This window comes from Phoca vitulina, unplaced genomic scaffold (assembly GCF_004348235.1).
Source record: "Phoca vitulina isolate PV1807 unplaced genomic scaffold, GSC_HSeal_1.0 scaffold20, whole genome shotgun sequence".
In the NCBI taxonomy this organism is placed as follows: Eukaryota; Metazoa; Chordata; class Mammalia; order Carnivora; family Phocidae; genus Phoca; species Phoca vitulina.
In genome coordinates, this window is record NW_022589723.1 from 37466177 (window position 1) to 37610355 (window position 144179).

At 42.6% G+C, this 144179-nt stretch overlaps 2 protein-coding genes across 4 annotated transcripts; one reads left to right on the forward strand and one right to left on the reverse strand.

Moving 5' to 3' along the window:
• The first annotated feature begins 5648 nt into the window (after nt 1-5648).
• Nucleotides 5649-71576, forward strand: BBS4 (Bardet-Biedl syndrome 4). 2 transcript variants are annotated; one of them, XM_032417627.1, is made up of 16 exons: nt 5652-10915; nt 22606-22657; nt 49092-49171; nt 52950-53013; nt 54220-54331; nt 55309-55381; nt 59505-59558; nt 60890-61017; nt 63889-63943; nt 64858-64926; nt 65906-66058; nt 66160-66331; nt 67962-68031; nt 68640-68781; nt 69315-69516; nt 70179-71576. In XM_032417627.1, the coding sequence occupies exons 1-16, from the start codon at nt 10892-10894 to the stop codon at nt 70292-70294; spliced, it is 1566 nt and encodes a 521-aa protein (XP_032273518.1). In that variant the 5' UTR covers nt 5652-10891; the 3' UTR covers nt 70295-71576. The 2 variants fall into 2 exon arrangements, with proteins under 2 accessions (XP_032273519.1, XP_032273518.1); XM_032417628.1 differs by lacking the exons at nt 67962-68031; nt 68640-68781; nt 69315-69516; nt 70179-71576 and adding an exon at nt 67615-67955 and having other exon boundaries at nt 5649-10915.
• A 6820-nt stretch (nt 71577-78396) lies between these two features.
• Nucleotides 78397-111472, reverse strand: ADPGK (ADP dependent glucokinase). 2 transcript variants are annotated; one of them, XM_032417397.1, is made up of 7 exons: nt 111183-111472; nt 104460-104685; nt 101167-101229; nt 88220-88340; nt 83638-83834; nt 82981-83079; nt 78397-80409 (listed from the first exon to the last, which is right to left on the reverse strand). In XM_032417397.1, exons 1-7 carry the CDS (start codon nt 111407-111409, stop codon nt 79858-79860), a joined length of 1485 nt encoding a protein of 494 aa, XP_032273288.1. In that variant the 5' UTR covers nt 111410-111472; the 3' UTR covers nt 78397-79857. The 2 variants fall into 2 exon arrangements, with proteins under 2 accessions (XP_032273288.1, XP_032273287.1); XM_032417396.1 differs by having other exon boundaries at nt 78397-80412.
• Nucleotides 111473-144179: the final 32707 nt, after the last annotated feature.

Here is a 144179-nt window from a genome sequence, read left to right on the forward strand (position 1 = left end):
TTGGGCCATACTGTTTTTCAGTTTGTGTTAATCTTGGGTTTGCTACTGAATGCCACTGTCCATCTGACTGGAATCACTAAGCAGAGTAAAAACTAATGCCTACGTTGCACCCCATAGAGATTATGATTTAATCACTTTGGTTGTGTCCTGGGCATCAGTAATTTTTAAAGTCCTATCCTTACCCCCATCCCTGATGATTATGCAACACAGTCTGAGACATGCAGACAAGGTTGGGACAGTTGATCTAGACGTGTATAGTTTCAAGGAGGGAGTACAGGTGAGCACTGTAGGTCATAAAGGACAACGGACCTGTGGCAAATTCACAAGCTCAGGAAAGGACTATACTGTAGGCCCTAGCTGAGTGGGGTTTGTGGATTGGTGTCTTCTAAGGGTCTAGTGCAAAGTACCCAATTTGTTTTTTGTCAGTTTTCTGGTATGTGGTACACCTTGGAGAAAATAATTCATTTTACAAAACCAAAAGAACAGTAGAACTGGTGAGCAGAGTAGAATGTTCCCATCAGTTGGCAATATATTCTCTTCCCAAGGGGGAGGAATCTGTCTGGGGAGTAAGTTAGTGTAGAGTCTGAGCAAAGGTAGTTGAATGGTTATTAGCAAAGCTGTCATTAAGCTATTTGTGCCAAGTCAATGTAATCACTGAGAGTTAAGTTCAGAGCACTTGAGAGTCTCCAGTTTCTCACTGTTGTTTTCATTCTTGTATGTTAAAACAGTGGATTTTCCTGTTTTTATTCCCAGTGTGGTGTAGTGGGAAAAAAATCTCAATATTAGCCATAGTTTTTTATGGGCTTTTCTTTTGTAAAATGGGGATACTAATAGGAGCTCTAACTTGCTGAGTGCTTCTTGCCAGATGCCTTATATTATCTGTATCTTATAAGCAGCCCTAAAAGTAAACATTGCTATTCTATTTTATAAATGAGAAAACAGGTTCATGGACGATTAACTCACTCAAAAATTAGAGTTTGTGGCAGGGTCATGCTTGTCTAATTCCATGTGTTCATTCCATCATGCTCTATTGTCTGTTTTATGGGGATATTGTGAGAATCAAAGAAAATTAGTTGGAAAACAAAGCCTAGTTACAAATAATAAGCATACTAGTACTAATTTAGACAAAAAAAAGATCCAGAGCTGTCTCATAGACTCCCAAAGGCAGGATGAGATTGGACCCAGGAACTAAAGTGGCATTGTGTATCATCTGTAAATCCACATCATTCTAACAGCTTCTGCTTTTCTTGTCAGCTACCCTGTAGCCCCCGGTGTTACATATTAACTGTGCCAGACAAGTGAGAGAACCACACAGCGGTGGGCCAGGATCATCTGTACAAATGTGGCTTCTGAGAGCTTACCCCTATGGGTTGGGAGGCAGGTCTTGGGAGGTCATGGTTTGCTAGCTGCATGTCACAAAAGTTGTCTTCGACAAAACCAAAATGACCTGAAAATTTTTAAAAAATAAATGTAAAGAATTAGTATATAATAGGCAATTTTGGTTAACTTATTTCGTGTTTACGAACTGCTTCAGGTCCGTATTTTTTAAACTCACAATCCTGGCTGGCTCAGTTGGAAGAGCGTGTGACTCTTGATCTCGGGGTTGTGAGTGTGAGCCCCACATTGGGTGTAGAGCGTACATTAAAAATAAAAAATAAAAATCCTATGAAAGAATTACCATACCCATTTTATAAGTAAGAAAATAGAAGCTCAAAAAAGGTGGGTAATTTTCCTGGGGTATTCCTTTTGTATGTGGCAGAATGAAAATTCAAACCTAGAATCCTTCAGTGATATCCATGGTATCAAGCACTGTTCACTGGAGGTACGGCAGTGAACAGAGTCTGCTGGTTCATCTGAAGCTATTAACCCTGATTCTACATAAAGACTCAATGGATTGTCCAAGGTCCCCCAGACAGTGGCAGAGCTGGAAGTACATTTTGACCATTACACTGTATTTCATCGCACTAGTTGCTTTAGACAGACCAAAAGTACCTGCTAAAATTACATTCACTGGCTAAGGGATTTCCAGCCTTAGATTGCCCTGGAGGCTCAATGACCAGTTCTTATTTTTGGCTCTTCTCTAGTCAAAATGTTTCTTTTGTTGTTAACCTCAGATACTGTACTAAGAAGGACCCAAAGTATGCCTTTTTCTGCCTCACATTTGAGAACCACCCTAGTGTTTTAATGAGAGTTAAGAAACAAGCTTCATATTCTCAAACCCTTTTCAGAAGGCCAATCTTACCTATTGGGAGCTGGTTTCCTATGCACAGAGTAACATTTCTTGGCTTGGTGTCTTCTTTGGCACCTGTATAAAAGTTTGGTATTTGCTTTTCAAGCTCCCTGCTTTTTGCCATGGAGTATTCGAGTTACTTTCAGGTTAGGAGTTTTGAAGGTGATCATAGGAATATAAAATTAATTCTGTATAGTAGTTAATTCTCCAGAGAGTTCTCTAGGCTTTGTAGATTTTAGATTGCCTTCCAATGGCTAATGTTGGTTTCTGTATAAGAACAAAGCGGTGCCCTAGAAGCCACTGAAGTGTGCGTTAAATGGCTATTTCTTAGAATTGTGAATCTGGGGGTTGTACAGTGAGGATTCGGTTCTCTGGAATCAATGGGCCATGGTGGGATTCCTGGGGAGTAAACAAACAGCATAGGATTTCATCCTAAATTTTCTGAGGGACACAATCTAAAAACAGCACCTACTGAATTTTCCAGCTTACCCTTACAGGGAGGCTCCCTATGTGTACTCTCCCTCAGCAGGTCACATCATTTGCTCAGAGGGAGTACAGCATAAAATGATAGCCAGCATTTATGGAGCACCTCTTGTGGGCCTACTTGGGCAGTAGACATTCTGATGGAATGCTCTAAAATTGTAAGTTCTTGCATATGCTCTCAAGTCATTTATAACCTAATTGCTGGTCTTCCTGGTATGAACAAAGTTGTTTGCTCATTAATAAATTCCTACCATATAACCCTGCCTTGTGGTTCATTTCTACATAACTAGGGCAAATACTAAAGAGTTTTCTAATAAAGAAGAAAGCATAACCTGAGTGTCCCAACAGCTTTGGGGAAAGATGCCTGCTTTGGATAGGAAATGAGTCTGTATCCAAAAATCCTGCACCTGGTTTGGAGCATTGTAAAGGTCACGGCTGCAAATGTCAAAGAACGGGCTTAATGAAGAGTGATAGTGTTCTATATGCCTTTGAAGAATTTTTGCTTTTTTTTTTTTTTTACTAGCTTGCAATAGAGTAGGTTAATTATTGTACCATCTGTTCGTGTTAAAATCATATTAGTACAAGTCAGTGCCTTACGATGGTCAAATGGTTGCCCACTAACCAATGGAAATAAACTATTGTTTCAACAAAATTGCTTCATAGATTCTAAATGCTATTTCTTTGGGACACTCAATTGTGTGTCCTTTAAGATAAATTCTATAATCAAGGGCCTAGCCTGAACAAACACGGAGGAAGGAGAACAAATCGGATAGGTTAGTAAAGGTTTGGAGACAGATGCTCCTGGAATAGGAATCCTCCACTCACTTTTATTTTAAATTGATATATAGAAATCAATATTTCATAAAATGTGCACATCTTACATGCTAAGTTTGATGTTTTGACAATTGTATACACCTGTGTAATAACAACCCAGAAGAAGATAGAGAACATTACCATTAACCCAGAAAGTTCTCTTGTGCATCTTTCAAATAATCTCTGCTCCCATCCCTACTCCAATGACTATTTGCTATTTTCTATCATGAAAGATTTATTTTGCCTGCTTTTGGACTTTATAAAAATGGAATCATATAATATGTACGCTTTTGCATCTCGTTCTTCTTTCACTTAAAATGCTTTAAAGATTCAACAATATTGTATGTTTTGGTAAATTATTCTTTATTGCTAAGTAGTATTTCATTCTATAAATATACCACAATTTGTTTATCCATTCTCCTATTGATGGACTTTTAGGTTGTTTCCAGCTTGGGGCAATTATGAATAAGGCTGCTATGTATATTCTTATGTAAATTTTAAATTTTGTTTTGTGGATACATGTTTTCATTTATCTTGGATAAATGCCGAAGAGTAGAAAATTACTGAGTCATATGGTAAGCGTATGTTTAACTTTTCAAGAAACTGCCTTCCTGTTTTTCAAAGTGGTTTACCATTTTGTATTCCCATCAGTGATAGAGGTCTAGTAGCTCCATATCTTTGTCAGCATTTACTGTTGTTAACAAGTGTTTTTTTTATTAGCCATTTTGGTCGGTATGAAATAACTCTGTGATTTTAATTTACATTACATTTCCCTGATAATTAATGATGTTGAGCACTTTTCATATGCTTACCTTACATTTGTATATCTTTCATGAAGTGTCTTTCATGTCTTTTCCCATTGGATTGTCTTTTTGTGATGATTATTCTATGAATTCTGGATACAAGTCCTTTAACGGATATATGTGCTGTGATTTTTGTTGTTTGCTTGTAGACAATGGGTTATCTATTCACTTATTGGGATATTTTGATGAGCAGGAATTTTCATTTTGATAAAGTCTATCTTATCAATTTTTTCTTTTATAGTTTTATGACCTCCAGGTCACAAAGAACATATTTTCTTCTAAAAGTTTTATGGTTTGGGGTTTTATGTTGAGGTGGGTCGCAGATGGTCTATGACCCATCTCAGTGGTTTTAAGCTTTACATCTTTGGTTTGGAGTTTTACATTTAGGTATATGATCCATCTCAAATTAATTTTTGTGTTCAAAATGAAGTTTATTTCAACATGGATATCCAGTTTCAGCAACATTTGTTTTAAAAAATTTTTCTTCACCAATTAGATTGACTTGGCAACTTGGTTGAAAATCAATTGACTGTGTGGTTATTTCTAGACTCTCTATTCTTTAATCTGAAGAAATTCTTTTAGGCTTTTTCTTGTAGTTTCTCTGGAGATGAATTATCTCAGCTTTTATCTGTCAGAGGATGTTTTTAATTTACTTTTATCTTTGAGTGGTATTTTAATTGGATATAGAATTCTATGTTGACCTTTTCTTTCTTCTTTCAGTACTTTAAAGAAGTCATTTATTTATCCTCAGGTCTCATTTGTTTCTGGTTGGAAGTCATCCTTCATTTTTATTTTTTTTACCTGTGCATAATGTAGGTTCACCCTCCCACCCCCCATGATTACATCTGCTCTTTATCTTTGATCTTCAGCAGATTGACTAGAGATGTTTTCCTTGTATGTAGTTTACCTAATCTCTCGGATCTGTGTTGATGTTTTTCACTAATATTGGATATTTCTTGTCCATTATCTCTTCAAATATTTCTCTTGTTCCATACTCTCTCACCTCTCTTCTCCTTCTGGGACTCCACCTTCACATATACTAGATGATTTGATATTATCCTACAGATCTCAGATGATTTTCCCCACATTCTTTTCTCTTGTTCTCAGTTTGGATACTTTCCGTTTAGCTGTCCTTAAGTTCCCTAAATGCTTTCCTGTTAACTCCATCTAATGAATTCTTTATTTCTGATATTGTATTTTTCTTTTTCTTTTTTAAATAAACTTTTTTTTTTTTTTAAAGTAAACTCTACATCCAGCGTGGGGCTTGAGCTCATGATCCTGAGATCAAGAGTCGCATGCTTCACTGACTGAGCCAGCCAGGTGCTCCTGATATTGTATTTTTCATTTCTAGCATTTCATTATGTTTGTATAGTTAACATGTGTCTGCTAAAATTTCCCATTTCTTCATGAATGTTGTCTACATTTCCACTAGATTTTTTAGCATTTTCATCATAGCTATTTCAAAAACCCTATCTATTGATTCCAGTGTTTGGCCTCCACCAGAATTTTTAGCATTTTAATCAGAGTTATTTTAAAGATCCTGATAATTCAGCATCTAGGTTGTCTCTAGTTCTTCTATTGAACCTTTCCTCTGTTACCATGGATCTCATTTTCTTACTTTTGCACATGCCTTTGATTTGATTGTATGCTGGACATTTTGCACAAAAAAAACAGGAGAAACCAAAGGAAATATTACTTACCTTCAAAATGGGGCATGCCCATTTTTCTTTCAACCAACTTGAGTAGTGGCTCAGTTAACCTAGGTCTGGGCTTTATTGTGGCTTTAGTTTAATTCAGTTCACCATTAGCTTTAAATTTTGAAGGCAGAATCAGCACTTTCCCTTCAGTAAGTCCTGAGTTTGGGACATTGGCAAGATTCCAGAGATCTGACTTAGCTTCACAGCCAAGTCATCAGTCAGTCTTTGGAAATGTGAGAGATCTCAATGGAGACAAAGTGATCTAGCTGCCAGGTTTTTTTTGGTCACTGGAATGGGGTATGGGGAGGTATTTCTCTCCGTTCCTGTATGTGCCCTACCCTAGTCTTTTGAGGAATAATGCCCACAGTGCTTTGGGGATGGATCTCTCAGCTCTCCTGCCCCACTGCTTAACCTTCAAGAGTGCTTCTGGTGGATTTCTCAGTGTTCCTCCTTTGTTCCCTCCTTTTTAAAGGGTATCTTGCACTTGGGAGAGGCTCCACTTACCTCAAAGGAAGGACTGATCTGTCTCAACTCTTCTATTATCTACCCCACTCCCACTTCTCATCTGTTATCTCCCCATACTTGGTTAAGATCCAAGACATAAGATTGGTGAATGGGCTCAGGCTTTCTCTGTGGATTTGGGTTCTCTCGATGCTAATGTCATGCCAGTCTCTATGGGCCTGTTAACATTTTGTTAAATTTCAACTGGTTTGTCTTTATTCCCCTATGGTGGATTCCTCTTCCCAGCATAGTTCAGCCAGAAATATGAGTAGCCATGGGTCTGTCTCTCCTCTGAAGTGCTAAGTCCTTCATTTATGAAGGTTCATTTATGTTTCTTTATGTTCTTATCTTTCTGATGGGTTTAAAAAGATTTTTTGATCTTTTAGCTAATCTGTCCTTTTCTTTGCTAGGATGGGAGCTATATCCTCTTGTGATTTTCAACATCCAAATCAGAAGTGAATTCCAGGAATGAGAATTTTCAAAGTGGTTTCATTTACATATTTTATTAACTAGTTTATAAAATTAAAAATAAATGGATAATAAAAAGTCAAATTTTATTCAGTGGTAAACAATGAAAAATAAGTCATCTTCCCATTCTATTTCGCATAGCCCTCTTTACTCCCTGTACAAACATCATTACCAGTTTCTTGCAATTTCTTCTCAAAATTTTATTTACAAAATGTGAATATCCTCCCCACCTTATTTTTTTTAAGAAACAGAAGCATACTCTATTTTTACACTTTACTTTTTTCCATATAATTATTTCACCATCTTGAAGTCTTTTATAGGCTATAATCTATGTTAGTATGGATGTACTTTGGTTTATGTAAACAATCCCTGGTGATTCAAGTTGTTGCCAGTAGTTTTTCTCACAATGCAATGTATATTCCTTTGCCCACATTCACTGTTGAGTGTATCTGTGGTATCAGGAATGGGTATATTTAAAGTGCTTCATGAAGGCCACTGGAGCTTCACATTATTTTATAGTGTGTTTCCCTAGGTGTTTCCTGGCTCTTAGGAGTTGGTGGTATGAGTTTTGGGAGGACCAGTACCACACAAGAGGCATAAGGTGCTGTGCTAGAGAGTTGCCTAGCAGGTGACATCAGAACAAAGCTGGCTGGGTTAGACCCTATCAGTGTAGTAGCTGTCTTCCCTTCCTCTCTCCCTCCCTTCCTCTTTTCTTTCCTTTTCTTTTCTTTTTTGGGGGTGTAACTCTTTCTTTATACATATATTGGGGATGTTAAAAGTTACTGATGCCTGATTCCTCTCCTGCATCCTCAAGCCCTACCATGGGGGAGAAAAAGATGAATGTCATTTTGTTTGTAATGCCTTAACCAGCCGTATGACTGAAATGATCCTGATAAGCAAAATTACATCCAAGGAGGATTTCTAAGGGAAATGAAGACTCATTTGTTATATAAGAATCAGTGTCTTTGTGATTCTGGGATCTTCCTGTGAAGATGTTATGTTTTTTGAGGAATTTGTTCCTAATTACCTATCTAATTAAAGCACATTAAACTTAGTTATTGCAATTTGAGAAACCAACATGCTTTCTTATGAAAAAGGCCCATGCACAGAAAGTGCTCCATCTTTCTCCTAAGATCTGCGATCCAAGGAAAGATATATAAACATAAGATAATAACAACATCTCTTTATTTAATAACATAGGCGTAAAGAATGTCATGTAGTCCTCACAGGACCCCTTTCAGGGAGATTTTATATATTGGAAAGTGTGCTTATCTGCTTCCCTAAGACTCCCTATCTCAGTACTTGACTGTACTATTCATCCAGTTGCTTTTAAAGTTAGAAACCTGGTAATTTTCCTGTGATATCTATCCCTCCTTCTCTCATTCTCCCATATCCAATTCTACAGCATGGAAAAATGTACTTCCTAACATCCTTGAGAATCTATTCACTCTAGTCCAAGTGAACTATTCATTGTCTTTTGTTTGCAGTATCCTTTAGTCTCTCCTAGATTATCAATTCTTATCCCCCTCTTGATTCATTTCCACTCATTAGCTAACATGAACTCTTTATTTTTTTAAAGTTTATTCATTATTTTTTTGAGTGTCTCTAAACTCAATGTGGGGCTCAAACTCATGACCCCAAGATCGAGTCACATGCTCTTCTGAGCCAGCCAGATGCACCTAACATGATAAGTCTGACCTTGTCACTCTTTGCTCAGAACTCTCTAGTGCCTTCCCAATGCCCTTAGAATAAAATCCCGCACATGAGCTCTGTGGATCTGCACCACTAGTCTTTCCTACCTCTCCACCTCTTGCAACCAACTCCTTTCCCCTTTCTTCTTTCCAGCCACACTGGTCTTTTAGTGCTGCAAACTGGCCAAACTTCTTCCATCCTCAGGGCCTTTGCACAAACTCTTCCTTTGCCTTAGGATTCTCCCCAGGCCTGCCCACATCCTCATCCCTTGTTCCCCAAGCTAATGCCTTATCCCCTAGATTTCATTTTAAAAAATCTCTTACTTCTCTGTCCAAACAAATCTATATTGGATCTCCCTGTTATTTGCTCTTTCTACTCCCTATTTCTCCTTATTAGCATTTACCACTCTTCTAATTATATAGTTATGTAGTTCTTTTCATTTAATTTTATTTTCTCTAATTGGAATAGGTAATACATCCACTTGGTAAAAAATCCAAATTGTACACAAGGCATAGAGTAAAAAGTCTCTTCTCTTCCCTGTCCCTCTATATCCAGTTGTTCTTACTAATAACCACTTTTAACATTTTGAATATCCTTCCAGAGTTATTTTCTGAGTAGACAAGCAATTCTGTACATAATACTCCTCTTCATTTTTTGCCTTCTCTTTATTAACACAGATACTATATACATTTTTCTGTAGTTTGTTTTTATCAGTTAATAATGTATCTTGACAATTCTTCTATGTCAATATGTAAATTGTTGCCTCTTTTCATGTACCAGATAGTATGGGCTTACCATAAAATTTTAACCTCAATTATTAGACATTGAGGTTGTTTTCAGGCTTTGGTTATTACAAACAATGGTGCATTGAATAACTTTGTATGTAAAGTCATTTCCCGCAAATATACCTATAGAATAAATTCCTAGAATTGAAATAAGGGAATTAAAGGCTTTATGCATTTTAAATTTTGTAGTTATTGCCAAACTGCTCTCAATGGAGGTTGTATCAATTCACATTCCCACTAGCCACAGATGAAAAATGCATGTTTCCTGACAACTATGTTAGTGAAAATTTTTTTCTTTGCCATGTAAGAGGTGGAAAGTATCTCTTGGAAACTTTAATTTGCATGTTTTTTCTTCCTTGCAAAGTTATACTTCATGTTTAACAGCCATTTGTATTTCTTAGTGTGCTGTTTCTTCATAAATTTTGCTTATCTTATTAATGTCTGATTTCCTCTCTCTACTTTAAGGTCCGTGCTGTGGGTGCAGGGATCTTGTTAGTTTTGTTCATTACATGGTTAGTTCCAGGTACTAGAATGAATGAAGCTCAAGAAATGACTGGCTCATGTCATGCAGCAGTCAAGTTCAGAACTCATGTTTGACTCCAAAGTCCACATGCTTTTCCACGATCACTCACGGGAAAAACTAAGCTTTTAACTCACCACCCCAGGGCCCTGATGGGTAACGTAAAACGGCTTAAGTGTGTCAGGAAGTGGATTGTGGCAAACTGGCGAACCTAAGTACAGTCGCAGCGGTTTCTCACGTTTTACTGACATTTGGGAATGGAAGCCCATTGTCGGATTTTTACATGCCCCGAGGCCGGGTTTCTGGCTTTCTTGTGAAATCTCCTGGTTTTTTAAATATTTCCAGTCAAAACAAGACTGCGCTCACATGCAGCCCACCGGCAGCGGATTTGCAAATTCTGGCGTAGAGAGTGGGAACCTGATAAGGCGAATACCTCAGACAGTGAAAGCTAAGAAACGAGGAGGTTTTGTTAAAAGTCGAGAATGGGGTTCTGTACCCTAGGGTCTGAGGGCCAGGATTCCCGGAAGGACTGAAATAAACGCAAAGTGGCGGAAGGATTGCGCGGTCTTCCCGGGTGTGTCCGGCCATTCCGGCCAGCGCGATCCCGAGTTTCTCCAGCAGCGCCCAAGACAACGTCGTGGGGGCGGTCAGGGTTGCCGTGGAGGAAGAGAACTGCCTGTGTATTCCCTCACCGGGCCCATCAGCTTCAAGCCGTCGCGAAGCACCACCCGACCCTTAACAGGTTTCCTGAAGACCCTCCCAGGTGAAGCGTTCGGGCCCGCGATCTCTTTAGTTCCCCGCTCAGGCCCCTCCCAGCTTCCCCAGTGCCACGACTTCCGTTTGCCTGGTCGTCTGGGAAACCGCCAACTTCCGGCCGCGAAGCGGTGGGCGGAGCCAAGATGGCTGAGGAGCCGCTCGTGAAGGTGAGCGCGGAGTTTCTTTTTGGGGTCCCGGCCGGCAAGCAGGCCAGGGCCAAGCCGGGCGGAGCAGAAAGGCGAGGCAGGTTGGCGGGCTGCCTGTGTCCTACGCAGCTGTCCCTGGGGAAGTGCGGAGCGGGCTCTGGAGCCGCTCGGGGTGCGCGGGGCGTTACGGCCCCGCTCCTGGGAGCTGGTCCCCCTGGGCAAGGCTGACTTCTTTGCAGCGCTGGGATTGTGGTCCCTCTTGGGGTGCGCTGGACGGAAAGGGGAGATTTTCATCAGAAATGGCGCTTTTCCTAGTCCCATCTTTTCTGTCTCACGAGGTTTGGAAAGGAAGCACTACCGTTTGTGCAGAGACGGTTTGTGTTTAATCCCCTGGATTAGGAATTGAATATGACAAAGCCTGGAAACTTTGAGCGTCACTGCCTTCTGCCGGTGGGTCGAGACCATGTTTTTTCTCTGTTGTAATTTAGTTTAGGAAAGTGCTGTTTTGGGATTTTGAAGCTTGAGTTAGGCATTAATTAAACTCCACAGAGCTGCTAATACAAAGTAGCCCAGATGAATTCGGGATAACCCAGTGGTAGTTATTTGTGAAGTGTATATTTTTAATTGGATCTAATTTCTGTGAAGTTCTCAGTGTGAAACCTTGTTTACGTTGTTTTAGTGTTGGGTTTCAAAGCATGTTCTACTCGTTTGTTAGAATGACTTTATTATTTATTTGGAATGTATTGCCCTTTGAAAAACGCTTTGGGAAACGTAGGAGACAAAATAGTTTCTGGCTGACTTTTACAACTTAGTTTTGGCCGTTAAGGAGCAAGGCCAATGCTGTGGGGGGGGGGGGTTTGTTTTCTGTTCTCTTTTCATATCCAGAGAGGTCAAATTATTATTGTTATTTTTTAAGATTTTATTTATTTGAGAGAAAGAGAGAGAGCATGAGCAAGGGGGCAGAGGGAGAAGCAGACCCCCCGCTGAGCAGGGAGCCCGATGCGGGACTCGATCCGAGGACTCCAGGATCATGACCTGAGCCAAAGGCAGTCGCTTAAGTGACCGAGCCACCCAGGCACCCGAGAAGTCAAATTATTTTTAGTGTAATCATACAACTCTGAATACAGGGAAGGAGGCCCAAAGCAAAAATTTTTGTTAAGCTATAAATTAAAAAAAAAAAAAAAAGCCTGATTAATGTTACTGGGTTTTATCTTTGTTTTTTATTTTTTTAAGATTTTTTTTTTTTTTTATTCATTTGAGAGAGAATGAGATAGAGAGAGAGCATGAGAGGGGGAGGGTCAGAGGGAGAAACAGACTCCCCGCCGAGCAGGGAGTCCGATGCGGGACTCGATCCCGGGACTCCAGGATCACGACCCGAGCCGAAGGCAGTCGCTTAACCAACTGAGCCACCCAGGCGCCCCAATGTTACTGGGTTTTAGATATTAGAAACATATCAAAGAAAATACTTCACCTACATAAATGTAAGGTTTACTGGTAACACAATGCTATAAATATAGCTTATATCTCTACCTGCAATGATAGGTGTTCATAAATAGAATATGAACTTGATTTCTGTGATGGCAGATTGTCCTGTACTTTTGAATCTAATAGTGTTTTAAAGATAAATTTTGTTTCAATATGACTTTAGCACTTGAGCCTGAAGTTAACTGATTATTTTCATTATTGTCATGTTTATTGCTAGCAGTGTTATATTTGTAGTAATTTCATCTTTTCATGTTACTGCTGCAGGGAGATTTGAATTTCTGCCCTTTTTGGAAGTGATCTGGTATCTTGTAATAAAATTAAAAGGGCCCAACAGTCTCATTCACTCAATCAACAGAGCAGTATCCCACTGAAATAAAAGCAAACTATAAGCATATAGTACAAGGGTATTCATTGCAGTATTGTTTATAGTGGCAAAATGCTGGAAACAAGGTGAATACCCATTAATAGGGTAATAGATGACTTCTGATACTTCCATTCTGAGGATTATTATGCAGCCATTAAAAAGTGTTAGAACTATATATGTTGTTGTGGATGGTATACATTTTAAAAAAGCTTGATGTGGAGTGGAGTGTTAAAAAATAAAATTTAACTGAGTGGACTTTAAAGAACTTACTGGCTTTATTCAATGATTCATGAATCAGGCAGCATTCATTCTGTACAAAATGGAAGGCTTCATAGGCAGAAAGGAGTGGGAACAGGGAAGTTACACGAGACAAAAACGTTGGTTATTGCAAGATCACTTTCCTTTAGATGATGGCAGGGGTCTATCAGGCATATTACCTCACTAATACTTATTGGGTGATTTTTCTTTAATTGAGATTTATTTTTTAAAGATTTTATTTGACAGCACAAGCAGAGGGAGAAGCAGTCTCCCAGCTGAGCAGGGAGCCCGATGGAGGGCTCAATCCCAGGACCCTGGGATCATGACCTGAGCTGAAGGCAGATGCTTAACTGACTGAGCCACCCAGGTGCCCCCTGACTGGGTGATTTCTGATTACTGGTTTAAGATTCTATTCTGGGAGAGGTAGAAAGTATAATTCAGTCTTTGTTGACATGGGACTTAATAACTCCATTTTGGGCCTTTTTTTGTTTTTTAAAGTAGGCTCCACAACCAGCGTGGAGCTCAACATGGGGCTTGAATGCATGACCCTGAGATCAAGACCTGAGCTGAGATCAGGAGTTGGACGCTTAACCGACTGAGCCACCGAGGCACCCCCCGGTTTAATAGGGGTATATTGTGTGATCTTAATTTTGTGGCATAAAGAAAAAAACACATAGATCGGTAGATATGGATATATAGATGTGGAGAAGATTAAAAGACTTAAGACAAAGAGAATTTTGGACAAATGCATAAGTGAAAATATAAGACTGCTGTTGTAAAGGCCTTGAGGAGGGATGGAATAAAACTAGGCTAACGTGGGACACACAGAAATTCTAAACTATCAAGGATTATTACCAGTTAGTTCCTTAGGAAAACTGGGGACTGATATATTTTATTTAAGAATATGTAAGAAATGGGGGCACCTGGGTGGCTCAGTTGTTAAGCGTCTGCCTTCGGCTCAGGTCATGATCCCAGGGTCCTGGGATGGAGCCCCGCATCGGGCTCCCTGCTCGGTGGGAAGCCTGCTTCTCCCTCACCCACTCTCCCAGCTTGTGTTCTCTCTCTCTGTCAAAATAAATAAAAATCTTAAAAAAAAATAAATTAAAAAAAAGAATATGTGAGAAATGATTTCGAGATCTTAATAAAAGCAAATAATACTGCTTTCTATGATTTATACTTACAAATTTTTTATAACTCCCTAATTCCCATTATTCAATGTATTTGTATATATACTTGTTTTTCTTCCTGTAAATTTAAAGATTAAACCTTTCAGTACGGAAAGCAAAAATTACTATTGTACTAGTTGATTTGGCTCAGATATAGTGCTTAGCATATACCAAATATTACATGAATATTTGTTAGATGAATAAATGGTCATAGAACTACATAAAAATGAAGAACCAGAAGAACATGATGTACTCTACATACATCCCAGCTATAAATGAGATCAAGTGGGCTAATAGAATCCTGTCTCAGAATGTTCTGAAAGACTTTTTGAAAAAGAGACTCACTAAAAAATTATAATTTATTTTAATTCTCCTTTCTGCAGAAAGGTTGCTGACTCATGAAGATGCTTTTTGAGTCTTTAAGATTTTTATTTATTTTTTTAGTAACCTCTGTGCCCATTGTGGGGCTGGAACTTATAACCCCAAGATCAAGAGTTGCATGCTTTGCTGACTGAGCCAGCCAGGCAACTTGAACCTTTAAGATTCTTCCCCAAAGTTTAAAAAAATATCCCAGTTAGGGGCACCTGGGTGGCTCTTTTGGTTAAACGTCTGACTCTTGATTTCTGCTCAGGACATGATCTCAGGGTTGTGGGATCGAGCCTTGCCTTGGGCATGGAGTCTGCTTGAGACGATTCTCTCTCCCTCTGCCCCTTCCCCTGCTTGTGTGTACGCTCTCTCTCTAAATAAATAAAATTAAAAAAAAAAAAATCCCAGATAAAAAATAGAGTTCTTTAGCATTTTAAAAACAGCTTTGTTGAGGTTTAATACACGTACCATAAAATTTACGGTTTGATCACTTCTAGTAAATTTATATACTTGCACAACTGTTACCACAATCCACTTACCTCCATCATTCCAAAAAGTTCCTTTGGGTCCATTTACAACCACTCTTTACTCCTAACCCCAGCTGACCACTGATCTGCTTTGTGTCTCCATAGTTTTGCCTTCTCTACAATTGCATGTAATCACACAATATGTAGTCTTATGTGTCTGAATTTCACTTTGCATGTTTTTTGAGGTTCATTTATATTGTACATAGCAGTACTTTGTTCCTTTTTATTTCTAAGCACTATTCCATGGTATGAATATATGCATTTTGTTTATCTACCAATTGATGGACATTAAGACTGTTTTCCTGTTTTTGGCTATTATGCATAATGTTGCTGTGAATCTTTGCATGGCCACCCAGGCGCCCATGCATGGATATGTTTTTATTTATCTAGGAGTGAAATTGCTGGGTTGGTAAGTGTATGTTAACAAAAAATCAAAACTGCCAAACTTTTTTTTTTTTAGATTTTATTTTATTTTATTTATTTATTTATTTATTTATTTATTTATTTATTTATTTTAGAGATAGAGCAAGTGGGGGGAGGAGCAGAGGGAGAGGGACAAGCAGACTCCAAGCTAAGTGCAGAGCCTGATAATGGGGCTCGATCTCAAGACCCTGACCTCAGGGCCCTGAGATCATGAACTGAGCAGAAATCAAGAGTTGGATGCTTGGGGGCGCCTGGGTGGTTCAGTCGTTAAGCGTCTGCCTTGGGCTCAGGTCATGATCCCAGGGTCCTGGGATTGAGCCCCGCTTTGGGCTCCCTGCTCAGCGTGGAGCCTGCTTCTCCCTCTCCCACTCCCCCTGCTTGTGTTCCCTCTCTCACTGTCCCTCTCTCTCTCTCTCTGTCAAATAAATAAATAAATAAAATCTTAAAAAAAAAAAGAGTTGGCTGCTTAACTGGCTGAGCCACCCAGGTGCCCCATGCCAAACTTTTCTTTTTTTTTTTTAAGATTTTATTTATTTATTTGATAGAGAATGAGAGACAGAGAGCATGAGAGGGAGGAGGGTCAGAGGGAGAAGCAGACCCCCAGCTGAGCAGGGAGCCTGATGTGGGACTCGATCCCGGGACTCCAGGATCATGACCTGAGCCGAAGGCAGCCGCTTAACCAACTGAGCCACCCAGGCGCCCCTTTGCCAAACTTTTCTAAAGTTGCTGTATACCATTTTACATTTCCACGAGTAGTATGTGAGGGTTTCAGTTTTCCACGTCCTTGCCTTGTTAATACTTCATATTGTCAGTCTTTTAATATCAGTCATTCTAGTGTATGTATAGTGGTTATTGTGGTTTTAATTTATATTTCCCCAATGAATAATGGTATTGAGTATTGTTTTATGTGCTTATTCAACCATTTCTCTTGGGTCAAGTATCTACAGATTTTTTGCCCCTTTTAAAATGGATTATTTGTTTTAGTAAGATTTCTGTATTTGTTAAGTCAAGATAATAAAATAGCTAATAAAACAAGTATGTATTCTGTTTTATTTTGAGGATTTTTTGTTATGAAGTATATTTTATCTCTAAAAGAATGAATAAAAGGTTATATGTAAGTTTTAAAGAACAGTGTAATGGAAACTTGTGTTTCTACTTCACAGGTTACGAAATGGGTCATTAACAATAACTTTGAATTCTCCTAAATGTCTCTTCCTAAATTTTCCTCCTTTCCCATCAGAAGTATCTCTTTTATCAATTTTATGTTAATCTTTTTGCTTTTCTTTACAGTTTTACTATATTTAATACCTCTAGATAATATATTGTTTTTTTTTTTTTTAAGATTTTTATTTATTTATTTAACAGAGGTAGAGAGAGAGCACAAGTAGTCAGAGCGGCAGGCAGAGGGAGAGGGAGAAGCAGGCTCTCCACCGAGCAGGGAGCCTGATCATGACCTGAGCCGAAGGCAGCCACTTAACCGACTGAGCCACCCAGGCGCCCCGATATATTGGTTTTAAGAAATTGTTTAGTTTATTCTTTTTTCAATGCTATATATTATCCCATTATAGGAAAATACTATAATTAATTTATCCATTCTACTAGAGATTTGAGTTCTGATTTCTTCAGCTTTATTGAGGTACAGGTGACAAAGTTATAAGATATTTAAAGTGTACGATGTGATCATTTGATATACATTGTGAAAGGATTCCCACCATCAAGTTATTAACAACACATCCTCACTCCACATGTTTTTTTTCCTTGTGAGAACAGTCCACCGTTTTAGCAAATTTCAATTATACAGTACAGTTGTTATCAACTATAGTCACCTTAGACCTTATTCATCTTATAGCTGAGAGTTTGTACCCTTTTACCAATCTCTTCCTATCTCCCCTACCTCCCAAACCTGGCAGTCACGTTTCTACTCTCTGAGCCTATAAGTTCAACTTATTTTTTCCTTCTGATTTTTAGTTTTAGGTTTTTTTCTTCTTTAAGTTTTTCTTTAAGTAAAAGTAAGCTCTGTGCGCAATATGGGGCTTGAACTCATGACCCTGAGGTCAAGAGTCACATGCTCTACTGACTGAGCCAGCCAGGAGCCCCTGATTTTTAGTTATTGAAAATAATGTTATTGTGAACAGGGCCAGGGTAAGGCCAGTGAGGTGCTTAGGGTGCAAAATGTAAGAGTAAGAATGTCTCAGGCCTGGTTGTGAACATTTTTTTTTTTTTTAATGTGAACATTCTTATATATGTCTCTTAATCTAAGAAACATATATTCCTAGAAACGGATTGTTGATTCATGGAGTAGGTACATCTTCACTTCATTACTTGTGGGAAACTCTAAGGTGGTTGCAACAATTTATACTTCTACCATCAGTTCCTATTGCTTACATCCTTGATATTGTCATAGTTTTAAATTCTGTCAATATGGTTGATATGAAATGAAGTCTTAATGTGATTTTTTTTTAAGTTTTATTAGAGAAACAGCATGAGAGGGGAGAGGGTCAGAGGGAGAAGAAGGCTCCGCTATGAGCCAGGAGCCCGATGTGGGACTTGATCCCAGGACCCGGGATCATGACCTGAGCCGAAGACAGTCGCTTAACCATCTGAGCCACGCAGGAGCCCCAAGTCTTAATGTGATTTTTTTTTTTTAAGGATTTTATTTATTTATTTGACAGAGACTCAGCAAGAGAGGGCACAGAAGCAGGGGGAGTGGGAGAGGGAGAAGCAGGCCTCCTGCCGAGCAGGGAGCCTCATGCAGGGTCTATCCCAGGACCCTGGGATCACGACCTGAGCCAAAGGCAGACGCTTAACTACTGAGCCACCTAGGCACCCCTGATTTTAACTGACATTTACCTGATTATTAATTAGGTGGAGCAGCAGTGGTTGTCTCTTTTCCTTTTCTGTTCAATGCCTGGTTCATATGTTGTGCTGCTTTTTCTTTTTCTTTTTTTTTTTTTAAGAATTTTTACTTATTTATTTGAGAGAGAGCAGAGTGAGTGAGCGAGAGAGAACACGAGTGTGGGGGGAGGGTCAGAGGGAGAGGGAGAAGCAGGCTCCTGCTGAGCAAGGAGCCTGATGCGGGGCTTGATCCCAGGACCCTGGGATCATGACCTGAGCCGAAGGCAGATGCTTAACTGACTAAGCCACCCAGGAGCCCCATGTTTTACTTATTTTCCTACTTGGATGTTTTTCTTACTGGTTTTTTTTTTTAATTTTTTATTGTTATGTTAATCACCATACATTACATCATTAGTTTTGGTGTAGTGTTCCATGATTCATTGTTTGTGCATAACACCCAGTGCTCCATGCAGAACGTGCCCTCTTTAATACCCATCACCAGGCTAACCCATCCTCCCACCCCTGTTTTCTTTTTACTGATTGTTTTGTAGTTAGTTATAGGTTCTGGCTGTTAATCCTCCCATCTTTTTATTTATTTTTTTGGTTTTGTATTGCAAGTATCTTCTCTTAGTTTTCTTTTTTTTTTAAAAGATTTTATTTATTTGTTTGACAGAAGGAGACACAGCGAGAGAGGCTACACAAGCAGGGGGCGTGGGAGAGGGGGAAGCAGGCTTCCCCTTGAGCAGGAAGCCTGATGCGGGACTTGATCCCAGGACCCTGGGATCATGACTTGAGCCGAAGGCAGACGCTTAACGACTGAGCCACCCAGGCGCCCCTTCTCTTAGTTTTCTATCTTCACTTCCTTTTTGGAACAGAAGCTCTTAATTTTATTTATTTTTTTAATTTTTTTTTTTTAAAGATTTTATTTATTTATTTGACAGAGAGTTAGTGAGAGCAGGAACACAAGCAAGGGGGGAGTGGGAGTGGGAGAGGGAGAGGGAGAAGCAGGCTTCCCCCCGACTCGATCCCAGGACCTTGGGATTATAACCTCAGCCGAAGGCAGACGCTTAACGACTGAGCCACCCAGGCACCCCTGGAAGTTCTTAATTTTAATGTAGTTGAATATTTAGATCTTTTCTCAATTGGTTTGTGTTTTTATATCTTACTGAAGTAGTCCTTCCCTATCCTATATTTTTTCTAAAGGTTTTTTTTTTTTTTTAAGATTTTATTTACTTTTCAACAGAGAGAGAGACAGCGAGAGAGGGAACACAAGCAGGGAGAGTGGGAGAGGGAGAAGCAGGCTTCCCGCTGAGCAGGGAGCCTGATGTGGGACTCAATCCCAGGACCCTGGGATCATGACCTGAGCCGAAGGCAGACGCTTAACGACTGAGCCACCCAGGAGCCCTCTAAAGGTTTTTAAATTTGCCTTGTTCATTTTTAGTCTTTATCTTAATTCATTTTCATTTCCCTGATAAAGCTTTTTCTCTTTTTTAAAAGATTTTATTTATTTATTTGACAGAGAGATAGCACAAGTAGGCAGAGCAGCAGGCAGAGGGAGAATGAGAAGCCAGCTTCCCGCAGAGCAGGGAGCCCGATGGGGGACTTGATCCCAGGATGCTGGGATCATGGCCTGAGCTGAAGGCAGAGGTAGAGGCTTAACCGACTGAGCCACCCAGGCACCCCTAAAGCTTTTTTTCTTGAAGTCTGTTTTGTTTAATGTTAATATGGCTACTTTAGTTTTCTTTTTGTTTCTGTTCTCCTGGTGTATCTTTTTCCATCATTTTACTTTGTTTTTCTTTGCCTGTTTTAGATGTGTCTTTATATAAATAGCATACATCTAGATTTTTTAAAACATTCACCCTGATAACTGGAGAATTTCATTTTTTTCTCCTTCTTTTCTTGCCTTTTTTTTTTTCTTTCTTTCTTTTTCTCTCTCTCCTCATTTAATTACTTGTAAGTTATATACTCTATTCTTTAGTCTTCCTTTAATGAGTATACAATTTTTTAAAAATATTCAACTGAAAGTTTAAATTTAAAACTCAGTAATGTAGGGATTATCAAATGCTTCATTACTCATTGCCTTCTGTCAGTTCATGCTACTGTTGTTCAGTTTTGTAGTTTTTGTGTTTCTCAACACCACAAATTATACTTTTGTTTTATTCAGTTAGTGGATGTTTAGAATACTTCCATATTTTACCAATTCCTTTGCTCATTCCACTCCTTCATTCTGGCGTTCTTTTCCTTTTTCTTAATGTATATCCTTTAAAAGTTTATTTAAACAAAAAATTTTTTAAAGGTTTTTTTAAGTAATCTCTACACTCACCATGGGTCTTAGACTTAAAACCCCAAGATCAAGAGTCACATTCTCTTCCGACTGAGTCAGCCTGGTGCCATGAAAGTTAGTTTTGATAGATGTAAGAGTTTAGACCTGAGGTTGACAAACTTTTTGTAAAGGGCCAGTAATAAATATTTTGGGCTTTGTGGGCCAGTCTCTGTTGCAAGTAACTCAACTATGCAGTTGTAGTGTGGAAGCAACCATAGATAAGAAATAAACGTGTGTGCGATTGTGTTCTGATAAAATTTTATTTTAGACACTTAAATTTGAATTTTGTATAATTTTCAGGTGTTACAAAATATTAAAGAATGTAAAAACTATTAAAAATGTAAAAACAGGGGTGCCTGGGTGGCTCAATTGGTTGAGTGTCTGACTCTTGGTTTTGACTCAGGTCATGTCTCATGGTCATGGGATTGAGCCCCGCATCAGGCTCCCCGCTCAGTGTGAAGTCTACTTCAGATTCTTTCCCCCTCTGCCCCTCCTTGCTTGCACAAGTGTGCGCGAGCGCGCTCTCTCTCTTTCTTAAATAAATAAATAAATAAATAAATAAATAAAATCTTTTTTTAAAAATGTAAAAAGCATTCTTAGTGTGTTGGCCATATAAAAATGGTTTGGATTTGTTTGACCTGCAGGCCATAGTTTGCTGACCTTGTGTTTAGATTAACATTCATTTTACTTAGCACCTGAGACATGGGAGTGATTTTTCTTATAATGTGTTTATGTGTAATTATTTCCCATTTTTAATTGTTGAGATGCCAGCTATCAGTCTAATTGTCCTTTCTGTATAGCTTATCTGGTGATACTTTTTTTCTTTGGTTGCTTTTAAGAACTTACTGTCTCTGGTGCAGGTCCTTGTGATGTATGCAAGTGTGGATTTATTTTCATTTAACCTGGTCAGGATTGATTGAACATTCTGAATCTAAAGATTAGGGTCTCTCATTACTTCTGGAAATTTGCAGCCATTATTTTTGTTTATATCTTACCATATCAAAAGTAACAAAGGAGGTAGTTATAAGAAAAATCCATTTGAAGATTTTCTGCAAAGTTAGAGTATAAGATAGTATTTATTATATTCAATAATGTCCCTTAAAAAAAAAAAACTCCCTCCTAGGGGTGCCTGGGTGACTCAGTTGGTTAAGCGGCAAACTCTTGATTTCAGCTCAGGTCATGATCTCCGGGTCATGGGATCAAGCCCCACATCAGGCTCAGTGCTCAGCAAGGAGTCTGCTTGAGGAGTCTCTCTCCCTTTCCCTCTGCCCATCCCCCTGCTTGTACTTGCTCTCTCTCAATTAAATAAATAAATCTTAAAACAAACAATTCCTAGAATTGAGTGATAGGTAATTTCTATATAGAAGACCTCATAAACTTCTTTTTATCAAAGTTACTACTTTTTTGGTTTGGCTGTTAGGATGTATAGCATTAAGTATAATACTAATATGTAGTGTCTAAGAGCTTAGTACATTTATTTGTGCACATTTTATGCATTATAATTATATATTACTCAGGGTGCCTGGGTGGCTCAGTCAGTTAGTGTCTGACTCTTGGTTTCTGCTTGGGTCACGGTTGTGGGCTCGAGCCCCACATCAGGCTCCTCACTCTGTCTAGAGTCTGCTTGAGATTCCCTCTCCTCCCTCTCCCCCGCTCATGCTCTCTCTCTCTCAAATAAATAAATAAAATCTTAAATATATATATATATGTAATTATATATTACACATAAGTATGTAGATATGTAGATGTGCATTATACATTATTAATAGTTTGGCTAGCAAAAGTATGACTTGACATTGCTTTTTAAACCATATTAAAAAATGGTTTTTAATTTTTCTTTGTGCCTATATGTAGTTAATGGATTAATTGCATGATTGGAGAGCTAGTGATTGTGGTTATTTGAATCCTTTTTTAAGTTAGCAAGATTTATGGTGATGCTTTAACATAGACTTCTTTCTTTTCAGAGAACTCCGGTTCCTGCATCTGCTGAATCTCAGAAACCCCGGCTGAAAAAAGGTCAGTACGCAATTTCATTGTGTGTGTATATTTGCACAGATTTTTTATTGATTCTTTATTTAGATGCATTAGAGCTTTTAAAAATGTGCATTTTGGAGAAAAGCAGTAATAGTCTAAATAATCCTCCATACCTAGCTTTTATTTTATGGAGTTGTTAGATATTTTGGGATTGATTATGCCTGTAAGTGTGTTTAAATGGGGCTTTATTATTATGTAAGTGTGTATTTTCTACTTGTGGAAAAAACACTGTGAAGTTCCCATGGTACATGTCAGGCCTCACATAATCTCATGTCTATGTTAAGTAAGTGTGAGGTTTTGTGAAAATTGGTCTGTGAAGACTAGGTAAGGGCATATACTGTGAAGAGCTGCATTTAAAAATCTAATAGAGATTATGTTCTGTTTTATTTAGAGGAATAGGATTCCTTCATTTGTTAACTTATAAAGTCTTAGGAAGGCTTGCATCAGATTGTAGTTTACTATATTGGATATTCTGTCAATGTCTAATAAACATGTCTAATGCCTAACAAACTTAGAAAATACCCAGACTTTTTACTTAGCAGAAGAGACCATCTATTTTATTATTTACCCATTTATTATTTTCTAGATGAGGAAATGAAGGCTGAGGGGAAGAGGCATGACTTGTTCAGGGTCATGGGTGTAGTTCTTGTCTGCATTATGAGACAATGCAATACATCCTTTTGCAGCATGTGTTTTCCTGTTGTCTGCTAAGATTTTTACATTTCATTTTGTCAATAAATTGTTTAGCTTACTTGGGCCATTTCTGTTCCTCTTTGAAATTCTAATACAAGTTGTTGGAAAATATGATTGCCTTCAGAATTTGTTTTCAAAGGGTTTTTCAGGAATACATCTTTCATTGAAAGAGCATTACATCTGTAATTTAGATTATTTGTGAAGCTTAGGTGTTTCTTCTAATATCTAACATAGTTGCTAATATTTTTTATATTACATCGTTTTGGACATGAGAACCATCTTGCTGTGATGTCTGTCACTTCGTTTAATCGCTGGGGTGATTTGGCTAGTTACGTGGGGCTAGTGGGTAGTATGATTGTCTCTCCAGTGTTCTTTCCATGCTTCTTCCAGAGTCAAACTCCATGGTTCGACTGAGTCCCAGTCCAGGAGAGCTGGGACTAATTAGTATATACCAATCAAAAATTGGCATGTGCCCAAATCAGGCTAATGAGATACAAAGCTGATAGCAATGGGGCAAAGGGTCACATTGGACACGTTATGCTATAAGATGTAACAGTGCTGTAGTGCCCCTCCCAATCCTTTCTTCCCACTTTCTGATTTCTATGATTAAAGTTTAGTTTTCCCTGTTCTTGAACCCCTCGTATACGAGTATTTACCCAGTTCCAGGACCAGTGATAGGTACCGGGAATATAAAGATAAATAGGGCCTGGATTCTGCCCTCAGGAATTGATAGTCTTCAGGGCGTATAAGAAATAAGCAAATTATTGCAGTGTAGTGTATGCCTTCCAGCTTTTTCAACTCTTTTTCATATGAAATGTCTAGAACTCTTTTGCCGTTATTACTTTGGTTCTCTGGTGGAATTCACTGTTCCTCTTGGAAGTATAAATGCCAGGACTAAACAGAATATTTCAGGTGTGAACAAGGCCAAGTGGAATGTCTGGAAGGTAAAAATCTCTTCATCTGGATCTTTTATTTCTTTTAGTCCAGCACAAAGTTGCATTGCCTTTTTCAACCATTTTACACATTTGCAGTACCACTATATACAGTTCCAGGGGTATCATGCATGTAGAGTACAATGACTGCAGTATAAATGATACCTTTGGACTTGTGCAAGCTAGTGACACAGGCACCTAAAGTATCGAGGGTATAACCTCTTAACCTGACCTTAATTTCTGCGTTCCATAACCCAAGATTTTATCAGTCAGTATGGTGAATTACATTGATTAAATTTTTGGAATGTTGTACCGCCTTTCAATTCCTGGGATAAACCCCACATGGTCATGATGTATTAACCTTTTTGTATGTTACTGACTCAATTTGCTATTTTTTGTTAAGGACTTTTGCTTCTTTTCATGAGGGATGTTGGCCTATAGTTATTATTATTCTTTTTTTTTTTTTTTTGCAATGCTTTTGTCTTTTTTTGGTATCAGGGTTATGGTGGCATCAAAACAATTTGGGAGCTATTCACTCTTCTCTTTCCTGGAAGATTTTGCTTAGAATTGGTGTTATGTCTTTTCTTAAATGTTTGCTAGAGTGTGACAATGAAGCAATCTAGGTCATGATTTCTCTGTGTTGGAAGGCATTTAAGTACAAACTCAATTTCTTTAATAGATATTATGGGTTTATTCAGATTATATGTATTTCTTTAGGGAGAGCTTTGGTAATGTTTTTCTTTCAAAGAAATTTGTCCATTTCATCTCAGTTATCAAATTTATTGGCATAAAGGTCATGACACTCCTGTATTTTCCTTTTAATATCTGTAGGATGTGTAGTGATAGTCCCTGTGTTCCTGATTTTGATGATTTATGTCTACTGTCATTTTTTTCTTGGTCAGCCTGGCTAGAGGTTTATCCATTTTATTGATCTTTTCAAAGAACCAACTTTTGATTTTATTTTTTCTTCTCTCTTGCTTTTCTGTTTCAATTTCATTGATTTCTGCTCTTATCTAATATTGTGTTTAATTTGCAGTTTCTTTTTTTCTTTTTCCAGTTTCTTTTTCTTTTTTTCTTTTATTTTTTCATTTTTAATAGCTTTATTTTTTTTTTTTTGATGTAGTGTTCCATGATTCATTGTTTGTGCATAACACCCAGTGCTCCATGCAGAACGTGCCCTCTTTAATACCCATCACCAGGCTAACCCATCCTCCTACCCCCCTCCCCTCTAGAACCCTCAGTTTGTTTCTCAGAGTCCATAGTCTCTCACGGTTCATCTCCCCCTCCAATTTCACCCCTTCATTTTTCCCTTCCTACTGTCTTTTTTTTTTTTTAACATATAATGTATTATTTGTTTCAGAGGTACAGGTCTGTGATTCAACAGTCTTACACAATTCACAGTGCTCACCATAGCACATACCCTCCCCAGTGTCTATCACCCAGCCACCCCATGCCTCCCACCCCCCACCATTCCAGCTGATATGAGGAATTTTTCCAGTTTCTTAAGGTAGGAACTTAGATCATCAGTTTGAGTCTTTCTTCTTTTCTATTGTAAGCATTTAGTACTTTATGTTTCCCTCTAAGCACTGTTTAACTGGTTCATATACATTTCAAATGTTATGTTTTAACTTTTTTGTAATTTTTTATTTTTTTTAAAGAATTTATTTATTTGACAGAGACACAGCGAGAGAGGGAACACAAGCAGGGGGAGTGGGAGAGGGAGAAGCAGGCTTCCCGCCGAGCAGGGAGCCCGATGTGGGGCTCGATCCCAGGACCCTGGGACCATGACCTGAGCCGAAGGCAGACGCTTAACGACTGAGCCACCCAGGCGCCCTGTTTTAACTTTTATACAATTCTAAATATTTTAAAATTTCCTTTGTGTTCCCCTTTAACCCATGTATAATTAATAAAGGTACTAATCAATTTCCCTTTATGGAATTTTTCCAGATTTTTTTTTTTTTGTTATTGGTTTCTAGTTTAACTCTAGTTATGGTTCGAAAACATACCTTATATGGTTTGTTTTATGGCCCAGAATGTGATCTGTGTTCGTGAATATTCCATGTGCCTTGAAAAGAATTTGTATTGTCCTGTTGGATGGAGTAATCTGTAAATGTCAGGTCAAGTTGTTTGATAATGTTGTTAATCTAGGTACTTATCGATACAGATATTAATATCCTTATCAAGAAGATACTGATATCCTTAATAAGAGAAGAGTGTTAAAGTATGCACATGTAATTATGGGTTTGTCTATTTCTACTTAAAGATCTATCAATTTTTGTGTATTTTGAAGATCTGTTGTTGGATGCATAGACATTTAGGATTGTTTGACTTCTTGGTGAATTGACTCTTTTATAATTATGTAATGTCCCTCTTCTATTCCTGATAATATTCCTTATTTGAAGTCAGCTTTGTCTGCTGATAATAGAGATGTTCCAGTTTTGCTTTGATTAGTGTTTGTATGATAATGTATAGTTTATAAACAGTCAGATGCACCTTTTTTTTAAAGTATGAAGTTCTGGGAGTTTTGACAAGTGAAAATAGTCGTGTGACTACCACCACCACTACAATCAAGATAAAGAACAGCTTAATCACCCTCAATAATTCACCTTGACTTTGTAGTAAACCACTTCTTCCACTTCCAGTTGCTGGCAATCATTGATTTTTTTCTACCTATAGTTTTATCTTTTCGAGAATATCATTCATTCATTCATTCATTCATTTATTTTTTAAGATTTTATTCGAGAGAGAGACAGCGGGAGCGAGCTCACAAGCAGGGGTAGTGGCAGGCAGAGGGAGAGGGAGAACCAGGCTCCCTGAGGAGCCAGGAGCTGGATGCAGGGCTTGATCCCAGGACCCTGAGATCGTGATCTGAGCCAAAGGCAGACGCTTAACCGACTGACGCACTCAGGCGCCCCGAGAATATCATTTAAATGAAGCATACATTATGTAATGTGTGTATACACACCCTTTTGGGTGGCTTTTTTCACCTAGTGTAATGTTTTTGAGATTTATCCATGTCGTTGTGTGTTTGAGTTTCTTTTTATTGATAAGTAGTATTCAGTTGTATGTGTATACTGCAGTTCATTCGTCCATCCATTCACCAAAGGACTTTTAGGGTTTTGGCTATTACAAATACAGCTGCTACATAAATATTTGCCTAGAGGGTTTTGTGTGAACATATTTTTATTTCATTTGTGAAGTGTCTTGGAATGGGATTGCTGGATGGTATTGTGAGTATATGTTTAGTTTTATTGAAAATTGCCAGGCTGTTTTCCAAAGTAGTTAAACCATTTTGTATTTCCTTCTACAAAGTATGAGTGTTCCTTATACCTCATAAATGATTTGGGAAATAGTCTCTCCTTTTTAATTTTCTGGAAGAGTTTGTGGAGAATTGACTAATTTCATCCTTAAGTATTTGTTGTAATGTTTCTGTGAAGGCATTTGGGCCTGGCGTTTTCTTTTGTAGAAATGTTTTCAACAATAAATTCAATTTATTTAATAGAGATAAGGCTAAGCAGGTTACTTAATTTTTCTTAATTGAGCTTTGGTAGTTTATGTCTTTCAAGGAATTTTTTCACTTCATCTAAATTGTCTGATTTATTGGCATGAGTTCACAATTTTCCCTAGCAGGTATTAAAAATACTCTGAACCTTTTATAATTAAAACAGTATATTACTGGTACCCAATTAGAAGATAAACCAGTGGGGGGTGGGGCGCGTCTGGGTGGCACGGTCAATTGAGCGACTGACTCTTGATTTCAACTCAGGTCCTGATCTTAGGTTCATGAGATCCAGTATCACGTAGGCTTCACACTCAGTGCAAGTCTGTGCTTGTCCTTCTCCCTCTGCCACTCCCCCTGCTTGAGTGCACACTCTCTCTCTCAAATGAATAAATAATTTTTTTTTTTAATAAATCTTTAAAAAGGGGTGCCTGGGTGGCTCAGTCGTTAAGCGGCTGCCTTCGGCTCAGGTCATGATCTCAGGGTCCTGGGATCGAGCCCCACATTGGGCTCCCTGCTCCGCGGGAAGCCTGCTTCTCTCTCTCCCACTCCCCCTGCTTGTGTTCCCTCTCTAGCTGTCTCTCTCTGTCAAATAAATAAATAAAATCTTAAAAAAAAAAAAATCTTTAAAAAAAAAAAAAGAAAAAGAAGAGAAGCCAGTGGGAAAAAAAAAGAAAGGCCAGAAATAGGCTCAAATACATTTGGCAATTTATTTATTTGTTATTTTTTATAAAAGATTTTATTTATTTGAGAGAGAGAGCATGAGCAAGGGGGGAGAGGCAGAGGGAGAAAGGGAGAGGGAGAGGGAGAATCAGGCTCCTAGCTGAGCAGGGAGCCTGACTCAGGGCTCAATCCCAGGACCCCAGGATCATGACTTGAGCCAAAGGCAGATGCTTAACCGACTGAGCCACCCAGGCACCCCCCTACATTTGGCAATTTAGTATATGATAAAGTATGTGGTGTCTCAAATTACTGGAGTAAAGATGTATTTTTTAAATAAATGGTGCTGGGACAACTGGATAGCCATTTTGATAAAGAAAAAATTAGATTTATACTTCACACCATACACAAGAATAAACTCCAAATGGGTCAGAGATCTAAACTAAATGTAAAGTACATAACCATGCAAGTACTAAAAGAAGGTATTGCCAGGTCTATACAAGATTGATAAATATTACCTCATGAAAATATTACCTCATAATTTTTTTTTTTTTTGCATGGCAAAAGGCACAATAAAGAGAGACAAAGAGAAATAGAGTGGGTGAATATATTGCAACATATATCACATATAAATAGCTAATATCCCTAATACATAAAGAACTCTTGGGGTGCCTGGGTGGCTCAGTTGGTTAAACGTCTGCCTTCAGCTCAGGTCATGATCCCAGGGTCCTGGGATCGAGCCCCGCATCGGGCTCCCTGCTCAGTGGGGAGCCTGCTTCTCCCTCTCCCACTCCCACTGCTTGTGTTCCCTCTCTCGCTGTCTCTCTCTCTCTCTCTGTCAATTAAATAAATAAAATCTTTAAAAAAAAAAAGAACTCTTAAAAACTTGGGGTGGGGGAAAAAGACCAAATACTCAATAAAAAATGGATAAAACACAATCACAATTTACACACACACACAAACACACTATAAGAATGACCTTTGGGCACATGAAAAATATGTTCAACCTGACTCAGAGTAAGAGAAGTTAAAATTAAATCCATACTAAGGTACCATTCCTCACCTATCAGGATAGCTAAAATTAAAAAGTGCGAGTACACATTCAATTTGCGAGGCTGTGGGAAACAGACACTGTCTTACATTGCTGGTGAGAGTCCCAATTGTTATGGAAGGGAATTTGGCAACATCTAATAAAACTCTATAATCACATTTCTAGGACTTTACTCTGAAGATAACATCTCTGACAATAAACAAAGGCTTATTAACTATTATTCTTTGCACTGCTGTGATTGTAAAATATTGGAAACTTAAATGCCTGTGTATAAAGAATGTTTGAATAAACGGTAGTATAGCCACATAATAGAGTACACTGCCGCTTTAAAAGAATAAGATTAATATGATTTGATATAGACTGATTTCCAAGATAAATTGTTACCTTAAAAAACAGTACAAAAGAGTAGTTGCCGTATGCTACATTTTTATAAGAAAGAAGGGGAAATAAAAAATATGTATGTGCTTATTTTCACAAAAAAGAACCACCAGAAGGATATATCAGAAACAAATGAGATTGGCTATCTACGGGGCCTTGTATGGAAATGCCGTGGAAAGGATAGGGGATGTGACACTTCTTTAGGTATGTCTTTCTGTGTAGTTCCGACTTTTGGAATCATGTATTATTTCAATAAAAATTGGGAAAACAAAAATCTTTTTTTTTTTTTTTTTTTAAAGATTTTATTTATTTATTCATTAGAGACAGAGAGAGAGAGGCAGAGGGAGAAGCAGGCTCCCAAGGAGCAGGGAGACCAATGCGGGACTCGATCCCAGGACCCTGAGCCGTGACCTGAGCCGAAGGCAGACGCTTAACCATCTGAGCCACCCAGGCGCCCTGGAAAACAAAAATCTTAAAAATAAAATGCAAGCAGAAGCCAATATGCTATGGTTTATTGGAGTCAAGTTTTCTTACTGTTGGAGAAGGGAGTTACATGATATAGAAAGGGGAGAGGTGAAATTAAACCCTAATGGATTAGGGGCGGATTGGAATTAGAGGTATTAGTATTGAAGGCATGGATTTTAATACAGATACATACTTATAGAATATATTTTTCCCCTACTTCTGTCCACTGAGAAGGGTTAGCATCAATACACCCTAGTAGCCATGAGCACGGTTAGTGCCCAGATCTTAGTTTCTATGTAGTTCCAGTAAAAGGAACCAGGGTTCCTTAGAGAAATGCCTAATTCCATGTGTAAGGCTAGGAGAGTACAAGATGAACCTGGGATATCTTGTGCCAGAAAGTAAAGAATGGCTTACAGAGTGATGGGAGTTTGTCATAAAGACACAGAAGTGAATTTCAAGGGCTTTCTCTGGCCACTGGCCAGTTCTGGAGTGATTTAAGCTTCCAACAATATAGCAATGGATTATAACACATGGAATAAAATAAGAATATACCAGTGCATACTGATAGAAGTATACTAATAAGGAAAAGCTCTTTCTTTTAAAATAGAATGATAACTAGTAAGTGTAGAATGAATGATAGAAAATTACCACTTGGCAACCATCATAGCAATAATTGATTCATGCAGAACTCCTCAGTGGATCTAAACTAGTGGGTAAAAGTTTGATGGGAAACAGGATATTTACATAAGTCTCTAAATCTCTCTCCATAAGATATATTTTAATTATGAAGTAGTAATAACTTCATAGTGAAAAAATTTGCCAGACACTACCTTGACCAAATGATAACATCACATTAATGGAGCAAATCAGTATCTATGCTTCCTAAATCACTTCTATGGTATTCTTGCCAAAAATAATACCTTCAGTCTAATCTTGAAGAAATATTAGATGAACCCAAATTGAGAGGTAGTCAACAAAATAAGTAGCCTGCATTAAAAAGAAAAATGTCAAGGTCATGGAAGGCAAAAATTAAAGAAGACTAAAAGAGACATGATGCAAACTATAACATATGGTCCTAGATTTGATTCTAGAGCAGAAAAACATCTTTTTTTTTTTAAGTTTACTTATTTAGTTTTAGTAATCTCTACACCCAATGTGGGCCTCGAACTCAGAACTCTGAGATCAGGCGTCACATGCTCTTTCGACTGAGCCAGCCAGGTGTCCCCAGAAAAGGGGCACCTGGGTGGCACAGTCAGTTAAGCGCCTGACTCTTGGTTTTGTTTCAGGTCGTGATTTCAGGCTTGTGAGATTGAGCCTCACATAGGGCTTTGTGCTCAGCGCGGAGTTGCCTTAAGATTCTCTCTCCCTCTGCCCCCTCCCCCTGCTCGCGCTCTCTCTCTCAAAAGTAAATAAATCTTATTTTTTAAAAAAGATTTTATTTATTTATTTGACAGAGACACAGAGAGAGAGGGAACACGAGCAGGGGGAGAGGGAGAAGCAGGCTTCCTGCTGAGTAGGGAGACTGATGTGGGGCTCGATCCCAGGACCCTGGGATCATGACCTGAGCCAAAGGCGGATGCTTAATGACTGAGCCAAAAGTAAATAAATAAATAAAGTATAAATAAATAAAGTAATATTACATTATTTTCTAAACTGTAAAATATATAAAATTTAACCATTTTTAAGCATACAGTCCAGTGGCATTAGTTATATTTACAGTGTTGTGCAACCATCACCACTGTCTATTTCCAAAACTTTCATCCCAACCAGAAACTCTGTACCCATTAAGCAATAATTTTCCTTTGTACCTTCCCCCCTAGTCCCTAGTAACTTCTACTTTCTGTCTCTATGAAATTTGCCTCTTCTAGATCTTTGATATATTCAGAATAGTATTTGTCCTTTTGTGTCTGGCTTATTACATTTAGCATAATTTTTTTTTTTTTTTAAGATTTTATTTATTTATTTGACAGAGACGTAGAGAGCACAAGTAGGCAGAGCGGCAGGAAGAGGGAGAGGGAGAAACAGACTCCCCGCCGACGCGGGGCTCGATCCCAGGACCCTGGGATCATGACCTGAGCCGAAGGCAGACACTTAACCGACTGAGCCACCAGGCGCCCCTAGCATAATGTTTTAAAGGTTCATCTATGCTGCAACATGTATACAGACGTCATTCTTTTTTAAGGCTGAATGATACTCCACTGTATGTGTATCTCACATTATGTTTATCCACTCGTCTGTTAATGGACACGGACAGGTGGTTTCCAACTTAAGGCTGTTGTGAATAATGCTGCAGTGAACACTGGTGCACAGATTTCTGTTTGAGATGCTGCTTTCATTCCTTTTGGGTGTATATCTAGGAATGGAATTCCTGGATTGTACGGTAATTCTATGTTTAGTTTTTTAAGGAAATGCCAAACTGTCTTCTACAGCAGCTGCATGTGCAAAGGCTCCAATTTCTTCACATCCTTGCCAACACTGTTATTTTCTGCTGCTGCTTTTTTTTTTTTTAAATAGCTATCCTAGTAGGTGTGAAGTGGTATCTCCTTGTGGTTGCCATTTACATTTCCATAACGATATTGGGCATCTCTTCTCATGTTCTTATTGGCCATTTGTATATGTTCTTTGTAGAACTGTCTATTTTCAAATGCTTTACACATTTCTACATTGGGTTGTCTTTTTGTCGTTGAGGTTAGGGCTATTTTAATAGTGATTGATTCATGTCTTTCCCGCCCCCCCCCCCCCCCAAGAGGTGTATGCTTCAGTTATTTCAGGATTTTATTTAAAAATTTGATTTTAAGAACCTTATACAGTACGATTTAGCTTAAAAAAGCCAACATTCTTTTCTCTCTCTTTAGTCTGAAAAGAAAGACAGATTTAAAGGAATTGAGAATCTAGTCTTGATTTAATTTTGGAAATAAAGTTTTAGCTAAGCATTATCCTCTTTTTCCTCATGTCTTAAGTATCATGTAGAACTAGAGTGATGAGTAAGTTATTTATATTTAAAAATTATCAAGGCACCCTTGTATGCAGAGAAATATTCAAGTGTGAATTGACATAATACTTCTGAGTAAAAGTTTGTCAGTATCAGGAACTGTAAAAGTTTATATTATTTAACTTAGTACTTCCTGTTCTAAGAATCTATCCTAATAAAGTATCCTCAACACATGTATGATTTCTTTCTTTTTTTTATAAAGATTTTATTTATTTATTTGACAGAGAGAGACACAGCAGGAGAGGGAACACAAGCACGGGGGGGCACCTGGGTGGCTCAGTCATTAAGCGTCTGCCTTCGGCCAGGGTCATGATCCCGGGGTCCTGGGATCAAGTCCTACATTGGGCTCCCTGCTCGGCGGGAGGCCTGCCTCTCCCCTCTCCCACTCCCCCTGCTTGTGTTCCTTCTCTTGCTGTCTCTCTCGCTGTCAAATAAATAAATAAAATATTAAAAAACAACAAAAAAAACAAGCACAGGGAGTGGGAGAGGGAGAAGCAGGCTTCCTGCCGAACAGGGAGCCCGATGCGGGGCTTGATCCCAGGACCCTGGGATCATGACCCGAGCTGAAGGCAGACGCTTAACGACCGAGCCACCCAGGTGCCCCTGATTTTTTTCTTAAGCAAAGATATTCATTACAGAATTATTGATAGTAGTGATTTATTGGAAACTACAAATTCAGCAGTAAAACAAGGCTAAGTGATCATTCATGCAAATAAATACTAAGTAGCTATTTAAAATAATGTTTATTTATTTTTTTAAGATTTTACCCATTTATTTGAGAGAGAGAGACAGAGAGAGCGTGCACAAGCAGGGGGAGGGGCAGGCAGAGGGAGAAGCAGGCTCCCTGCCGAGCAGGGAGCCCAATGCAGGACTTGATCCCAGGACCCCGGGATCATGACCTGAGCCGAAGGCAGACGCCTAACCGACTGAGCCACCCAGGCTTCCCTAATGTTTATTTTTTAAAAGCAGAATTTAAAATTGTCTACAGATAAATATTTTTCTTAAAATGCACATATGAAAAGATTAGGAAGAAATAATGGTAAATTGATAACCATGATTATCTGTGAGTAGTGTGAATATGTGAGGTTTTAATTTTTTTTGTTGTTCCTTTCTGTATTTTCAGTAGTAAATAACAGAAAATCCAACTCCAAGTGGCTTAAATAATAAGGAATTTTTTCGGTTAATAGAAGAGGAAGTCCAGAATTAGAATGGGCTCTAGCATTGGTCAAGCAATTCAATGATATATAAAGCCCTAAGTTCTTTCTGCCCTTCCACTCTGCTATGCAATGCCTGCTTTTTCCTGAAATAAAGCTGCTAGTAGCATTTGGCATCCATTTTTCCAATGCCAGAGATATGGTCTGGCTTCCCGTAGTTCTCTTTTAAAAATAAGAAAGGCCTTTATTCCCCCAGAACCTCTTAGGAATACTCTTATCATTGGATCAGATTGATAGGCCTGCCAGTAATGGGCAAGGGAGACAGGATTACCATTAATTAGTTTAATTTCATCAGCTGATAGGGAGTAAATTTTGAGGAGTCAGGGTAATTAATCATTGCTGGTTGCAGAGCACAGACAGATAAGTAAGTGGCATATGGATACACAAATGAGGATGCACAGGAGGCTGTCAGACTGTTCTCGCTCTGGCACAGTGTTGTTTTAGGAATCACTAGCCCTGAGCTTGCTTCTGTTTCTGTCATCGTCTGCGTCATCTCTGTTTTTCTCTTTGTGTTTATTCTGATTCTTTGCTTGTAGTGCTGCTACGGATTACTTCTCTTTTGCTTTCATTTGCCTTTTATGATAAAAACATCTTAAATAGTGTAAATATCTGAATCACACATTTTATATTGTACAGGTTTGTAAAATGATTGACTCTGAAGAATAGAATATCAGAAAATAGTTTGTTTTGTATAAAACTTGGTTTAATATATATATTTTTTAAAGATTTTATTTATTTATTTGACAGAGAGACACAGCGGGAGAGGGAACACAAGCAGGGGGAGTGGGAGAGGGAGAAGCAGGCTTCCCGCTGAGCAGGGAGCCCGATGTGGGGCTCAATCCCAGGACCCTGGGATCATGACCTGAGCCGAAGGCAGATGCTTAATGGCTGAGCCACCCAGGCGCCCCTAAAACTTGGTTTAATATTGCTCAGTAATTTCTCTTGAAATCTGATGTCAGATTGGGCTTCCAGTTAAGATGGTGCAGTAAACTCAAGTTTTGGTCACTCCTGCTCCAGATACAGAGCAATAAAGAATAAAATGTGAGTAGAAAAAATACACACAGCCAACCTGAAGGAAATTGTCTTTAGGCAAATAGACTATTACAGAAAAAGGAAAGGATAATGATTTTTATTTTAAAATAAAATCAGAAAAATCAACATAAGTTCATCTTAGAAATTTGGAAAATATAAGGAATATAAAGAAAACAGGATAAATATCAGCCTTAAGAATTAATGAACTTTAGTTGAAAAATTAAAAATTAAAGTAGTATTTTGAACAAAAGCTTTCACATTTCACTGTGAAATCCTTGGGTGTCTTATTAACCTGTAGTTCAGATTTTCTCAACCTTGGCAGTATTGACATTTTGGGCACGATAATTCTTTATTGTGGGAGATTAACCTATATGTTGTGGGATGCTAATAGCATCCCTAGCCTCTACCTAGTACAAGTTAGTAGCGCCCAGTTGTGACAACCAAACGTCTCCTGATATTGCCATATGTCTCTGGGGTCCAAAATTGTTCCTAGTTGAGAACCACTGCTCTGGTTAAACAGTATGACACTTGGAAGTAGAAGGCAGGAAGCTGATAAATTTAACATGAAGAATTCACACAGAAGTTGGATTAGCAAGCAGAAGACTTCATCTGAATGAGGAATAGTTGAGGGCATTTTGACTGAGAATCTCAGAGTCTGGATTTGGATGCTGTCCCCCAACCACACCCCACCCCTCAGCCTGAGAGGCTTATAATCCTCGCTTGACTCTGGTCTTGAGGATGGTGAGTGCCAACTGTGGAAAGGGTAAATGACTTTCTACTTGGGATTTTTGTGCAAATATATCTGGACTTTTTCACAAACTAGGAACTTCTTATTTGGATTTGTTTACCAGAATTACTTGATGGTTCTGAGAAAATAATATTCTACATGGGGCTACTTAAGTCCTCTTATTTTTCCCTATGGTATGACCTCAGGTGACTTTCTTCTGGCTTTCAGTTGAGGACCCTATCCATCATTGAGGTGAGTGAATTGATTTACTTCATGGGTATATTTATTTTCTTTAAGGAGTTTCCACTGGAGGCCTTTTCCATTTGGGGGTGGCTATAGCCCCAGATGAGTTTTGTCTACAACCTGAGACAATATATTTACTTGTGAGAAACTTGGTCTCAGCTTGAGGTTTGCTTTCAGAGTTTTTTAATAGAAGACTTTTTTTTTTTACTGTGGCAAAATATATGTCACATAAAATTTACCTCTTTAAACATTTTTAAATGTACAATTTAGTGGCATTAATTACATTCACTGTTTTGTACAACCATCACCACTGTCTTTTGTCACCACATACAAAAACTGTATACCCATTAAATAACTCTCCATTTCTTCCTCACCTCTAACCCCGATAACCTCTGTTCTACTTTCTGTTTCTCTGAATTTGCCTCTTTTAGTTATTTCATATAAGCAAAATCATATAGTATTTGCCTTTTTGTGTCTTGCTTATATTCCACTTAGCATAATGTTTTCAAGTTTCATCTGTGTTGTAGCATGTTGTATAGAATTCCATTCCCTTTTAAGGCTGAATAATATTTCATTGTACGTATATACCACATTTTGTTTATCAGTTTGTTGATGGACATTTGGGTTGTTTCCATAGTTTTTTTCTTTTTTAATTAAAAAAAATTTTTTTTTTTTTTAATTTTAGGTAGGCTCCATGCCCAACTTGGGGCTTAAAATCACAACCTTGAGGTTAAGAGTGGCAGGCTCCACTGACTATCCAGCCAGGTGCCCCTCCATAGAATATTTTTAATGTGTCAGTAATTCCTTTTTTTTTTTTTTTTTTTAAGATTTATTTATTTATTTTGGAGCAGGGAGAGGGGCAGAGGAAGAGAGAATCCCAAGCAGACTCCCCACTGAGACCAGAGCCCGCTGTGGGGCTCGATCCCATGACCCCGAGATCAGACCCCAGTCAAAACCAAGCCCAACCCACTGTGCCACCCAGGCGCCCCATAATGTGTCAGTATTAAAGAATTTAAAGGTTGTGGAGTTCGGGAACGTTACAGATACTCTGGAAATATGTCCTTTTCTATTCTGTGTATAACAGTTTCTTCTACAGATTAACTACAATCTATATATTTGGTTCCCAGTGATGATTTTATAGATAATATGCTTTTGACTTCATTAATACCACTCCCTTTTCCTGTATTTCAGTTCTTGTGTACACAGAATTGTAGAGTTAGAAGGTAATTTAGTTGTTATCTAATTCAGTTTACAATGCACATGAAATTGCTCTCACAGCATCTTGGATAAACAGTTATCTCACTTCACTGTTTCTGCTGTAATAGTGAATGACTTTTATTGATTTGCTTTTTGAAGAGATAATCTTAATTGTCTCCATATCTTCAGCTCTTTTCTTAGTCTATTGTAATCTGGCTTTTGCCCGACCACTCCACTGATTAAATTGAGCTGAGCATTGGCATGTTTTTTTATTGTGGTAAAATATACAGAACATAAAATTTATCATTTTAACCATTTTTAAGTGTACTGTTTGTGACATTAAGTACATTCACATTGTTCTGCCACTGTCACCACCATCCATCTCCAAACTTTTCCCATCTTCTCAAACTGAAACTTTGTACCCATTAAACAATAACTCCCCATTACTCCTTTCTCCCAGCACCTGGCAATCACCATTCTACTTTCTTTTTCCTTTTTTCTTTTTCTTTTTTTCCAGTTTTATTGCGATATAGCTGACATATAATATTGTATTAATTTTAGGTGTACAACATGATTTTTTTTTTTTTAAGATTTTATTTATTGGGGCGCCTGGGTGGCTCAGTCGTTAAGTGTCTGCCTTCGGCTCAGGTCATGATCTCAGGGTCCTGGGATCGAGCCCCACGTCGGGCTCCCTGCTCAGTGGGAAGCCTGCTTCTCCCTCTCCCACTCTCCCTGCTTGTGTTCCCTCTCTTGCTGTGTCTCTCTCTGTCAAATAAATAAAATATATTAAAAAAAAGATTTTATTTATTTATTTGAGAGAGAGAATGAAAGAGAGAGAGAGCACAAGAGGGGGGAGGGTCAGAGGGAGAAGCAGACTCCCTGCTGAGCAGGGAGCCCGATGTGGGACTCGATCCTGGGACTCCAGGATCATGACCTGAGCCGAAGGCAGTCGCTTAACCAACTGAGCCACCCAGGCGCCCTACAACATGATTTGATAGATGTGTATTTTGCAAAATGATTACCGCAGTAAGTTTAGTTAACATCTATCTCCTCATATAATTACAAAATTTCTGTGTGTGTGTGTGATGAGAACTTTTAAGAGCTCTTCTCTTAGCAACTTTCAGATATATGGTTACGGTATTGTTTACTTTAGTCACTGTGCTGTACATTACATGCCAAAATTTTTTTATCTTATAACTGGAAGTTTATACCTTTTGACTCCCCTCATGCATTTGCTCACCCTCCACCCCCACCACTGGCAACCACCAATCTGTTTTCTATGAGTTCGATTTTTTTTTCTTTTATATTACACATATCAGTGAGATCAAAGACAGTTTGTCTTTCTCTATGACTTGACTTATCATAATGTTCTCAAGGTCCATCCGTGTCCTGAATGGCAGGATTTCCTTCTTTTTTTATGGCTGAATAATATTCCATTGTGTGTGTGTGTGTGTGTGTGTGTGTGTGTGTGTGTATGTGTCACATTTTCTTTATCCAACACTGTTCTACTTTCTGTCTCTATGAATTTGATCTGTCCAGGTATATGTCATATAAGTGGAATCATACAGTATTTGTCCTTTGTTTCTGGCTTATTATAGTTAGCAATAATGCAGTCTTCAGGGTTCATCCATGTTGTACATGTGTTGGAATTTAATTTCCTCTTTTTTTCTTTTTAAAGATTTTATTTATTTGACAGAGAGAGACACAGCGAGAGAGGGAACACAAGCAGGGGGAGTGGGAGAGGGAGAAGCAGGCTTCCCGCGGAGCAGGGAGCCCGATGCGGGGCTTGATCCCAGGACGCTGGGATCATGACCTGAGCCGAAGGCAGACGCTTAATGACTGAGCCAACCAGGCGCCCCGGAATTTAATTCCTCTTTAAGGCTGAATAATATTCCATTGTATGTATATACCACATTTTGTTTATCCATTCAGTCATTGATTGACATTTGAGTTGATTCACCTTCTGGCTGTTGTCAGTAGTATTGCTATGAACATTGGTGTACAAGCGTCTGTCTGAGTCCCTGTTTTCTTTTTCATTTTCTTTTTCTCTCTCTCTTTTTTTAGAATTCACTTTTTTATTGAACATGTTATAAAAGAGGTTTAGAGGTTTAGTCAAATAGACCAAAGTGCATGTTAGACTCCTCAGGTTCTTCTTTCTATGCTTCACTTTCTTCTCCTCAGCTGAGGCTGCAGTGGTGAAGGGGGCAGGTCTACCACCCTTTCACTACAGATGAGGCTCTGTACATCGTGTGGATGATGGCCAGAGCCTTTGTACACAAGCCTGGTCAGAGGGGTTCAGCATTTACTTTGGCTGTGTTAGTGAGAGCGTTGATCTTAACCTCTGTAACCATCACCTCATCATTGTGCAGGAGGAGGGCCCAGGAGATGCAGGTGAAGTGTTGGGCTGGCAGCTGCCGGGCTGTTCGCAGGATGAAGTGAGGGCTTTACCCCAACATGGCCTTAGCTTCCTTAGAAGGACTAAGTACTTTACCAGCAAATGCAGAAACAGGCTCCCTGCTTTCATTTCTTTTGGGTATATACTCAGTAGTGGAATTGCGGGATCATATGGTAATTCTGTTTGATTTTTTTTTTTTTTGAGGAACAATGCTGATTTTTAATTTAAGTGGAAGTGCTAGTAAGATCTGTAGATCTTAAGTGCCACCCAACCTCCCCCCTTTTTTTTAAGAGAGAGAGAAAATGCGTGCATGAGGGTGGGGTAGAGGGAGAGGAAGAGAATCTCAAGCAGGCTCCACACCCAGTGTGGAGCCCGACTCAGGGCTCAATCTCACAACCCTGAGATCATGACCTGAGTCGAAACCAAGAGTTGGATGCTTAACTGACTGAGCCACCCGGGTGCCCCTTAAGTGCCCAACTCTTGAATTTTGACAAACATATATATCATGTAATCATTACTCAGAACAAGTTAAACATCTTTATCACCCAGAAAGTTTCCTCATGCCCCTTTCCAATCAATCCTCCCTTCAGTTCTCTAGGGAGAGCCACTCTGATTTCTGGCTCTATGAATTAATTTTGTCTGTGCTTGAAGTTCATACAGGGGGAATCCTATAATATGTACTATTTAGCTTTATGTATCTTTTCCTCAATGTTTTTGAGATTCATCCATGTTGCTGTAATGTATCAGTTGTTTTTAATTTTTTTATTTTTTAAAAGTACTGTCTGATGTTCCATTGTATGACCTAATATATCCGAGTTTATCCATTCTCCTATTGATGAACATTTGTGTTGTTTCCAGTTTTTGACTGTTATGTAAAAGCTTCTGTGAACATTCATTTACATATCTTTTTGTGTGTGGGTGGCATGTGTTTTCATTTCTGGACAGTAAGTACCTAGGGAATGAAATTGCTGGGTCATATAGAAAGTGTATGTTTTAGCTTTATAAGAGACTGCCAGACTGGTTGCTATAAATTCTTTGGTACTGTCAGTCTTTTTCATATTAGACATGCTGGTAAATATGTTATAGTATCTTATTGTGACTTTAATTTGCATTATCTTTATGACTGGTGATGTTGACAACTTTTTTATATACTTACTGGTCATTTCTTTTGTGAAGGAAATATTCAAGGCTTTTGCCTGTTTTTAAATTGGATTATTTGTTTTTTTGTTACTGATTTGTAAGAATTCTGTATTGGGGGTACAGGTTCTTTTGTCTGTTCTATGTATTACGATTTTTCCCCCAGACTGATTCTTACCTATTCACTTTTTTTTTTTTTAAGATTTTATTTATTTATTTGACAGAGAGAGACACAGCGAGAGAGGGAACACAAGCAGGGGGAGTGGGAGAGGGAGAAGCAGGCTTCCCGCTGAGCAGGGAGCCTGATGTGGGGCTTGATCCCAGGACCCTGGCATCATGACCTGAGCTGAAGGCAGATGCTTAACCAACTGAGCCACCCAGACACCCCACCTATTCACTTTCTTAATGCATCTTTTGATGATTTTAATTTTTAGAAGTTTTACTTTTGATGAGGCTGATTTATAAGTTTTTTTCTTTTATGATTAATGCCTTTTATGTCTTGTCTAGAGAATTTTACCCTTAGTCGCAGACTGAGTTGTGTGCCCCCTCCTCTTCTGTACTGGTTTTGTAGAAATTAATTCTTTTGGTGGAGGATGTATTTAATTTGATTCCTGACACTTTTTTTAAATCAATACATAGTATACATTAAAGAAAAGTGCATAAATCCTAATTGTATAGCCCAATAAATTTTCACAAGGTGAATGTATTCATATATCCATTTTGAGTAAGATATAGAACATCATCAGCATCCCCGAGGCCTCCCTCGTGCCCCCTACCAGTCATTAACTACTTCTCGCAAAGGTGGTTACTTACATCTAACTTAGATTATGTAGATCAGTTTTGCTGTGCTTTTGAACTTAATATAAACAGAATCATTCAGTATGTACTTAAAAAATATCTTTTTATATCTTTTTCATTTGTTATATAATATTCCACTGTGAGGCTATACCCTAGTTTATTCAGTTTACTCTTTGTTTATTTTTAAGATTTTATTTATTTATGAGAGAGAGAGAGTGAGCGCACCAGCGGGGAAAGGGGCCGAGGGAGAGGGAGAGGGAGAAGCAGACTCCCTGATGAGCAGGGAGCCGGATGCAGGGCTCGATCCCAGGACCCTGGGATCATGACCTGAGCTGAAGGCAGATGCTTAACCGACTGAGCCACCCAGGTTCCTCTATTCAGTTTACTCTTGATGAACATTTGGGATACTTTAATTTTAAGGTGTTATGCATAATGCCACCATGAAATTATTTGGGTACACGCATGTACCTAAGAGTAGGATTGCTTGGTCAGTGGGAAGGATAGATTTAGGTTCAGTAGATATAAGCAAACAATTTCCAAATATGTTTAATCTCTTGTGTGTGCATGTACACATGTGCATTTGCCCCCATGCTTATATAGGCATAGAAGTTCCTTAAAAATAAAAAGTCCTCTTCTGCTTTTCTTATCATAGAAAAACTTTTAAATCTTATTTAATTTTGTGTTGCTAAGCTATATCTAGTTGACAGCACAAACACATTTTAAAATTGGAAAGTCTTTTATGATTGGGAAGAAGCTTGGTGTAGTTTAATGAGTAACTGTGGAGATTTGGATTATAGCCCTGCCTCATTCATTCATTAGCTGGTGAATGTGAGCAAATCACTTGGCCTCTGGAGTCTTAATTTCCTCATCTGCAATGTTGGAATAGTCCATGAGTTAGTTATAGGACTCACTAGTCTCATAGGACCATTCAGTGGACAAATAGGGGAGAAAAACACTTTGATAGATATATATAAAATATATATAAATAAATTATATATTCTGTATGCTTATAGAATATATCTAAGTAATTCATATAAATATATAAATAATAAAAATTTATAAATACACATGGGAGGATACATACACACCCACACACCCCTAAAAAGGATAAACGTAATTGTTAAATTTTGATTTGAGGAAGTAAAATAGGATATATAGTAAAACCATAATTGATCTTTTTATATGACTTTTTCTTTCTTCCTCATTTATTTTAAGCTCACAAGAAGCAAACAAGTTGGATAGCAAATAATTTAAGAATAATAACTTTTAAAAGCCAGCTTCTGCATTTATCGTGGGGTGGGTACTGACTTGGTCCAGTCTTCTCCTCCTCCTCCGTCATCATTTATGAACAGAGTTGATGTTTCTGCTGATCAGGCCTGTTTGCTCCTAGATCCATTCCTCACCCTTCCCTTCTTTGCTGTGAAGAGCTGACCCTTGCAGGCTTCTTTCCTTACCAGGCCCCTGTGTCAGCAGTTTCTGTCTGGGTTAGCAAGTGGGAGGAACTGGAAGGAGATTGGAGGGCAGGAGGAAGAAGAAACCATGGTTTTCCTCTTTCTCTCTGCTTGGGGAAGTTGGAGGAGTGGGTGGTCTCTGGAAGCTCTTCTGTTGCTTCTGCCAGTCAGGCCATCTTCTTTTTAGTTTCTTCCTGGTAACTTCAGCCTTGGATACTGGCAGCAACACATTTCCTCAGCTTTTCCTTCCAGGTGGTAATGGCTTTTTGCTCCCATGCTAACCTCTGATTTGCCCCATCATTCCCTCTTGGGCCTCTCATTTCTTTCGTCACCTGTTCACTACATTGAAATCCCTCTGTTTTAAATTCTCAAGTGGTTTCCAAGTTCCCTTGTTAGACCCTGACTGATACAAAGCTCAGATTGATAGTAATAAAAATGTCTTACATTTACATTCGTTTCAAGATTTGTCCTCTTTTTTTAAATTCCGGTATAGTTAACATACGGTGTTATATTAGTTTCAGGCGTATAATATAGTACAATATAGTGATTCAACAATTCCATATATTACTCAGTGCTCATCAAGATAAGTGTACTCTTAATCCCTTTACCTTCTTCCCCCATCCGCCTCCACCTCTCCTCTGGTACCGTCGGTTTGCTCTCTGTAGTTAAGAGTCTGTTTTTGGTTTGTCTTTTTTACCCCCTTTGTTTTGATTCTTAAATTCCTCAAATGAGTGAAATCATATGGTATTTGTCTTTTTCTGAATGACTTATTTCACTTAGCATTATACTTTTTAGATCCATCCATGTTGCTGTAAATGGCAAGATTTCGTTCTTTTTTATGGCTGAGTAATACTCGATCATATATATGTACGTGTGTATGTATACATATATACACACACACACACACACACACATACCTACACATACCACATCTTTATCCATCCATTTATTGATGGACACTTGGGCGGCTTCCATAATTTGGATATTTTATTTTATTTTATTTATTTTTTTAAAAGATTTTATTTATTTATTTGACAGAGAGACAGACACAGTGAGAGAGGGAACACAAGCAGGGGGGAGTGGGAGAGGGAGAAGCAGGCTTCCCGCAGAGCAGGGAGCCCGGTGTGGGGCTCGATCCCAGGACCCTGAGATCATGACCTGAGCCGAAGGCAGACGCTTAACAACTGAGCCACCCAGGTGCCCGTAATTTGGCTATTTTAAATACTGCAATAAACATAGGGTTGCATGTATCTTTTTGAATTAGTGTTTCTGTATTTTGGGGGGTAAATACCTAGTAGTGGAATTATTAGATCATATAGTAATTCTATTCTTAATTTTTTGAGGAATCTCCATACTGTCTTGCACAGTGGCTGCATGTTTGCATTCCTACCAAGAGCTTACAAGGTTCCTGTTTTTCCACATCTTCACCAACACTTGTTGCTTCTTGTGTTGTTGATTCTTACAGATGTGAGGTGATAGCTCATTGTGGTTTTGATTTGCATTTACCTGATGATGAGTGAGGTTAAGCATCTTTTCATGTGTCTGTTGGCCATCTGTATGTCTTCTTTGGAAAAATGTCTGTTCATGTCTTCTGCCCATTTTTAAATTGGGTTATTTTTGGGGTGTTGAGTTGTGTAAGGTCTTTATGTATTTTGGATACTAACCCCTTACCAGATATGTCATTTACAAATATCTTCTCCCATTCAGTAGGTTGTCGTGTCTTTTAGTTTTGTTGGTTTCCTTTGCTGTCCAGAAACTCTTTATTTTGATATAGTCTCAGTAGTTTATTTTTACTTTTGTTTCCCTTGCCTCAGGAGATTTGTTGTATTTTTCAATGTCCCAAATAATATATGGAGGTAGAAAAGTGTTATAAGTCCTATTATAATATGAGGAAATTAGCATTTATTGAATGGCCACTTTCAGATTTTTCATAATTTTCCACTGAAAATTATTTTTTAAAGATTTTGCTTATTTACTTGAGAGAGAGAGATCACAAGCAGTGGGGAGGGGTAGAGGGAGAAGCAGACAGGGATCCCTGCCTGATGCGGGCTCAATACCAGGACCCTGGGATCATGGCCTGAGCCGAAGGAAGAACCTTAATGGACTGAGCCAGCCAGGCACCCTCCACTGAAAATTATTGAGGGAAAAATGGAGTCCCAGAGAAGTTAAATAATGTACTGAATCAGGATGGGAATTCTACGTATAAAAACCATGTGCTATGTGCTCATCCTGGAAGAGATCCTTTACCGAAAAATGCTTCATTTATAATGTACTTACAAAAGTGTTAGTCATTTTAGAAAATTTTTCAACTGAAAATTCAAAGCACAATAATTTTCTGCTCAGCCTTCATATATCCAGGATGTTATTCCCTAGCATTAATCAAAGTGTAATATAAAATTTGAGTTAGGGCCATTACTAAGAGAATTTGGCACCTAGGGCAGATTACAAGGGAGAAGAATTCTTGCAATTGTCATGTTTATTTGGTTATGTAATTGTTTCACATAGAAGTCTGGTGCACCCTTAGAGGGGGAAAGAAAGAGGAGAGATGTCACAAAAGAGTAGAATGGGGTCAGGAGAAGAGAAGGGCCAAGGGAGTATGGTTGCCAGGTTGCCAGCCTTTCACCTGTACTGCCTCGATGATGGTGGAGGGGCAGTGTGGGAAGTGGAGATACGGACGAGGTATTTGTACAACAGCTGAAAGGCATCACCTTGCTTCGTCTCATCAGCTGGCTGCCTGATCTCTGTGGTAATAGAGGCTCCCGAAGTGTAGCATCAGAGATGACCACCTTTCTCTGCTGTAAAATAGAGGAGGCTCTACTTTGCCTTTACTAATAGGCCTGTCTTTTTTTTAGAGGATCTTTCGTGTAGGTAATTCTCATAATACTTGTGAAAGCATGTAAGAACCAGTACCCCTGTTTGTAGGGAATTGGAGTGAGCAATGATTTGGAATACAAGAAATTCAATTTACACATTTACAGGTAAATTCTAATTATAGACTCAAGATTTATAGACTCTTTCTAAGGCATCCAGAATTCCCTCATCTTTGAAAAATAAATAAAAATACAGATAATAAAAACAACAGTAACAACAGCTACACTTCTAGGACTTACTATGTGCCAGAAATTGAACCTCTTTATATATATTGTCATTCAGTCCTCCCAACTCTGTGAGGGTATTTTATTCCTTGACTTTCCTATTTAAAAGTGTAATCCCTTACCCTGTACTCCTTGTCCCTCTTCTCTGCTTTTTCTCTGTAGAAAAATATCACTCATATGTTACTTATTTTATTATCATCTATCCCTTCTGCTAGCACTCTCTGACTTCCCCCCAGCCCTGTCCCTACTGATTAAAGGCAGGAGGTCAGTTTTGTTCACTTTTGTATCCTCAGTGCCTAGAACAGTACCTGGCACATAGTAGGTGCTCAGTGAATATTTGTTGAATGAATGAATGAGTCTCTATTTTAATTATACATTTCCCAAGATCATACAGTAATAGGACAGTTATGGGGCATTGAAATGAGTTCTAAAATCTTTGATGAAGCTAAAATTCTCTTAGCATTTAGATAAACTATATCTCCAGGAGTGTGAAATGACCTTAAGTCCTTGGATTTGGTGATGCCTTCCCTTCTTCTAATCCCTAGGTCTTCCTTTCATAAGCCTCTGGGCTCTTAAGCTGCCCTGCAAATTGAATATTTTTTTCTCCATTTTTCATCCAGGAAACAGAAAAAATTACTCATCTTTTATTGTGAGATTTTTAATAGTAGCAAAACCCAAATTTGCATTTTATGAATTTTGTCTACAGCCTAAAGCTGTAGAAGCGGTGATACTTAGTGATATTTTAAACTCAGAGGTTTCAGTGTCTCCTTCTACTCTTTCCCTTCAGAGGGTAGGTGACAGAGCGGTAGGCCCTACAAATGAGACTTGACCCAAGATTACTCAGTAAGCCACTAATCCCAGAACTGCACTTACAGTGTATTTCTTTACCCACTTTACATGCGTGCGGGTGTGCGTACTCACCCCATACCCACACCCACCTCTTAGCTTAGTGATTTGTGTGGCCTTTAATAGGAAATTTAATTCTGGAAGTGGTCAGGCAGAACATGAATGGCTAAGATCTGATGACTGATGGGGCTTGAGGAAAGAGAAGGAAGGAAACAAAAGTCATCAAAGAACCTCACATAGGCCCTTGCTGACTAGAAGAAGGGTGGTCCCACTCAGAGTATGGGTTATTGGAAGATAGTCAATTGCTTAACATTTTACCTTTTTTTTTTTTCCTTCCTTCTGGCCTAGAAAACCATACCCATGCTTTCTCTCATAATTGTATCTTATAAATTCCATTGATATTCCCTATTGTGTTCCGGCTCCGCTGGCGCTGGGTCACAGTAAGCTTTTTTCCCTTCCTGTTACTTTATGGACCTGTATGTCTTAGGTTTTCTGGTAATGTATCTTGTATGGTTATAGAACAAATGATTACAAATAATTAGAAATCATTTCCATCTTGTTTCCTGCTGTATTCTTTCTTCTGCATTTTTAAAAGGGAATATTTCAAATATGTATTAAAGTGCATAAAAAAATACGAACCTCCGTATACTCGCTGGCCAGATTTAATAAATAAAAACATTTAGTCATGTATCCTTTAGAGATTTTTATTTTTTTGAGAAATTAAAGCATTAAAGATCTAAAGTCTCTCCGCCCCCCTGCTTTTTAAGACGGGGGTGTGGAGGGGCAGAGGGAGAGAGAGAATCTTAGGTTCCACACCTAGTGCGGAACCCCATGTGGGGCTGGATCCCGTGACCCTGAGATTATGACCTGAGCCAGAATTAAGAGTCGGATGCTTAACCAGCTGAGCCACACATGTGCCCCTGAAGTCTCCTTTTTAATTTTCCTTTCTCCCCCTTCCTCACCACTGTCCTGAGGTTGGTGTGAACCTTTTTCTTTTTTTTTCCCCACAGAAAAGTAATTTCTTAATGAATTTTTACCCATATTTTTAAACTTTTGAATTCAAAGGAATAGTAACTCATTTTGTGGTTTATCATAAATCGTTTCAGTGACTCCAATAGATTTTTTTGTCATTGTTCCTTCTCATTCCTGGGTAGCAGTATGTTTTACCTTCCTATTGCTAGGACTGTATTTAACTATTTTTGGTCCTCTGATCTATCAGATGGGACATTAACTGTGTTATGTATTTTTTTGTTGGTAATATTCCTGAAATATCCTTTAGAGAGTCATCTTATTCACCTTCAATAACCAGGGAGAGAGAAAGAGAAGAGACGAAGAATGATTTTATTTTTTTCAGGCCATGTTATGATCTGAGAAACTGACGTGATAAGCCACAAAAACTGAGGAGAAGCATATATTCAATGTGTAATAGTAGAACAAGTATCTCTTAGTTTAAAAATCTACACATTTTTGGTGCATGATATTCTTGTGGGCAGCAGCATGAAGAATTTAATGTGATACTGCAGTATGCTTGTAGTTAAATGTGAGCACAGTGCTTAAGGAGAAAATCTAATAACGACGATGTTGTTTGTTTTGTCAAAATATGCTGCCCAGCTCAAGAGTTTCCGATTTTGGAGAAGCAGAACTGGTTGATACATCTCCACTATATCCGGAAGGATTATGAGGCATGCAAGGTGAGCAATTGTAATGATGCAGACCATGAGAGGCAGGCTTTGTTAGGCAACTAACAGAGTGTGTCACACAGATTTGTGGCAGTTTAAATCCCACTAATAATGTATGAGTTCCTGTTTCCACACACTTTGTGTATTGGTTAGCTTTTGCCATGCTAATGCTGCTTAACAACCTCAAAATTTCAGTGGCTTCCAACAGCAGACAATTATTTCCCATGGCTCTTCAGACTGGCTGTGGCTTGGCTGGGTCTGACTATAGGCTGGGGTCAGGTTCAGGTGTGTCCCGCGTGTCTTCTCATTTTAAGACCAGGGTGAAGGAGCAGTTGCTGTCTGGTACTTGTTGGTCCTTGGTGGATGGCAAATGTTCAACACAGCATAGTATTTAATTTTTTGATCTCTGGATAGGTGAAAAATGAAATTTCATTAATTCTCTTATTATGGTGAACTTGATCATCATTTGTATATTTAAAAACTTTGTATTTCCTTTTTCTCTATACTGTATCTTTGATACATACTTGCTGACAGACAGTAGTATTAACATGCCAGATATATCCTTCATATTCTTTTTGGCATTTGGAACTTTGTATGCTTCTAAGGCTGTGGTTTTAAATTTTGAACTGTGGCATTTGTGCCTATGGCAGCACAGAACTAGCAATATTTAGTACCAGCATGAATCTTAAAAGGTTTCTTTCTTTCCTTCTATGATATTATCCTTTTCTTGTTTCCCTTTTCCTTTTTTTTTTTTTTTAAATGTTTTATTTATTTATTCATGAGAGTCAGAGAGAGAGAGAGAGAGAGGCAGAGGCAGAGGGAGAAGCAGGCTCCCCGCCTAGCAGGGAGCCCGATGCGGGACTCGATCCCAGGACCCTGGGATCATGACCTGAGCCGAAGGCAGACGCTTAACCATCTGAGCCACCCAGGTGCCCTCCCTTTTCCTTTTTTGACAACTTCTTCTGTTTCCTATTTTTGGCTTCTCTTCCTCCTTTATTTCTTAAGAGTTGGGGATGTTCCTAGGTCCTATCCTTGACCATTTTCTCTGTGCATTTCATACATTTCCTCCTGGTCTTCAGACCAAGCTGATACTTACTGATTCTTCACAGGCATTTCACATTCAGCTTTTCGTGTAGCTGAATTTATCTGCTTTCCTCCAAACCTATTCCTTCTCTTGTACCCTATTGCAGGGATAGGTACCATCTGTCTGTGTCAGAATCCCCTGACCCATTGTCCCTAATATATTACAGATAATCATTACGTTCTGGAGAGCCTGTCTACTATCTCTTGAAACTGTCCACTTTCTTCTCTCTCCAGGCCTTAGTTAATTTCCATCATTTTTGTTTAAATAACTGTGAGGATTCTTATACCAATCTTGCCTTCTTTCCATCTGTTTTCAGCAGTGCTCCAAAAATGACTTTTCTATTAAGCAAGTAGAATCAGGTTACTTCCTGCTTAAAACTTACCAAGATTTTCTCGTTGTTCTCAACTTTTTTTTTTTTTTTTTTAAGATTTTATTTATTTATTTGACAGAGAGAGACACAGCGAGAGAGGGAACACAAGCAGGGGGAGTGGGAGAGGGAGAAGCAGGCTTCCTGTGGAGCAGAGAGCCCGATGCGGGGCTCGATCCCAGGACCCTGGGATCATGACCTGAGCCGAAGGCAGACGCTTAACGACTGAGCCACCCAGGCACCCCTGCTCTCAACTTTTTTAGCATGGCATTGAAGCCCTTTTCTCCCTGACTCTTAGCCACCTCAGCTTCTCCTCCAACCCCTGCCAACACAGGATTTTAAAACTGTTGATTCCAGAAAGCCTTCCTTGAGTCTCTAAGTTAGACTCAGGTGCTTGTTCTCTGAACTCCTATCTCATCCTGAGCTTAGCCTGTCACAGGAGGAAGGTAGAGCCTGTATTTTGCTATCAGAGAGCCCCTAGCATCTACAATGATGCCTGGAAATCTTTTCATATTTTCCTTAGCTTGCCTGGATTCTAGATAAGGGTTGGCAAGCTTTTTCTGTAAGGAGCCAGATGGTAAATATTTTGGGCTTTGTAGGCCACAGTCTCTGTTTTATATTCCTCATCTTCTCTTATTTTTTTATAACCCTTTAAAAATATGCAAACTACTCTTAGCTTGGGAGCTTTACAAAAACAGACTGTATGGCTCAGATTTGGCCTGTGGGCCATAGTTTGCTGACCCCTGTTCTATAGTAAGTAACCAGAAGAGAGTTGAGATTTTAAAAAAAATTCCAGACGAACATTATTAATAATTATTTGTATTCTATAGATTTCTTACATATGCTCCTTGCCCATGTCTACCTTTTCTTTTGTTTGTTTTTTAAATTTTTAGTTTAAATTCAATTTAGTTAACATACACTGTATTATTAGTTTCAGGGGTAGAATTTAGTCATTCATCAGTTGCATATAACACTCAGTGCTCATTACATCAAGTGCCCTCCTTAGTGCCCATCACCCAGTTACCCCATCCTCCCACCTTGCTCCCCTCCAGCAACCCTCTGTTTCCTACAGTTAAGAGTCTCTTATGGTTTGCCTCCCTCTCTGTTTTCATCTTATTTTATTTTTCCTTCCCTTCCCCTATGTTCATCTGTTTTTTTTTTTTTTTTTTTTTAAGATTTTATTTATTTGAGAGAGAGCATGAGTGGTGGGGAGGGGCAGAGGTTGAGGGAGAAGCAGACTTCCCACTGAGCAGGAAGTCTGATGCGGGGCTCCATCCCAGGACCCTGGGATCATGACCTAAGCTGAAGGCAGACACCCAACTGACTGAGCCACCCAGGCGCCTCATCTGTTTTGTTTCTTAAATTCCACATATAAGTGAAATCATATGGTATTTGTCTTTCTCTGACTGACTTATTTCGCTTAGCATAATACCCTGTAGTTCTCTCCACATTGTTGCAAATGGCAAGATTTCATTCTTTTTGATGACTGAGTACTATTCCATTGTGTATATATACCACATCTTCTTTATCCATTCATCTGTCAGTGAACATCTGGGCTCTTTCCGTAGTTTGGCTATTGTGGACACTGCTGTTATAAACATTGGCGTTCAGATGCCCCTTGGAATCACTATATTTGTATCCTTTGGGTAAATACCTTGTAATGCAATTGCTGGGTCATAGATAGCTCTATTTTGTAACTTTTTGAGGAACCTCCATATTGTCTCCCACAGTAGCTGCATCAGTTTGCATTCCCAGCAGTGTAAGAGGGTTCCCCAACCAACATCTGTTGTTTACTGAGTTGTTAATTTTAGCCATTCTGACCAGTGTGAGCTGGTATCTCATTGTGGTTTTGATTTGTATTTCCCTGATGCTGAGTGAGGTAGAGCATTTTTTTCATGTGTCTGTTGACCATTTCGATGTCTTTTTTGGAGAAATGTCTGTTCATGTCTTTTGCCCGTTTCTTGACTAGACTTTTTGTGTTTTGGGTGTTTTGGTAAGTTCTTTATAGATTTTGGATACCAGCCCTTTATCTGATAAGACATTTGCAAATATCTTATCCCATTCCATAGGTTGCCTTTTAGTTTTGTCGATTATTTCCTTTGCTGTGCAAAAGCTTTTTATCCTGATGAAGTCCCGATAGTTCATTTTTGCTTTTGTTTCCCTTGCCTTTGGAGACGTGTCTAGTAAGAAGTTGCTGTGGCCGAGGTCAAAGAGGTTGCTGCCTGTGTTCTCCTCTAGGATTTTGATGGACTCCTGTCTCACAGCCAATGTCTACCTTTTCTTCAAAACACTTCGAGGCTCCGAACTACTACTCAGAAGTATTTTTCTTCCTCTTTTAGGCTGTTATCAAGGAGCAACTTCAGGAGACTCAGGGCTTATGTGAATATGCTATCTATGTCCAAGGTAAGACATGTATTTCTTCTCTTCTTGCTAGAGAAATGAATACTTTGCCTAGGTTCTGAAGGAAGAGCAAACTACCTAAGAAGCACTTTAAGTTCAAATGTTCTACAAAGGTCTTATTCAGTATTATGTTGTTTGAAATCAGAACATAATTCTTGTGCGGGATTTGACATCAGAAATGACAGATTCTGTTAAAAAAATTTGCTGCTGTCCTTCCCCCCCATTCTCTAGTGTCTGGCTAGTGTTTTCAGAGTGCATGTTAGGGTCCTTGTCTCAGGCAGCAGCTTCAAGTCCAGAAGGGGCTTCTGGAAGGGCTCCTTGTAGTCAGGCTAAAAGAGATGAGGAAAGGCTTGACGATTTTTTATAAGGGTGTTAGGATGAAGGGAAGAAACCTAGAGGTATAGAGGGTAAAGCAGAGAATAGATGAAATTTATCAGAAACCAAATATAGGAACCACTGACTGAAATTTTACTCTTTAGCATCTTTAGTTTTTCTAGGAACTTTTCCTTTTGATTCTTTGGTGTAAATGAATGGTTTTGTTTACCACTCATTGGATTGGTAGCCTTCAGATTAATATACAATTTTCTGACATAATTTGTAAGATACTGACACATCTAGGATATCATGGCAAAAAAAAAAATGCTCTTTTATTCCCAATATTACAAGTTCTGGACTCTCAGTGCCTCATAATACTTAAACATGTAAATTCTTCTAAAAATTTAAGCCTGGGAAAAATTACTGATGCAGTTTGGTTGCTATATTGAAAGCCAAGTCCAAAATATTAGTTCATTCGCGGCCAGAATCTCCTTGATTGCACTTTCCCTGTTTGGGTATTCTCTGGAAACCGCTGGATGGAGGTGGTTGGAAGTCTGGATTATCATGATGAATAGAGTGTTTGATGGGGAAGCCCAGGAATGTCCTTATTATGAAGAATTTGTGGGATAATTTTCAAGGCACCTGGTTATCTGCATGGTGGATGCTGGGAATGGAGTAGGTCGGTTTATCTTATTAAAAAAAGTTTTAGATCGTTAACAACTTTGCTACTTGTTTCAGCCTACCTGAGGTCATATCTGATTGTGTTAAAGTTAGAATTATCCAAAGGATTTCTTTGGTATGATTTCTTAACTCCCTCTTCTCCAATTTTTCTGATACCAGACTCTGTTCTCCCCAGAATGTGATGATTTTTTCTGTGTTTCTGTTTCTTGGCAGCATTAATATTTCGCCTGGAAGGAAATATCCAAGAATCTCTAGAACTCTTTCAGACCTGTGCTGTTCTCAGCCCTCAGTGTGCTGATAACCTCAAGCAGGTGGCCAGATCTTTGTGAGTATTTGCTGCCTGCAAGCCCCGGGGCACTCCAGAGAACACTGTAGAAGGCATTCTCAGGCAGAGGCTGCTTCTGGCAGCCTGATCAGCCTGATACATAGAGGGAGAGTTGCTCAATGGGATTCACTTTAAAGAGTGGATTGATTTTGAAATTTGAGAAAATGAGTTAACAATGAGTATTTCAAACATTGTGTAGTGTAGTGTGATGGGGAAAGCCTGATACTGTTTATCATACAAATAGTGACATCTTGTTCCCTCAGTCCCCTAATCTTATTGGCAACCCATAAAATTTCTTTCATCTGCTGTTCCAACACGTAGTATAATACTTGACATAGTAAGTTTTAGTAAGTGTTTGTTGAGTGGATGTCCTGACAGTTCCTGGATATAGTCAACCTCTAGTCTTTACGCTGTTAGGTACACTGATAGTTTTTCTACTCCTGAGCCATAAAGTGTCCATGGGGTTCCCATCCCCACTTTCTTACCTACTGTCGTTCATACTTGCACTGTCTTTGCATAGAGGCCCGGATTGCCTTTGCCTCTCTTTTAGAACTGTGATCCAACATCAAGGCAAGAGATTTAGTCTTGGAAGGGAAGGGGATGTCCCTTAAGTAAATGGTGATGATGAATGCTGGCAGCTCTTGCTTAACTGGCATATATATATATATATTTTAGCTTGTTTCTTTTTTGTTCTACATTTGTGGTACATTGCAGAAAATAAGTTACAGAAGACTTTCACTAAATTTGGTGTAGAGTGAGACCAAGACCCTGGGACAGCGATTAGTGCAGCCCCTACCAAAAGAGCTTCTGTTATTGATATATGCCAGCCTCATTCGCCAAAACAGCACAGCTGGCTAATAGGGAAGAGGCTTCCAGAATTCTCTCCTGGATGGAATATTAGTCAAATGAGGGACTAGTGGAGTTAGTCCTGTAAAAGCTTTGAGTTAATAATTAAAGAAAATGTATCTCTTCCACAGATTTCTTTTGGGAAAACATAAAGCTGCCATTGAAGTATATAATGAAGCAGCTAAACTTAACCAGAAAGATTGGGTAAGTAGAGAACTTGAAGTTCTTTGTTATTAGTGATGTGCTAATGGTTCCATTTGTCATATGGCTGTCTTTTGTTATTGCTACTGAATACCTACATGCCCAAAATGTCTTTATTTTATCCTCACACTTGATTGATGATTTAACTAAGCATAAGATCAAAGTCATGTTTCCTCATAACTTAGCAGACATTGCTGCCTGGTTTTCGGGCAGTCTCTTACCAGTCTGACTCTTGTTGATAACTCCACTTTCCTCTCTAGAAGCTTTGAGGATTTTCTCATTGGAGTTCTGAAATATCAATCATCGTTGTCTAGAAGTGTTTCTTTTCTTTTTTTCCCCTCATCTGTAGACCCTCAGTTGGCTTTTCTCTAAGGATCCTTGCCCTATTTTGGGTCAGGGAAGTTTTCTTTGAGTAGTTCTTTGATTTTTTTTTTTCTTCTCCTCCATTATCCCTTTGTATCAGTCAGGGATTATAACTGCAATAAAAATTCTGACTAAACATTGGCTTTACCAATTAGGGGTTTATTTTTTCTCACGAAACCGATCCAGGTGAGTAGTTGTCAACATTGACTTGGTGGTCCAAGGATGTCAAGGCTGAGGCTTTTTCTTCATGTTCACAAGTCGTCTGCTGCAGCTCTAAGATCACATCATCATTCCAGGCAGGGAGAAAAAGGAAACAACAAAGAGAAAAAGACATAGCCTATATTAGGGAAGTATAGCTTTCCCAGAAATCCCCAACAGACTGCCACTTGTGTGATATCAACCATCCCCACCCCTTTAAGGAAGGCTGGGACGTGTAGTTTTTACGTTGGACACATTGACACTCTAAACAAAGTTAGGGTCTTTTAGGAAGGACAACAGGGAGAGTGGATATTAAGCAGCGGCATGTGCCACACTGTTTTCCACTGTATTAAACGTGTTCTGTACTTGTTTCCTGTGGCTCTTAACTTGTATCTCACATATTCCCCCTCCTTGCCTTTCTGCTGTACATTAAGGGACATAGCCTCTCCATGTCTCTGACTCTTTAAGTTTTGTTCTGCCTTCCAGAATTACCTTTTCCTTCCTCTCTTTGTTTTGGTTCTTCTTTCTCAGGCTGTTGATTTTTTTTCAAGTAGCTGAGGACTCTTGGAAAGACCTATCTCTATGTGTGAAGGATTCGATTGGTTAGTACAGAGAGCTAGCATGGATTTCCCTGCAGTTCTTACAGCACTATTATTTTTGAGAAGTTTCAGTTTGTTGGTCACTTCTGTAGGTCTGAAGACAGAGATGCCACCAGGTATTTTATAGCTAAAGGCCAAAGTGAAGCCACAGATAACGGAAAATTCATTTACTCTTTCATTCATTTAGTCATTCTTTCAACAAATGAGTGTCTGCTACATGACAGGCACTGGGCTGTGCCTTGGAGATGTGAAGATGGATTGGTGGATTATGGGACAATCAACTAGAATAGGAAATACAGGAAGGAAGAGAAGGCAGTTTTGGGAGAGGAGGATGATAACCAGTCAGAGCTAAATCCTGTCTTTAACATCGTGGACATGATGAGTTTTAGCTTCTGGTAGGGTATCTAAATTGAGATGTGTCCAATGCATGCCTGGATATAGAAGTCTGAAACTCAGGTGTTCTGGGCTAGAGATACCCATTTTGGAGCCAGCAGTATAAAGGTGATGATTAAAACCATGAAATTGGATGAGATCACTCTTCAGTGAGCTGAGGCTGGAACCCAAGAAAAAGTGTGGAAGGCCTGAGCTGAAGAGGAAGAGAGCCTGTAGAGGAAGATAGGGAGGAAGTGGAACAGGAAAGCTCAGAGTCACACAGGGGTTATGAGAGTATCTGTTAGTCCATCCAGTTGGTTGAAAGCGCTCATTCTGCTATTACTGACTCACTTGGGATAGCCATTCCATTGGCGCGAGTAGAGGTGGTCATGCCCTGAACTGCCACTCTGTGTCCTACTTGTTTCTTCAGTTCCTGTGGCCACAGAAGACCTTGTAGCCCTACTTTCTTGGACTCATCAGGGCATCCCACAATGCGGCTGCAGCAGGGGATAATAATTCCTCCTGCTGGTATCTCATTTGACTTTTGGAACAGCTCTGTTCAGTAGGGAGAATTTACCTGTTGACCTGAGAGGGGTGAGAAGCTGAGGATTTGGCTAGCTGGAGTCACTTGCCGAAGGGGGCATAGTGAGGTGGTGGCAGAACCAGAGCTAGGACTCAGGCCTAGACTCTGAGATTCCTCACTTCAGGCCTGTGATTCTTCCACTCTCCGGCTGCCTTTTGCAGGATGTCTGCTGGATTCCCTCATTCTGTGAAAGACACGATTTAACTCTTATTTGTTCTGTTTTCCTTTTCAAATTTCCTTTGTCATCAGTTTGTTTAAGGCCTGTTGCTGCTGCCTTCTCAAGTAATATCTGTGACAAATGATTTTTAAAGAGTTAGGGGTTAGTTAGCTTTAGGGCACTTAAAGGGCAAGCATGGATACATTTCTCCTCTCTAGCTCCCTGTGTACATTGTTATGGATAAAGAAAAGGACACAAGTTTTGGAGGCGGGCCTGAGTTCAAGTCCCAGTGCTTTGCAGTGTGTGGACATTATTTGGATTGTGATTTAAGAAAAAAAATTTGTGGGTTTTATGCTTCTTGAACATGACTCAATGTCTGATATAAGCAGTTATTTTTTTTTTTCAGGTATGATAATGGTATTGTAGGTAGTTTAAAAAAAAAAAAAAAGACCTGTCCTTTAGAAATACATAATAAAACGTTTGTGGATGTTATGCTAGCTGGCATTTTGTCAAGTAGTGGGGTAGATGGGAGTATGGATCGGATGGTTATTGGGACAGAGTGATGAGTCCATGATGTTTCTGTCTACATTTATGTATAGTTGAAATTCTTCTGAAGATTTAGACCTAAAAAAAGAAAAGAAATCCTAGTGCTGACACTTTGTCTCAAGTTAGGCAAACTACTTAACCTCTCTGACCTTCAATTTTCTTCTCTCTCAAATCAGAATTGTTATACCTGTGTTTCAGATTTGCTGGGGAAATTAAAGTAATACATATATGAAAGCCATCTGGCATAGAGCCTGTTGTGAAGTAGGTACTCCATCAATGATCCCTATTTTGTTATTTTAGGAGACTTGGAACACATTTTAAACCATTTGTCTCTGAGCCCTGGGGTCCGTGTTTTGCCAGACAGGGACACTTCTGGGTCTAAATGTGCTTCCACACCTCTCCACTACTAACAGAAAGTCCTCACTGTTTCCATAGAGCACTTCCCTCACCCTTGCTTCCTCCTTTCTCTGAAGCTGCTGCTAGTAAAGGGAGATTCAATATAAGGGAACTTGAGAGATTCTGTAGAACTCAAGGTGAACTAGAACTGGAAAGCTGTTAGTAACCAAGGTAGCCTACTCTGCATTTCTGCTTCAGTTTTTTCTTTTTGTAGGTCAGCCGTTGGCAGACTTTCTGTAAAGGGCCTAGTGAGTATTTTAAGCTTTGTGGCTTCATATAGTCTCTACTGCAGCTACTTAACTCTAAAGTTCTAGTGTGAAAGTTCTGTAGGCAATGTGTAACAAGTTGTCGTGGCTGTGTTCCAGTAAAACTTTATTTACAAGAAAAGCAGAGGATGGATTTGGCCTGTGGGCCAGGGTTTGCAGACTTCAGCAGATTGGCTTCAATGACATGTATTCCGCCTCAGCGGCCTCCAGATGCTGTTGTCGGTCCCCGAGTCCACACCACCTGGTCAAGTCCCAGATTCCTAGGAGAAGGAATCTGGTCGGCACACACACACACACACACACACACACACACACACTTAGGGGTGGAGCAGGGGCTGTGGGCAATGTCTTCTGAGAGGAGGGCAGGGGGCAGCTCTTAGAGAAGGCAGGCCTGGGGCTGGGTGTGTGCCTCTGAGATCCAGGAAGATCACCTGTTCATTCTGATTTTATCTCTTATAATCTGAGTTTTTAATATTAAAGAGCCCATTTTATAGAATTAAATGTATTTAAGTATGAAATCTAGTAAAAACCTACCTGTAGTGCCACTTAAAATGTAAGCTTTGCTGGACAGTAACAGTCTAGCTGCCTGTCGTGTCATTCTGATAGTAACTGTGGAGTTTACACCCCTGCTGTCTTCTGTGTGTAGGAGATCTGTCACAACGTGGGAGTCTGCTACATTTATCTGAAACAGTTCAGTAAGGTACTGTGTGGGAGTGGTGGTGGCGGTCGCGTGCCGGGCTGGGGGCGCACCGCGGGCTGCTCGCTGCGGAGGTGCCATCCCTCGTGGTGTGTCATTCCTGAGCACTGCTTGTAGAGATCTTGGCAGCAAAAATGGAAAGTGCCATACATTTATCCCTGTATTTATTCTCATTTTTCATCCATCTGCTTTTTTCTTTTTCTTTTCTGATTTTAGCAAGAAAATGACAAACTCTAGAAATATTATGAGGGAATTGCAGTCGAATCGCTTCTCTCCTCTCTTCTCTTCCATCCCCACTGTAATTTTCCAGTATAGAAACAAATGTTCGATAAAACTTAGATATCAAAAAGTGAACCCTTAGGTCTTAAAAGTGTAATCATGACTGTGTGAGCTATTTTATGGTCTGACGGCAACTGATTTTAGTTTTTAAGGTTATTGGAAATGAATTTAAGTTTTAAGTCGATCTGATTTCTGACAGTTACTGTTTTTAACATTATTTTCCATGTAAGAACTTATATTTTTAATGGGTCTCCTTAGGTTTCCTGGGCAGATCTATAGTGTTATATGCTTGTTTAGGAGAGTTTTCTCCTCAGAGAATATTCCAAGCAAGTACAGTTCTATTCATAGGATTATTCTGAGCCACGAGAGAGGTGGGATTGGTCTTTGGTCAGACCTGTACTGAAAAGAAGGAGAATTATATTTTACTGTAAAGCTAACAAATATAATACTTGACATTGATGTAAATACTTGTTGAATCAATGAATGACTTAAAGCCCTTTTGGTCATCGATTAGGATAAAGCTCTTCCAGGGCAAGGAATTTGTTTTGTTAGCTCTAGTATCCCTAGTACCTAGAACAGTAGGTACTCAATGGATACATGTTGAGTGAATAAAGGAGAACAGTGTGTTCATTCATTTATCAAACTATTGCTGAGGAAAATGAGGTCCACTCCGGGGAAGGTTGTGCAGTTCATCAGTGGTGCAGCTGGGATCGAATTCAGGGCAGTGCTCTATTCTGTACTACGGCACTCCTTTGAATTATGAAGTATGAGCCATGGGTATGACTATCAAGAAGCAGAAGACACTCAGAAAGGTTAATCATCATGTATAAAAAATTCTCCCACGTGGCTCCAGAGGCAGACACCTCGTGTTGCCAGCTGTCCTGTCATCAAGCAGTTTTGGTATGTTGTAGTGTTTTTGGGTAGTAGGGGCTGTTCGCTGAGATGCCGTGTTCCTGCCTGAGTACAGCAGGAGCTCTGTCTTTACAATAGCCACACCAAGCCATTGTCCTTTCATGGTAGTGATTGGGTTCTCTTTACTCCATCAATCATATTAGGCACAAGACCAGCTGCACAATGCCCTCCATCTTAACAGGCATGATTTGACTTACATAATGCTGGGGAAGATCCACTTGCTGGAGGGAGACTTGGACAAGGCCATCGAAATCTACAAGAAAGCAGTGGAGTAAGTATGTCTGTTTTCTTTAAGGCAATGAGAAAATAAATGGGAGCAGACATAGGAACCCCCAAGCTTAAGACTGATTACGGATTACCGTGACAGATTACTAGTTACATGAGTCAAGCTCAAGCTAAGGTTAGAAGCTCCCAGTGGTTTGCTTACATAAGGAAAACTTGGGTTTCTCACCTATCAGTATGGCTAGTCTAGCCTAGCTGGACAGTTCTGCTCCACAAGATCGATCTGGGATCCAGGTTCTTTATTAACCCACCATTCCTTCAGTTTTGCCTTCACCTGCATAGTTGAAGCTGACTTAATGTGGTATCCATGTTCCAGGCTGTGGTGAGGGGCGGTGGTACAGGAAACTACTGAGTAAGCAGCTCGAAGTAAGGTTTTAATGGTTTAGAAGTTGCACACATCATTCCTGCTCACATCCCATGGTTTGTGAGGTGAAGTGGCCACTAGCCGCAAGGGAAGTGGGTACACACTTGCTCAGGAGGAAGGAGAGGATAGATTTTGGAGTCAGCTGGTAGTCTGCCATTGTGGTTTTAAACTTTATAGGAGATCTTGTTTCCGGAGACATTGGAGTCAGAAATCTCCTGATTCACTAATAAACATGTGGCGTTTATTAACATGAGACTGATACCTTGTTTTTTTTTTTTTTTTTTTTTAAAATATCATTAGGGTAGGCCAAACCCCTATTGATAATGGAACGGACTGGCTTTACCAGGATGGTGTTCCAAGTTTCTTCTCCAGGGACACATACTATCTTGTCTTTTTTGTATAGGGTCTTGTTTGTTTTAAGTGGGATAGCTGTAGCAAAATGTCTCGTTTGTTTTGTCACTTAACAGGATGTGTGGCCACAGCATATTATTCCTGATAATTAGTCTCTGAACTGAACTTAGATTTCTGTTAATTACCTTTGTCTTCTACCACAGCAGTCACTTTTCTGGTTATACCAGTCACAACACTCTTCTGAATTTTCTTCAACCACATTTTGTGTCTAAAAAGACATAAAAATCCCTTGGTTTGGGGCACGTGGGTGGCTAAGTCGGTTAACTCATGATTTCGGCTCAGGTCATGATCTCAGGGTTGTGAGATCAGGCCTCTCGCTGGGCTCCCTGCTCAGCAGGGAGTCTGCTTGAGAGTCTCTCTCTCTCTCCTCTCCCCACTAAAATAAATAAATCTTTAAAAAAATATCCCTTGATTTGTTAAGCTACAAGAGAGTTGTCAGCAAGAGGCTAAGTTTATAGGGACAAGTAGGAAGGAGCCCATGTAGCATATTTTAAGCATCTATAGTGCTGGGTGGAAGGAAGCCTTCTGCCTTTTAAAGTTGTCTCTTTGAGATTAGCTCACAGAAATCTGGAGGGTGACATTCTTCCAGGACTCATCAAGGACTTAAGTCAGTATAATTCCCGAGGGAAAAAGGGGACAGCTGAACATTTGGAACCTCACTGAGAATGGAGACCATTGTTTATGACCCATTGCTTTGGAGATGGTAGTCATGTTTTGGTGGGGGCCAAGGGGGATGCCACCAAAATCAGGGAAGTTACGTAATTGGTTTGTGGGTGGGAGGTGATCAAAGTGGATATTTATTATGGCAGAAAGCGAAGGGCAAATACTCAGTTGAACTGAGTACGCTCTGTTTGGCCAGCTCATGCTTCCTCTGGCTGGGGCTTTGGCCCTTTGGTCTGGTCTCCCCATAGGTAACCAGTGCCCCACTCGGTCCTTAGAAGCAGGAGACGCTGTTCCTTGCCTTTTGGCATTTTCACTGTTGAATCTGCTGATGATCCTACGGACAGAACATCTCAGCTCAGTGTTGCTTAGGTTTTGTGACAGAGGGAAGGATCAGTGAGGGACTGGGAAAGCAAATCATCTTTTTAAAGATTTTTTTTTTTAAATTTATTTATTTGACAGAGAGCACAAGTAGGCAGAGTGGCAGGCAGAGGGAAAGGGAGAAGCAGGCTCTCTGCTGAGCAGGGAGCCCGATGTGGGGCTCGATCCCAGGACCCTAGGATCATGACCTGAGCCGAAGGCAGTCGCTTAACCGACTGAGCCACCCAGGCGCCCCAAGCAAATCATCTTTTACTTAAATCAGTGTTTACTTCCCAAAGCCAAAGGCTAATTTTTTCCTTGAGCTGGTTTGTGTCTTACTTCTTTTTTTCGTTTGGCTATTTAGTATGGTTTTTTGTTTAATGTGGAGAGCAGAGCATTGGGGCCGTTGGGATCCTAAACACACAGAAAACTCTGCTGGTACTGTCAGTACAGTGAGGCCAGAAAAACAAAACAAAAAAGCCCTACAAACCTACGAGAGGGAACTGGTTACAACTGTGTGTTTTAGACGGACTTGATTTATGGAGCATCAGTCTTTAATTGTATCTGTATAATCAGGGACAGTCACAGAGAATATTCCATAGGTGGTTCTTAGGACTTTGGCCCTAGGGAAGGGTCCTGACAAAGGAGTCTGGATTCCAAGTCCCAGGGTTGAGAGAACCACTTTTGTTTTGTTTTTGTTTTTTTTAAAGATTTTATTTATTTATTTGATAGAGAGACAGCGAGAGAGGGAACACAAGCAGGGGGAGTGGGAGAGGGAGAAAGGCTTCCCACTGAGCAGGGAGCCTGACGCGAGGCTCGATCCCAGGACCCCGGGATCATGACCTGAGCCGAAGGCAGACGCTTAACGACTGAGCCACCCAGGTGCCCCGAGAGGACCACTTTTGGAGGAAATTCCCAGATCACCTTCAGAAATTTTCACGGGGAGTAGGAGGCACAAGAGTGTCTCCAGGTGCAGCACGAGGGTGCGTCAGCGGGCAGGGGTCTCGGTGTCTCATAAACATCTTGTTTCCCTCTGAGCACTCTCTTTGGGTCTCTGTGTTGCAGGTTCTCGCCAGAAAATACGGAACTTCTTACAACTTTAGGACTACTCTACTTACAGGTAATGAGAACTCTACTCATTCATGCACTGATGTTAGAAATGCTTTTGAATTTGTTTGGATTGTCACGTCCCTGCACTTTAACACATTCCACTAAAGGGCATAGGAAGCACATGAACCTTACTGTCTGCATTTGATATTCTTTGTCTGCTAAAGGAACGTAATTTTCTGCATTCGAATCAGGCAAATAAGTCTGTTCGAGGCTACTGCAGTTCTAATTCTTACCCATGTAAGGAAAGGGCAGATATGAGAAATAACTTGGGGGGGGCGGGGCTGGCATCGTGTTGTTGTGGGAGAAGCTGTGAGGCAGTGGAGCACCGGCAGGGCTGGGGCCGGGGGCCGTTTCTGTTGCTGCTTCTGCCCAGCCTGGTGCTACGGGAAAGAGCAGGAAGAGCGTTGGCTAGAATGAGAAGTCTCCTCTCCCCTCCACGTTTTCCCGCATGTGAATGGCTTTCTTGTAGTGCCTCCACTTCTCTCTACCAGCCTGGCACCCCTGAGGCTGTCTCCCTGCCCGCTCCCCCCAAGCTCCTCAAGTGCCCTGCGCAGCTGGTCCACCAGCTCTGCCTCTCGGGTGGCCTTTCTGTCTCTTTTGTTTTCTGGAGCTTACTCCTGGGCCTTCCTGGGCTTTGGCTTGGAGGCTGGCCCCCCGGGGAGTGAGGCTTACCTGCCCATTTCCTGCCAGGGAGGCATCAGTGCGGAGCGTAGGGGCTCCTGGCAGATGGAAACTTTGACCTTCAGGGGACAAATCAACAAATATGGGGATTTTTAGTTTTTTTTTATCTGGTCTCTTGTAGCTCTTTTTTTTTTATCATGACAACCAGAAAGCCTGGGTGTTGCTGTTCGGGGCATGGTTGGCCAGACTCCTTAACTGCTGTCTCCCCACTGATGTAATTCTCTGGTTTGCTTTTTCTCCAAGCTCGGTATTTACCAGAAGGCATTTGAACACCTTGGAAACGCACTGACTTATGACCCTACCAACTACAAGGTATCGTATGTAGGCTCTCAAACCCCAGAGCCTTCACACAGACGCTCCCACTGCTGTCAGAGCTGACCTGGCCCTAGAAAGCAGTTTGGATACCTGAGAAATTACCTGCTTCTTAGAAAAATTATAAACAGACATGGCCTTTCTTTTTTGAACATATTGTAAAGTGTTAGCGCTCTGCTGCTTATTTTCTCCAAGTGCACATTTACTGTCACAGGCCTGTCTGTCAGGCAGACAGTGAAATTGTTGTGCTGGTGAAGGTCCATGTGTTACTCAGGAAATGAGCAAGGTCTCTACAACTACTGTCCGAGGAGATTCTGGTGAAGTGACTTCTGGGTTCTTAATGAATTTGCGAGGACAACTCTTGTCCAGATAGGACTCTGGGGCTGAGATCGTGCAGTGGGTGGATGAACATCATGGAGGGAGATGCAGCAGAACGGGCTTTGACAAAGGGTGCGGACCCGGTCCTGTCCCTTCTGTCACAGGAGGTATGGTAGGCTGATCCTGCCAGCTCCTGCCTGGGCGCCTTTCCTCGGAGAAACGAGGGCTGGGCTGCGGAGGCCTCCAGCTGACCCCCCTGGGTGGTGCCAGAAGGAGCTGGACCTTAAGTGGCCAGACAGCAGTTTCTGGGTTGTCAGGAACCCTTGGGGGTACCAAGTAGGGGCCGTGGGGAACAGATGAAAGGCCGCTTTTACTGCAAGGGCATTGACTCTGAGATACTGACTTCGTGGACTAGAAGTAGGAAACAAATGAGTCAGGGCAAGTCACTGACATTTTTTCTTTTTCTGTACTGTGCCAGAGAAAGCCACAGTGGGTGTGGGGACATTCCTCCCAAGCATCTGTCCTGAGAGCTTGAATATATTTTCTGTGGCCCGGAAGAAGTGTGTATGTCCTGTCCCTGCTACACCCAGAACGACCGCTTCACTGTGACAGCCTTTGGGGAATGGCTCCATTACTGGCTTTTCATGTCCTGTGTTTTCAGGCCATCTTGGCAGCAGGCAGCATGATGCAGACCCACGGGGACTTTGATGTTGCCCTCACCAAATACAGAGTTGTAGCTTGTGCCGTTCCAGAAAGTCCTCCGCTCTGGAATAACATTGGAATGTGTTTCTTCGGCAAGAAGAAATACGTGGCAGTGAGTGTCTCCCCATCATCCTTGTTTGTGTTCATACAGGCAGTTCCTGGGGCTGCCAGCCTTGCCCCAGCCGCTCATCCGGCGCCCTCTCTCCCCCGCAGGCTATCAGCTGCCTGAAGCGAGCCAACTACTTGGCTCCCTTCGATTGGAAGATTCTGTATAATTTGGGCCTTGTCCACCTGACCATGCAGCAATATGCGTCGGCTTTCCATTTCCTCAGCGCAGCCATCAACCTCCAGCCAAAGATGGGGGAGCTCTACATGCTCTTGGCTGGTAAGAGACATTTGTGGGGAGAGCCCCTCTGTAGTCTGTGATGACGGAAAATGATCTAGAATCTTACGAGGTCAGTGGTTAAATGTCCTGTAGAAGCCAGTGCCTCGCAGATCCTGTAGGAGCCTAGCTGAGTGTCCTGGAGCTTGAAAAAGAAGACAGTATCTGGTTGCTTCTAGCCTGGGGGCATTTCACTCAGAGACCAACAGGTTAAATCAAGATCATCCCTAGTTCATCTTTTACCAGTTGTTTTCCCTGACTTGACAATTTATTTACATATATATAGAGAAAGAGAGAAAAAGAGAGTCCAGCTAAGTTCCAGATACCATTGAGTGTTAAGAGCTTGGGCTTTATTAGGAAGGGTCCTCCTTCCACTGCGTACTGGTTGGATCTCATAGTAGAGAGGGAGGATTACATAATTAAATAACCAATGAATATTAACTATTGGTTTTTTGTCATTACATAATTGGTCTATTATTATTAATGTGAGTATTACTAAAACATTAAAGTACTGACTAATTTCTGGGGGATATTTCTCCACATACTAGACTTACTAAATGTAAGCCTGAAAGCACTTTTCCATATTCTCATTGACAGTGTGGTCTTCAGGTGGGTTTTTTAGAATCATTATTGTGGGGTTCTTACTTATAAGAGGAAGGTTGCAAAAGCAAATTGAATTGTGGTTCACTGGGGGTTGCCTGAATATGGAGCGAGCTCTGTTCTGATGGGGATGCAGGAATGGGAACAGACAGCCCGACTGTAAGGCACGAGCAGCGTTCTGACTTCCCAAAGTAGAGATGGCCTTCACACTGCGTTTTGAAGGCTTGGCTGGAACTCACCGGCACGGCGTGGCCGAGGAGCTGGGAGCAAAGGTGCGCGGCCCGAGCGGCCGTGTGGGCCCTGCCCTGAGCGGCAGTTGTGTGTGGAGCGCAGTGGGGGGGGTGGTCGGGAGAGATGGTCTGGGGCCACCTCACGGACCGCACGAGCGGAATGCCTTTGGATAAAGGACTTTGGTCTTTATCCTAGAGGCCGAGGTTTTCCAACTGTATTCCTAGACCGCTTATGTGTCCGGGGGAAGTGACGCATGGCTGGGGGAGGTGGAGTGGGTCCGGCTTCCAGACAGCTCTGTTTTGCTTTGTTTTATAGAACAGGCTTCCAGAAAATACTGATTAAAAAGGAGACTGTGTTCTGTTGCTAAACAAAAGTTAAAGATCAAGGTTTTGGGTGACAGAGAACCAGTGAGGATTCTGAAGTCAGGTGGTGACATGGTCCGATTTGTTTGTAAGTCAGGGTGACCCCGGCAGCTTTGTGGCAAGTGGATGGAGGCAGATGGGGACTTTGCTGTGGAGATAAAATGGCAGGCCTGAAACAACTTGCACCTGAACAAGGGCGGTGTCCAAAAAGAAAGCGCAAAAAACAGGATTCTGGAGACGCGTCAACTGACTGCCTATGGGGAGGGGCCATCCGAGCTGATGACGACACTGGGGCGTCCGGGCTGCGTGACTGCAGGCCGTGCCGTGGCTTCAGGAGCTGAGAGGGCAAAGGATGGGCTGAGTGAACGGTGGCCTTGAAACGTTCCTTCTGTTTTCTACGCTGGGCTCTCCAGCCGCGGTGCCCACTTTCTTTGTTGCAGTGGCCCTGACCAATCTGGAAGATCCAGAGAACGCCAAGAGAGCCTACGCAGAAGCCGCCCGCCTGGACAAGTAAGCTGCTCTGGCAGGAGTGGTAGCGGGGCGGGCTGGACTCCCCGAAACCACCAGGTGGCGCCACAGCTCAGGTGTTGCTCTCGGAGGCCTAACCGCGGAAGCCTGCAGGCCTTGGCGCGCCGTGGCTCAGCTGGAACTGACGCGGGCTCTTTCCGAGAAAACGTTTCCAGCCCCGAGTTTAGCAGTCGGGAGGCCAGAGAAGGAGATGGCAGTGGGCTTGGGCTGCTGACGGCCATGGGCTGGCTGGAATAGCAGATGGGACTCTGCGCTTGGTTTCAGATAAACTTAACTCTCCTGGGATTCATTCCACCGGCGTCTGCCGGGCAGCAGGCTAGGGACCCCCGTTTTCAAGCCTGCCTGGGGAGGGGGGGCGCTGTTGAGGGCTGGGACGGCAGACTCGCTCCCACCACCTCCTGCTTGGCTGGTTGGGCAGTTGCAGCCGTGATGCTTGTCCAGAGGTCCACACAGTATGTGTTCTCACCCTGCTGTAGAATGGAGAAGTCTCTTCTTAACCAGTTTGTGCCTGGTCGTTTGTGCAACGAGAAGGATCTCTGAATGAGCACGGTTGCAAAGCCGGAGCCCCACAGAATCCCTGTTTGCCACAGGTGTAAGCCTTTAGTAAACCTCAACTACGCGGTGCTGCTGTACAAGCAGGGCGAGAAGGAGGGCGCCCTGGCCCAGTACCAGGAGATGCAGAGGAGCGTCCGCCTGCTCAGGGACAGCGGCTCGCTGGAGTTTGACTCTGAGGTGTGTCCTTTATTAGCTCCCAGGAGGCTGTCTGGGGACTTCTGAGCCAAGCCCAAATAATCCGAATACAGGGTGTCCGAAAGGTTCATGCCTGTTTCAGCTTTGATGTTCCTGGCAGCATGAAATCTTGTCAGTCACCGCCTGAGGAAGAACTTTCCTAGAAGAAAGCAGTAAGGGGAGATTCAGGCTGAGTTATGTTATTGATAGAATACAACTGAGTTGAGGTCTGTGTCTCCTTGCAGCTCCCTCCCACTTCCCCTCTTATGGGAAAGGCAGGAGTTTAGCCCGGTAGCGCACCGACCTTGGATCGTCGGGTTCTGAGACCCTGTATGCACTCCCGTGCCATCCACTGGGGGGGATCTGTATCCTCTGCTCTTGGAGAAGGATTTCCTTGCAATCAATACTTCCTCAAATACTGGTACCGGCAGACACGATTTCAGCTCAACTCCCAGGTGGAAGGCCTAGGGAGAAGTAGGTAGGCTTGTCTCTGCCAGTGATATCTGTGACTTTTTTTCTTCCCATGTGGGCACTAGATGGTAGAGATGGCCCAGAAACTGGGAGCTGCCCTCCAGGTTGGGGAGGCACTGGTCTGGACGAAACCAGTTAAAGATGCCAAGTCAAAGCACCGGACCACTTCAACAAGCAAAGCTGCCGGTGTCCAGCAGCCTCTGGGCTCTAATCAGGCTCTGGGACAGGCGATGTCCTCAGCAGCTGCACACAGGAAGCTCCCCTCAGGTAGGAGGCTCCTCGGGGCTGCAAGCCGCACATGCCAGCAGAGAGGTGACAGCTTTAAGTGAGGCTCAGACTCAGAACACGTCTAAGTAGTGTTTCCTGGAAGGGGAAAAAGCCATATGCTGGCCAAATTGGCACTTGCTTTCTTAAGGCAAGTTGTGCAGTAGGGAACAGCGACTGGGAGGCTTAGGTGAATGGTTAAAACACTGGGGCTTGGGGCGCCTGGGGTGGCTCAGTCGGTTGGCTGTCTGCCTTCGGCTCTGGGATCGAGCCCCAAAACATCGGGCTCCCTGCTCAGCGGGGAGTCTGCTTCTCCCTCTGCCCCTCCCCCTGCTCGTGCTGTCTCTCTCTCTCTCTCTTTCTCTCTCAAATAAATAAAATTATTAAAAAAAACCCCCAAACACTGGGGCTTAACACTATTCAAGGTTAGCAACAGACGACAGTACCTTCTGTTACGATAAAGCGGGGAGAATTCAAGCAAGACTACGGAAGTCAGCGTGGGGGCAGGGAACTGAGGATTTTTCTCAGTCTTTGAAGGCAAAGTGGACCAACTATCCCATTGGTTCTAGAAGATATGGGGTTTCTTTTTGAAATTTGACAATAAAAATCATGATTTCTTCCAGAATTGTGGAACTGAGCATTCCCACTATTTGTTTTGTTACTAGGTGCTGGAGGGACATCCCAGCTCACAAAGCCACCATCTCTGCCTCTGGAGCCAGAGCCCACTGCGGAAGCACACCCAGCTGAAGCATCAGCACAAATAAGAGAAAAACAGGAGTAGGATGACCCCGGAGTAGGGGTTTCTTTGGTGAGGATGTAGCAGGTTAGGAAGGGTCACGTGACACAGGCAGCAAAGTGGCCAGTGTGTTCCCTGGGCACCAGGGGACGCAGAAGTGTTACGATGATCACAAGGAGCCTGCAGCCGACTCGGCCTCCCGTTAGCCCCGTCAGCCCGGAGATAGGAGAGAGCCCAGACGGGTCCTTTAAGAATTAAGTGCAAGGCTCATGGCTCTGTGTTTGTAGCTCCAAGAGCCAGCAGGGCACACGATGCTGTTTGCTTTTGAAATGACTTTGACCTCCTGGATGACTGACCCCTTCCTTTGTGGAAGGAAAGTCTGAGGCCGACCTCTGCTCAGGAGCCCTGTTACGGTGAAGCCTCGGCTTAGCTGAGGTGACCCTCTGGCTGTGCGGCTTGTCAGCCCCGAAGGCATACACAGATCTTGGATTAGTAATCCAGCTCTAACAGTCTAAATTGAAGGGGAAAAAATGATGAAAAAAACCTCTATAAATCGAGGCCTAGCCTGTTGGATATTCCAGCTGCACCTGTCCAAGGGAATCCCAAACAAGTCCCTCTGTCTTGTTCTTGAGAGATATCAGAGCGTATGCAGAGCCAGATCGTGTCCGTAATGATGAGAAGTAGGAGTGAAGGGCTGGGCTGGTATCGACACCAAGGATGAAAAGGAAAAAAAGAGCTTCTTTTTACTTAAAATAATCAATGATACCCCTGGCCAGATGCTATCAGTACATCATCTATGTGTCCTTTTTAGAATAAAGATTATGTATCATCCCTTTGGGGAAAGTTGTTAGGTGTAAAAAGAAGAGATCACAATAAAACCTTTTTAAAAGAACCTGTGATCACAGTCCTCTCTTACCTGCTTCCAAAACTAGTTTGAAACCAGAGAAGGCACCTCATGGCCAAGTTCCTGCTTAGTGCCCGCATAGCTTCTGCTGCCGCCCCGAGGGATGGGGGCCAGCAGTTTGCATGAGGGCCAGTCCCCATTTTGTACTTAAAGTGCCCTATAATCACCAGAATTTGAAGGTGAGGACAGACCTATTGCCAAACCATATGAAGGAGTTTTTTATATTATGACTGGGTCTGTTTCGACACTGAGGCAGCAGCTAAGTGAGCAGCAAACTCTGCGATTCTGGGGTCTCAGAGATAGACGACAGCGTAGCGGCAGCAGGTCCCTTACCCCGCGGCAGGTGTGTGGCAGACCTGGGGTCTACCCCCTGCACAACTGAGAAAGCTCACCTCTATCTCGGTGTGGGGTCTAGTGTCCCTGCAACTGGAAGGTCTTGGTGAAAATAAGGGTATAAACTAAGAGGAGGAGGAGAGGGGGCTCTGGGAGAGATTCGGGAGGTCAAGTCAACAGGAGTTGGGGGCTGGAGGTAGCAGGCGAGAACAGACTGTTGCGTGGGCACGTGCTGCTGGGGAGTTACACAAACCAGAGAAGAGGGACACTGGGGGACTCGGGTGGAGGGTTGTGGAGTCTAGTTTTAGACGTGTTTATCTTCGAGACATCCAGATGATGATAGTAGACGAACAGCTAGATTTCAGGTGCGAAATCTGGCTTGAAGGTAAAGATGCAGGAGTAACTTAATTTGGGTGATGGCTGAAACCACAGATTTGAAAGGAGTCCCCAGAGGAAAGCTAGGAACAAGAAGCCAGGGGGACCAAAAGCGGGAAACGAGTATTTAAAGGGAGAAGCAGAAGAGCCCACAAAGGAGACAGAAGCAAGTGACAGTGATAGAGACAAACCCAGGAGGGTGGTGTTCGGGGAGGCCAGGGAAGGACAGGCTCAGGAAGGGATTGGTCTCCCCGAGCCCTCCCAACAGAGCAATACTATTATCCCCTCTCTGTAAAGGAGGAAGTGGAGGTTGGGAGAGGTATAATGAGTTTTCCATGGAAAGTGGTGGATCAGGATTTGAACCCAGGTCTGGATGCAGAACTCCTGCTCTTAACTGTTATCCATGCATTCATGACATACCTTTTAATTTTTTTTTTTTTTTGGTATTTCTAACCTACATGGTTCATCTGAGTTTTTTTCAAATTGTCACAGATCTCCAAAAGATTTTCCAATGCATTTACTGAAAAAAATCCACTTATAGTTGAAGCCCACGTTGTTCTTGGGGCACAGCTGTACTAGGTCATACCTGCTCGGTCTTGGGCATGTAGATTCGCAGCTTCTCATTCACTCTGGTGAGAAAGGAGCTATTCTAATTTCTAATACAGGAGTTGCTCATGTCCTCACAGTTTTTCACAGAATTAGGAAAATGAGGCAAAGTACATGATCACAGACACAGACGTGGTTTTACATGGCTTGAACTGAGGCAGGAAAGTGCAAGTATAAACTAGCATATGAGAAAAGTGCCCTTTTTATGGAGTATATTAGTACAAAACTGCATTCCAAAGACAGTAAAGCTTTGGAATGTATGATTATAATCATTTTGTTTTTGAGAAGGAGGGGGGAGGGGCAGAGGGAGAAGGGAGAGAGAGAGAATCTTAAGCAGGCTCCACGCCCAGCACGGAGCCGGAGCCAGATGGGGGCTCAATCTCAATGCTGAGATCATGACCTGAGCCAAAATCAAGATTGGATGCTTAGCAGACTGAGCCACCCAGGTGCCCCTATGATCATTTTCTTTTTAAGGAGGAATTGTTATTGTCTGGTAATAGCAGAGTAGCTCATGTTAGACCAAGCCTCCAAAGATAACAAATATAAACAAGTAGCTAAATATAAAATACTAGGTTTAATTTTTAGAAAAAATGATATGATTGTTCCAAGCAAAAATTGTGAGGTTTAACACATATAACTAACTAAGGAAGGGGGTACATGGAACTCTAGGCTTGAAAGGTTTTTTTTTTTAAGATTTATTTGAGAGACGGGGTTTGGGGCAGAATCTTCAAGCAGGCTCCCCACTGAGTGTAGAGCACGACATGGGACTCCATCCCACAACCCATGAGATCATGACCTGAGCTGAAACCAAAAGTCGGACACTCAACCGACTGAGCCACCCAGGGGCCCCTAAGATTTTATTTTTTTAAGTAATCTCTGTACCCAACATGGGGCTCAAATGACCCTGAGATCAAAAGTTGCACACTCTTCCGACTGAGCCAGCCAGGCACCTCTGGAAATTAAAATTCTAAAAAATATACAGTTAGTACCCTCCTCCTCTAAAAGGCAGGAAAAGAAGAACCAAGGAATGGGGCACCTGGGTGGCTCTGTCGTTAAACATCTGCCTTCGGCTCAGGTCATGATCCCAGGGTCCTGGGATCGAGCCCCGCATCAGGCTCCCTGCTCTGCGGGAAGCCTGCTTCTCCCTCTCCCGCTCCCCCTGCTTGTGTTCCCTCTCTCGCTATGTCTCTCTGTCAAATAAATAAATAAAATCTTTAAAAAAAACCCAAAAAACCAAGGAACAAAAAAAAGATGGGACAAAGACAAAATAAATAGCAAAATGTTAAATGTGAATCCAGTCATGTCCATAATTACATTAAAATGTGATTAGACTAAAAAAAGTAATTGGACTGTACATTTCAATTAAAAAGTAGAGAAAGGAGGGGCACCTGGGTGGCTCAGTCATTAAGCATCTGCCTTCAGCTCAGGTCATGATCCCAGGGTCCTGGGATGAGCCCCGCATCGGGCTCCCTGCTCGGCGGGAAGCCTGCTTCTCCCTCTCCCACTCCCCCTGCTTGTGTTCCCTCTCTCGCTGTGTCTCTGTCAAATTAAAAAAAAAAAAAAGGATAAACAAATCTGCCACTGAAAGCAAAAGGATGGAAAAGCTATACCATTCAAGCTACAGGCCTAAATCTGGAGAGCTGTATTAATGTCAGATAAAGTAGACTTCAAAACAAGGAGCATTACCGGAAATAAAGAGGGACATTTCATAATAATAAAAAGTTCAATTCAGTAGAAGAAACATAACAAATATGTATGTACCTAACATTATTACTTCAAAATACATGAAGTAAAAATCGATAGAATTAAAGCCACAAACTTGGTTGGATATGTTAGCTCTCCCTCTTTCAGCAATTGTTAGAATTAGTAAGTGTAAGGACATATAAACCACCTCGACTTAATTGACATTTACAGAACACTACAACCAATAACTATTTGTTTTTTGGGTGTTGAGTTTGAGAAGTTCTTTATAGATCTTGGATACCAGCCCTTTATCCACAGTGTCTGCAAATACCTTCTCCCAAAACAAAGAATCCAGTCAAGAAATGGGCAGAAGATATGAACAGACACTTCTCCAAAGACATACAAATGGCTAACAGATACATTAAAAAATGTTCAACATCATTAGCCATCAGGGAAATACAAATCAAAACCACAATGAGATACCACCTCACACCAGTTAGAATGGCTAAAATTAACAAGACAGGAAACAAGTGTTGGCGAGGATGTGGAGAAAAGGGAACCCTCTTACACTGTTGGTGGGAATGCAAGCTGGTGTAGCCACTCTGGAAAACAGTATCGAGGTTCCTCAAGACGTTAAAAATAGAGCTACCCTCCGACCCACTGATTGCACTACTGGGTATTTACCGCAAAGATACAGATGTAGTGAAAAGAAGGGGCATACGCACCCCAATGTTCATAGCAGCAATGTCCACAATAGCCAAACTGTGGAGGAAGCCAAGATGCCCTTCAACAGATGAATGGATAAAGAAGAGGCGGTTCATATATACAATGGAATATTACTCAGCCACAAGAAAGGATGAATACCCACCATTTGCATTGACATAGATGGAACTGGAGGGTATTATACTAAAAGAAAGAAACCAAGCAGAGAAAGACAAATACCATATGGTTCAACTCATATGTGGAACATAAGAATAGCATGGAGGACCACAGGGGAAGGGAGGGAAAACTGGGAAGAAATCAGAGAGGGAGATAAACCATGAGAGACTCTGGACTCTGGGAACCAAACAGGGTTACAGAAGGGAAGGGGGATGGGGTAACCGGGTGATGGGTATTAAGTAGGGCACGTGTGGTGATGAGCACTGGGTGTTACGCGCAACTAATGAATCACTGAACACTACATCAAAAACTAATGATGTTTCTAAATCTGGCAGTATATAAAAGGGTTACTATGTATATCATGACCAAGTTGGGGTTATCCCAGTATAATTTTAAATGTAATTAACTCTTGGTTTACTATTTGAAAAGCAAAGTACTTTCACGTGTTAACAAAATAAATGAGAAAAGTCCTATGATTTCAGTAGGATGCAGAAAAAGCAATTTTTAAAAAGCCATCATAAAAACCCGGCAAATCAGGAACAGACGGTAACATCAACTTGACAAAAGGCATCTATGGAAAAAGGTGCAGTGAACATCACATTTAGTAGTAAAACACTCAACACTCTGCCCCTAAGATCAGGACCAAGGCAAGGATGTCCACTTTTATCACTTTTGCTCAACATTATACTAGAGGCTCAGTGCTACAAAGGCAAGAAATAAAAAGGTATAGACAGAACGTCACAAAGGATATGGTTGCTTATGAAGAAAAACCCAAGGAATCCTAAAAATAATAAAGGTACCACAAGGGATAACTGGATCTGGCAAGGTCAGTGTACAAAAATCAATGATACTGGTACATACCACCAAGGAAGAGTTTGAAAATGCAATTCAAAAATCCATTTACAAAACCGTCAAGTACTATCGACGTGAAATACTTAGTAATGAACTCACACATGTAAGCACCTGTACCCTGAAAACTACAAAGCTTTGCTGTGAGAAAAAGACTTAATCACGTGCTGGGAAACTAACTCTTGTTGAGGTAGAAATTCTTTCCAAACAGGTCTACAGATTACTGTCACAAGCCCAACAAGTTTTGGGGTAGAAAGTGACAAGCTGGTTCTAAAATGTGAGGGAGATACAAAGGACTTAGCACATCCAAGGTGATCTTGAACAAAGTTGGAGGACTTACACTCACCACCTCATTTCAAGGCTTGACCAGAATAGTGATTATGTGGTCCTGGCATCGGGACAGACAGACAGATGAGTAAGACAGAACACAGTTCGTAAATAGATAGACCTACGCTTATACAGTCATTTTTGATAAAGGCGTGAAAGCACTGCAGTGGGAGAAGGAGTCAGACCTAACACCATCCACAAAAAGTCACTCAAAATGGATTAGAGATCTAAGTGTAAAACCTAAAATTACTGTAAAGTTCCTAGAAGAAAATGAGACTACAGGCAGGGCAGTTCAATGCTTCAGACCAGTAAGCCAGGAAGAAAATGAGTATCTGTCTACAGACTGGGAATATATAAAGAACTCCTACAACTCGATAATAAAACTAACCACCCAAATAACAATATATACAAAAGAACCCAGCTGGGGAAAAAAAAAAAAAGAGGCAGATTTGGACACTTCACAAAGATACATGAACGGCCAATAAACATGTAAAAAGAATGCTCACTCTTCATCAACAGGGAGATGCAACATTAGACCAGATATCTACTGGTTTCTGGAATACCAGAAATACCACTACTTACCTTTCGAAATGGCTACAATTAAACATGGACACCTCCGGATCTTGGTGCCAGTGAGAAGCCGCCAGAACTGTCACACGTCATCGGTGGGAGTAAAATGGTTCAGCCACTCTGGAGTGATGGGAACGTTCTGTATCTGGGTAGGCACACCGAATGGCACACGTGACATCTGTGGAGCTCCACTGTATGAAAATGTCTACCTACAACACCCCAGAGGGAAATGTTAAATCACTGTGGTAGCTTTTCAAGGTTTTAAAATAGTTCTACTAGAGACCCAGGAAATTGCCAGGTCAGTTTGGTCATAGTAACTGACAATTATTAAGCTTTTAAATACGTGCTGTGTACTGTGCTAAGTATTTTGCACAGCTTTCTCCTTTAATCATCAAGAACCCTAAGGGGAGGGACCATCATGCACCCCATTTTATGGATGAGCAAAGTGAGGCTCAGAACGGGTAGTACGTCCCCGTCATACAATACTTGCCATCTCAACACCCTGCATAGAATGTGAACTTCTTCTGATGAGGGCTCCCCCCGACGCTAGCCAGAATAAAATGCAAATTCAGTCTGCATGATGACTGATTTGGGGCCAAATTGTTGTCTCAACAGTGTTTGGTGTGCTGGCGCTTCTCCCCGGGTGTTAAACCATTTCAAGCAAATGTAAGAGTGTTACGAGCATTTGTAGGGAGGCTCATTTCTCACCAGGCCTCCTCTTCTAGTCCAGCGGATTTTCAAACTTCTTATCAAGTCGCACGTGGAAACCTTTGTAAAATACAGCTCCGAGCTCAGGGCGGAGAGGCCCGCGGCCCCACCTGCATTCATCCTGGCAGCTCACTCCCACAAAGCCTGTCCCAGGTGCTGGAGTCCAAGCTTCCTGCCAAAGCTTAGCTGCCTTCTCGAAAGGGTGGGACGTTTGGAGGGGCCCGTGCACATTCCTAACTCCGTGGAGCTCGTTCAGGCACACGTACAGCTTCACAAGACGGGAAGGAATACCTGCCCTGTGAGCATGATGCATTTTGATACTTCCTGCGTTCACCACCAGATTGACTTAGTGACTATAAATACTTCAACACCCATCTTTTGAAAAACACTGCTCTACGGTACGCGCTGATTACACGTTATTGACATCACCCATGCAAACTGGAGAACTTGTATGTACTAAGGGGAGGCCAGAGCAGACAGCTCAGGGACAGACTAAGAAAAAGTCCTGTGGAAAACACCTCAGTACTCTCAAAGTCGTCTTGGGTTTACAACAGAAGTGAGGGGTTATTCCAATTCTTCTTTGGAAAACAGAAATCTCTTCTCACTGAAGCCTTTCTAATACAAATAGGCTAGAAGCTTAGTGTTTTTTTTTTTTAAAGAATGCTTTTTTTTTTTTAAGATTTTATTTATTTGACAGAGAGAGAGACAGGAAGAGCAGGAACACAAGCAGGGGGAGTGGGAGAGGGAGGAGCAGGCTTCCCACCGAGCAGGGAGCCCGATGCGGGGCTCGATCCCAGGACCCTGGGACCATGACCTGAGCTGAAGGCAGACGCTTAACAACTGAGCCACCCAGGCGCCCCGGTGTTTAATTATTTTTAATGGAGCTTGGAGGCAGAGACTGATGAGGTAGCAGCCAGAAATTTCCTTAATAAGCTACTGGCTTAGAATTTCAAGCTCTAGGCTTAAATTCTCTTTGAAGGAGTAATCAAGCCTTTCCTTTTTACCCATAGCAGGGAGGGGGAGGTCATAAGTGAAGAACCCAAGGTAGCTTTGAGGTTCCAGAAGCTGCTATGAGCCAGGTGTGAACTGATGACCCCTGACTCTTGAAGTGGAGCTGCCACGTTTACACCACTCTTCAAACAACGGAGAAGGCTCACTGCACTCTTTCAAACTGCTGTTTTGTGGTGGCTTGGCTACTTAGTACTACTGTCTTCTGTCACCTTAACCCAACAGACAACAGACCTATAGCCTGGGCTCAGCGCGAGGGACTGCCTAACCCAACAGCGGGGAAGACAAGATAAACACCTCAAGAGCACAGTAACATACAACCCACATCCTAGTCAGGATCAGAAATGATTTATACTTTATCTGGCTCCAGAGTGGTGCTGGGAGAAACAAAATCAATCACAAGTAGACTTAGGACTCCTGAAATGTAAATTTTTTTAATATATTTAAAAGCACACAGAAGTCTCCTTGACTTATAAAAAAACAAATACATAACAGGACAGATTTATTCATGATTCTGGGGCTCTGATGAGGTAAAACTCTTTACTGGATGTGGTGTGTGAATGTAAAACAAACATGATCTGTTACACCCGCAGAAGCGTATTCCAGTTGTAAAAGCAAATTCCTTCAAGGATCAGAGTGAACAACGATCGGTCTTCCTTTGTGGAAAGCGTACCCAGAGCCGGCGGCTGGGACTGGGCCCAGGCACGGTGGGCTCTGACCAGCCAGCCCACAACCCCGGGCGCCAGGGCAGAAGGTGGAGCCCAGCAGCCCCCGCAGCCCACCCGGCAGGCGAGCCAGGCTTCTGGAAGGCCTCCCGCAAAGGCTGCGCGAGGCTCCCGGCCTGGGCGGTGACTATGAAGCACAGGGGCGATTGTTTTGTCCTGACTTGTGGCTCTGTCTTAAGTTCGAGAGCAGAAGACTCAGAAGGGGTGCTCCTTAAATATTTTAACACTGAATGGAAATCATGATCCTGCCCACGAGCGCGCAGCAGAGAGAGAGAGCATGAGACCCTGGCGCCGGCGGAAGCGCTTTCTCCAGCTGACGTGCTCTCCACAACGCAGTCTGGCCTAAGATACCGGACAACGCTGCATAAAATGGGGACATGGGAATCAAGTTTTACCCCTGTAACACACAACATAAAAAAAAACAAAAATCCAGTCTCGTTAGTAGATAGCTAAATTCTGAGGAAAACCTGAAATGTTTTTGTGTAATCGTCAACAGGCTGGAATGTATCTGATACAGTTGAATCTGTTGTTTCTTTGGCTATCTATCTTTCAATTAGATCTAGAAGCTGTTTTGACACGCCTCCATCCTATTTTTCCTGTAATTCTTAAATTGGGTAGCTCTCCTTCAGAAAAATTACTTCCTAGGAGTGAGGGCGGACTTCTGAATAGAAGAGGCCTTCAGCGGAAATGGCATCTCCAAGGCCCACGGTTCGAATGGGATCTTTACACACCAGGACTGGTGTGAAGTGGAAGGATATTCCCTCCCTGTGCCACTCTGCTACCGGCTCGTTGGGGTTGATTACGATCCTCGAGCCCACCTCCGAATGGGAAGTCATGAACTCGTGGGGCGCCCGCAGGGACACGCGGTTGGCGTCTATGGCTTCCGTGGCACAGGCCTGCGTCCCGGCCACGCGCGCTCCTGCGGCCACGGCCGCCAGCTGGTTGGCCCAGTGTCCGTCGACAGTTGCCAGGATGTGGTAGACCAGCGTGTGGAAATGGATCCTGGTGAGGTCTGAGGCTCTGCTTTTACTCCTCCCATGTTCCTTCAAGATCCAGAAGAGGATGTCACTGACCATGCCCACGTCGGGGACACCATTCCAGGAAGAGAGAGAGGAGTGAGGTCCAGATGCCGCCTGGCTGAGGAAAAGCAGCTCCTGTTCGTTCAGGCCAAGGGAAGTCACCGCAGGAAAGACCTGCTAACAGAAACACAACGGAGGTCTCTTTCTGATGGACACCCAGCTCCTAAGAGACCCGAGGACACAGCCCGTGACTACAGTCCCGGGAAGGCAGGCAGTACGGCGTCTCTCTTCCTTCCCACGAGACTCCCCGCCCCGGAGCACGCGCCGGGGAAGGGACGGTCACAGATGACTGCTTTGGCCATGACACCTCTAGCCGCACCTTTATCACCACTTGGGATAAACCCAGAAAGTGGCAGTGACACTTTGCAGACTCGGTCTTCTGCTATATTCACTCCGACAAAGGGCAGAGGGGCACCTACTTCCTATTTCCGTCCATGGCACCTCGCTTGAGACTTTGCACGCACAGCAGCCCCTCTGCCTACTGGTGGACCAGGCTCTTGGTTCCCGAACGCCAGCCGGCGCCGTGCCGGTGAGAGAAGGCCCTGTGGCACACAGGGTCCCGTGGTTCCGTGTACACAACCCCAAGAAGCAGGGAGAAAGGTCTCCTGTCAGAGCTAAGCTTTTTAAGCAGCTGTGGGTTAGGGAAGGCCGAGGTGAGTAATAACGGTGTGCAAAGGGTACTGAACAGGAGCTGCTGAGCCGGTTTTAGTCTTAAAGGAGCCACTGTGTCGACCTATCTCTGACCTGGCGGAGCCAGAGAACCACACACACGGTGAATGTGTGAGGGAGAGGAGCCCCTGGAGGGAGGGAGAGTGGAAGGGGTACGTGTGGGTGCATGCGTGTGTGTGTGCGTGCATGCATTTATAATTTAAAAACCGGTGGCCTGTAACCTTTGCACTTCCACGTACGGCATGTGCTGTGCCAGGCCCTGAGCGGGTGGCTTTATTTCATTCAATTCTTACCATAACCCTCTCAGAAGGAGGAATCGCCGCCATTTCCCAGATAAGGGGACTGAGGCTCAGAAAGGTTAAATAGATACACAGAAAATGAAATAAACATGGCTTTTTTAAAAAGTGGAAAGATAACCTTAAAGGAGAAATGCAAATTGAAACCTCTACTGAGAAACACCAAGTGCGAACGCCGACGTAAACCGCGGCGTGTGGGCGGCGCCCGCATGTGGTATTTGGGAACTCACGACAGGCTACTCACTTTTGCTACAAACTTGAAACTGCCCTAAAAAGTAAAGTCTATTAATTCCCACAATTATTCTCAAATATTTTTCACCTGTCAGACTGGTCAAAGAATGCGTGTTTCTAATCACGTTCTGGTGGCAAGGACACAAGGAAATGAGCACCTGTAAAGAGTTCTAGCGGGGGTGAGTGGGGACAGCTCCGTGGAGGGCACCTTGGCAACATTACACCCACAAGGGCCTTTTCTGCCTCACCGAGCACCGTGCTTCTGCGAATTCATCAGACATACGTACCTGCTCACGGGGAGATGAAGTCCTACACCAGGCTCTCTGCCGCACCACCGTGTGGGATAGCAAAGGACAGAAACAAGATGCCCGACACGGTGCAGGGTGAATAACCAACCTGGGGACCCCACATGCTCCCTTTCATCGCCTGGCTGTGAAAAGACAGCATGCGCCCCAGTGATGACGGAGAAAAGGCCTCCAAAATCCAGTCAGTGAGAAGAAGCAAAGTGCAGAACAGTCCACATTCCGTACACGGTGCTATCTTTTGGGGTAAAAAGGGACCAAACATGAAGGATATATCCCCATGTTTGCTTCTTCTTTTTTTTTTTTTAAAGATTTTATTTATTTATTTAAGAGAGAGAATGAGATAGAGAGAGAGAGCATGAGAGGGGGGAGGGTCAGAGGGAGAAGCAGACTCCCCGCTGAGCAGGGAGCCTGATGTGGGACTCGATCCTGGGACTCCAGGATCATGACCTGAGCTGAAGGCAGTCGCTTAACCAACTGAGCCACCCAGGTGCCCCCCCATGTTTGTTTCTATTTGTACGTGACTCTGGAGAAATAAGGATGAAACCAAGAAGATTCCTAACAGTGGGTATGGGTGGTGGGAGGGAGACGTCACTGTGTGTCTTGGTATTATTGGGGTTCGAACCATATGAATATATCACCCATTAAAAAGGTTAAATAATAATAAATTAAAAGGTTCCGTAACTTGCCTAAGTTCACAAAGCTAGAGAACGGCAAAGCGGCCATGCCAACCCCGGCTTCTGAAGTCTGTGCTCTGAAGCACCGTACTTCCGGGTCTAATCCCTGCTGCCGACCGGAGGCACGAGTCGAACACCTTGGTGCCTGGTGGTGAGGGAGTGAAGCTCCCCCAAAGTTCCTCTCCTCTGAGCTTCTGGAAGTTCAACTGAAAGCAGCTGAGCTGGGCTGTTTTCCCCTTTGGGTTCTACCACAAAACCCATTCACGTCCAACTTCTCCATTCCAGGAGAAACAGGACCCACAAATCCATCAGGGATGCTGCCGTATTGCTAACCTAGTAGGAGATCCTGTTCCAGAACAGCTCTGGCTCCTTATTTGGATCTTCATGGACCCAGGTCTGAGTGACAGAACATCCACGCCTCAGTGAGCTGGCCCGTGAGCCCCAAGAGCCGGCCCCTCCGGGCAGGTGGGGGAGGGCCACAGAAGGCCACACGTGCTGCCCTGTGGTTACCTGATGCACGATGCTCCTCATGAGCTCCTTGTTGGTCATACTGGCCAGCTCGAGGTGAACAGGAATACCAGTGGGGATGTCAGAAATGGAGGTCACGACCTGCCAAGAGAAGAGCGCAGTGGTGCCATTAGAAACAGAACTCACGCAAGAGGCAAGAAAGGGTCAAGGCCTAGAGGCGGTGCCTCTGGTCACAGCCTTTTTTGCATCATGATGCAAGCTCTAAGCCCCGGGGGTCACCACAGCCTCCAGACGAGGGACGCTCTTGCCGACAGGGAGGCGCCGGGGTCCTACACTCCGGGCACCAAGAACTGCCCGCGCGCTCAGGGAGCAGCCTCTTCCTGGGGGCCTACCCCGGGGAACCGCCGCACAGCTGATGTGAAGAGACGACACACACGACACGGAGGCCGCAGACCACACACCGCGGCGAAGCGCAGGGCGCAGAGGCTCGGGCGAGAGACATTCTGCCCTGTCCTGCTGGAGCTGCCGCCCGCGGCCGAAGGAGCACCGGGAGGCGCGTCCCTGCGGCGGCTGCCGTCCGTCGTCCCGGGGAGGCCGGGACCGAGGACCAGGCAGCACGAGCTGCAGAGGCCGAGAGCGGCGGGAACCTGAGGGACAACGCCAGCCGAGATCTGTGAAATTCTGTGACAGTGCTATTACCTCCAGGAGCCTCTTCCTCTGGAGCTCCTTGCTCTGTCCCTCCATCATGTGCAATCCAGAGAGGACCACCAGGTCTGGCTGAAACTCCTCCAGGCTGGACACGAACACCTCCAGCATATTCATGGCCCCGTTGGAGAGGTCGTGGGAGAAGATGAATCGGTTGGCATGGGGAGCTTTTAACCGGCCCCACTCCTCCCCTAGAAAAGCCCAGTCAACACAGTGGGAAGAAAAGGAAGAGGCTTTAGGTCTCCTGGCTGTGGGGGCGGGAGGGGGCCTCACTGGAGCCCCGGCTCCGGGCACGCTGGCTTCCGGCTGAGCGCAGCCCGACCACAACGGCCTAGGCCAGCATGGCGCTGCATCCAGGACGGTGGTCAGTAAAGAAACCAATCCACCGGACCCCAACCCCAACCCAACAACACAACAAACACAGCATGGGCGCTCTATGCCTTTGTCAAGGGGCTGCCAGTTAGTCCCAGGAGCGCTCTCCTGCGCACTGAGCTCTCACACACAGGCCGCCTGTGCCCCTTCCCCGTTACAGAGCAGCAGCACGACTTCCCAACACCAGCATCCGGCACACAGCGTGCGCGTCCCTGCACGTGGAACACGCTATCTTTCTCGACGCACCTCCCACCTCACAGCCGGGCCTCGAGCATCTCTCATGCAGCCGGGCCCCCTGGAGGCAAGCTGACTGCAGCCCCTCCTCCCTGCTGCCCGCTGGTGGTTTCCTAGCACTTGATCCAGAAGGTAACAACGTCTGGCTGCTCCAGCCTCCTCTGAGCGAGCTGCTTTGGAACAATGACTGCTCAAGACCAAGTTCAAGCGTTACTTCCTCCCTAAGTGGCTGCGGACTGCTCCAGCCTGAGGTGCACTTTCACTGCTTTGAGCATCCCCAGAGGTTTCCCTGCTCACGGTTTGGGGAGTATCATTTTGCTTTGAGCTAGTTCTTCTACGGTTCTGAACGAGTATTCAAACTTACACCATTACTTAACTTGTCACACATCTGTGCCCCATCTCCCCAAACAGAATGCCAGCTCTTTGAAGGGAACATTGCACGTCTCTTGATTCTCAAAGTACCTGTCACAGGCCCTGTGGAGAGGGCCCACTCAGCATCTGCTCAACTGATCCAAGCCGAGGGAGGCGAGATGCACCCCTGGCTGAGTCTTCTGGTGGGGGGAGCAGTTTGGGATCTGTGCCCACCACAGGAGTGGCTCTCCCCACAGGCCCTGCGTCAGAATCTCCTGGGGAGCTGAGTTTTAGATGTGCAGGTGGTGGGGCCCACCGCTGTGCACGTGGGTGCAGAACTACCTACGCAGACCCCACAGCGGCCAAGCATCTGAGAGGCGTGTGCTATGGCTGGGAGTCCTAAAGCAGGGCAAGAGACAGATGCCTTCCCCGGGTTCCCCTGGTGAAGCCTCACCACTCTTTCTTCTCCCAAGGCTTGGCAGCAAATCTTGAAACTCAGTCAGTGCAAGGGCCACCTGGGCTCTGTAACTGCTTCAGGCAATTCCTAAATGATCCCTCCTGCCCCCCCAAACCAGCATGGAGGCACTTCCAGAGACTCAGGGGCAAGGATTTAGGAGCTGGGTTTCTATAGCTTTCCCTCCAAGTATTCATCTCATTTACAAAATTAGAATTCATACACTGAAAGCTCGTTTTTCCCTGGTTTCTATCAGTTACTGGACAATCCTTCAGAAAGCTTTTCCCGAAGGCAGACAAACCACAGCAGAGGGTTTCCTCATACTGCAGGCTGATGTGCTAACTGTTGTCAGCAAACCTCTCCCTCCTTCCTACAACAGGCCTCTCCGAACAGAAGCCTTGCCTCTCCACGGGGAGTGCACGTGTGCACACAGGGCTTACTCTGGAGTGAGGGTCAAGGTTGGCAGAGCCCATCTTTCCTTTACTGTGAGTTCAGCTTTATTGAATCCATTCCTCTGAAAAACATTTTATATGTGGGTCATTTATATAAAAATCTATGAAAGCAGAAAAAGACATTTCCTATTTACTAAACCCCAACACAATGGTTATGTCGGTTACACCAACACATTCCTTTAATTCCTGGTCCACGTCTTATCATTTGTCCAAAGAAAACACCCAATAATGGCCCACACAGCTGAGTGCAACACTCCGACCCTGTTTTATCTCCAGAAACCCAAAGCAAGGGCGGCCTCCCCTGCGAAGCCTTCCCTAACTCTGCCAACCCCAGTAGATTCAGCTGCTTCCTCCCCTGGGCCATTGTTGGTACCTCTTAAGGATGGGGCACATGATTTTGTAATCATCTGCTCAAGAGGCCCATGCCCTGCAGTGAGCTGCGAGCTGAGCGCAGGGCCTGCGCCTTCTGTCACCAGCTTGTCCTGCCTCACACCACCCCTGCATGTAGCGTGTGAACAAATGAATGAGCAAAGAACAAGCGAAGGAGAGGAAAGACTGAGGACTTCGATGGCCTGTGACAACAAAGAATATGGGTATGACTCCAAATCCAACATCTTCCCCACTGACAAGACTCCGCACAAGGGGAGGAATCCACATCAGAATCCTCCCAAGGGCAAGACCTGGGGCTGCCCCTTCCGGAGTGAAGCTGCTGAGAAGCATCGCCTAACTTACCCAGGAGAGCCACACGGCATTCAAAGTAAATGAATTTCCTCAGGGAAAGAGAGGAGAGGCAAAATAAATAGGCCTCTGCGAGGCAAAGATGAGGAGGGAAGTGAAGAGCTGCTCCCTGGCTGTTCCCAGAGGACACAGGACTGACGGAACGGCCTGAGAAGCAAACCGACTGGAACGCAGACAGGGCAAGCCTGGAACCTCGATGCCCCCCTGTTCTCACAGAACTTGGACTGCGTTTCTCTGAGCGATCCCTTCTCTCAATTTACCGTCCTGCCCTTCGGCCACTAGGTCAGCAATACCTATGTATGACTCAGTGGGTCCCCGGCCCAAAGCCGGAAAACAAGCTTCTCTGGGCAAGTCCGGCAGGGGAAAAGGAGGAAACCATCGGTGACAAATCCTCTTTGGGAATTTATTCATCTAAATATGAGAGAAGCTGGGGATGGATTTCTGTGAAGACAAGTGATCCGAGGGCTTCTGCCACCAGACTAGCTTCCCTCCAAGGGTCAGTGAAAATCTAACTTCCCATAAAGTTTCATGGGAGGCCCTGCTTTGTACTAACAAAATAAGGCATAGAGAAGAAAAACTAAAGTGTGGGGTTTAGAAACCCCAGGATGGAGACAGTCTCCTTTGAAGATCGGCTGTGCCGTTGCTCACCTCCACACGAGGCAAGCGGTCAAATCCAACAGCACAGTCCGGTTGAGGAGAGCAGTCTCTCCACCCTGCAGTCACCAGGGAAACTGACAGGAACCAGGAACCAGGAAGGTGAGCACCAGCAGGGTGCAAGGGAGAGGAATCTGGAACTGGCAGCAGCAGCACCTCCACGGCTCATCTTTAGCTCCTCTAGACCCTTCCTGTTAACAGTCTGCTTCATGCCTTTCACTGAAGGAGCTCCCGGTACCTCTGAACCCTTGCCACAACCTTCAGGCAGTAAGAACTATCAGTCTGAGTTTCTGAGAAATTCAAAACTTGTGTATAATTAAATGTGAACCACCTAGTGCAACGTTCTGTCCATAACATCCAGACCTGGCCCTTCCTAACTTCCTGATTCCAAAAAGCACCCAAAAGAGAACCAGAGACAAACAATTCCTTTTTTGCACATGGAGAAAAACATAATTTTCAAGAAGCACTCTAATTCCTATCTCACATTAATTACTCTAGTACGTGAGGTTCTCTTAATCGACTTGGAAGCAGTTCACTGAAGCCTATTAAAGTAGTGCTTTAAGGGACCAATTAGTCTGTTTAGATGCTTGAGCCTTTAACTTGAGTTAATGACGTGTTGAGTCAGAAATTCAAGAGTCTGAGTTCTGAGCAGAGGAAAGAGACAATAGCAAATATGCAGATTAAATAAACAGAGTTAAAATATGTTTAGGTATCGAGGATTCTCTAAGAATCAGAACTGTAGTCTCTGTGACACACAGTCTACTGGGAGTGACGCCGGATGGGCTGGATTTGGACTGATGAACACTGGAATGTTATATAATGGGAAATAATGGAAGTGTTGCTAAATACAAACACTTCCACACCCAAGGGAAAATAAAAGGCTTCAAAGGAAGTTTGCCAGAGGCCTGGAATCAATCCTAACAGCTTGGAACAGTTGGCCAGAAAAGCCTAGGGCAGAATCCAGCACAGTGTTGTATAGATGTCACCTGCCCTTCTCTTTAGTAATAAAGAAAAACTTGGAATATGTGTGTTTAACACATTTTCATTTTTATTCAAGATGCCAGTTTTCCTAGAGCCTAATTTCTCTTGGGGTCAGGTCAGTTCTGTTTGTAGATCTGGGAATTTTCTTCAACGTTATAATACTCTCTGTTCTTGAGATAATGGCCAGCATCAGCTCAGCAGAACCAAGAGGTCAGGCAATCTTCGTAAGGCCAGAAAGGGTCCCGCCAACTTACCCAGATCCGTCCTAGCACAGTCGCACCCCAGTCTGACCCCACAGCCCCTGTATAGTCTCACACCATTACTTACTCATTTCTCTTACCTGCCTGATATTCTAAAATAAGGTGGAACTCATCCGCTTCCTGCAACGACTCTGGTGGAACAAAGACATTATCATCAAGAAGTTCATGCAGCTTTGGACCAACTGGACCGCAAAGAAGAATCTGGAGACAAGACAGAGGAAATCTATTAGGAGATCTGTCCCTTTTCCCATAGAATCTATACAGTAACCAACAGGGACATCCAGGCCACTTCTATTCATTTCAACAAAAAACTGGAATCCAAATCTAATTTTAAAAGCTTTTGGTTTGGAGGTATGTAGTAGAGGGGGCTATTAACCAGGGCTTGGGCCCCTGGAGGGAATGGCCACCGGAAATGAGGGGCTGACAAAAGACCCGAGTCACACCTGTTAGACAGATACCTACGCAGCTGTGGAATCTCATATACTCTGTAAGTGACTGAATATTTGTGTCCTCCTCCAAATTCCTATGTTGAAGCCTAACTGCCGATGTGACAGTATTTGGAGATAGGGCTTTCAGGAGGTAATTAAGGTCAAATGAGGTCATATGGGTGCAGTCCTAATCCAGGAGGATTGGTGGCCTCATAAGAAAAGAAAAAGGGAGAGCTAGATCTCTCTTTCCAACATGCCCACTGAAGAAAGGCCATGTGAGGACACACCAGAAGGTGGCTGCAAGCCAGGAAAGAAGCCCTCACCAGAAACTGGACCCTGTTGGAACCTTGATCTTGGACTTGCCAGCCTCAGAATTGTGACAAAATAAATTTCTGTTGTTGAAGCCGCCCAGCCTATGGCATTTTGTTATTATGGCTGTCGAAGCAAACAAAGACACACCCCACCCCCACTTTCTTTTCTTTACTCTCTCATCCTATGTAGGCAAACAGATAATGGCATGTTGTCTACTCAGAGTTGCCCGATGAAAACAATTCTGTTTGAATTTTACACAGTATAGAAAAGAGCCTCAGAATCACAATATGGCCCTCCAATCAGAGGACCTAATTTGTGGGATCGGGCTCCCTATTATACTTGGCTGTTACGTAAGCAGCATAGCCTTCCAGAGATGGGAATTAAAGAGCACCTCAATTCAGCAAGTTGGGAGGCAGGTGCTCTGAAACTTTCCCTAAACCTTTTCTTCAACTCCAACCTGGGACTCTACCTGGCTATTCCTTCTAGAAGTCATTTCACATCTACTGCTGCTCTGCCAGGCAGGCTCTGGACCCCTCTCACAGCCAAGCCAACGGGCTCAAAACCACCAAACAATGAGGGCTTGGACAGCGACGTAAAGGAAAGTCCCCAGAGATGATCAACACCATGTCAGATTTAATATGCCCCCCCCAGAAACTTCAAAAGGCATTTTACTTGCTAATTAACTGCTTGCTTGTACAGCTACAACTTTACTTGTTTTCTCTAATTCCTGGGCAGAACTTCAGCCTCCAAGATGAGAGATCACAGGCCAAATTTACCCTCCTGCCCAAAACAACAAAAACAGACAAAATACATGAAACAATGGTTTTTACAACATTTGGACACAACAACAAAGGACAGTGATCCCTAACAGGAAAAAAACCGAACTGAGTAAGACCTACAAATGCCACATCAAATTACCTTAAAGGATTGTTTCCAGATATACAAAATCTGAAAGACTTCATCATTAGTAGACCTGCACTATAAGAAAGGTTAAAGGAAATCCTTCAGGCACAAGTTAAATGATACCAGATGGAAATAAGGATCTAAACAAAGGAATGAGGAGCACCAAAAATGGTAACTCTGGATAAGTATATAAGATCTTTTTCTTATTATTTAAATCTTTTTAAAAGATAATCAACTGTTTAAAGAGCAATATTAACAACACAGGATGAGGTTTATAATATACACGGAAGTAAACCATATGACAACAACACTAAAGACCAGAGAAGAGAAATGGAAGCACCTATTTATTATAAAGTCCTTAGATTATACATTAGGTATGATATCACTGACAGTAGATCGTGATGGCTAAAAATGTACACTATAAATCTTAAAGCAACCACTAAAATAACAAGGAATTATAGCAAATAAGCCAGAAGATAATCTGAAAGCATAGAAAATAATTCAAAAGAGTGCAGAAAAAGAGGAAAAAGGGAAGATAAAGAGGTGGGACAAACAGAAAACAAAGAGCAAGATGTCAGACTTAAACCTAATCTATTAACAAATACATTAAGTGTAAATGGCCTAAATAGCCCAAGTAAAGGAGACTGTCAAGGTGAATTAAAAAGTAAGCCCCAAATATATGCTGCCTACAAAAAATATATTATTTATTAATTATGAAATCTAAGTCACCATTTTATTTACTTTGCAACAGACTTGTATGTTGTTTTTATCTGGACACATTATTATTATTATTTTTATTTTTATTTATTTTTTATTGAAGTATAGTTGACACACAATGTTACATTAGTTTCAAGTGTACAATATAGTGATGCAACAAGTCTATATGTTATGCTATGCTCACCACAGGTGTAGCTACCAACACTATTACAATACCACTGACTACAATTCCCTCTGCTGTACCTTTCATCCCCATGACTTCTTCATTCCACAACTGGAGGCCTGTACTTCCCACTCCCCTTCACCCATTTTGCCCATCCTCCCACTACCCAAGGAATACATTTTAAATATAAAGACACCAATAGGTTAAAACAGAAAAATGGAAAAAGATATGTCACACTAACACTAATCAAAAGAAAGCTACAATGGCAATTGTAACCAAAACAGATTTCAGAGCAAATATTATGAAATGATTTTCTTTATCCCTGGCAATGATAAAGAGGTCAATTCATGAAGAGGATACAGCGATCATAAATAGTTAGGTATACACTTAATGACAGGGCTTAAAAATATATGAAGCACAAAGTTATAGAACTGTAAGGAATAGATAAATCGATAACTATAGATGAGGATGTTAATACTTGCCTCTCAATAACTGATAAATCAAATAGACACAAAATCAGTAAGAATACAGAAGACCTAAACAACACTACCAACCAACTTGGCCTGACATTTATAAAATATTCCATCCAACAACAGCAGAATATAACTCTCCCTCTTCCTCTGCCCTCCCCCTCCCCCCATTCTCCCTGGCATCCATGCTCTCTCTCTCAGATAAACAAAATCTTAAAAAAACAAACAAAAAAACAAAAAAAACTTTACTAAGATAGACCATATTCTAGGTCACAAAAAAAGTCTCAATAAATTTAACAGGATCAAGAGAAGCATATTCTCTGACCACAATGTAATTAAAATAGAAATCATTAGCAGAGGGCGCCTGGGTGACTCAGTCGATTAACCATCTGCTCAGGTCATGATCCTGGGGTCCTGGGATCGAGTCCCTCATCGGGCTCCCTGCTCTGCAGGGAGTCTGCTTCTCCCTCTGCCCCTCCTCCCACTCATTCTCTCAATCTCTCTCTCTCTCAAATAAATAAAAATCTTAAAAAAAAAAAAAAAGAAATAATTAGCAGAAAGATATCTGGAAACACCCCCAAGTATTTAGAAAGGAGCTCATACACTTATAAATAGTTCATGGATGGGCTATCAAATAGCCCATCTCAAGAAATCACAGGGTTATTAGAAAGCACTTTGAATGGAATGAAAAAAAACTATAATGTATCAAAATCTGTGGGATGCAGCTAAAGAAGTACTTAAGGGGAAATTTATAGCACTAAACACCTAGATCAGAAAATAAAGTCTCAAATCAATGACCTCAGCTTCTACCTTAAACTAGGAAAAAAAGAGCAAGTTAAACAACATGAACAAAACTAATGAAATACAAAAGAGAAAAATTAATGAAACCTAAAGTTCATTATTTATTGAAAAGATCAGTAAAACTGATTAAACTCTAAGCAAAGAGGAAAAAAAAGAAGATCACAAGGGGAAGTTGCAGAGAGGAAAGATCCTGAGCTCATCTCCTCCCACAGACACACTAAGGCTGCAACAACATATAGAGCAACTCTCTCTGAGAACAACCTGAAGATTAGCAGAACAACTCTTCCACATTAAAGAGATAAAGAAAAAGACATACTGAGAAGGGCAGAAGTGACAGAGACACAGTCTGGTCAGGATCCAAACCCCCGGCGTCCTGACCCACAAGTAGGAGGGATATCACAGGTGTGGAGGTCCTCCCTAAGGAGTGAGGGGTTCAAACCATACACTGGGCACCCCCTGCCCTAGGGATCTGCACTGGAAGGAGGAGCCTTTATAATGTCTGGCTTTGAAAATCAGTGGGGCTTAGCTTTACGGGAATAAGAGGGTTATAGTAGACTGACACTTCACTACTAAAGGGCTTACACAGAATCTTACTCATGCCAAGACCCAGTGCAGAGGCAGCAGTTTGAAAAGCACCTGGGCCATAGAAGAGATTTGACTAACTTCAGGATGTGTGCTGAAGGGACAGGGATCTGCAGGAACTTTCTCTGTGAATAGAAGCATTAGCAGGTACCATATTTTGCCCTCCTTCAGCCTAGCTGGCCTGACACTAGGAAACAAAAGTTCTAGCACTTTCTATCTACTTTACCACCACTGCTCACCCTGCTCCTGCATTTCTCTGTAGACCTGCTCTGCCTGACCTGCCCACCCCGGCAGGTACCCCCTCCAAAGTGGTTCTTACCCCACCACACATGGTGGGCAGCTGGGATCTGCACCTCTCCAAGGTGACTCCTGCCCCAGGAAGGGGCAGGCCAGCCCCAACCACCAGTACCCCTGCAGCAGCCACAGCCTCTGAGCTAGCCAGGCAAACCCAACCACCAACGTGCCTACAGCACTTGCAGCCCAGACACAACAGATGGGTACGTGCGGCCCACACAGGTGACACCCCAGAAGTGCCTCTGCTTGACCAGGGCTGACTGCACTTCTGGGCCCCAAAGGATACCTTCTACACAAGGCCAGCACCTTCAAGACCAGAAGATGTGAATGAACTACCAAATACGTAGGAACAAACAGAGAGACCGACAAAATGAGACAGAGAAATATGTTCCCAAGAAAGACCTCAGAAAAAAGAACTAAATGAAACAGAGAAAAGCAGTCTACCTGATAAAGAGTTCAATGTAATTAATGGTCATAGAGACGTTCACTGAATTTGGGAGTGGATGAACTCAACAAAGAGAAAATATAAAAAGAACTAATCAGAGCTGAGCAATAACTGCAATGAAAAATACACGAGAGGGAATCAACAGCAGACTGGAGGATGCAGAAGAATGGATCAGTGCTCTGGAAGGCCATCCAAGCTGAACAGCAAAAGAAAGCAAAAAGAAAGAAGAAGAAGAAAAAAAATGAGGACAGATTAAGGGAACCTCTGGGACAATATCAGGCAAAATAACATTAGCATTATAGGGATCTCAGAAGAAGAAACAAAGGGACAGAAAACTTATCTGAAGACATAACAGCTGAAAACTTCTCCAACCTGGGGGAGGAAACAGCCAGGTCCAGGAAGCACAGACAGCCCCAAACAAGATGAAGCCAAGCTTAAAAGCAGCAGGAGAAAAACAACTAGTTATGCACCCAGGAACACCTATAAGACTACTGGCTGATTTTTCAGCAGAAACTTTGCAGGCCAGAAAGGAATCCTATGATATATTCAAAGTGCTAAAAGGAAAACACCTACGATCAAAGATACCAAGGATATGGTACCCTGCAGAACTGTCATTCAGAACTGAAAAAGTGATAAAGAGTTTCCCAGACAAACAAAAGTTAAAAGGAGTTCACTACCACTAAACTGACCTTATAAGAAATATTAAAAGACTTTTTTAAGCAGAAATGAAGAGGCTGTAACTAGAAGAAAATTATGAAAGAAAAAATCTCTACTGGTAAAAGCAAACATATAGTAAAGGTAGTAGATAAGTCACTCATAAAGTTAGTGTGAAGGTTAAAAGACAAGAGTAAAATCAACGAAATCTACAATAACTAGTTAAGAGACACACAAAATTTTAAAAAATGTAAAATATGATTCCAAATACATAAAACATGGGGTGGAGGGAGTCAAAACATAGTGCTTTTAAAATGTGTCCAACCATCAATTTAAAATAGACTGCTATATGTGGGATGCTATATATGAACCTCATGGTAACTGCAAACCAAAAACCTACAACAGATACACAAAAAATAAAGGAATCCAAGCGCAACACTAAAGAAAGCCATCAAGTCACAAGGCAAGAGAGCAAAAGAACAGAGAATAACTACAAAAACAACCAGAAAACAATTAACAAAATCGCAGTAAGTACATACCTATCCATAATTACTTTAAATGTAAATGCACTAAATGCTCCAATCAAAAGACACAAGGGTGAATGAGTGGATGAAAACACTGGAACTTGCTGCCTACAAGAGACTCACTTTAGACCTAAAGATAAATACAAACCGAAAGTGAAGGGATGAAAAAAGATATTCCATGCAAATGGAAACAAAAAAGCTGGAGGAGCAATATTAAATGAAACAAAATAGACTTTAAAACGAAGACTATCATGAGACAAAGAAGGGCATTACATAATGATAAAGAGGTCAATCCCACAAGTGGATTTAACAACTGTAAATACCTACGCATCCAACATAGGAGACCTAAATATATAAAGCAAATATTAACAGACATAAAGGGAGAAATTGACAGTAATACAATAACAGTGGGAGATTTTAACAGTGGGAGATTTTAACACCCCATTTACATCAACGGATAGATCACCCAGACCAAAAATCAATAAGGAAAGTGGCTTTGAATGACAAATTAGACCAGGTGGACTTAACAGATATATACAGAATATTCCACCTAAAAATAGCGGAATACACATTCTTTTCAAGTGCATATGGAACATTCTCCAGGATAATTCATATGTTAGGCCACAAAACAAGACTCAATAAATTTAAGAAGACCAAAATCATATCAAGCATCTTTTTAGACTACAGTGGTATGGTAACTGGAAATCCAAGAAAAAAAAGTGGAAAAAAGCAAACTATGTGGAAACAAAACATGTTATTAAACAACCAATGGGTCAACAAAGAAATCAGAGAAAATTAAAAAAAATACCTTGAGATGAATGAAAACGGAAACACAGTATTTTAAAATCTTTGGGGCACAGCAAAAGCAGTTCTAAGAAGGAAGTTTATAGCAATACAGCCTATGTCAAGAAATAAGAAAAACCTCAAATAAGCAATTTAACCTTGACCTAAAGGAACTAGAAAAAGGATAACAAATAAAACCCAAAGCAGAAGAAAGGAAATGATACCAAAGAGCAGAGCAAAAATAAATGAAATAGAGACTAAAAGAATAGAAAAGATCAATGAAACTAAGGGTTAGTTCTCTGAAAAGACAAAAGTGATACACTTTTAGCCAGAGTCATCAAGAAAAAAAGAGGGGACTGCCTACAAACTAGAAGAAGTGGACTAATTCTAGAAACTATCTTCCAAGAGTGAAACAGGAAGAAACAGAAAGCCTGAACAGACCAATTAAATCAGTAATAAAAAAACTTCCAACAGGGGCGCCTGGGTGGCTCAGTCGTTATGTGTCTGCCTTTGGTTCAGGTCATGATCCCAGGCTCCTGGGATCGAGCCCCGCATCGGGCTCCCTGCTCCGCGGGAAGCCTGCTTCTCCCTCTCCCACTCCCCCTGCTTGTGTTCCCTCTCTCGCTGTGTCTCTGTCAAATAAATAAAATCTTTTAAAAAAAAAAACTTCCAACAAACAAAAGTCCAGGATCAGATGACTTCACAGGTGAATTCTACCAAACATTTCAAGAACAGCTATAACCTCTTTCTCAAACTATTAAAAAGAGAGACAGAGAGAAAGGAACATGTCCAAATTAATTCTACCAGGCTAACACTACCCTGATACCAAAACCAGACAAAGACACTACAAAAACAGAAAATTACAGGTCAATATCACTGATGAACACAGATGCAAAAATCCTCAACAAAATATTAACAAACTGCATTTCAAATACATTAAAAAGATCATTCAGACCTAGCCTCAGCAATCAGACAACAAAAAGAAATAAAAGGCAACCAAATTGGCAAGGAAGAAGTCAAACTGAGGCTTGCTGGGGGAGGTGGGCAGGGGGATGGGCTAAATGGGTGATGGGTATTAGGAAGGCACTTGTGAAGAGCACTGGGTGTTGTACAGAAGTGATGACTCAAAGAATTCTACTACTGAAACTAATATTACACTATATGTTAACTAACTGGAACTTAAAGAAAAACTTAAAAACAGCTAAGAATGATGGATAAAACAAAATGAAAAAAGAAAACAACAACAACAATAAAATTTCAAATGTGCATGTTCTGGCAAGATCGGTAGAAATCCTGACTCTAGAAAAAAGCAAGAATCTAGACATAAAAAAAAATCATCCACCACAACCAAGTGGGATGCAAGAATGGTTTAATTTTGGCAAACTAATCAACGTGATACACCACATTAACAAAATGAAGGCTAAAAATCATATGATCATCAACAGATGCAAAAAAAAAAAAGCATTTGACAAAATATAAAAACTTTCAACAAAGTGGGTAGAGAGAAAACATAACTCATCATAATTAAGGCCATCATATATGACAAACCCACAGCTAACATCATACTCAATGGATCAGGAACAAGACAAGATCAGGAACAAGAGAAGGAAGCATCTCTTACAACTTTTATTCAACATAGTACTGGAAGTCCTAGCCACAGCAATCAGAGAAGAAAAAGAAATAGAAGGCACCTAGACTGTCAAGAAGAACTAAAACAGTCACTATTTGCAGATGACATAATATTGTATTTAGAAAACACCAAAGACTCCACCAAAAAACTATGGGATCTAATAAACGAATTCAGTAAAGTCGCAGTACACAAAGTAAATATACAAAAATCCGTTGCATTCTATATGGTAACAAACTAACAGAAAAAGAAATTAAGAAAAAAAATCCCATTTACAATTGCATTAAAAAGAATAAAATGTTGGGATGCCTGGGTGGCTCAGTCGGTTAAGCGTCTGCCTTCGGCTCAGGTCATAATCCCAGGGTCCTGTATCGGGCTCCCTGCTCAGAGAGGAGCCTACTTCTCCCCCTGCCTGCTGCTTCCCCTGCTTGTGCTCTTTCTCTCTCAAATAAATAAATGTTAAAAAGACACTGATGAAAGAAATCAAAGACACAAATAAATGCAAAGATATACCATACTCATGGATTGGAAAAATTAATATCGTTAAAATGTCCATACAACTCAAAGCAATCTACAGATTCAATGCAATCTCTATCGAAATACCGATAACATGTTTTCACAGAACTAGAACAAATAATACTAAAATTTATATGGAACCAGAAAAGACCCTGAATAGCTAAAGCAATCTTGAGAAAGAATAACAAAGCTGGAGGCTCACACTCCCAGATTTCAGGCTACACTACACAATACTATTTTAAGTGAAACAGTATGGTATTGGCATAAAAAGGTCAATGGAACAAAATAGAGAGCCCAGAAATAAACCCACGGTCAATTAATACATGGTCAATTAATCTATGACAAAGGAGGAAAGAATATACAATAGGGAGAAGACAGTTTCTTCAACAAATTAGTTGAGAAAACTGGACATCTACATGCAAAAGAATGGAATTGGGTCACCTTCTTATATCATATCCAAAAGTAAACTCAAAATGGATTACATTTAGGTCTTTTAAATCTAAGTTCTGAAACCATAAAACTCCTAAAACAGATAGTAAGCTCTTGGACATCAGTCTTAGCAATATTTCTTTTGATTTGTCTCCTCAGTCAAGGGCAACAAAAGCAAAAATAAACAACTGGGACTACATCAATCTAAAAAGTTTTGCATAGCAAGGAAATCATCAACAGACTGAAAAGACAACTTAATGAATGGGAGATATCTGCAAATGATGTATCTGATCAAGGGTTAATATCCAAAATATGTAAGAAACTCATATACCTTACACCAAAAAAACAATCTGACTTAAAAAATGGGCAGAGGACTGGAAGAGACATTTTTCCAAAGAAAACATACAGATGCCCAACAGACACGAAAAGATGCTCAACATCACTAATCATCAGGGAAATGGAACACAAACCAAAACCACAGTGAGAGATCATCTCATGCCTTTCAGAAAGGCCAGTATCAAAAAGACAAATAACAAGCATTGATGAGTATATAAAGGAACCGATGTGCACCACTGACAGGAATGTAACAATTTGGTGCAACCACTGTGGAAAACAGTAGAGAGGTTCCTCAAAAAATTAAAAATAGAAATACCATATGATCCAGCACATCTACCTCTGGGTATTTACCCAAAGAAAATGAAAACACTAATTCTAAAAGATACAGTTATGGGATGCCTGGATGGCTCAAGTGGGTAAGCATCCAACTCTTGATTTCAGTTCAGGTCTTGATCTCAGGGTCATGAGTTCAAGCCCTTTGTTTGCTGGGCATGAAGCCTTACAAAAAAAAAAAAAGATATATGTACCCCTATGTTCACTGCAGCATTATTTACAACAGCCCAAGATATGGAAGCAGTCTAAATATCCATTGACAGATGAATGGTTAAAGAAGATTTGTTGTATATATATAATAGAATATCACTCAGCTATAAAAAAGAATGAAACCTTGCCATCTAAAACAACATGGATAGGCCTACAGGATATTGTGCTAAGTGAATCTGATTTTACTTCTACGTGGAATCTGAAAAACAAAACATATGAACAAACAAAACAAAATTCCTAAATAGAGAGAACAACTCATGGCTGCCAGAGGGGAGGGAAGGGTGATAGGGCAATGGGCAAAATAGGTAAAGGGAATTAAAGCGTACAGACTTCCAGTTAAAAATAAGTCATGGGGATGGAGAGCATAGTAAATATAGTAGAAAATATTATATCTTTGTATGGTGACAGATGATAACTATACTTATCATGGCGATCATTTTGTAATCTATGTAAATGTCAAATCACTACGTTGTACATCTGAAAGTAATATAATATTCTGTGTCAACTGTACTTGAATTAAAAAAAAAAAGGTGAACTTTCTAGAAAAAAAGACAATATAAATTATCAATATCAAGAATGAGAGATAATATCACTACAGATTCTACAGATCTTAAAAGGATGAGAGTATTACAATTAATTTTATGCCAATAAATTCAACAATTTAGATATGGACAGATTCCTTGAAAGATAAAACCGTCAAGGCCCACTCAAGAAATACAGAATCTGAATTTCTCTGTATCTATTAAAGAAATCAAATTTGTTGTTAAAAACCATCCCACATCAAAACCTCCAGGCCTAGAGGGTTTCGCTGGTGAATACTACAAACATTTAAGGAAGGTATCATACCAATTCTATATAAACTCTTTAAAAAATACTGAAATATTTCCCAACTCATTCTTTAAGGTCAGTATTACCCTGATACCAAAACCAGGCAGACACACAAGGAAAATACAGACCTCATGGAAACTGATGCAAATTTATTTTTATTTTTATTATTTTTTAAAGATTTTATTTATTTATTTGACAGAGAGACAGTGAGAGAGGGAACACAAACAGGGGAAGTGTGACAGGAAGAAACAGGCTTCCCACTGAGGGGCTCGATCCCAGGATCCTGGGATCATGACCTGAGCCGAAGGCAGATGCTTAACGACTGAGCCACTCAGGTGCAAAATTTTGTAAACCGAATCCATCAATATAAAAAAGAAAATACATCTGAACCAGGTGAGGTTTACTCTAAGGATGCAGGTTGGTTTAACATTTGAAAACCAATGTAATTACCACATATCAAACTGAAATACGAAAACCATTCAATATGCATTTTTTCCTCCTCAAACAGCTGGTTCTCTATCTGTATTTCTGGGTATCTCTGGGGTTTTGATTCTGTGCCCCTGACCCATATTTCTATTTTCAGGCTGGTTCCCCCAAACTTGAGGACTATTCATGGTTCCCCCCTCTGTCATCAGTAGCCACATCTATTCTGCACTTGCCAAGTTTGTTTACTCTGGAATCATCTTTGTCAAGTCTATCTTCTTTGTCCTCACATATGGTCTACCACCAAGTGATTCCATCTTATTTCATTTTTTTGAGGGAGAGCGCATGCACATGCATGTGCATGGTGGGAGCAGGGGAGAGGGAGAGAATCTCAAGCAGGCTCCACGCCCAGCACAGAGCCCAACATAGGGCTCCATCCCACGACCCTGAGCGGAAGTCCAGAGTCAGATGCTCAACCAGCTGAGCCACCCAGGCGCCCCTCAAATGATTCCATTTTTAGTAGGCTTTAGATATATCTGTTTCTCCCCTTCTGGCTGCTCTAATCCAAACCTTAATCATTTTACAGTAGGAAAAGAGCAATGACCTCCTTGCTGGCCTCTCCCCTCAAACCTATTCAACTCATAGCAGAGAACCTTCTTACTCACATGTTATTTTGAACACAGCAGTAATTTTTAATTGTTTAAACCAAATGGTTTAAGACTTGAAGACACCCCCCTACTGACCTCCACCTAGAGGCCTTCATTTCCTAACACTCTGGATCTAGGCTCATCAATACCGCCAACTATGTTTTCTCTCATCACTGTGTGTTCCCCAGTCCTAGGTACTGATTCCACAGCCCACATCCTCTCAACTGTCATGTGATATAGTATTTAAGAATGTGGGTGCCAGAGTCCTAGGTTAGAACAGTTCCATTTCTGATTAGCTATGACCGTCTCTCTATGCCTCAAGCTTCATGTGGAAAGCAAGACACTTACAGTACAAACCACCAACTGGTTTCAGCTGTGACTAGGACTACCTGAGATAATCTATGTAAAGCACTGTCCCGCACACAGTAAGCCCTGAGGAAGCATTAGCTATTGCTACTGTCCCACTATTACTATATTGCATCCTAACAAGAGACCTAGGGTCTGGCACACAGGTGGTCCATAAGATGAATATTTATTCTTGCTCCCAAAATTATTCAAACACTAGTCAAAGATACAGGTTTTAATCTGGGAATTTGACCTACCTTTAAATCTGAGTTGGTTGCAAATTTCTGTCCAATTAAAGCTGCATTTCCTCCTACATAGTGCTGTAAGATAGTTCAAAGTTATTAGACAGTATTTTAGCAAACCATGTTACCCAAGCTTAGTAATTTTTTAATTTATTGAATTTATAGTCTTTTTTTTCCAAAAAATTTTGAGGCTGCTTTACAACAATGACACACAGATGAGGTTTTAATAAAATCATTAACCACCTAGGTTAAGACACAATGAATTTTAAACAAAGGTGAAAAAAACCAAATATGCTAACCATGAAAATTAGTATAACTGCCTTAACTGTAGATCAAATCTGGCCTTGAGCTTTCAGGAAGCCAGAAGAGATAAAGGAAACATGAAAAAATGTGGACAGATCTTATCGTCTGTGCCACAGTCCTACTAAAACGAGTGTATGATTGTGTTACTCTCCTCCTAAAAATCATTCATTAGATACTATAATGAACTAAACTCCAACTTGTAAGTGAGGCACACAGGCCTTTCCTTATCTGCTCCCCACCCCCCTGCTCTCTTCTCTACCCTCCTCTCCTGCGCTTCCCTCCCACGCCATGCCTGCAAGCTCTCTGAGCCTGTCTTCCTGTCTTTGTGCTCTTAGCACATGCTGTTCCTCTCTTCCGGATGCCTGGCCCTTCTCATGCACTGGGAAATCCCCGCTTCCTTCTCAAGAATCAGCTGCACGTACCTCTTGTGCCATGCCTGCTGTCCCCCTTTCCCCACTGCCACCTCAGCCTCCACAGCTGCCCTCCCAGACAGGATTACAGATCCCTCGCTACCCCCATACTCGAGCCTCCGCTAAAGCCCTTGTCCACTTGGGCTACTGTCATCTGGGTACATGACTAGCTCCCTCAGGGCAGGACTGGCTGTCTTCTTATAGTAAGTGCTCAGTGGATGTTTGTTGCTAAATTTTGAGAAAGATGTGTTAGAAAATACAAAGGCTTTCCTGGGAGCAAGTCTAAGTATAATGGGTCCTAACGTAGAACGATGTCTCCTAAACACTGCCTCTTTCAGCTGCAGACCTGTGCTGGAGAGGCAGACGACTCAAGGCTGGTATTCCATGTTGCTGACTAAGGATGGATCCATGTGTTTTGGACACCTGACAAGTAGGAGATAAGGCTGATGCTCCATTATGAAAACTGAGAAGCCTAATCAATACTCTTGCCCAGATGGAATGCCACCATCTCACCTTCCAGTCCTCGGCCATATGCAGAGGCACAGACTAAACAATTCAATTCTAGATTCTAGACACTGCTTTCATCCTAAGCTTCGTGTTGACCAATCTCCAGATTCAGGTGAACAGTAACCGCTTCCTATAGGTAAATTTAAAGCTTTCTGTGATATATAGGCTAAAATTTGGTCTTTTCACATGTTAGCATGAATTTTTATTTGACTATTATGGCCAGAAGAATTTACTAAAAATCTTGGGGAAAAATATTAAGATTCCATGAAGTGGATTTTGATTTTGCATGAAATAGTTATTGACTACTGTTTTATCAATCTGCTTACAGTTTAAGGGAGTTTGAAAAGATACCAAATGAAGTGTTGCCCTCATGGAAGGTAAGGAGAGCATTTTAGGTCTCATAATTTTAAGAAAGAACTTGGACAATCAAAAAGGTAGGTGAAGTCTTTATAGAAAAAACTTTTTTTTTTTTTTTTGCATTATGAAACAAAAAGCAGGATCAAGGCAGAAGAGAATAGAAATTGAATTAGTGGTTCAAATACTATGATCATAAAGACTTTTAGCAGCAGACCTGTCATCATGTTAGAACTATCGAGATTCTTTCATAAGAGATCAGAATCTCACTAGTGAGCTCAGCTATAAAAATGATTGCAGCTGACATTTTAACAGCTTGCTGTCTGCTTTACAAACTCAGCTGGGTAACGCCCGTGCCCACTTCTAATGTTCAAATGGGAAGCTTCAAAAGCAAAAAGAACTTTACCTTGAAAGTTCTCAAAATAAAAGTGGTCATAAAAATGGCCTGTGAAAAGTACCAATTAAAAATGGCATTAAGAGCTCTCCTAGCAAGAACCACATCCAGACTGGGGGTGACTAGCCAAGGGAAGATTTTAGGTGAGTAGGAAGAACTGGGTGGTGGAGAGACACTGAAATAAACAATCAAAATTCAGTCTCAAGAGGCCTGAGGGCATGTGTAGCAGCAGGTATGCTGGGGTGATGGCCTGGGATCTCCAGGCCCAGCACTGCCTCTTACTCCATGTGAACCTCAAGCAAGTATCTGGACCATGTGGGCCCCAAGGCTTTGTTTATGATCACCGTGTGGGCCTGGGGACCCCTAGGTCTGACAGGTTCTACCCTGTAGACCAGGGGTTCTCAAAACAAGGTCCTCAGAACAATAGCATCAATGTAACCAGGAAACTTCCCAGAAGGGAAGTAAATTCTCGAGTCCCCATCCTACAACTACTGAATCAGAAACTTTGGGAGCAGGGCCCAGGAATCTGTTTCAATAGCTGCCCCCCTGACAAATGACTCTGTTTCAGGTCTGAGAACCACTGATCTAGACCAGTGCTTCTCAACCAATGTGATCTTGCTTCTCTCCTCTCCCTAGCCCTGGAAACAACTGACCATGTCTGGAGACATTTTTAACTGTCACAACTAGGGAAGGAGGGGAGTGCTACTGTCTGATCCAGTGGGTAGATGCGAGAAATGCTGCTGAACATCTCACCCTGTGCAGGACAGCCCCTACAACAAAGAATTCTCCAACCCAAAGCATCCGTAATGTTGAGGTAAGGAACCTGGTTCTGGACCACCAGAGCAGAGGCGAGGATCCAGGACTCCCTTGCCCAAAGGGAGCAAAAGCTAAATCTAGTGCTCTGTGTGTTTGGCCTTATTCTCCTGCTCAGGAAGGACTCAGCCATATCACGATTATTCCATGTTATCAGCCACAAGCAATATCCAAACAAGAGTAGGCATCTTTCCTACCTTCAACTTGGGTAATATGAAAAAAGAGCAATTTGCTGGATGAACTAGAACGAAAATTTTAGTAACTATGCTTCATAAATGTTGGCTGAATTGAACTGACTAGAAACAGCGGAGTTAATGGAAGGTTAGATACACAGTTTGACAGAGAGGGAAAACACTGCAGAACTGGATTCCCAACAATCACCCTCCAGAGAGACTGGAGGAAAAGTTGCTTGGTTGCTTTTAGGAACCTTACAAAAAGCTATCTTTCCCACCTTATTATCAGTTTAATATCTGATATGTCCTCTGTCCCACCTTATCTTAAATTTACTGCTGGTGAACCAAACAGACCTGGGCTCCTGGGAGCTCTGATGCAATCTGGGCAATGTCATGAAAAGCTTCCTTATCGCTGAAGAAGCGCTCAGCTGCGGCTCCCTTCCCCATGAAGTGAACGAAAGCTTCTTCCAGATCATTCCTTGAATGCAGAATGGTGTGATCTTTCCCATTCCCAGGACTCCGGCCAAGTGCCTGCAAGAGCTTCACCCCCGAGAGCACTACATCCACACAGGCATTGACTCTGGAAGGAAGGAGGAAAGAGACAGTGTGAAAGAAAAAGCAGAAGCACCAGGGCAGCTACTTTGCATTAACAACAGAGAAATGTTTCCAGGAACTGTACCCAAACAGAAAAACCGAGGAAGCGGATCTGAAATCCGAACTGGGAAATAAATAGCATATGGCGGAAGGAAGATTCCTTTATCTGGACATACGTTCTTAGGATCAGAACATAGGGTTCTTTCCAACAGGATGGCAAACTTTTTTTTTCTTAAAGATTTTATTTATTTATTTGTGAGAGAGCGAGAGAAAAAGAGAGACAGAGAGAGACATGCTGAGCAAGGAGCCCGATATGGGACTTGATCCCAGGACTCTGGGATCATGACCTGAGCTGAAGGCAGACACTTAACCGACTGAGCCGCCGGCATCCCCAGCATGGCAAGCTTTTACGCTAGCTAGAAAGAGAAAACAGGTGCTCAGCATTTCAGAACAAAGCTATCATGATAACACAAATACAGCATTTCTGAGAAAATGTTGGCAAAGCCACACTGTATGGATTCCTCCTGGCTTTGTGACTTGGGCAAGTCACTTTAATTTCCAGGTCTCAATTGCCTCATTTATAAAAGGGTGTAATATGGGTGTTTGACTCATAGAGCTGTTTTGAAGATTAAGTTAATATATGCTTAAGAATACTGCTTGGTGCAAAGTAAGCAAAATATAAGTTTTGGTCAAAAGCCAAATATCAAGATACCTTCCCTCCAAAGACACATTAGGATGGTGGTAAGATACACTAAATACCTAATGTCTAAATACTCCTGGCTGAAACTCTTCAAGAGTTAAGTGGTGCCTTAAAGACTGAGGACCATCTGCAGTCTGGTAACAATTCATCACTTGGCAGGTGTTCACTGGACCAATCCATGAGACCTTTTTAAAGGGCTTGTAAGAAGCCAATGCTGCACCACCTGGTTGGCTCTACAGAACCAAATTATAAAGCACTGTGGTTGTCTGGCACTGCCTCTCTATGGTGTGCACAGAGAAGTTCTGGTTTATATTTTTAATGTTATTTTGCTAAAAGCCATCCCTTAAAAGAGAAGGGTCAAATAATCTGGGTACCTAGAGGTGGACTTCCTGCCCCCCACCCCACAGTCACCTTTATTCCTGCCTCTGCCTACTGGGGATGTCATTCTTGCCAATGGGGCTAGATGACCACACAGGCAGCTCAAAGCCTCTGAGAAGGTCAAGGCTCACAGCAGGCCAATAAACAGCTCCTGGTGATAAGGATGGCTAGGCTTCCAGCGTAATTCTGAGCAGATTTGAAAGCAGAAAGTATATTCATCAATAAAGAAGGCCCAAAGGATTGGATTCTAGTGTAGAATACAGCTACAATGTTTCCCTTCTAGTCTCTTAAAAAAAAAAAAAGATCTCTTGATCTGGAAATTAACACATGAATTCATTAATGGTGGTAAATTCTAAAAGGAATGAAATTGGGCAAGGGAGAGGAATTTTATTTTTCACTAGATGGATTTCTGATCTTTATACGCATGTATTACTTTTATAATTAAAAAACAATATAATTTTTTTTTTTTAAGATTTTATTTATTTATTCATTTGACAGAGAGAGACACAGTGAGAAAAGGAACACAAGCAGGGGGAGGGGGAGAGGGAGAAGCAGGCTTCCCGCTGAGCAGGAAGCCCGATGTGGGGCTCGATCCCAGGACCCTGGGATCATGACCTGAGCCGAAGGCAGACGCTTAACAACTGAGCCACCCAGGCGCCCCCATAATTTTTTTTTTTAAAGATTTTATTTATTTATTTGACAGAGAGAGACACAGCGAGAGAGAGAACACAAGCAGGGGGAGTGGGAGAGGGAGAAGCAGGCTCCCCACTGAGCAGGGAGCCCGATGCGGGGCTCGATCCCAGGACCCTGGGATCATGACCTGAGCTGAAGGCATACGCTTAACGACTGAGCCACCCAGGCACCCCAAAAACAATATAATTTTTAACAGGTTCGTATGGAGGCTAGACATCATTGACATCACTCAAGCAAGGTTTACAAAGGCAAGGAAGAGACACATCTCTCCTAGTGACACAAATTGACTGTACCCACATCATAAGAATTCTTTAATTTTTCCCCTATGGATCCCATGCTTTTGAAAAAGATTTTTGCCCACCAAACAGGATTTAAATATTCAAATGTTCTTACTGTTTTAAAACAAAGATACACACATACTCTAAAGGCATAATCTAAGAGTTACTATGCTTTTCTGTGCATAAAACACATTGACATTCATGTGGCAGGTGCTTAATGATGTTTAAAGTACATTCCTTTCACAGCCCTACTGATCATAAACCAAGCATACCTTTTAAACTGGTCTTTAAATTCCACCTCATACAGGGTGTTCCTTAGTTCTTTATTTCTACTGGATGTAATATTAGATGTCTAAAGGGTAGACTCTTAATAGGAATACTCTCCCTGGCTCTCAGATTCAAGTAGGTTCCCGAGTTTCAGACAGTACAAGTTTGGATAGTGAGAGACACCATTTCCACCCAACTGCCCCATCTAGAAAATGTTTCCCAATGGATCTGGGTCCTGAGCCTGGAGAGCAAAAGTTCAGACACTGAGGGATGCCCACATTTGAAAACAGTAGCTTGCACAAACACATCGTCTTCATCTCCAGTAGTATGCTAAGATCCTGAACAGGGTCTGGTTCTTTAAAGATGAGAATGGAGGAAGTTTGCAAAAGTTACAAAACAAAACAAAACCCAAAAACCTCCTATAACCAAAAGGAACAACGTTCGACATATTTTGCAACACAAAACAAAACCCAACAGAACTAATTTTGAGTTAAAAATATGTACCTACCATAGGAATTATTTTCCACCAGCCCACTTCATCATGTCATGAATACCAAGGGAAAAAAAATCTTACAAAGGAAAAAATTTTATTCAGTACCTTTTAATAATAAAAAGATCACTAAACATCTACATGCCAGATACCGAACTAAGTACCTCTCCATGTGCTTTCTAGTTATACTTTGACCAGAGCAAGAATCTTCCTCTGCTCTTACCTCAATTCAATAGCATCCAGGAATGTAAACAAGCACATTGCCTATGGTGCTTTATTCTCAGGAATTAAAGGGAGGGAGGCAGGGAGCAAAAGAACCAGAAGACAAAATTATGCTCATTTAACGTTAGGCAGAATTTCACAGTTGAGTAAGAAATGTCTAACAGAGGGGCGCCTGGGTGGCTCAGTCGTTAAGCATCTGCCTTTGGCTCAGGTCATGATCCTGGGGTCCTCTGCTCAGCAGGAAGCCTGCTTCTCCCTCTCCCACTCCCCCTGCTTGTGTTCCCTCTCTCACTGTTCTCTCTCAAATAAACAAAATCTTAAAAAAAAAAATGTATAAAAGATCATAATGTGAGTTTGGAGAAAACGAAGACACAGGTGAAATAACTGGAAAATAAAGCAATGCTGAATGTCCAAACAACAGGAAGGGCTAGAAGGGTAGGGGAGCCTGGGCTTCCAGGCCTACTGCCAAGGCTCTTGAGGGGTGGGGGAAGGGGCACAGTTCCCCTTCTAGACTGCAAGTTCTTTAAAAGCAAGGATGGGGGGCGCCTGGGTGGCTCAGTCGTTAAGCGTCTGCCTTCGGCTCAGGTCATGATCCCAGGGTCCTGGGATCGAGCCCCACATCGGGCTCCCTGCTCGGCGGGAAGCCTGCTTCTCCCTCTCCCACTCCCCCTGCTTGTGTTCCCTCTCTCGCTGTGTCTCTCTCTGTCAAATAAATAAATAAAATCTTTAAAAAAATAAAAATAAAAAAATAAAAGCAAGGATGGTGGTTCTCATCACCTCCCTTCTGCTTCATTATCTGTAAAATGTTTCCTTAGCTTCTTCCTAGCTTTTTAACACTATACCTGAGATATTGCAATAGGTAATCATAATCACCATAAGATGCAGAACTGCAGAGAAGAGAAATCCTAAGGGGCAGGGGCAGTGGTCCCTGGGCTGAACTCTGGATGGCGCTCTGGACAGAGAAAGAAGCCTGGTATTATGAAGCACTGAATATAAGGCAGGCATTTTCAGACAGGCCACACCAATTTGCAAAACGCGATAAGATAGGGAAGTAGTCACACTGCTTTCAGCTGAGAAAAGTTGAAGCTGGAGGTTGACTACCATTCCACAACTGGAAAAGCCTAAATTCAAACCCAGATTTCTGATACTAAAGCTCTCACAGGGAGCATGCACAAGCAAAGATGTGAATGAAGGGATTAACTTTTTTTCTGGGTACAATAAGAATGTTGATCTAGTTAGAATGGAGAGTTAAACAGAGGAGTAGAGTAAGGTAGGTTTCAAAGGTCAGGGTGAAGCCAGGTATTGGGGAATGAACACTACGTTCATCATTCACCCAATGAGTCTTTGGCACCAGAATCCGATTTTGAAGCAGGGGAGGTGGCACATCTTAGAAAGATATGGTAGTGGGCTCCTATCCTTTATTTCTCTGGGTCCTTTCCACCAGCCCCTTACATGCTGGTGCCTCCCAGAACCCCACCCTTGCCATTTACCTTCTTTTCTTGTTCTCCTCTGGTGTGATCCCATACACTCTCTGACCTCGACCTAACTATTGGCATCTTCAAAGCCTGTAAGCCCGCTCCTCAATATGCTCCTAAACTTCAGCCTGTCAGCTGATAGCTCAGCTTCTGCTACTAACAACCTTAAGTAGGTAGATACAAATATTGTCATCCAGTTTTTACAGAAGCTTATAAGTATTGATTGGCCCAAGGTTACACTGCTGTCAAGTACCAGAGGCACAAGGTAAGCCTGTTTCTGTCTCTGTGTTCACGCCACATTGTTGCTGTAAGGGAGATTAAGAAAAAGGAACAAGACTGTGTTGGAAGATAGGTTAGATTTCAAAGGAGGGGCAGCGTACCTGCTTGTGGGATTTCAAATGAAGCTGGTATTCTGTCATGCCAGCCGGAACACTAATAATGAATACATCTGTTTTCAACAAATGAGGCCGGGACCTTGCTTCACCCATTTCTGCATCCTCAGAACCTAGCACAGACCTGACACATACCCTGTAGTTGCTGATATTTGCTGAACCTGCATAAAGCCAGGGAGGACACTTAAGAAACTGATAGGGAGGGGCGCCTGGGTGGCTCAGTCCGTTAAGCATCTGACTCTTGATTTCAGCTCAGGTCATGATCTCAGGGTCACGAGACCGAGCCCCATGTTGCGCTCTGCACTCAGCGTGGACTCTGCTTGAGATTCTCTCTCTGCCTCCCCCCTACACTCGCGCCTGTGCACTTTCTCTCAAAATAAATAAAATCTTGAAAAAAAAAAAAAAAGAACCGAAACAGATAAGGAAGTGGCTGAAAGGGCCTGAACTTGAAAAAAGAGGTAAAAGGAGATGTATCTCAAGAAACGATATGCTGATTAAAAAAAAAGTGCTATGAGGTGCCTGGCCGGCTCAGCACATGAAGCATTCGACTCTTGACCTCAGGGTCAAATATGAGGCCCACATTAGATGTAGAGATTACTTAAAATAAATATTAAAAAAAAAATACTAATATTTGCCTGCTCTTTACAGAAGATGCCATGCAATATTACACAATTACTTCGTTTAATCTTCAGGATAACTTTGCTCTACCTTACCCTTGCCCCAGTACTCACAAACACTAGCAGAGTACTTCGTAGAAGGTCTGCTTTTGTATGGTGCTTCTGAGCTGATGGCAAGATATTTAAGTTGAACTGAGACAGGATTTAAAGTTAGTGTGAAGGGAACAATGAGGAATACAAAGAAAGGAGGCACTGTGAGTTGGGAGAACTGTAAATATGCAATGTCACTGAAGTCAGGGGAAGAAAAGAGTTTCAAGAAGGGCAAGTTTAGCTGGTAGAAGAACTGCAGGGAGTTGACAACGAAGACTAAAAAAAGACAGCTGAATTGGAAAATCAACAAGTCACCAGTGAGCTTTGAGAGTAGTTTCAGTAGAGTGGTGGTCTCCCAGACTATGGTATTAAGGAAGGGGAAACAAGAGAGAGAAAGTCGGTAGCTAAAGCACTGAGGTCACTCCTCAGTGACCACGCCACTCACTCAAGAAGTTCAGAGGAAGGCGAATGCCGTCAAATTGGTTGCCGCAAAAACGCAGTCGCCAAAAGAGCTGAAACAGGAATGAAGGAGACTGGCACATGAGGGTGTTAGGCTGCGCGGGATTTGCAAGAGGCTATTAGGCTGGTCCTACCGAAATGAGAGAAGGGCGCAGGGACCAGGCAAGAGGAAAAAGCAGTATGCGGAGTCCTTACAGCAGTGACGAACAGGGCTGGTCCCAGACATCCGACGCTTCTCGCCAAGGAGGCAGCGTGGACACCAGCGCCTAGGAGCCTCCCGGGGGACGTCTGGGAACCCGTTTCCGCGCGGTTCTACCTCCTAGCTCCCCAGCAGCCGGAACTCCGCCAAGGCGGCGCTCGGAGGCCCGGAGCACCCGCACCTCCTGGAGAGACCCAGAGACGCAGGGCCCGCAGGCACTCACCCCACGGCCACGCGGCGCCAACGCCGGGCCGGCAGTACGATGAGCGCGTCCCAGGCGGCCGCCAAGCGGCCCTCAGGGGAGCCGGGTCCCGGGGCCGCGGGCGCCAGCTGTAGCGAGCTCCACAGCGAGCGCAGCGCCGAGCCGGGCAGCTGCGGCTCCAGCAGGAGGACACAGCCCACCGCCAGCGCCAGGAAGCCGGCGTACGCAGAGCCGCGCCACAGCGCCATGGGGACAGTGGCGCTGCAGCCGCCAGCCCGCTCCTTTCCCAGCCCGCGCCTCTTCCGTCTCGGCGTGCGCCAACGTCGACACGCGCCACGTCACGCCGGCGCGCCACGGCCCCCGAGGGGCGGGCTGGGGGCGGGGCTCTGCGCCGCTCCCCGGGCGCCAGTGGCGGAGCTCGGGGGGCGCGGTTGCACGGCCCTGGAGGAGGTGGGACAAAGGCCAGAACGCGAAGCCGGGCCGGGGCGCCTTCCCGGGACTCCAGACGGACCCCCCCAGAAGTGCGAGGGTACGTTTGTTTAACCCGTACGACGGAACGGACGGATTATGAAGAAGCAGGCCAGCCTCACGCTAATCTTTGAGCCGTCAATGTCCGCATTTGGGCAGCGCCTGCAGTTGCTCGGAGGGGCACCAGTCACGCTCCCCCTCTTTTAATTCGTCCCTCCGCGAGTGTGTCCATCCTCCACCGCTGGCTTAAGTCTTCCTCTTTCACCCCGGGGGAATTAGCTCAGCCGGCAGCCGCGCCGCAGCGAGCCCCCTGGGGCACGCGAGGCGGGGGGATTCCGCTTCCTTAGAGGGTAGCCGAGGCCTTCGGCCGCTCGAGGCCTGCGCCAAGACGGGAGACCCCGCAGTGATCCCTCTCGCGGGACGACCAGAATCAGGCCTTAAAGTAACCCTCTTGGGGGCGCTGTTCCCTTTAACAATATCAGAAAAACGCACAAATGAACACAGTCTTGTGTTACGGAGTTTATGGACTTGGGTTAAGAAACACTGGTTTCTCCTCTTTTCCGTTGGTGATAGGGCTTCAGCCCAGGCAGGCTCCGTCTTCCTCGTTGTGACCCTTCTGTCTATGAGCGTACGTTAAGAGCAGTGGAGCTAGGCTTGTTACCAGCTCCTCAGCAGCCACCGTGTACCGCCTATTATTCTTCCTTGGCCTATTCCATTTTTTTTTTTTTTCTAGTTCTGCTGGCTCCTGACCTTGGCTTTGTGTCCGATTTTCCACTGCGCCTGACCTTTGGACTTGGCAATGAAACTTTATTTCCCTAGCTTTGATCTTGGGCAATAGGGTTCATCCCCCCCCCCCCCCAGCCCCACATCACACACTTCCCCATCCTGGCCATCTACCTTCCCCTAGCTCACCTCACCCAGTTTACCTGATTATAGCCGCCTTTTCAAAGGAGATGTTGACACAGGAAGAGATTTGGGCTGCCACGTAAAAGACAGAAGCCAAGGAGCCAATGAGATTTGTGTGGAGCCATCAAAGTGTCTTCTCTAGGGTTGCCTTTCCCTTCTCTCTCCTCAGGTAGGCATGTCGAATCAGTTCCTAGAGAAACTGCTCTCTTTCATGGCCCCCAGTGGGCAGGTTTCCCTGCCATCCCAGAGAGACTCAACCAGCGCCTAATTCAAAAGTAGGGAATCCACTGATGCCAAAGAACACTTCTCAATTAGTTGTGCCTTGGATAAACCTCATTGGCTACAATACTGCCACTGCACAAAGCTTAGAGAATACTTCTCTCTATCGAGAATTTGGACCAAGAGTCAGGAGTTTGTTGCTAGTTTTTGTTTTTTGTTCTTTTCCTGGACCCACAAGATCACATAGGCTTGAAGGGCAGATAGAGCTAGTTAAATATATTTCCAAGGTGAAGTTTTGGAGGAGCTCAGGAAGCTGAAATATGGGAGGTCTATGGAGCAGACAGGCCTAGAGAAACGGGAATGCTCCACACCAGAGCGATGTGGAGAGAAAGCTACCTGGGGCCTTCCCTTCTGGCTCCCGAGATAGCTGCTGAACTGCCAAAACACTTTCTTTGAACCTAATTCTGCTGCTGCTTTCTAGGCTTGCCAGAACTCCCCGCCGCCACTCCCTCAGTTTTATTAAGATATAATTGACATATCAATTGACACATCAGTTATAACACTGTATAAGTTTAAGGTGTCTAACATAATGATTTGATACATGTATATGTTGCACAATGATTACCACAGTAAGTTTAGTTAACATCGCTACCTCACAGTGACAAAATTTTTTCTTGTGATAAGAATATTTAAAATCTACTCTCTTAGCAACTTTAAAATATATGATACTAGAACTTTTGATTTAGCCACGGAGACAAAACAGCAGCCACTGGAACAAAGTGGAAGTTTATTTCTCATGTGAAAGTCCGAATGGGGTGCTGGAACTGCAGCAGCAAGCATGGCCCCATCTGCTCATTATCAAGGTTGCTCTGGGGCGCTTGCTGGTTGGTGGCTCAGTGTAGCTTTGTATTGTGGGTGGTGGCAGGGCTGGACAAAGGGCCCAGAGTCTGGACCTCAATTCCTCCTGAGAATAGCAGGAGCTGTAGGAAGAATATCAGCTACACTTGCGGGTCGTGGCAGAATCTGATGTGACTTCTGGTCACATACACAATCCCAGGGGTCTTAATTCCTTCTCACTCCTCATCAGGGGCTCAGGGGCAAGCAGTCAGCTCTTTGGGTACTGCAGTCCCTCTTGAAATACTTCCTTAATGAAAAATAGTCATTTCAGATTCTGATCATTATCTTTTTAGATCTGGAATGCGTTGCAAGCTTACTGTTTTTCTAGAAGTCAGATTTCTGGGGGCAATTATACAAAAGAGCCTGGAGTGGGCAGCCATGGCTCCATTCCCTAGGCTGAACAAAGAGAAAAGATCTGGGCAGGCCTCAAGACACCCCTTACCCCACCCAAATTGCTTCCAGACATGGCCTTTGCTGTTGGTTCTCTCTCCTAGGACCTTGAAATGAGAGAAAAAAGCAATTTGGTTCCAGAAAATTCAGAGACAAATGGAGGCTCCAGTTGTCCTACCCAAGACCCTGACCTGGAAGGCCAGGATGCAGATCCCATATTTATATAAGGAATTAGCAGAATCCTGTCAGTTCCCAAATTAGCCTGAGGCTTTGGCTTTGACATAAACATAAGTCAACAGCACTCCTGTGATCTGAAGAGTTTTAAGGAGCAAGTTTGTTCCCACATTGGAACAGAAACTAAAATGGTACCAAATAGTCCTTATGTAAGCCGGGCTAACCCACTTTTCCACAGTTCCAGGCCTCTGGGGTTTCATCCAAGCTGCTCTCTGAAGTCCACACTGTGTCAAGGCCTTTGCTGATGCCAGGGACACAGCCCACCAAGGCCACACCCAAAGGCCGGAGTCAGCGCACAGCTTTGAAGGTTATAGAAAACTAAGGAGGGGTGCCTGGGTGGCTCAGTCGGTTAAGCCTCCAACCGTGCAACTCTTGGTTTCTGCTCAGGTCATGATCTCAGGATCCTGGGATTGAACCCCTCCCCCCCGCCCCCCCCACCAGGCGACAAAAGAGAAGGAATAAAGGATTCCAGCATCTGAACAGAGAAAGTTTTATGTCTGCAGCCACAGCCCTGGGCAATCAGACACCTTCCTCCCTCACCTGCCATCAGAAGGGCACTAGAAGATCTAGGAGGATTGCTGAACACAGATTGGGGCAGAGAACTTCTTAGTTTGTGAGGATGTAACAGTGTGGTGGCTGTGGATTTCCACTTTGGGGTTAACTGCTTTGGACTAGGAGGAAGTGCTGAGTGTGGGAAAGTGGGAGGGGCAGAACTGTCTAGGGCTTCTTATGTGGCAGGGGCCTATGAGCTTCATAGGGCAAATGAGTAGGGGGCAGGGTGAAGCATGGCCCTGTCCCACAGTGCTTTCTTGGATGTCCCACACTCCTGGGACAAAGCTCTCACACTGGCCGCTGTAGGCCTTTCACACTCAGGGGCCTCTGGGTTGGTACTCCTCTGCAGGCTGTGTAAGCCAGCTCTGTTGTAGGTCCTGCAGCATGTTACAGCCATCCGATTTGGGTTCTGTCATAGTTACAGTGTACGTTTGGAAGGCAATGGAAAGTTTGCCTTCTAACTGTATTTCCTTCTTGAGTCAAGAACCCTAACAATTCTAGAACCACTTAGCCCCAGAGTTGTTTTCCAAGAAGAAATAAAGGAAAAAATAAAAGGAAGCAATCAACGTTCAACTGGTATGGCATGGCTGGGCTGCTCTAGAGTGGCGAGGGGCCCAGGCTTGTTCCATCTTTTGCTCTGCCGTCCGTAGGGTGACAGCATAGAGAAGAGGGCATGCCATGATAAAATCGGGGTTCTGGAAGAAAGGAGAGTGGGCGAACAGTTGTTGCAAGGCAATCAACACTTTCTACTCCAACGGAAAGAATGTGGGCTTTGATACCTGGTTTTAAATCTCCACTTCTGCCACCCAGCATCTGTGTATCTCAGGCAAGTCATTTAACCTTTCTGTCCCTCAGTTTCCTTACCTGCAAAATAATTCCCACTGTACCAAAGCGTTGTGAGAAGTAGACATATCTTAAAAGAGCCTAGCACAGTGTCTACACCATGTTGATACATGACAAAAACACTCCCTGCCATGGCCACGGTTGGTTCCTAGGAACTCTCTTTAATTTTCTTCTCAGCCCTGCTGGTCTGGCATTTTCTCACCATAAAGAGGACAGGCATCTTTACATAGATCACTGTGCAGTGACCTTTTCTATTTTCGGCTGTTTTCTATATAATATTCCACTGAATAAAAATACTAGAATTTATTTGCTCAGTGTATAGTGAGTAGAACGTTTGGAATTTTCCCAGGTTTTTACTATTATGTATACTATTGCTCTTTACTATGCTGATGCATATGCATATAAGTTTCTTCAGGGTGTAAACCAAGAGTGAAATTCCTGGGTCATATGAAACACCTGTCCTCGACTTTACTAGATAATGTCAGACATCCTTCCAGAGCGGTATGCCAGCTCACCCATATGAGAATTCCTGTTGCTCCACGTACACACCGAAAGGTTCGTAAAGCTTTGCCATTCTGGGGGCACCTGGGTGGCTCAGTCAGTTAAGCATCTGACTCTTGATTTTGACTCAGGTCATGATCTCAGGGTTGTGGAGCCTGCTTAAGATTCTCTCTCTCCCTCTGCCCTGCCCCCCCTTAAAAAAAAGCTTTGCCATTCTGTAGGATGTGTAGTGGTGTCTTATTATGGTCATGACAAAGTTTTTGTTAGTTGCAAATACCTTCTACCCCCTGTCACTTGTCTTTTTATTCTCCTTATAATATCTTTAGTGAATAAAGTTCATAATTTTATTTTTTAAAAAGATTTTATTTATTTATTTGACAGAGAGCAAGCATGAGCAGGGGGAGGGGCAGAGGGAGAAGCAGACTCCCCACTGAGCAGGGAGCCCGATGCGGAGCTCAATCCCAGGACCCTGGGATCATGACCTGAGCTGAAGGCAGACGCTTAACTGACTGAGTGACCCAGGCGCCTCTAAAGTTCATAATTTTAATGCTATTAATAGTTTGTTCCTTTTTCTTGCTGCCTTTTCCTTTATCATCAGTACTTTTTGTTACTTGTTTTTTTATTTTTTGTTATTTATTTATTTATTTGACAGAGATTGAGAGCACAAGTAGGCAGAGCAGCAGGCAGAGGGAGAAGCAGGCTCCCCACAGAGCAGGGAGCCCGATGTGGGCCTCGATCCCAGGACCCTGGGATCATGACCTGAGCCTAAGGCAGACGCTTAACTGACTGAGCCACCCAGGCGCCCTTGTTACTTATTTTTTAAAAAAACTCTTTTCCTACCCAGGGTCATGAAGATATTCTCCTATATTCCCTTCTCAGAGCTGTATGATTTTGCATTTCATGGTTAGGGGTTTAATCCACCTTGGAACTGATTTTTGTGTGTTATGGGAGAGGTACCCAGTTGACCCAGTGTATTTTACTGGCTATATCTCAATGACCTGCATTCCCACCTCTGTCCTGTATCTAGTGTTCATATATGTGTGGATCTGTTTCTGGGCCTTTATTCCATGTCATTGGTCTGTGTATCCTCATACCAGTACCTCACTATCTTGATATCTGATAATGTAGGTTCTTACACCCTATTTTTCAAGAGCATCTTGGCTATCCTTGACCCTTTTTCACTCCCATATACATTTTCAAATTGACATATCAAAAACAAACAAACAAACCAGTTAGGATTTTGATCAGTTTCAGTTTGGGAAGGATTGCCATCTTTACAATTGTGAGTTGTCCAATCTAAGACTATGGTAGATCTCTTCATTTATTTAGATCTACCTAAATGTCTCGCAGTAACATACTCAGCTTCAGTGTAGAGGCTTTGCATATCTTTAGCATTGTTTATTTTTAGGCATATAATGTTTCTTAATCCCATTATAGAGGTAAAATTGACATATAGTAACTGCACAATATTTAGAGTGTATGATTTGATAAGTTTACCATATGTATGCATCTTGAAACCATCACTACAATCAAGATAATAAACATACCCATCACTCCCAAAAGACTCCTCATGTCTCTTTGTAATCCTTCCTTCCCGAACATCCCCCCTCCCTACTCTGTACCCAGGCAATCAGTAATTGGCTCTCTGTCACTATACATCAGTTTACACTTCCCAGAATTTTATATAAATGAAATCGTACAGTATGTCCTTTTTTTGATCTGGTTTCTTTCACTCAGCATAGCTGTTTTGATACTCACTTAGGCTGTAGTGTGTATCAATAGTTGCTTTAAAAAATTTTTATTTTGAAATAGTTATATATTCACAGGAAGTTGCAAAAATAGTGCAGAGTTTCCCTGTACCCTTTACCCAGCTTCTTCCCCATGATCTTTGCATGCCTGGCTGCTTTCCATCACTAATATCTCAGTCTGCTCAGAGAGAGCTTCCCTGACCAAACAATATAATCTCATCAGCCTGTGGGTCTCTACCCCGTCTCCCTCTGTTATTTTCTGTCTAGAACTTATTAACAGTGGGTATTTCTCATTTGTTTATTAATTTATTTGTTTATTGTGATCTCATCCTATTAGAATATGAATTCAGTGAAAACAGAGAACTTGTCTGTCCTCGTCAGTGACTAGAATGTGCCTGGCATCAGTAAATAACTATTGAATAATAAAATAATACATCTTCCAGCAAGTGCATAATATGGTTATTGTTCTATTTTACAGATGAGAAACTGGGTTGGGAAAGATAAAGTGACTTGCCCCAAACCACAGTTTGTGGTAGTGGTGGAGGGGATATTGGGCACTGAGATTTGAATCTCTGATTTATGAACACACTGAACTCTTTTAAAAAAATTCTGAGACAGGAAGCAGGGCAGAATGAAGCTGGTTGCATCTATGTCCTTCGGTGGCAGTAGCCCTTCTTTATACCATAGACTCAGACCCTTCTTTATACCATAGACTCAGACCATAGTGCCCAGGCCAGGAACAGCTAACATCCCAAGTGGTCAGCCCTTGGGGTCACTGGCCTCAGCAGCAGTGGCAGGGCCTGCAAGCCCCACTGTGGACTCCCCTACCTCCCAGAAAGAGCAGGCAGTTAATTTTCCCCATCCCCATTCATGCTTATGGGTTGTTGTTATTGTTTTTTTTCAATGAATTAATCTGACATTTATTTCCAAATCTTTTTTTAAAGAGGCATTACAGTTCAATACCATTTATTGCAAACAGATTTCTTTAAACAAATCAGTCCTGATGTTGAAATTATAATGCATGTTTTTTTTTTTAGTTTTTGGCACTATTTACTGTTTAGAACAATAGAGAGCAACTTTTTGAACAAAAAGTGGATAGTACTTCATTGGAAAAATATAATAAGAAATAGATTTTACTCTTATACTCCAAATCTCCATATTTGTAGTTAAGGTTATATTAAAAAGTTAACTTCCAAAAAATAACAAGCTTACAAAATCATGATGAAAGTTAACTGGATTTTCTTGAGAAATAAAATTAAAACCAGACAGCACTGCTTACTTTTCAGCAAATTCTGCTTTGCCAAGTTTTGAAAGGAAAAAGCCTAACATAGTTTTCAGTGTTGTCTCCTTGCCTGGGAGAATCTGGAGGACTTGCTGCTTTCTGACAGCCTACTTTATCATCACTGCTCCCAGTCACAACTGAATCTATCAACATGATGGCTTCACAGGCTCGCTATGAACAGCCCAGAGCTCAAACCCCGATTGGAGTAGATAAATCCCCTGCCTCTTTGACGGAGCTGTGGATTTCAGACGTTGCTCTATGTGCTCCAGTTAATATGCATGAAGCTAGTACAAGAAAGGAACCACATCACTTACGCCTGAGAACTTTCTGGAACAAAAATCTGGCACATCAGTCAGTTACTTTATCCATTACAATTTGAGTGAGTACCCAGTAGCAATTTTTCTTCCAGAACTTCTGATCTGTGGCCAAATGTATGATCCATCAGTTGGGTCATATTGCAAACTGTGTTATAATCAACACTTTGGAAAATGTACATCACTGTCATAGTCTTCAGAAGCATCTCTTGGTGACCATGATTCCTGTGGGGTCAGGGAAAAGAAATGTCCCAATAAATCCCGTTTCCTACTTTCTTGATTCAACTTTTTAGGCTGCTTTCTCCTTCCTGGAGTGGGTAAGTGAACCCTGGCCTTTTCTGCTTAAAAAACAGACCATAAAAACAAGACATGTTCAGTGTATATGTATCTTTTAGAAAATACAGAAAGATACAAGTACTTTAAAAAGCACTCTTGATCCACTGATCAATGTTAATTTTTTGATGTACATCTTTGCAGACTTTTTTTTTTTTAAGATTTTATTTATTTGAGAGAGAGAGTATAAGCAGAGTACAAGCAGGGGGAAAAGCGGGGAGGAGGGGTGCTGGATCCCAGGACCCTGAGATCATGACCTGAGCTGAAGGCAGAGGCTTAACCAACTGAGCCACCCAGGCGCCCCTGCAGACTTTTTTTTTTTTAAATGTGTACATGTAGACACACGTCTTCACAGAAATGTTATTTTATTATTTATATTGTATGGTAACTTTTAAAAAACAATATAGTGAACATTTGGATATATCACCAAAAATTTTTATCCAACATGATTTTTCATGGCTGCTTAGACTACTATTTATCTAACCTGCAGGTAGAGAGACTGTTGACAAATTTTGGCTGTTACAAACAATGAGGGATGAACAACATTCTCATCGCAGAATCTTTGCCGTTTCTTAACTGTGTCCTTAGGATAGAGTCACACAAGTGGAGCGGCTACATCCAAGGGCACGCCCGATGCAGTTGTCAGGTTTCCCTCTAGTAACCCCATGCCACACGCACCCCTGTCCACACCGCAGCCGGCTTAGGAAGGATGCTCCAGACGACTGCTCTGGCTCCGAGGAACCCGGGAGAGAGGGCGCCTAGGGTGCACAGCAAGCCAGTGAGTCTGTGGCCCCACCTAGGCCCTCTAGGGCAAAGAAAGGGGTCCCCCCGCGAAGAGAGAGGAGCACGGGTGAGGGTGGGCCCATGGAGGGAGTCACCACCTCTTTTCCCTGCGCGGCACGGGATCTGTCTTTGACCCTCGGTTTCCTCATATGCGGAATGGGGATGGATTCCCTTGGTGATGGAGATGCATGGATAGGGAGCCTTCGGGGGTGCACAAAACAGAGCCCCGCCTGCGGGAGCGCCCCGGCTCCTGCAAGGGACCGAGGACCGGAGAGCCAGGCCTGCGCCGGGAGAGCGGCTCGGAGCCCGCAGGGGGCGCCGCGAGCCCGCCGCCCGAGCCGCAGCGGCGGGGGGCGGGGCCGCCGAGCCACGGGAGGAGGGATGGAGGAGGGATGGAGGGGGGATGGAGGGAGGGCGGGGGGAGGAGGCTGGAGCCGCGCGGCCAGGGGTTCGCGGGCCCGGACCCTAGCGGGGTCTTCATCTCGGGGGCTTTCTTCTCCCAAGCAGCAAAAACGCCAGCAGCTTTACAGGTCCGCGTTTGCAGGCCTTGGCTTTTTCCCCTCCCCGCTCAGTCCAGCGGCCGCCGGGCAGATCCTGGGCTTCAAGTCTGCTCCAGGGTTTTCAAATCTCCGCGGGGAGGCCGCCGCCTCCAGGGAGCCTTACCGTACTCCCCCAGGGCTCAGGGGGCGTAGCGCCCCGGGTGGCCCCTGGTTCCGAGAGTGTGCGGCCCACTTCCCGCGTTGGGCTTTCTCTGAGGATGGGGGCTTTGCCTGCCTACCGGGACTCCGGCCCTGTATCGCCGCACCCGAAAGCCCCTCTGCCTCCGGCTCCTCGTTCGAAGTGAGGGGGCTACCTCTTCTTCCGGCAGGGCGCAGTCAAGGGTCCGCAGCAAGGGGCCATGCTGCATCCCAACCCTTTAGCCGCTTTGCTGAGGAGCGCCTGTGTCCCATTTGGGGGGTGTGTGTGTGTGGGGGGAAGGGGTTGTTTCTGCATTTGTGTGGGAGTTTGTGCAGCGGGTCGGCAGGGTGTTTGTGCCTGTGTGACTGGGCGTGTATTTGTGAGAAAGCATCTTCTAAATTAACTAGATGTCTATATAGAGTAAGTGTTCAAGTCGAAATGGAAAGGATTCTAATCCTTGTTACTTGATGATGTAGGTAAAATAGCCAAGAAATCGGGGCGCCTGGGTGGCTCAGTCGTTGTGTCTGCCTTCGGCTCAGGTCATGATCCCAGGGTTCTGGGATCGAGCCCCGCGTCGGGCTCCCTGCTCCACGGGAAGCCTGCCTCTCCCTCTTCTGCTCCCCCTGCTTGTGTTTCCTCTCTCACTGTCTCTTTCTGTCAAATAAATACATAAAATCTTAAAAAAAAAAAATAGCCAAGAAATCTCAGGGCTGGGGATTCGTACTATATAAGCAACCATAGGCACCTAACCTTGGGCAAATCTCTTCCTCAACTGGTCTCCATTGCCACTTTGTTAAAAGATAATCGTCTAAAGGGAAAATCCCTCATAAAAATATAAAATGAACATGTGTCAGATTTTAACGCCTTAATGAAGGCGTTATGCTAAAAATCAGTTCAAAGGACAATATAAAGACCAGATACACATACCCGCCAATCAGGAATAATGAAATGAATTGAACTGATACAAACTTGGCTTCTTCCACGGTGGTGGTGGTGGTGGGGGGGGGATCAATTGCACCTCCAGCGGGCAAAATTTATTTGCACTGCTATGGACACAAATGGTTTGTACTATTTTCAGTTTTCTACAATGCCCAGACTCAAAGACAATGAAAGGTGGAGACTACCGTGAATTGATAGCCTGGAAGGGCACACTAGCCCAGTATTCCAAGGGCACTTTTCTCCCCATTTCAAAAGCCTCTCACACTTTTTCCTGGCAATTTGTACAATAGGGTTGGGTTACATAAAAATGTTTCCAAAGTTTTTAGTAGCGGAACTCTTTTTTTTAGAAAAAGAGTGAAATCATGCAGGAAATCCTAATATATATATATATATTTTAAATCTCAGAGTTAAAATAATTTATTATACAATTAATACATGCTCATTGTAGAATGTCAAGTGGTACAGAAGGTTACTAAATAAAAAATTAGGAGCACCTGGGTGGCTCAGTCGGTTGAGGCTCCCACTCTTGATTTCAGCTCAGGTCATATCTCGGGGTGGTGGGATCAAGCCCTGCCTCTGGCTTTGTGCTGGGCGTGGCACCTGCTTGGGATTCTCCCTCTGCCCCTCCCCCTTCTCTCTCTCTCTAAAAAAAAAATGTCTTCCTTCTCTCCTCCCTTCTCCTTCTCCCCTTTCACTTCCAGAGCTACCTACCATAATAGATTTTAGTATACTTAAGGAGACACCCTCTACACATATACAAACATATGGTTTTAAAAACACAAATGGGATAAAAACCATTTGTTCTTCTGTACTTTTTTTTTTTCAATTAAAAATATGCTGTGGACATATTTCCATGTCAATATATAGAGTTCCACCTTATTTTAAATTTAGGCTAAGTAGTATTCCAGGGTATGGATTACCTCAACTTATTTGGCTAGTTCTCTATTAATGGATATTTTTTAGTTTCCATTTTATGGTATTATAAACAAATGCTGCAATGAACTCCCATAATCAGTATTCTGGGGTGGTGATACATCTGTATTTATCTATCAATAAAATTTTAGGAGTGGGATCACTGGGTTTAAGGGCAGGTGCATTTAAACATTTTGACATATATTGCCAAGTTACCTTCCCCAGAAGTTGTAATCATTTCTTTTTTCCCCCCTGCCAAATGGCCTATCTTTACATCCCCACCAACAGTGGGTATCATCAAACTTCTAATTTAAAAAATTTTACATATGATAGAGGGAAATGGCATCTCATAGTTTAATAGTGTACTTTTCTACAATTATCTCTAGCAGTTAAAAATCTTCCCCTTGGTGAGGGGCGCCTGGGTGGCAAAGTCGGTTAAGCTTCTGACTCTTGATTTCTGCTCAGGTCATGATCTCGGGGGTCCTGAGATTGAGCCCCAACATCCTGCTCTGCGCTCAGTGGGCAGGTGGGGAGTCTGCTCAAGGATTCTGCCTCTCCCTCTGTCCTGCCCCCTCCCCTTGTGCTTGAGTGCGCGCTCTCTCTCTCTCAAATAAAATAAATAAATCTTTAAAAAAAAATCTTCCCCTTGGTGAGAAATTGCTTCATCGTTAACGTGACTTCCCTCTGCAGAATAACTCACGTGGCATCATTTGGCATAATTTGGAAAACCCTTGAGCTGGACTGATTCCCTAGGACCTCATTCCAGGAGGCAGAGTCTCTGGAAGTGGGTGGTTGGCCCTGCTCTGTGGCAGTGTGGAGCTTGTGTGTCCCTTGCGTGTGTGTGTGTGCATGATACGTGTTTGAGTGCCAGTGTGTTGGTGCCAAGGAGTGTTCACCTCTCCTTGGCTGTGGGGGGCAGAGACCTCACAAGAGCACAGGCTACCAGGGGATCAATGTAGTCCACAGAGATCTCTCCCAGTTGGGAAAGAAGAGCAGCTGGACCTTCCATGACCTAGTACCATGAATGAGAAAGGGACTGAGGACAGGGGCAACCTCATGCTCTCGGTCTCTCCTGCCCTACTCTGCTTCTGCTGGGGTGCTACTCCCTTCGCAGAACCATAAACTTGCCCATGGGCCCAGAGCAGCCACCCCAGTCTGACTCTGCAAGCCTTTCAGCGGAAGAGGCCATTGCTGCCTGGAACAGCGACTCAGTTTCTCAAAAAATCAACCACTCAGGGTGACTGGGGGAGAGAAAACAGCCACCAGCAGGGTCTGTTGGCAGGGGCTGAAGTCATGGTTATAAATCTGCTTGGTAACATGCTCCATTGTTTGGGAAGTGGCTGGAAACTTAATTCACTGTCCACCAGCAGGGCCAGCAGTGTGTCTGGAAGAAAGAGCAGGAACTCAGGAGGGAGACAGACATGGGGTCCAAACTGAGCTCTGCCACTCTCTAGCTGTGTGGTCGAGTGCCAGTCACTTGGTTTCTCTGAGCCTCATGCCCTCATCTATAAATCGAGGCTAATGGTTCCCACCTTGTGAACTCAGTGTGAGGATGAAATGAAATAATATATGTAATAATAGATTTTAGTAAGTACAAGTCAACACTCCCCTAAGAGTGACATTTTTTTTTTTTAAAGATTTTATTTATTTATTTGACAGAGAGAGAAAGAGAGACAGCGAGAGAGGGAACACAAGCAGGGGGAGTGGGAGAGGGAGAAGCAGGCTTCCTGCGGAGCAGGGAGCCCGATGCGGGGCTCGATCCCAGGACCCTGGGATCATAACCTGAGCCGAAGGCAGACGCTTAACGACTGAGCCACCCAGGCGCCCCAAGAGTGACATTTTGATACTCACATCCTTCAGAATGAGGATCTCAAAGAACATCCCCAAACATCAGAATCAGAAAGGGTCCTTCTTCCTTTGCTGTGCCCATTCAATAGCAGCCTGATGTCTCTGGACCCTTGTGAGAATGGCAAGATCTGGCTCTGCCTACCGTCCTGTGCCACTTACTGCTGTACACTTTTTTTTTTTAAAGATTGTATTTTTAAGTAATCTCTACACCCAACATGGGGCTTGAACTTACAACCTCGAGATCGAGAGTCATATGCTCTACTGACTGAGCCAGCCAGGCACCCTCACTTTTAATTTTAGCCACATCATGCTGCGTCATGCCTCGTGCTTTTGTTCACGCAGCTCCATCAGGCTGGAGTGCTTTCCCCACTCCCCTCCACCTGGCAGATGACGACTCACAGCTCATGACACATCAGGGCAAAAGATATATTATTGTATCTGCCATATCTGGCTACTTGTCTGGAATAGAGAGAGTCAGAGTGGACTCCTACCTTATCATACGCAAAAATAAAATTCCAGATGGATTAAGGGCTTAAAATATAAAAAGTAAAATATTGAAAATCTGGCAAGACAAATCAGGATGCAGTACTAGCACATACCTTCCAGAATGGCTAGTGAAAAAGTCAGATGCGATCAAGTATTGGGTGGATATAGAGCAAGGAGAGGTCTCTTGCGTTACTGATGAGGGTGTAGTTGGTACAACCACTTTGGAAAACTGGCAGTCTCTATAAAAGCTGAGCATACACATACCCTGCGACCCCAAACTTAAGCTCTTGGGTAAATATACAACAGAAAAGCAGACATAAATTCACCAAAAATATGTACAAGAATGTTCATAGCAGCACTATTTGTAGTAGCCCCAAATTGGAAGCAATACCCAAATGCCCATCAATAATAAAACAAATTTAAAAAATAGTCAAGCAAGTAAAAAAAGTAGTAAAACAAAATAAAGTGTGGTACACTTATATAAAGAAATACTGCTCAGCAACGAGAAAGAACGAACTACATGAACGAATCTCGCAAATATAATGTGAGTTAAAGAAGCTGGACACACAAGAGTACATATGGATGATTCATCTGAATAAAGTTTAAACACTAGCCTATGATGTTAGAAGTCAGGGTAGAGGTTAATTTTTAGGGAGGGTTGTGACTGGAAGGAGCACGAAGGAACTTCTAGGGTGCTGGAGATGTTATGTTTCTTGATCTGGGTCCTGGCTACATGAATGTGTTCACCTTGTGAAAAATCATGGATCCATAAAAATATAGGTACTATTTCATAAGTATGTTGTACTTGACAAAAATTTTGGCAAGGAGGCTTCATATAAAGTAGGGGTTAGAAGACCTTCTCAACCAAGGTTGGAAATCTAGGAGATTAAAAAGTTAGATGTTTTTGCATATATATATATATATATATATATATATATATATATATATATGTTTAAAGCATTTTTATGGCAAAAGATACTGCAAGCAATGTCAAAAGACAAGCAGTAGATTTGGAAAACAATATTTGTAATGAAAATGATAAACAAAGGTTAGAAGCTGTAATATGCAAAGAGCTATCAATTGATAAGATAAACAACCCAACAGAGAAATAGACAAAATGATACAAACAGGCAATTCAGAGAACAAAAATATCCAACTGTATAGAAAGATGTTCAAATTCATTAGAATTCAGTGGAATGTAAATTAAAGTAATAAAAAGATACTAGTTTGCACCCTTCCAGGTGGGAAAATTAAAAAGAGCTTCCTGCTTTAATTTTATGTGTGTGTGTGGGGGGAATTGTGCTCTTAATCATTGCTGGTGGAGATGTGAATTATTACAGCCATTTTGGAAATCAATCTGGAAAAATCCATTAAAATTAAAAATACATATGTCCTTTGACCTAGCAATCCCACTCCCGTGAATCTATTCCAGAGAAATAAAGGCATCCACCTAAAGGCCCGTATACAAGGGTGTTTACGCAGCCTGATCGTGGAGGGGCCCACATGATGCGTGTGTGTGCAGACATACACATGCATGCACAGCCTGGAAACAAAGCAAATGCCTCTCAGCAGGGAAGTGGTGTAAATGATGGTGCTCTCCCTTAGGGCTCACAGTCCAGAGGCCCTGGGTAAACTGCAATCTTTTCAGTCCACAGGAGGTCTCCACCTGGAGCACTGGATAGGTGGGCAGTTGTGAATGATTAGAAGCCCCATGACTCCCGCCAGTAGCCAGCAGCATTGATTCCAAAGCAGGATTTGGAGGAAGGATCATTTGGGATAGAGGCATTCCTACAGCTCCTCTTGGTGGGGCCTCCAGGATCAAAGAACGGACCCCAACAAGGGAAGGCCACGGGGGTGGCTGTTACAGATATTCAAGGCCTGTCACACCTACAGTGGCTTTTCTAAGCCAAAGCCAGGCAAAAAATCCTACTAATTGAAGGGGATCAATGGCAAATAATTATTTCTCAAAACCCTGTCTCCCTTCTGATGTTTGTGATCAAGTCACATCTCCATCCACCTGCAGCTCTCTGTCTTGAGTGAATTCAAACGTGTAGCGGGATCACCTGGGTGGCTCAGTCGGTTAAGCATCTGACTCTTGGTCTCAGCTCAGGTTTCGATCTCAGGGTCGTGAGTTCAAGCCCTGAGTTGGGCTCCATGGTGGACGTGGAGACTACTTAAAAAAAAAAAACAAAACCAAAACTTAAAATGTGGAGCGAGCTCACTAAGCTGCAGTCAGCTGTTGGGCAGTCCTGGCCTAGCTTAGGAAGGCAGCTCTAAACAGGCCTCTACCCTAAATGGAAACCCACATAGTATGTGTGTAAATATTTAAAATTATAAACCAAGCCAATAAACTCTTAGGTAAAAATATTTTATCCTCCTGCCTTAAAAAATATGCCCTTGTAAGATCAAAAACAAATTTAAAGAGTGTAACACTATGATTTTTATATGAATAAAAGTAGGCAAGGCAGTAAAGAAGATGGAATTTAATTGTTTTTGCACATAGTTGGATATTCTGTTGATTGGCTGCTGATGTGTAGATGGGTAATAAAATAAAAATATACGTAATTCATAAATTATTATGTATCTTTTTATTAACTTAATTTTTCTTGCCTTCCTTATTGCAAAATTAATTGTTATAATCAAGTTTTTTGCACCATTTATGTTCTATTGCAAATTGGTGCCAAGTTAGACTCTCTTTTTTGAGTCGTAATTCTTAGATACTTTTAAAAATTAATTTCAATTTAGAGAAAGTTTCAGAAAGAAGTGGAATTGTCACAAAAAAATCTTAAACGCAATATTTAAATTTGGAAATGAATCATGAATCGTACATATCCTGTTCGAATACTTTAACGGAGTTACATAAGGTTAATTTATCATGACTGCCCCAAATCTTACAAAATATTTTAATTTCACAATATGAATTTCTACCTCTTCTACTGTAAATTTCACCATCTCTTAAAGTAATATCTAGAGTCACGCTAGGATGTGAAGCATTAGCTACACACATGACATCTATAGTTATGTATATACAGATTACAGAGGTAAAGTGTTAATATGGCAAAATGTTCTGCAGCCTCCACGTACGCCCGTCAGTACCACACTAATTCGTGAGTACCCCCTGGACCATGAGCTGGAGCTCACAGAGAAGCATGAAAATGGACGTGTACCCTCCTGGGAAATGCTACTTCACTCTGTAAGAAACTATTGCATTCATGCTATCTGAGAAAAAGGATTTGACAAGTTAATTAATTTGTCTTTTTTCTTTCTTAAGTGCTTCTGCCACTCAAATCTTCCTCTTACTCTGAAGCAGTGTCTGTCTCTCATGTCGGCAGAAGCACAACCCAGAAACCTTTGTGACTTTCAGACACAGTTGCTTTTTGTGTTGCCTGAGAGGGGCAGAAGATGCGGAGCGGCGTTGGCGGGGTCCCAAACAGTGTGGTCACCCAAGCTGATGTCTAGGCTTCAGGCTGCACTCTGCCAGGGCTCAGCACCAGCTCCCATGTGCTCCTCGCTTTAGTTCTGGAGTATTCATGATATCTTGGGACCTTCTAAGGCAGGGCTTTGCAAACTTTCTGCAGCGCGGGATCGGTTTTCAATTTTCCCATCCAATATGGACCAGTTCTTTTGTACAAATCCAATAAAAATAAATCACTAGATAAAAAATAAAAAAAATTTTAAAAATAATAAGAAATAAAAAATGATAAAAAATAAAGAATTAAATAAATAAAACAATCTTTTAAAATAAAATAAAAATGAACAAAAATAATCACTAGAAAAATGAAATTCAAAAATCTATACAAAATCCAAGGCTCAAGTTTTAAAGATGGAAAGATATAAAGTTACTCTCTGTTTCTGTGTGTAACTCATCAAGACCCGGTAACAGACCATTTGTGGCCTGGCTCTGGTCCACAGACCACACTTCATGCAGTGCTGCTCAAACTCCCAGAAGCCGGGGTAGGGACACTCTTGCCTCTCAGGGTGGTACCAGAAACCACCAGTCTGAATCCTACCCCACTGTCTTCTTCAGTCCCAGTTTGAGTACCTCCTCCCACCCCAACCCCCAGCCCTGTTGTGTGGCTCTCATATTAGGTCCTCTCTTCTCTCACTATCCTCACACAGCTGCAGATCCCCAAGCTTTCTCCATCTCCACAAGCCTCTGCAGCCCCTGCTTCTCCCCGAGTCATCAGTTTATGATGAGGGACCTTGAAAGACATGCCTAGAGCAGAGGCTTCTGAGCCAAGGGTCGTGCCAAGAGTGTGACGTTGTCTTTGACACAGCCAGGACGTCTCCTGAGCCTGGTGCTCAGCTCCAGAGACTGTTGGGAGAGGAGGTCAGGCTCATCGGCCCCTTGAACTGAGAGGATGTGGCTACTTCTGCAGATGGCAGGTGCATTTCTGGGTTTAAGACAAAGTGCTCACCTGTCCTTCCTCTTAGGGGTTGATGCTGGAATCTGGGGCTGCATTGTTTCAGTGGTCTCTGCTGGAGGCGTCAGGACTCTGCATTCAGGGCAAGTGGTCATGCATGTTGTAGGAAGCAGGAGATGTTTGAACTTGAGGTGTTTATTATGATCAGACCAGAAAGCTGATAGTCAGGCCCCAGACAGGGAGCTGGTGAAAGAAGGCCCATGTGGAGCTGGTCAGAGGAGATGTCTCCCTATGGTGGGCAGAGCAAATGGAAGGGGAAATGCTCTGGGCTTTCTTAGTGGAGGTAGGAACTCCCACCTACCTGGGGTCAGCAGCAATCCCAGAGCTTATAACATGCTTCCAGAAATCCTACAGAGGACAGATACATGCCTCTAAAATCATCCACATTTTTTTTTATCACTTACATATTTTTTTATGACTCAGTTCAAATTTTCTATCTTTGTTATTTCTCCTTCTTACAGATATTTTTGCAACAGACGTAGCTTTATTCATTACAAGCTACTGGTGATTTATTTTTTAAAAGATTGTATTTATTTATTTGAGAGAGAGAGCACAAGCAGGGGGAGGGGCAGAGGGAGAGGGAGAAGCAGACTCCCTGCTGAGCGGGGAGCCCAACGTGGGGCTCAATCCCAGGACCCTGGGATCATGACCTGAGTGGGAGGCAGACGCTTAACCAACTGAGCCACCCCAGTGCCCCGCTACTGGTGATTCATTTAGGCTTTCTCCTTTAATGTTTTAAAATTACAAAAGGAATTCAGAAGTATATAAAATGAAAATCTGTCTTCATCACCCCTACAGTCCTGTGCTCCTCAATCCTCCCAAGAGTTAAGGATTTTTACCAGCTGTTAGCAGTGCGCCCTTGCCAATTCATGCTATGCATTTACAAACACCTGTCTCTTTCATCACTCACCCTGGGGGAAGCAGTGCCATGAGCAACTCGTTGGAGAGGCCCAAGTGGAGAGGAATGGAAGCCTCTGGCCGGCAGCCACATGAGTGAGTTTGGAAGCAGGTCCTCCAGCCCTCACCAAGCCTTCAGATGAGACTGCAGCCCTGGTTGACACCATGACTGCAACCACACGACAGACTCTGAGCAGGACCACCCTGAGGAATTCCTGACTCTCTGAAACTGTGTGAGATAATAAATGTTTGTTGTTTTAAGGTGCTAAGTTTTGGAGTAATGGGTTACACAGCAATATAATTAACATGCCTTTCATTTCTCTCTAATTACAGCATCATTTTTTGGTTCCCCTCTATAGCAAAGCTCTTCAAAAGAGTTGTCTATACTCATCACCTCCTTTTCCCTCCCTCCCTCCCCTAATCCTATCCTGGTATGTTAGCCAATGTCTACTATCTGGGTGACTAGGATGTCACATTGCCCTGTGTAGACCCTAAGATGAGGGTTCACATGTAGCCCATTGTACCTGTTGCAGACCCTAAGATGAAGGTTCACATGCAGATTTATTAAGGAAGAACCCTTAAGAGAAATTGGGAAGGGAGTGGGGGAAGCAGGACAGGGAAGAGGAGGAAGTGGAGCAAGGATGACATTCCAGGCAAAGTCCAAGGCTCCTACTGATCCCGGGCAGCTCTGGAGAAAATTACACCTTAACGTGTAATTTTGGGGCAGCTGGGTGTCACAGTCGGTTAAGCATCTGACTCTTGGTTTTGGCTCAGGTCACGATGTCAGGATTGTGAGATCAAGCCCCATGTGGGGCTTCGTGATCACAGATTCTGCTTGAGATGCTCTCTCCCTCTCCCTCTGCTCCCCTCCCCCACTTTCTCTCTCTCTAAAATAAATAAATAAATCTTAAAAAAAAGATTTAAAATAAAAGTTTGTTCCACCTTGTGGGGCACCTCAGGTGGCTCAGTCGGTTAAACGTCGGACTCTTGATTTTGGCTCGGGTCATGATCTCAGGGTCGTGAGATTGAGCCCCACATCAGGCTCCGTGCTGGGTGTTGAGCCTGCTTGGAATTCTCTCTCTCTCCCTCTCCCTCTGCCCTCCTCTCCCCCCCCCAAATAAATCCAAACAAACAAATAAACAAATAAAAATAAAATAAAATTTGTTCCACCTTGAGGCAAAGAGCTGGACTTTCATACTGCCATACTAGTCAGTCTCTGTGTGGGCTATGGGATACAGGGCCATAAGCTCCCAGATAGTTCTGACTGTCTGCATGTGCAGGCAAAGCAACTGTAGGAGCCCAAGAGAAATAGTCTAATGATCACAGGAGCAAGCTCTTGGAATAAAAACACCTAGACGGAAGAAGGGCACAGGGAACGATTTAACAGATTTAAGGAGAGCTGGGCAGAGTATAGTCAATATTGGCCCCAGCAGTGCTTCTTCAACTTTAATGTGCATTCAATTCATCAGGGGCTCTTGTTAAAATGCGGACTCTGGCTTCATAAACTTGAGATGGGGTTGAATCCTGCATTTGTAATGAGCTTCCTGGTGATGCTCAAGCTTTGAGTAGCACTGAGCTGCGGTACCATTCATGGGAACTTCATGTTATAGGAACTGATCCTTCCGTGAAAGAACATCAAGTATGTCCTGGTTATCTACAGCTATGTATCCAACCACCCTCACAACAGAGTGGTCTAAAATACAATTTACTATTCTGTGGGTTGATTGGGCCCAGCTCAGCGGTTCTCATTGGGGGTCTCTCACGGAGTTGCAGTCAGAAGTTGGTTGGCGCTGTGGTCTTCTGTGCTGAATGTCCAAGAGGGCTCACTTACTGGGTTGGCAGCTGACACAGGTTTTTGGCAGGGAGCTCAGGAGGAGCGACTGACTACCATGCCTTGGCGTGGCCTCTCCATGTGGCCTGGGCTTCTCACAGCAATGGTGGTCATTCTAAAACGTACCCAGGATTTGTGTTCATCAGATATGGTAAGACAGGCAGACCTAGAAATGACTGTCATGGAGGAAGACGTTTATACTTACTCTAGATCCCTAGAGACAGGCGGCACAGCTGCCTTGCAAGGCCACATGAAGAAGCACCGGGGTCGGTGGGGAGGCAGAGAGAAGGGAGAGGAGAGCATGAGCATGCCCAGAGCCTTTGCTGGGGCTTTCATGAGAAGGAATGGGTGAGGCAAGGTAGATGTGCTGAGTAAGTTTAGGATTGGATAGTTTGAATAATTTCGGTCTCTGGCTGCAGGGGTGGTCCTTAGTTGCCTGGTACTTGGCCCTGTGGGGACTTAGGACAGGGGGAATATTGGCTTGGTGTGTGAGAATTTCATAAAGCGGATGGTTGGAAGTGCGGGCTGGATAGGTTAGTTTGTATATCAAAGCCACACTCATGAGGGAGGCTCTAGAAATTCGCTAACCCTGGGAAGGGCAGTCTCTCCAGGATCAAATGCCAGAGCATTAAGAAGAGAGAAAATAAGTAAAAATAGTCAATATAGTAGCTGCGTTCTGAAAGGGATCATCCCAAGAGTGACCATTCCAAGAGGCAGGAAGCAGAGGCTAATAAGACAGTGAAAAGCTATGCCCAGAACTGGCATATCACTTCCACTATATTCTTTTGGTTGAAGCGGACATTGGACAACTCAGATACAAGTGGGAAATAAACTCCACCTCCTGATAGGGGTGTGGCAGGGTTACTTCACAGAAGGACACGTGGGATGGGTGAAATTGCTGTGGCCATCTTTGGAAAGTACGATCTGTCAGATGCATATCTTAATTAGTGTAAATATCTATGTAAATATCTGACAACGTCCAAGTTAGCAGATTCTGCAGGCAAAATGCTCCTGAACAAAAATATCTCAATGTATGAAGGCTCTTCATCCCCACCAATCTGAGTAGCAGGAAGTCCAATCCTCCCAATGGGTTACCTTCTGGTATATCCAGTTTCCAGTGATGCAAGTCAGCCTACAAACGACTCCAGGTTCTTGCTCACTGCTGCCCCCTGCTGGCATATCAGACATTCAGTTATTCCCCACCAGCCAGGACTCCAAATTAGTGCTCCCCACCCTCATCCCAGCCTGGGGAAAAATATTGTTCGTTATTTACAACTGTCCACTGCCTTCTAAAGAAGATGGAGCATAAAGACTGTCAAAGAAAGAGTGCAAAATTGGGAAAGAGTGCAAATTGGAAGCAAGGCAGGAAAGGGTTAAATTGCTCTGCAGAAAGAGCGAAAATCTACAGGGGGTGGTTGGGAACAGAGACTGAAACTTCCCAGGAAGGGTGAGCGGAAGGGGGTGTGGGGGGGGAGGGCTGGGGTGGGGGAATGGGGAAGTAGTGGGGAGGGTGGGATGTGTTTGGCTCAGAAGAAACTTGAGGGAGAGTGGAGATGTTAAGTTTGCTCTGTGCTCTGCCATGTGACCCTCTACCCCTAGAAACCTCAGAACAAAATGTCTTTCTTACTCTCATGCATTGTGCAGTGGATTTTCTTTGGAGAAGAATGCTGCTGAGTTGACACAAGGTTGGGGAAGGGTGGATCAGAGGCTCCCACTGGGAGAACACCAGGTCCATGTTCAGGGTTCCATGGGGCCCTGGGTACCTCTGCACTGTGGTCTACAGTCTGACCATTCCCTTCTTTAAGGAAAAGAGCATCTAAAGTGAGGGCACAAAAAGGGCAGAAGGTGAGTTTGGAAGGGGAGGAAGAGACCTGTATGGGTGGGGAATCTGTCTGAGTGTATTGGGAGGGGTGAGGAACAGGGAGGCAGGAGATGATGCTGGTAAGTGGGTTACGGCTCTGGGTAGGGCCTTACTTACCTTCCCCATCAAAGGTTCTCCCAGATATTCTAGTCAAAATCTTAGAGTAATCCAATAAGTCTCCATGCTGCATGTGGCCCAGGCTTGGTTCAGTAGTACATTCAAAGCACCGTGATGGAATGATGGAATTCCTGTAAGCTCCAATCATTCATTAGCTTCCTCCAGCGGGATCTTTGCTTCTATCCCGAAGAAGTCCATCCCTCCTGCAGGGGCAACAGCCACTTTGGGGCTCGGCCGGGGCATTGGACAATCCTTGGCTACTTGGGACAGTTTGTAGGGCATATTCCAGTGGGGGATGAACCAGCAGCGGGGAGAGCAGTGTCCCGTGGGCTGAAGGCAGGCCTTTCCGAACACCTCACTCATCTCTGCCTGTTCTTGCAAAGGTCCCCCAAGAGCTTCCTGGCAAAGACTTTTCACACTTTTTAACTACTTGGCAAGTGGTTTACAAATCCTTCTAAATACCAGTAGATTAGTCTGTGGAAATCCAAAACTTTAGAAAAAATTAATTGAAAGAGCTATTGAATTGAGGAGGTTTTGCCTGAGTAAATATTTTCTCTATGGAATTCTGATCTATTCATTTAGTAATCCTAATTATGGTTTTGCTAATTTGGGCGTCGTTTCAGACAAAGTGCTTTATTCCATCAGGAGCCATCACTAGGTTAAGAGGATTTTGTTTTTCATTTGTCTGTTTCAAAGGAAATTCATTCTTGCAACTACTTTAGCTGTGCCCTGCTTATGTCTACTGCCTTGTTGCTCAAGGCTGACAAGAAAATACCCCTGGCTTTTGTTAGTTCCCATGGCTGGTCCTTTGTATGCTGGCCACGTTCTCTCTCTTCCGGCCCTCCTGGGGACTCACAGCAGAGATACGCAGAGGTGGATGTGCTGCATTTTCCAGGAGTTTCCATTTTCAAAATAATGCCAGACCTTCGGAGCAGAGGTGAAGACCTGTTGGGCCTTGGGGTCTTTGTGTATGCGGTGTCTTCTACTGGAAGCACACTCTCCCCCTTCCTGCAATCACACACAACTGGATAAACATCCTTGCACGTGTCCCTGTGAGCCCCTATGAGAATGCACTTGGGATATACACCCTGGCAAGGGTCTGCTGGGTCACAGGCTGGTGCATCCTGGTCTCACCTCGGCTGTATTGATTTGCAGTGGTTCTCAGGATTTTCTAGATATCACTTCCTATCTCTACTTCGTTTCGGACATGGCAAATACTTCTCATCTATCGTGCCTACTCTGATCTGGCTGCGTCTGGAGAATCACGTTCGGTCCTGGGGGTCATATTTCAAGAGACCCTGACATGGCTGGCACAGAGAAGAGAGACTCACTTTGTGAAACCTGTCACATAGGAGCTGTATCAGTGAGTGGAGCGTGGGGAGATACGCACTTCAGGTGAGATAAGGAAGGTGCCCAGAGCCACCTACCAATGAGTGGCAGTAAGCACAGGGTCGCATCAGGAGTGTTTAAACAGAAGACAGTTACTTGCCGGGGACACCGCGCACAAGGGCTCCAAGCATTAGATGGCTCTTTCTAACTCAGATTTTTCAGACTTTTCTGAGTTCTCACGTGTTGGACGTTCGAGAAGGAATCACTGAAGAAGAGACACAATTTAAATTCTTTTCGTTCTTGTCCTAGCTCTGGCTGCTATCACAAAAATACCATAGATTGAGTAGCTTAAACGACAATTCGTTTCTCATGGTTCTGGAGGCTGGGAAGTCCGAAACCCACACACCAGCAGATTTGGTGAGGGCCTGCTTCCTGGTTCCGAGACCACCATCTTTTCCCCATGACCTCACAGGGTGGAAGGGGCGAGAGAGCTCTCTGGGGTCTCTTTTAGAAGGTGCTAATCCCATCCATGAGGGTTCCACCCTCACGACCTAGGGTCCCATATCCTAGGGTCCCATATTCTAAGGGTCCCATATCCTAATATCATCTCTTTGGGGGGTAGGATTTCAACATATGAATTTTGGGGGACACGAACTTTCAGCCCGTAGCAATTCCCTTTTCTTCTTTTCTTCAGAACTCTCTATATTCTTCATTTTTCATGGTATGGCATGCCCCATGGCCTTGTCCTTTGTAAGAGTCGTGCACCCATATGCACACCAAGACCTGTGCTCAATCATGTTCACACAGACACATGCACATCAACAGACCCACATATACACACACTCACCCACTCACAAGTACACGGGCACATACACACATATTGTAATTAATATTAAACGCCCCACAAAACAGACACGACTACACAGGCGTATCTCGGTGATATTGTGAGTCCAGTTCTAGACCACTGCAATAAGACGAATATAGCAATAAGGTGAGTCGAATGAAGTTTTCGGTTTCTCAGTGCATATAACAGTTATGTTTACACTCTGTTGTGGTTTATTAAGCATGCAATAGCATTATGTCTAAAAAGAATGTACATGCCTTAATTAAAAAATACTTCACTGTTAAAAAAGCTAACCACCATCTGAGCTTTCAGCAAGTTGTAGTCACAGATCACAGATCACCACAACAAATATAATCATAATGAAAAAAGTTTGGAATCTTGTGAGAATTACCCAAATGTGGCCCAGAGACACAAAGTGAGCAAATGCTGTTGGAAAAACGGTGGCAATAGGGGTGCCGTGAACCTTCAATTTGTAAAAACTGCCATATCTGTGCATCTGCCCCCACAGATTGTTTGTGCTCCTGAAGTGCGGAGGAACCGGTAAGCACTCAGTCTGAAAGGCTGCACAGTCGCCGATCCTCCTTGGTGTGGAAGCGCCATCTTTGTAGGTGCAATCCTGCCGGCGCATCTGAGGGAAGTGCAGCCTGCATTCTGCAGGGAGGTAAGTGTCCTCCCAGAATCCAGCTCATTCCATAGGTGAGGGGCCCGTGCAGACGCAAGGGGCCCTTGGTAATCAAGGCTGTTCTGCAACCCTTTCCACTCCCAACTTGGTGTCTCCCAGAATAATCCTTAAGCCTTTCCTGACAAGGGCTAAATAAAACCCTGGAATTTGGCCTCTTTCCTCCCAGGAAGCCCACCCACCAGACAAACTGTTCCCTAATGTAGTATCTTGGTCATTGAGCTTCTGTTCTGGGTCTTATGCCTTCTTTATCCTGGCTTAGAGCTACTTACTTTTCTAAGCACAGGTGGGTGAGAAAGTTCAGGAAGCAGAGTGTCCAGAGAGGGCTGCAGCTCCTGCCAATGGAAGCTGGTTTTGTAGGTGGAGGTAAATTTGGGGGCTAGACTGATTTTTCCCTCCCACCGGCCTCTGGGCCAAGTCAAGCCGCTGAGATGCACCCCATTGAACATTGGGCAAAGGATAATGCCCAGACAATTTATTGAGCAAGAAAAAAAAAAGGAGTATTTGAAAAGATGCTCAAACCACATTAGTAATCAAAGATATGCAAATTAAAACAAAAATGAAAAATTACTTTATACATGTTGTACTGGCAAAAAGAGAAGGTGAGTAATCCAAGTGTTAGGAATGAGGGAATGGTAAAACTGTCATCACTGGGGAGAGTGTTGAACCACCTGACCCCATGCTCACTCTCTGCCTGCAGACACAGAGAGAAGGTGTGGCCACACGTTCCTTCCTGCTGACCTTGGGGCACCTGCCCCAAATACCTAGGAGCTGTGAAGGTCCAGGCCAACCGTGCAGAGAGATGACCCTGCTGATTGCGGAGGAGGGAGAGGGCGTGGCTCATCTTGGCTGGGAGGAGGCTTCCCAAAAGATTGTGACATCTAGGCTAGATGGGCCACTAGAAGCCCTGTCCCAAGTGGTCACCTGCTAAGCGTTGGTCTGAGGAACAGTGGTCACTAGGTGGCTTTGTGTCATTTAAGGTCCACCCAAGCTCCAGCTCTGGCCTATTCTCAGCCCCCTGAGACCTACAGGAGGTGGTTTGATTGCAGGTCCAGATGACACGTTGAGGACCTCTGGTGAGGGGAGAGAACAGGGTCAAGGACGGACCATGCAGGAAGCGCTTCATCTGGGCATGGTCAGAGAGGAAGAAGGAGATCCCGGAGCAGGCGGAGCCTGGGGACACCGACACATAGGATGAGGGGTGATAAGGGCCACCAAATCTCGTGACAGGGATAAAGAAAGACTACAAGAGACCATGAAAAGGTTTTTTTCCCCCTCATGATGTATTATAATAAGGACTAGCCAATATTTAAACATGATCGAGGAGATGAAAAATTCTGATATGTGAATTGAACATCAAACTAAAATATGTGTGCCTTTAAGTCTGATGTTTATTCAGGAAAAAACCAAGTTTGCCTAAGAACAAAAAGGGTTCCTTAAACCTTCATTTGTTGTTCGTAAAGGCTGTTTTCATTGACTGAGAGATTGTGCCGGCCTTCCTGTGCGCCTACTGATGCCCAAGCAGCCATAAGCTTTACGAAAGGAAGAGCCACTCCCCTTGAAGGGGCATTTCTGACCTCGATAAGATTTGTGTGGAACCAGGACCTTCAGAGTGTTGCTTCAGGTCAGATGTTAGGATTTCAAGGACCAGTGGAAAAGTTTTCTTTCTTTCTTTTTTTTTTTTAAAGATTTTATTTATTTATTTGACATAGAGAGACACAGCGAGAGAGGGAGCTCAAGCAGGGTGAGTGGGAGAGGGAGAAGCAGACTCCCTGCTGAGCAGGGAGCCTGACGTGGGGCTCGATCCCAGGACCCTGAGATCATGACCTGAGCCGAAGGCAGACGCCTAACAACTGAGCCACCCAGGCACCCCAATGGAAAAGTTTTCTTAAAAAGAGGTAATACTCGGGGCGCCTGGGTGGCTCAGTCATTAAGCGTCTGCCTTCGGCTCAGGTCATGATCCCAGGGTCCTGGGATCGAGCCCTGCATCGGGCTCCCTGCTCCGTGGGAAGCCTGCTTCTCCCTCTTCCATTCCCCCTGCTTGTATTCCCTCTCTCGCTGTGTCTCTCTCTGTCAAATAAATAAATAAAATCTTAAAAAAAAAAAAAAAAGAGGCAATACTAGATTAAAATGTATTTTTTTTTCAAGTGGGAACATGAAACAACATTCCATTACCTCATGAAAGACAGGAAGGACATCATCCAAGAATAAAGGACAGCCCTTTGAATAGAACACATTACGATTTAGGTGAGAACCCAGACTGAATCTCCGCTATTGTTCATGTCCTCCTGGAGCAGGATTCGGCATTTGATTACCTCTCCCAGAAGTCAGATAGGACTCCAAAGATCATTAGCGAGTGATGTGACTTTTACTGGTGAGTTGGTGAAACCATGGGATGGAGGATAATCCTATAAACTGCAAAACAGACTAAAGTCAAACACCCCTTGGTCATCTCTGTCCTACCCCCGAAATTCTGGTGCCCAGGTGCCTTACCTCTATCTCATCAGTCCCCACGTTGCCTCTACCCTTCTCTGACTCCTGGAAAGTTTGAGATAGACACTCAAATGCCAATTTATTGCTCTATAATGTTAAAAAGGAGACAGCAGTCCCCAAACGGAGTCACCTGTGCTAAACACCATGTCAGTGAATCAAGACTTAATACCAATCCAATTGCAGGTTCAACCTCCCAGAAATGTAACCAGTCAACATGGAATTATCTGGTCAGCACTAGTGAGGTAATCCAACTGATAGAGCCTTCTGGTCCCCTTAGGAGGGTGACCTCACCTGAAATTCTTGCCAATAATTCTTGCTAATAATTTCCTTTTTCTGCCCCCTTTCTGCCTTTAAAAGCATTTCATTTTCTACAGCTGGGCAGAGCTCCTTTATTTTTGCTAGATGGGTTGTTGCCTGATTCATGAATCCTTGAATAAAGACAATTTGATCTTTAAATTTCTTCAGTAGAATTTTTGTCATTTAACAGATTTGGTGGCCCTGATGGGATCTGAAGTGAACGTTTTATAAGTTTTAATTCAAATTCCAGTTAGTTAACGTACAGTGTAATATTAGTTTCTGGTGTACAATATAGTGATTCAACACTTCCATACAACACCCAGTGCTCATCACAAGTGCGCTCCTTAATCCCCATCACCGATTTCCCCCTTGCCCCCACCCTCCTCCCTTCTGTTAATCACCAGTTTGTTCTCTATAGTTAAGAGTCTATTTCTTGGTTTGCCTCTCTCTCTCTCTCTCTCTTTTTTTTGCTTTATTCATTTGTTTTGTTTCTTAAATTCCACATATGAGTGAAATCATATGGTATTTGTGTTTCTCTGACTGACTGATTTCGCTTAGCAAAATACTCTCTACCTCCATCCATGTCATTGCAAATGGCAAGATTTCATTCTTGTTGATGGCTGAATAATATTCCATTGTGTTTATATACCACATCTTCTTTATCCATTCATCAGCTGATGGACCCTTGGGCTGTTTCCATAATTTGGCTATTGGAGATAATGCTGCTGTAAACATCAGGGTGCATGTATCCCCTTGAATTAGTATTTTTGTATTCTTTGGGTAAATACCTAGTAGTACGATTGCTGGATCATAGGGTAGTTCTACTTTTAACTTTTTGAGGAACCTTCATACTGTTTTCCAGAGTGGCTGCACCAGTTTGCATTCCCACCAAAGTTGCAAGAGTGTTCCCCTTTCTCTGCATCCTCACCAACACCTGTTGTTTCTTATGTTGTTTATTTTAGCCATTCTGACAGGTGTGAGGTGATAGCTCATTGTAGTTTTGATTTGTATTTCTCTGATGATCAATGATGTTGAGCATCTTTTCATGTGTTTATTGGCCATCTTTATGTCTTCTGTGGAAAAAGGTCTATTCATGTCTTCTGCCCATTTTTTAATTGGATTACTTGTTTTTTGGGGTGTTGAGTTTTATAAGCTCTTTGTAGATCTTGGATACTAACCCTTTATCAGATATGTCATTTGCAAATATCTTCTCCCATTCCATAGGTTGCATTTTAGTTCTGTTGATTGTTTCCTTCACTGTGCAGAAGCTTTTTATTTTGATCAAGTCCCAATAGTTTATTTTTGCTTTTGTTTCCCTTGCCTCAGGAAACATATCTAGAAAGAAGTTGTTATGGTTGATGTCAAAGGGGCTACTGCCTCTGTTCTCCTCTAGGATTCTGATGGTTTCAGGTCTCACATTTAGGTCTTTCATCCATTTTGAATTTATTTTTGTGTATGGTGTAAGAAAGTGGTTCAGTTTCATTCTTTTGCATGTTTCTGTCCAGTTTTCCCAACACCATTTTTTGAAGAGACTTTTTTCCCCATTGGATATTCTTTCCTGCTTTGCTGAAGATTAATTGACCATATAGTTGTGGGTTCATTTCTGGGTTTTCTATTCTGTTCTATTGATCTATATGTCTATTGTTGTGCCAGTACCATATTGTTTTGATCACTACAGCTTTGTAATATAATGTTTTTAAAAAGATTTTTATTTTTAAGTAATCCCTACACCCAATGTGGGGCTCAAACTCACAACCCTGAGATCAACAGTTGCATGTCCACCCAGGTGTCCATAATAGAACTTGAAGTCTGGAATTGTTTTTGTTTTGTTTTGTTTTGTTTTTAAGATTTTATTTATTTATTTGTCAGATAGAGACATAGCAAGAGAGGGAACACAAGCAGGGGGAGCGGGAGAGGGAGAAGCAGGCTTCCTGCCGAGCAGAGAGCCCAATGTGGGGCTCGATCCCAGGACCCTGCGACCATGACCTGAGCTGAAGGCAGACAATTAATGACTGAGCCACCCAGGCGCCCCTTAAGTCTGGAATTGTGATGCCTCCAGCTTTGTTTTTCTTTTTCAAGGTTGCTTTGGCTATTTGAGATCTTTTGTGGTTCCATAAAAGTTTTAGGACTGTTTGTTCTGGCTCTGCGAAAAATGCTGTTGGTATTTTGATAGGGATTGCATTAAATGTGTAGATTGCTTTGGGTTGTATAGACATTTTAATAATATTTGTTCTTCCAATCCATTAGCATGGAAGGTCTTTCCATTTCTTTGTGTCATCTTCAACATCTTTCATCAGTGTTTTCTAGTTTTCAGAGTACAGGTCTTTCACCTCTTTGATTAGGTTTATCCCTATGTATCTTACTGTTTTTGGTGTAACTGTAAATTAATAGAAATGCAACAGATTTCTGTATGTTGATTTTGTATTTGGTGACTTTACTGAATTCGTGTATCAGTTCTAGCAATTTTTGGGTGGTGTCTTTCGGGTTTTCTATATAGTATCATGTCATCTGCAAATAGTGAGAGTTTGACTTCTTCCTTGCCAATTTGGATGCATTTTATTTCTTTTTGTTGTCTGATTGCTGTGGCTAGGACTTCTAGTATTTTGTCAAATAACAGTGGTAAGAGTGGACATCCCTGCCTTCTTCCTGACAGGAATGATGGTATTAGGATGATATTAGTTGTGGGTTTTTCTTTTTTTTTTTAAAGATTTTATTTATTTATTTGACAGAGAGAGACACAGCGAGAGAGGGAACACAAGCAGGGGGAGTGGGAGAGGGAGAAGCAGGCTTCCCGCCGAGCAGGGAGCCCGATGCGGGGCTCGATCCCAGGACCCTGGGATCATGACCTGAGCTGAAGGCAGACGCTTAACGACTGAGCCACCCAGGCGCCCCTGTGGGTTTTTCATATATGGCCTTTATCATGTTGAGGTATGTTCCCTCTAAATCTATTTTATTAAGAGGTTTTTTTTATCATGAATGGATGTTGTACTTTGTCAAGTGCTTTTCCTGCATCTATCGAAATGATTATATGGTTCTTATCCTTTCTTTTATTAATGTGGTGTATCATGTTGATTGATTTGTGAATATTGAACCACTCTTGCAACCCACGAATAAATCTCACTTGATCATGGTGAATGATTTTTTTAAATGTATTCTTGGCTTCGGTTTGCTAGTATTTTATTGAGAGTTTTTGCATCCATGTTTGTCAGAGATATTGGCTTGTAGTTGTCTCTTTTAGTAGAGTCTCTATCTGTTTTGGTATCAGACTAATACCAGCCTCATAGGATGAGTTTGGAAGTTTTCCTTCCTCTTCTATTTTTTGGAATAGTTTGAGAAGAACAGGTATTAATTCTTCTTTAAATGTTTGCTAGAATTTGCCTGTGAAGCCATCTGGCCCTGGACTTTTGTTTGTTGGGAGTTTTTTGATTACTGATTCAATTTCTTTGCTGGTTATTGGTCTGTTCAAATTTTCTATTTCTTCCTGTTTTAGTTTTGGTAATTTATATGTTTCTAGGAATTTATCCATTTCTTCTAGGTTGTCCAATTTGTCAGCATAGTGTTTTTCATAATTTTCTCTCACAATTGCTTGTATGGGATCTGAGGCAAACTTTTGATGATGTTTGGGGACAATGAGAAACACAGGTGTGGTACTGGTGAAGCCCTTTTTCAGTTCATTGTCTTTCTCACTGTTTCTCACTGTTCTTGGTTCTGAGCTCCACTGTCTTTGCCCTGAGCTCCCAATCTAATTGGCTTTCCAGTCCAGGGCTTAGTGAGTCAGCTTGAGTTGATAGACAGTTCCATCTGAAACCTGAGTCCCTAGCTCTTGGTTCAGTCTGCAATTCCTTGGTTATTTGAAGTCACTTTCCTCAGTTCCAGTCTAAAGTTCCCACTTACTGGGGTTTGCTGGCTTAGT

Excerpts from the sequence above, each read along its gene's own strand:
- BBS4 (XM_032417627.1), top strand. The coding sequence starts at position 10,892 with ATGGCTGAGGAGCCGCTCGTGAAG. Across the intron at positions 55,382-59,504 it reads AACTTAACCAGAAAGATTGG|GAGATCTGTCACAACGTGGG; the intron begins GTAAGTAGAGAA and ends TTCTGTGTGTAG. Across the intron at positions 59,559-60,889 it reads ATCTGAAACAGTTCAGTAAG|GCACAAGACCAGCTGCACAA; the intron begins GTACTGTGTGGG and ends CAATCATATTAG.
- ADPGK (XM_032417396.1), bottom strand. The coding sequence starts at position 111,409 with ATGGCGCTGTGGCGCGGCTCTGCGTACGCCGGCTTCCTGGCGCTGGCG. Across the intron at positions 83,835-88,219 it reads TATTTTAGAATATCAGGCAG|GGGAGGAGTGGGGCCGGTTA; the intron begins GTAAGAGAAATG and ends GGGCTTTTCTAG. Across the intron at positions 80,413-82,980 it reads TGAGGAGCATCGTGCATCAG|CAGGTCTTTCCTGCGGTGAC; the intron begins GTAACCACAGGG and ends TGTTTCTGTTAG.